Source organism: Pempheris klunzingeri, chromosome 6 (assembly GCF_042242105.1).
Source record: "Pempheris klunzingeri isolate RE-2024b chromosome 6, fPemKlu1.hap1, whole genome shotgun sequence".
Classification (NCBI taxonomy): Eukaryota; Metazoa; Chordata; class Actinopteri; order Acropomatiformes; family Pempheridae; genus Pempheris; species Pempheris klunzingeri.
The window spans coordinates 8,923,471-9,060,272 of record NC_092017.1 but is presented as its reverse complement, the minus strand read 5'-3'; the positions used below and the strand labels follow the sequence as shown (position 1 = coordinate 9,060,272).

Here is a 136,802-nt window from a genome sequence, read left to right as displayed (position 1 = left end):
GGTGTTCAATCAATGCGTTTATGCACATTGTCAATTTACTCAATAAAAAATGAGTGGAAAATGTTCCTCTAATTAATACAAACAAAGACAAATGGCATATGTCTATCAGGTTTTTGCAGCTTTGACAAACCCTGCACCAACTGCTTCTCTCAGTGTGCCCACAACGGTAGTGGACCATCAGCTAACTTAATGTTAACTTACTGTCTTGCCATTAGATGAGTTGACTATCTATTGTAACTAACATTATGTGGCATAATTAAGTCAATCGTGGGTTATCTCGGCGCTGTGGTCAAAACAATCCTACTGAAAATAATTGAGAATTTTGAATGTTGTTGTAATGTTATTACTGTACACATTAAATCTTGGTCGGTAGCATGAGGAACGTTTCATAAAAGCACATTGTAGTGACTGATATTGAAATATGATATCGATAAATTAGGTCTTTACTGGATTACTGTGTCGCACAATGGCTGCAATTGATGAAAAAAACATTATTTGTTGCAGAAAAAATGCTGTATTTCTGTTAATGAGTATAATTCTGTGACATTTACACCCACCCAAAGGCATGTGTAACTATTTAGTTGTTGCGTCTTAGACTTTGTAACTTCTCTCCATGGTGCAACTACTTTTATGTTAGTGATGCGTAACTCACAAATTGGTAAGAATCATGATCAATGAGGAGCAAGTGATCCAAACAACAGAATGATAGAAACAACACATTGGTTAGAGTGTCTAGCTAACTAGTTCGCCAACTTCCTTCCTCTCTCTTCAACGCGTCATCTGGTGTTTCCTTTGTTTCCCCGGAGCAACTAGAGGGGGTAAAGGCGATATGATGCCATTGATGGTGACCAAATGAAAGACGGCGTTTCCTTGAAGAAAATTGCTCATTTGGAAAATGAGAAAGTGCACAACTCAGCAAACAAAGGTCCAGTCATTTTAAAGTGGAAATGTTACTTATTGTACCTTTAATGCACCGTCAGAAAGACTACAATCTTAGATAAACTTTTAAGTCTTTGATCTGTTCTGATCATCAAAGTTACATCCACCAGTCAGTTATTTTCAGACATGTGTTAGAGTTCAAAGTGAAACACACACTGACGCACATGATGGTTGCGGAGGTGATTGAGAAAAGTGATCATTTATCTCTGTGCCAGATACTCACATCTGTGGGGCCTGTGTTCATGTTTACATCATGATAATAGAGTCTCAGCGCACCACACCGCCTCGCTTTAACTCTCTCTCTCTCTTTCATCATGATGTTGTGTTGTGGAGGACTCGTGGATCATGGCCAGCTTAAACAGTCCCCCCACTCCTCCCTCCCTCCTCCCTCCCACTCGCTGTCACATCAAACCTGACCTTCAGAAACTGACTGCAGGCCGGCTTTAAGTGTGTGGTGTGGTTTTGGCAATTGGCAAAGAGGGGATGTGTGCGTGGGAGACGGAGAAAGAAAGCCACGAATTCAGAAGTGGAGGAGAAAAGATGGTTAAAAATACTTGATTCAACAGCAATCATGCAGATATAGGCAGGCAGAGAGAAGCACAAGTGAGAGGAAAGAGGGGAGCTGAAAAGAAGGGTGGTACAAAGCTGAAATCTGAACTCCTGCCAAACTATTGTAAGAGTAGCTGCTCCGCCTGCAGCTGTCCTGGTAATCTTTCCCACCGCTCGCTCCCTCTCCACATCTGTCCTCATTCCTCCTCTGATGACGATCTGATCATAAAAACAGAGAGGCTTTCTTAGTCCTAAAAAAATCTGGCCACACACCAAGATGAGGGTACCTCTATGCCCAAACACACTCTTGTATGATGGATTGATATGTTGTGAAATATAAAAGTGTGCATTCCAAAGAAAGAGAGAAGGATGGTGGAAATAAGTCCAGGTTGATGCACGCAGGGTGAAATGGAGGAGAAAGGAGGAGACGTTAAATGGAAAATGGCCTTGTGCCAAGTGGCAAAGTGCCCTTTCAGCTGTCTGCTTGTTTTATACACACTCCTCCATCACAAACATCTCATCGCTGAGGACAAGCCCCAGTGTATGTGTGTGTGTGTGTGTGTGTGTGTGTGTGTGTGTGTGTGTGTGCCTGCAATAACTTGTTCCTTTGACCATAAAATGTTAAAACCTTTGTTTCGCAGAGGGACGGTTAAGAAGCGACTGTTTTGCTCTGCAGACAGGATTGGGGACACAGAGACATGTAATTTAGAGCACAGCCTTACTTCCTGTCAGAGACTCATAAAGAGAGATGATAACACACTCACAGAGATGTGCCTGTCACAAACCTCTCGACAAGCCTGCTAATATGTGTGTGTGTGTGTGTGTGTGTGTGTGTGTGTGTGTGTGTGTGTGTATGTGTGTGTGTGTGTGTGTATGCCAGTAAGCGTGCTCGTCAGTCAAACCCCTCTCCCCCCCCGTCTGCGTTCAAAGAAGTGTATTGTCTACTCTTATCTGTGTGCATCTGTGCAGAAGGAGTGGAAGGGGAGGAGGTGGAGCTGCAAGGTTGTTGTTAAACCTCCTGTTGCCTCCCTGCTTTTAAGCTGTGATTTATATTCACCTCTCAACTCTTACAAAACAGACAGTGACTGCGTATTACTGAAGGATGAATGATGTTATTGATGGGAAAGACAGGGGTCATTTCAGACTTTAAGACAACTCTGCGTTTCTCTAGTCAGCCATGAGCCACAGACAGGTGACAGATTACAGGAAAAGGCCGAATTAATGAGCGAAGAAACATAGGAAGTGCAGATGCTTCCACACACGGCTCTTGTAGTCAATGACTGGTTTGATGAGTATGAAAATGATGTGAATCATTTGCTAGGCCCTTCACAGTCACCAGATCATTCTCGCTGAACACCTACAGCAGATTTCAGAGTAATGTGTTAGACAGCGCTATCATCAAAACATAAAATGAAGGAATATATTTTGGAAGATTAGTGTTCATCCCTTCAGTAGAGTTTTGTCATGAAAAAAACATTTTCAATCATTCCTTTTTGATAGTTTATATATATATATATATATATATATATGATAGATTATCATTCATTCATTTGAGGTAAATGTCTGTTCCTTTAGCTGCCAAATGCTCCACTACAGTATTTGATGTATATTAGCTAGTCACTAACTTTGTGCGTCTGCTGTTTGGTGTTGGAGAAGTAACATGCCGTATGTTTTTAGGGAAAACAGCTATGTGCTAAGGTTGAAAATTAGGCCAATGAGAGATGTGTGACTGAACCAAAACAGTAAAAGTTAAGGGCGGGATAAATGAAACAATGAGCTGAAAGAAGAACTGTAGAATCGGGTAGTAATTTTCTGTAGGTGCTTCTCTACGAACGACTCCAACCAGTCATGTGATGCATTGTTAATACAGAAATATTTATAATAGTGGCTTTAAATGGATTATCCTACTGAGAGACTGTAGTTTGGTGTGCAGTAGTTCATCAAAAATCTACTAAGTGTAAGCAGAATAACAGATGTCAGAATGTCAAAGAAGTGCAAGTGCATAAAACAGGACATTTATTCCCTGTAATGAGGGTACTTGTGATTAGATTGCTATTTTCCGTCCATGGTCAAATGTGAAGCACTTCGAGCTGCCAAACATGAGGCTTTCAACACAGTGTGGTAGTATTGGTATATAACACGATTCAGTGTGGTACAGTATAAGTATTGTTTCTGCTGTATTTAGAGCTCCCAGCAGAGTAGTAACCACAGTGAATGCAATAAAACAAAGACCTCTATTTAAAAAGGGCTCTGTTTGCTCTTAAAATGCTGGAGCAGCAATCTGTAGCCTTTGCCCAGTGTGTTCTGTAAATGGTATCAAGTAGATTTTAGTTGCTATTTTGGAAAGTACAAAAAAACTTCCCCCGCATCCACTACACCCCACTGTGCCTGATTGTCAGTGCCCCAACATGAGAAAACCTGGCTGGTCATGGGCCAGCTGGAGCGGCCCTGAGCTCCTCTGAGAACCAGAGTTACAAAGGCTCACTGTGCTGGGGTGGCACTGAGAACTGCACACTGGCAGCAGCTCTGAGACTTAACCAACGCTGGGCAACACTTGAAAAGACCTGATTTTACTGACTGCCTTTCACCTCCATCCACCTTGTTCTATTTCCTACTGGCGTCGCCCTGTCTTTGCTGTCTGTCTCTGTCTGTCTGTGTCCAAGTGTCCTTATTTGTCTATGAATTACATGTTCGTAAGTGGATCTCTATCTGTTTGATATCATTCTCTTTCACCTTCTATCTCTTTCTCTTTCTCTCTCCCTCTCTCGGTATCAATGCGATCAGATTGTCACTTTCCAAAATAGCTTGCCCTTTCGCACAATAATCCATCAGCTGCATTGTTTTTCAAAAGGGAGGGTGAGGGTAAGAGACACTTACAGATTTTCCTGCTCTGCTTGCACAAGTTTTTGCGTCAAACGCCTTGACAACATGGCTGTGATGTCATCAACACGGGACGGCTGGACTGAGATCATGCACGCTGAGGTGGAGGCATGGCACTAATCTTGCTATAAGAAGCCTAAATGGCACCCACTAACTAGCAGCAGGGAGGAGGGATAAAGTATTGGGTGCACGTGATAACAGAGAGGGTCAGGCAAGCGGGGAAATCCCTGCTGAGGTCACAGTCTGCCTTCAACTGGGCCCAACTAAACGTGTTAAAAAAAAATGACCACCACAGAACCTGTCAGAGGGCCAATACCCTACCTGATGCAACCGACGTTTCCTAACCCGCTCTATGTGCAACAGCAGTCTCTGTCTCTTCGGTGGCTAAATTACACCACAGCAGCAGAAAACAAAGGAATCAAAGCTTTTCTATTATTTGTATTAAATCACATTTCATTTAACCCTGTGGGATATCTGTGACATTTAGCAGGATTTGTGATGCTCAGTTTAGTGAATCAGGAGTAACACAGAGAGCCAAAGAATGTCTTGGACTGAGCTTCGGGTCTAATCACTTTATCCCTACTTGTGACCGCATCAGTACTGTTCAGCCTTACACAAATACTGTACTGCAACATGAATTAATACGACTGAGGCCTTTGGGAGAGCTATAAATATCCAGGGTTAGTCAAACAAGTCACATTTTTGTACAATTCGAATGCCCGCTGCCACTGAATCAGGTAGGTTTGCTCATAATCCGAGAACAAACAGCAAATATTTGACTTTCAGTTTGTTATTCAGTGCCACAGATAAGCTCAAATACCACAAGAGAGGTGACTCTCACCCTCCAAGCTGCAGCCCTGAAGCACTGCTGTTAAAAATATTTCTGTCCCTGTGCCAAGATTTGGTTCACAAACATTTCTCTTGTGAGTGTGAGTTAACAAGCAATATACAAGCAACATTTTGGTAAATACGCAGGTTCAGTAAACACACAGCTAGAGCCAGCAGGAGGTTATTTTAGTTTACCATAAAGACTGGAAACAGGGGCGGGGGCTCTGTCCAAAGGCAAACCAAATCCACCTACCAGCACCACAAACAGAGAAAACTCACTGGAAGCAAAAAAATCGCACAACATCACCTCTGCTACTTCTTGCTAAGCAAGGTGGGCATGTCAACACAGCACTCTCTCCCATCATTTACATGACATGTGCCAAGTAGCACTTTGTTTTTGCTTGTTTCCTGGAGGCCAGGGACCGACAAGTCTCCACAGCAGGTAAGACTAACCTCCCTGACCTACCACATAATTGCTTTAATGTTGTCAATTTCTTGGCAAAACACTGCATAGCAGCCAGGCAAATGTTGCCCTCATTTGCATAAAGTTGATCATTTGCAACTTTCAACCTCTCCCTTTTTTTATATCACCCCATGCTGCTTCACTGTCATTCCTTAAAGCTATTTGCCAGACCTTTCCAGTCTTTGCTGAGCTAAAACTTCCCACAGATCTGATCCACAAAAGTTAGTGGCTGTTGTTCTTTCTATTCTCACAATCATGTCAGGAGTCTTTTATCATTTTTACATGTGAAATGTGATCAAATATCAGCTCAGTGTGAAGTGTGTCATATGAGAAAGTTCGTATTCAGCTGCGCCCTCAGGTGGGATACACCCACACACATACAGACACCAGTAAAGGGCAGCTCCTGACCCTTGATCCCCTGAAGTCTCGGGTCAGGCTGGAGGTGATGAGCTGGCACCATCAGCAGCCTCATGTTCAGCCTGTTAGCGATGGACTGGACCTCAGCATCATGGCCACTGGGTCCGTCCAAGGTGTGAAGCCACTGACCCGACGTCTAAGCTGTTGTCTTTTTGTTCCCAGCAGACAAATGTGGCCGTTTGTTAGAACTCAAACAGGAAAACCAAAGTTGCACCAACTCATTCTCCCCCTCCACATTTCCTCCCCCTCAAATCCCTTTCCCTACCTGTGTATAAATAAACATGTGTACAGGCAGTCGACTCACCTTTCCTCCCCACCACCCCCTACTTAAATAAATACGTGGGGGGAAGTGAGGGGTTAATAGGGCCAAGTTCAGGGAAAAGGAGGAGAAGGGACAGAGCGATTGAGGCATTTGAAGGAGGGGTGGAAGGTGAGGGAGACCCAGGGGAGCTCATTATACTCAGACAGAGGAGATATTAACTCACACACACAAGTTTGACTACACACCTCCAAACTTCTTTAACACACACACAGAGACTTATTACTCTCCATGTGTAACATATGCTGGCTTAAAGCCCCATTAACACACAAAGTTTTATAAGCGTACTTATTGAAAGCAGTAACCCAGAAAACTCACTGGTTCCTGGTGGGGTGAAGCCCACAAGCTACATTATAGCACAAGAAATGACTGTGTGTCTGCCTTCCAGGATATTAAACTGTGTATAACACAGACTTGGTGTCTTGTATCTGTCATTTTAAGGTGGGAATTTGTCTAGAGTTTAAGAAAACTTACAGCATTCGGAAGCTCTCCGACATTAAAGAAACTTTTCTTTTTCACAAACAGGCAGGTAAGTTTGTGTTAATATGATTATATTACATTGTCCTTTTTATCTCTGTCTGTCTCTCGCTATGTTAGCTTGGCAGTGTTTATTTACAAGTGCTTGTTTTATGATCATCGCTTTAATTGATAGTTAACCATGGTTCTGCTCTCCCGCTGTTGGATGAACATAAACAAGTACTAAAGCAAAACATGTGTTACTCTCTTGTTACACTGTGTGTGTGTATGTATGTGTGTGTGTATGCATGTATGCGTGTATGTATGTGTGCGTGTGTGCGTGTGTGCGTGTGTGTGTGTGTGTGTGTGTGTGCGTGCGCACATGACCCGGGGTGTGAGAGCCAGGAAAGCCAGACTGGTTTCATTATCCTCCAAACTAGCCCATTATGGTTTGGGGAAAATCATCCCAACCCTAAGCAGTTGCTATGGTAACCCCATGTCACCTCTCTTTTTTCAACCTCCTTCATGCTCCCCGTACTCTCTCTTCCAATTTTTCCTCATTCCTCACCTCTGCAGCCTCCACCCATTCTTTGCCCCCTCCTCCTCTACTCTCTCCACCACATCACACTCAACACACACAAAAGAGCAAACTGCCACGCACACAAGCTCACACACACACACTCACACACACAAGCTCACACACACACTCACACTCACACGTACTCACACGTACACACACTAACGTGGCACATGTTCTCTCTTCCCCCAGCGACCTTTCAGTTTCGCAGCCTCCTTCCCTCTGCCCTCTCACACTGACCGCCCTCCGCTTAAAGAAAAATAAACCAGTGGAAAAGAACACAGAATAAAAAGCAGCTTTGGAATTGCAAGGTCTCTGTTTTTTTTCCTTTCTGCTTTATTTTGCTCAAAGGTTCTTGTTCCACGGACGCTTTTGGTCCATCCACTTCCCTTTGCTGTGGAGTCCAAGTCAGGTTCCTTTGTAGGGGATAACAACATAAAGAGCAATCCTGAGGAGGATCCTGTTAATGGTCAGTTCTAACCAGATCAACACGGTTGTTGTTACTGCGAGGCTGTATATGTAACAAACAGACATAGGAGGAGGATCATGTCCTCTGACTCTTGTGAAAGAGAAAGTGCACAAGTGCATTTCCAAAACAGAAACTAAAGTCTTCTTGTAAAGTTGCCTATGAGAAGAAGATGGGAAATCTGTAAGCTAAAGGGTTACATATCATTTGAGAAGGCTGGGAGTGTGGCTACAAGAACCTAAAACACAAACACACACACACACACACACTCAAACTGGAAACATTATTAATGACTTAAAGTGGTCTAGTAGTGCTGCGCTTTGTGGCAAGCCTGGTGGTCTGTAGTCCTTATTGGCTTGTGTTTGATATCTCCTCTTAATGGCAAAGTCCCCTGCATTATGATCATGCACATTCACACACACACACACACACATGCACGCACGCACACACACACACACACAGGCACACTTTATCGTGCAAGCAGCCATTTGCCTTGTCGTTGTGATAAAGCTCTTGGCGCTCTACTGGGGTTGTTTTAAAGCCCAGACACCCTTAGCCATTACTCAGGTGATATGCCAGCGGCTGGTGATCAATGTGTCTCTAATAGAGAGAACGGGGGGGAGCAAAAAGCGAGAGAACGACAGCGATATTGATAGAGAGAGATAAAGATAAGCACAGAGAGTGATTGCACTTTTACCTTCTCATTCATCACCCTGTTCGTAGAGCACTAACTGGCCCTAACCTGCTCTGCTGTAATAGCCTGTCTGGATGCTGTATTTACGAGGTACCGTCAAAACAATAGCGTTTATCTAGGCACTGGGATCGTACACTTTTATCACTTTTACCATTATGTCTTCGCCTCTGCGTGCAGGTGTGTGTGTGAGTCCGCTGAAAGGCCTGTTGACCTATGCTTTAGCAGGAGTGAGGAAGGCTCAAGGGTGAGTGTTGGCTGCGAGTCGGTTAATGCTCCTTAAAGTTCAGCCAAATCCTGAGGTCAAAAGATATGTTTCTGTTTGTCTGCATGACCTTCAGTCTGTCCAACTGCCTTACTACCTATCAGTACCTCCGTTTTAATCGTACATGGTGAGTTGTTACACAGAACAGAGTATCAGATTTTAACCACTGTGGATCATAAGGAGGATTAAACGGCGTCATGAGCGAGGAAGAAACAAAGAGAAGAACTTGACTGTGCAGTGTTTTGTCTGTGCATGGGAAAAGGAAGCTGAAGAAGCAAAAAACTCTGATAAGCAGGGTTGAGTGAGAGACGCGGGAGGCGCTACTATGTGTGTGTGTGTGTGTGTGTGTGTGTGTGGGAGATGTGGAGAGTGGGGAGGGTGAGAGTGCCAGGCGATGTAGAAAGGAGAGAAAGCAAGGGCACGTCTGGAAAGCATCAAGCCATAGCTCGGCATATGTGCTGGTGCATGCACATGTGCGTGTTTTGTTGCTCTTCTGGTCTCTGGCTTGTTAACCTGCAGGTCACAGGCAGCTTCAATGCCTGGTACACAGCATGGGAATAATGACCTCTCCCATAGCAAAGCACATGCCCATGAATAAACACACATGCATAGAAACATACATACTGAGTGTGTTCATGGCGTTTTTACGATGTCAAAGGGCTGCAACACCTTAAAGGAACAGCTTGATTTTGGGGAATATTATTAAGATCATTATTGTATTATTCGCTTACTTGCTAAGAGTGAGATGAGAAGATCAATACCACTCTTATATGTCTGTTCAGCTACAGCCAGCAGCCATTAGCTTAGCTTAGCATAAAGACTGGGACAGAGGGCTCTGTCCAAAAACTGACAAAATGCATGCAACTCTTTATATTTAGTTTAATGCATTAATTAATGTCCTGTGAGACTGCCATGCCAAACTACAACATGTTCTTTATAGTTAAGTTTTTGCACAGATGAAACATATTAGATAAAGCATGTCAGTTTAGTTTGGACATGCTGGTAGGTGATTTTGGTTAACTTTGGACAGAGCCAGGCCAGCTGTTTCCCCCTACTTCTAATCACGGTGCTAAGCTAAGCTCACTGGCTGCTGGCTGCAGTTTCATATTCAGTGAACTGACATGTGAGTGGTATTAGTCTTGTCGTCTAACTCCAGGCAAATAGGCGAGTGAATGTATTTCCCATTAAGTTCCCTTTAAGTCTCTGAACCCCCTACAGTAAGATTAATGTTACCATAGGAGCTGCTAGCATTGGAGCTTGTTTAGCTGGTACGAATCCTCTCCTGGTTATTACATCTCAGGAAAAATGGAGCCTGGTGCATCTGAGAGGAAAACATCTCCTCTGAGATAAGACAAGTTTGGTGGGAGGCCACTCCTTTCAGAGCAGTGTTTATGCCTTTGATCAGCAGAATAATGTGTGTGTTTGTTAGAGAGAGAGAGAGAGAGAGAGAGAGAGAGAGAGAGGGGGCAGTAGCAGCTGGTCTGCTGTGTTTTGCCCTGTGAGACCAGGCCCAGCCTGGTGTTGTGTTACATGTACTAGTGTTGCTGAGGCGAGGTGGGGTGAGTTGGCTCAATAGCCAAGAAGTGAGGGGTGACAGATGAACAGGAGGGGGGAAGGAGAGGGGGGTGGGCAGGTTGGTACTGGGCAATTAAGCCAGTGTCTGACACCCAAAGCGCTTCTCATGCTCTGGCACAGGCTATTGTAGTCTGGAATTTGAGAAATGCATTTGATCGGCACGGTGTGTCTGTGTGGGTGTTAATTTGGATGACTCCTGGGGACAAAACAGCCACCAGAGAAGGGGAAGACAGATAAGACAGAGGAGGAGGAGGCTTACCTGATGAATATATGTACTTTCATCACACATTTGAGAAGCCAGCATCCAGCGTTTTTGTCTAGAAGGGAATGTGGGCTCTTTCTGTTTCCACACAGAAGCTGTTCAATCTAATGAATCAGAAAATGAGAGAAAAGAAACAATATATAAAGACTCAATGTAGCACTGATTCATGGGGTGATTCTGCTAAAAGAGCAACTGAGTAAGAGGAAAAAAAGAAGAATAACATTCCAGTTCACATTGTGTGGATGACAGGAGTGAAAAGGAGGAGGGTCCAAAGATATTTTATCTGGCTCTGCACTCTCTCTACCTCCCTCCTCACTCAAAGGGAATCCCATCTTTTCTCTTTGACCTCAGCATTCCTCACACTCACAGAGTGAATACAAGGCCAGAATGTGTATGTGTGTGTGTGTGTATGAGAGAGAGAGACAGACAGAGAGAGATCAGTGTTCACCTTCAGACTACTTTAAGTAATTAATACGAGCCTCAGCCAAGCAGTTTTGAGGGTTGAATAACTCAAAGAGGAAATCTACACCTCAGTCCTGGCTTCTGTGTCTCTGCTACAGTTGAGGCCGACCTGCTGAGATGAGCGTCGGTTCAGTTGTTCATCTGGGTCTGAAATACAGAGATGTGATGATTTATAGTGCTATATACGCAAGTCTGCGCATTCTTATTGTGCATTTATTCAGCTGAACTATAAAAGGCACAAAATATATTGTGTGTTATTCAAGGAAGCTAATAGAAGGACTAAGTAACTGATCTTCTGTGGTGGAAGAAGTATGCAGGTCTTTATGTCAAAGTACCATAACAGTGGTGTAAAAATACCCTATTGCAAGCAAAAGTTCTCATTATGCAGAAAAAATATGTCCCTGTGATAAATCATGAGACAAATTAGAAAAGAACAGCAAAAAAACAAAGTTATCCTTCATAAAATTCTATTCATTTTTGGTTGGTAGTTTTGGTTTTTCTCAAAGCTTTGCTTGTTGTGAAAAGATGAATAACTTTATCTACTTGGGCTTCAAAGAATTAAATTAGATTAAACCATCCAAAAATGGCAAAAGTCTCTTTGGAGAAAGTGGTAACGATTCATAGGTACCAGAAATGTGACGCAAGGCCACAACTAACGTGTTTATGAGCCAAGGTTGGAAACCACAGATTTGATCTTAAGCATATAATCTTATGAAACATTTTCATTTCAATAAAAAGTATTCATCAGTAAAGTAGCCACCAACTGTGGCTGTCAGGTAGTTGGTTTTTAAAAAGTACAGCATTTCCTTTTGAATTGTAGAGGAATGGAAGTACGAAGTCACAGAAAATGGATGTAGTCAAAGTAAAAATACCTTTGAATTGTACTTATGTCAGTGTACTTACTCACCACTACTTACTTTCCAGCAGTGCCAGCATCCACTTGAGCTGTTCAGCTGGTAAGTTTCATCTGTAGAGTGCCATTTAAAAAGCCTCGACATGAAGCATAGAGCAAACATAGCTATCAATTTAAAAGACTAATCCATGGTACATTAAGACATTTAGACAGGTAGGGCATTAGCCTGCAATGCTGAGTTGGCAAGATGATGTAAAATACAGAAGGGGGGGGGGAGAAAGTTTTGTACGGTGCACCGCTTAGACAGCGCTGCCGACAGTAGATCAGGTTAATGTGGCCGGTCTTCTTTTTTAATTAATGTGAATAAACCAGTCACTTCGGTACATGTGGCACCACTCCCTCTGACTGCCATTGTTGGGAGCAGATTACACTGTTTACACTAACTGCTGTCAGAGGATACCAGTGGGTCATTCCATGTGCATATAGTGCCACCTATTGATATGATACGGTGCCACAGCAAAAGCAGTGTGCTGAGATTTCTGTTTAAGGTTGTAGAAGGACACCTAGTGGTACAGTAAGTCATAGCAGAGGAAGTTTTGTAACAACTTCCTCCAGACTGTAAACAATGTGAAAAGATTCAAAGGGGACATGTGTGAAATGTGTGTTTATTGAATGAAGGTAAACAAGGCACTGTACATTGACACTTCAGATACTCCGTGTTCATTGCTGGACTTGACTAATAACGAAGATAAGTGCATCTATGCTTCTGATCAGTTCTGTGTGTGAATTATCAGCCAGGTCACTTTTCCAGGTTAAAGCGTGGCAAACTAGAGCAGGAACACAGTCTTTAGTGTCTCTTCAGGGCTGGGTGTAGCGCAAGTATCTCTTCCCAGAGGGCAACTCTTTAGTGGTCACACCGCTGGGGAAGAGAGTGGCAGCTTCTGCGTCAGAGAGCGAGGGAATGACCATGACTTTGTCACCAGGCTGAAAGAGACACGACAAGCACAGAGTGAGACGGAGGCTTTAACTGAAGTCTTAGAGGAGGCCGTCACTGTAATGGCAATTATGCAGCATCCTCATGGGGCTTTTGGTGACCGTCTTCGGTGTCCCGGCTAAAAATTGGGTCAAATAGACAAAAACTGTTTGGAAGGAAGTCACTTAAGCATTTTTTACATCTGGCTGTTGTTGTTATGTAGCTTCATTGTGGTTGTTGTCAGTCACTTTGCAAAAACATGTCTGCTAAATGAATGTAAAGCATGACAAATAAGTTATTATTATTATTATCATCATCAATATTATTGTGTAGTCAGAAATGGTGAGCTCCCAGCATATTTGGCACTGATACTAAAGTTGATGATGAGGAGTTGTAAGGATTAAATGCTGAAGATGCATTTGCTATCTGCAGTCTGGCTAAATGACACAAATATTTTGCTGTATGCGTTTGACGTGTGCACAGTTAAATCAACTGTCATAACAGCATTCGTCTATGCATTTCATTTCCTGCGATCACCGGCATGAAAACACGGTTTAACCGTTTACCTTCCAGTCGACAGGTGTGGCCACCTTCTTCTGTGCAGTGAGCTGCAGAGAGTCGATAACACGGAGCAGCTCATCAAAGTTCCTCCCTGTGGTGGCAGGGTAGAGGATGGACAGCTTCAGCTTCTTGTCGGGCCCAATCACAAAGACCTAAAAGTGGGTTAAGATGATGCAGGGTCAACCAGAGTGTGCTTCTTTCATGATAAATACGCCCACAAGGCGTCTTTACTGCCATTTTGCATCTGTTATTTTGGATCATGCTCCTGTCTTGGCCTTTTGTTTATGAACTGATGTAATACAAAATATGTCCATTAGTGGGTGAGTGTAAAAAAAACAGGATGGGTTTCTTACGCAGCGAGCGGTGAGGGGCATTCCATCCTTGTCTCTCTCATCGGGGTCCAGCATGCCCAGCTGGACGGACAGCTCTCTCTTGTGATCCGCGATGATGGGGAAAGGCAGAGCGCTGTCACCCTGACTGTTGAATGCCATCACATCCTGCACAGAGAGAAGGGTCACATTCAGCCTTTACACCTTTGTTAATGTGTGAATGTTGTTACCCAGAGTCCATCAATCATTCTCCCATGACGAGTGACCGTGACCTTTAACCTTGAGCTCTGGTGTGAGCCATAAACAGTGGTTCGGTCGGCATGTTACAACTATAACTTTAAGGGCCAGGAGCTACATGCTCAGGCACCATGGCTGTGGTGTTGTGCATAACCATTTGCCCCACAGATATTAGTAATAATCTGGGAGGGCAAAGAGAGAAAACACTTGGCTCGAAAAGTTTATTGTTATCTAATTTTCTTTTGGCAGGAAGGGATGTGGTGTTACTGCTGTAAAATCAAAACATCACAGTTCACCAACACTTGGACCAGTGAACGTTCCCCCTTGGACCAATCACTACCCTTTCTGAGGGGGCGTTGTTGTAATGTAGCAGCCCAGTTAGAAGCCAGCAAATCCAATGTGTGTTGAGGGTAAGTATTAACCCACGAATATCCAACTGCTCAGTTTCCAGTATATATCCATCACAATGCCATTCAGAGTTAGAGGCAAGCCAAGAGTGAAGGTTTATGGTTAACTTTACTGACAGATAAAGTGCAATTCCATAGACCTACAATTTAATTACATTTTAAAAAATCAATCATATCAAGTTGAAAATGTAATTATAAATATAATCCTTTCACCTCTTACACACCACTATTAAACAGTAAATGTGTGTGTGTGTGCACCCCGAACCTTGCTCCAGCTGCGGTGATCCTCAACACTGTCGATAGACAAAGCAATCATCTTCACACCCCGTTTCTTGAACTCCTCGCTGATCTTGGCAGCACAGGCAAGCTCGGTGGTGCAGACAGGGGTGAAGTCCCTCGGGTGGGAGAACAGGACGCCCCATCTGCAGAGCAAAACAAAAGATATAAATCTCAAGCCACCCCTTGTGACTGTGCACGAATGTCTCAATGTACCCACGTTTCTCCATTTCGCTGCACATGGGCTAGAATTTAGGAGGAGACTGATGCAATAGCAGTGGGAACTGAGACAACAGAGGAGGAAGAAATCGCTATAAAAAGAGAGAGATAGAGAACATTTAGTCTCAGAAGAGGAAATTCCAGCTACAGATTGAAGTAACAGGTGTCTGAATCTGCCAGACTGGAGCTCAAGATCCAGATGTGGTGTGCTGAAAAAGTATTTGACAAGAAGGGGGAGGAGGGTGAGACGGACGGGACTTTTCCTGCAAAAAAACAGCGCTGGTCAAGCATGCAACATTTGACATTGTTGATCATTTTTAGAGAGTAATTCATGTTGGAATCACGAGTTTTCTGCCTCATGTGGTTTGAGGTTCAGTGTGTGTGTGTAATGTGACCTACACATGAGGTAGAGGCAAGAGAAAAGCTTTGCACCTCACAGACGCTGTGATCAGCTGATCACCAGAAGCCCTGATTAAAATCAAGACCCAGTTTGTTCAAGCAGCACAAACTCTGGACACTGACGCTGTTTCTAAGAAGAATGTGTTGAAAAACGTTGTGTCTTGCTCTGCTGAGACTTGTGGGCTAAGCTGCAACTTTTTCACTTGGCCACTGCAGAGAGACATAACGAACCTTAAAACTAGAACACATTTACAACACATGGTGGCCTCTCACAGCCCAACATCTATTCCTGCTGAGCCAGGAAGACAGGAACTGGGTTGTTTCCTTATGTTGATAATATACTTATCAGCAATCAATTTGAGCAGGTTATGTCTGTTTGGAAACTAGGGTCAGGGACACTGTTGCAACATCATATCTGCTCATTCACTTTGTGTGCCCAACCCTCAGAATGAGGAAATAAGAGCCAAAAAAAAAAAAAAGAGAGAGAAAAAAAAATCAAAAGGAGGCTCGAAGATGTCCTGGTTTAGATTAGGGATTACATAATTATTCTGAAAACATAAAGCTATTCATGTTGAAGTAAAGTTGTTGGAGTATCGCACACTCTACCTTTGTCCAACCCAATCCAACACATGAACTAGTATTACTTTCTCTGTGCTGAGACTAAAAGGGCAGACATTAGAGAGGACGCCAACAGGGGGTGTACAGTTCCAGGTTCCCATAGAGCAAACAATGCAGGCCTTGTCCTGACTCTGCTTACACATCACTAATGAACTGGTCAGAGAGAATAACACAGAGAGAGAGAGAGAGAGAGAGAGAGAGAGAGAGAGAGAGAGAGAAGCAAAGTGAGTGCTTTTAACAATCCAACGTGGTCATGCTTGTGTAACACTGTCTGTGTCAACAAGGAGGTGTCGCATGACAGTTGGTATGATAATCGCGGTCAAAGGCCTGCTGTCTCCATAAAACTACGCGCCTTGGTTTTCGTATCCAGAATTAATCGTTGATCAGCCGAGACGCCTGCAGGCTTTTACAGCACAACCAGCGGCCACGGCTCACCTAAACCATGCACTGATACTGGGATTGTTGAAAACTCAGAATAAAGCGTTAATGTGTTAGTGTGATGATGTCTGAACGGGAAGGCTGCGCACTCACGAGCTGCCCAGGAAGTCGTGGAACTTGATCCTGCCGATGGTGGTGTCGGCCTCGAAGTTTGGGAACTCGTCTCCCAGCAGAAGTCCAGGCATGGTCGGCTCTCCTCCGCAGTCCAAACGCCAGAGGAAGAAGAAGGGTGGCCTGCTCGATTGGTCAGTAGTGATCAGCGACACGTGGGAGGACCCGGATGTGGGCGGGGCTAACTACCGTTACGTAGCTCATCGACCAATCAGAGAACAGTCAAAAAGACAAAAAGTGTTTCTACAGATAGTCAGAAGTTCAGCATATTACATAACAAAGATAGTTTGGTAGAAAACGAAGAAATATGATTTTGTGAATGTGATGTTGACCCAACAGATAAAGTACTTTTGTATGTTGTGAAAAATAAGATCATAGTTTATATGATGGAAGACATCACTGAGGACATTTCAGTCCAAAAGTTAAACTTTAACATGCATTTTTTTATTACTGGGGAGGGAGATAACAAACATCAACTTTAAAGTGCGGTGAAACTACTTTCCAACAAAGGACTTTGGACACTGACTCTGAAGTTAAAGGATAAACCTGGTAATATTCAGTTTTGTCCTTTTTGTCAATAAATCGAAGTAAAAGACCAAAAACAACTGATACTAACAAGTATCACCTGTCCATCCATAGTGTATACATCTTATTCCTCCATGCCACATAGCTCCAAAAATATTAAAACACATAAAAGGGTCACGCTGTGATATGTTCCTACGTTACAATGACCATGGGACCTGTTTAGAGTCTGTCTCACACACACCGTCCTGCTGCTCTGAATACTCACTAGTGCACATCTGCTGCTGTAAGTCTCCAAACAAATGCACCATTTACTCCTGTTCCACCTGCTGTTTAGGACAGTTAGTGAGTATTTGCTAAATGTTTGTGACCTGTTTCTTAATTATTCATGTTTTCAAGAGGAACGAATGGGGTTGAGTTTAGTGAAAAGTCAGTAAGTATTGACAGAGTTTGCTGACAGAAAGAACATGAAATAACACTATTATCTGTTAAAGCATTTCTGAAGTGAGAAATATTACAGCATCAAACAAAGAGATCATTTTCACCAAGGAACAGAACGAGTCTTACTGAAGGAGGCTACAAAGTCAGGGAAGCATCACCCCCGACTCTTTTATTTCTTTTTATTATATTTCTATTTTAGGGTCGATATACTGGGGTGTTTTAGCCAAGTGTCCGCCAAAGGGGAGTCAAACCGATCACGTGGTAATTTCTTGAAAAACACAATTTCCCAGGTAGCTTTGCGAGTAGAACAACAAATATGGCGATTCAGCTCAGTGTCACTGGACGTGATATGAATCGTGAAACGTCCAACAGATGAGCTAAAGGAGCGACAGCATTGCGGAAAATTAACCACTGAGGTGCAGCTACATCACCACAAACTGTACGTCGGCAGCTTGACAGACAAAATGCCCTCTCCTAAAGCTAAAAGCCCCGGTCGCAGCGGAGGAAGCCCGGTGCTCGGGAGCTCCAACGGCCGCTACGACTTCATGTCGCTGACGAAGCCGCTGACTCGCTCCTCTCCGCCGCACCTCCTCCAGCGGCAGGGCTCCGACCCGACCACCGCCCGCCTCCGAGCCTCCGAGAGCCCCACTCGGCGCCGGGGCTCCAGCTCGTCCACGGGCTCGGGGAGCGGTCAGGGTCCGCCAGACGAGGACGGCATACGGCTCAACCCCTCCCTCCTCCGCGTCGCGCTCAGCTCCCTGCTCGCCATCGACCTGTGGCTGTCCAAGCGGCTGGGGGTGTGTGCCTGCGAGGACTCGTCCTGGGGCAGCGTGCGCCCCTTAATGAAGCTGATAGAGATATCGGGACATGGCATCCCTTGGCTGGCTGGCACCGCCTACTGTCTGTACAAGAGTGACAGTGCTGCAGGACAAGAGGTCATGCTCAACCTCCTCATGGGTAAATCACTCTGTTTGTCTTCCTCCGTGTGTCACCCTCCTCCTCACCCTAAGAGGGAGGATACACCCACAGAAATCTTTACCCAAGCCTGTGCAGACATGTTTTTACGCACCACTGAGCTGCATTTGTGTCAACACACACACACACACACACACACACACACACACACACACACACACACACACACACACACACACACACACACACCCAGCTCCTTCATTGTTCTCATCTGCCATGCGCAGCTCTCCTCTCAGGCGCTCCCACCTCCCATGATCCCCTTAACCTTTCTCCATCAGTGCTGGCAGGCTCTCACCTGTAGAGGCCATCTGTCGTCGTTATCCATCCCCGTGTGAAGTTCCCCTTCCATTCTTCATATAATCTTTGTCTTTGCATACTAGTGTCAGTCAGCTTATATGTTACTTAACAATCAGGTGAATGCTTCTGATTTAGTGCGGACGTGCAAATTGTTATGTTGAGTTAAATGTAGAAAGAAGTGCCATCTCCTGTCAGAGAGTGGAGTCCAGTCAGCTGCTGTAGCCCTCTCTGAATAATCCTGAGCCCGACTCGCTGACTCTTTGGGAAACCTCATGAGGGAAATATATACGGTAATGAAGGTGTAGACCAGTGTCAGGTGTAATGAAGGTCTCTCCAGCACGCCACACTTTAATCACCAAATGTCTCTGCTGTCTTGTCGTCATTAGGACGGTCCCACCCTGAGTAAAGCACGGTGAGCTGAAGAAGAGATGTGCCACAGGTTTTAACTTTAATGGACTTGTATTGATGCTCACACTGGCCTGCAATTAGCCGAAGACGCAGCAAAGCGTTGAACTCTAATGCAGCTTTTATCTGGATTAAGCCAGTTAACAGCCAGTAAAAATCTTTAAGTAATTAAAACAAGTCCTGTATGCCAACAGGCTCTTCTCATGTTACCTTTCTTCACTGATACCCATAAGTGTGCAAGTGCATCCGGTTTGTACATCCTGCATTGGTACCTGTTTGGGGAGGAGGATGTGTGTGTTTGGCAGTTTTCAGATATGATTTCAGAGGTCTGGTTGATTTGCCCAGTAACACAAGCCCACATTAGCAGTGTACTACACATAAACATAACTCAGTTGGATGTTTGACTTGATTTTCTTTGGATGTGGGATGATTGAAATGACAAGCGGCAGGTAGTTATGAGTCAGGTAAACCCAAGTCTGCCTGTCTGTGAGGGGCAGGATTCAGCTTCTCAGATCTCATTCTTAACTGAATATCTTCTGATAATTGATTGTTGTTGGGACAAAACAATCATTCTGAAGATGCAACCTTTGGCTCTAGCACGTTGTGATGAATATTTTTCATCATTTTCTGTTAGTGCGGCACAAGTTAGCATATTATCAGAAATCTAATGAAATTCGTTGCTTATGTCATGAAACCCTGACAGTGCTGTATGTTTGATCTTCTATTCTATCCAGATGCTTTTTTATGACTGCTAATAAGATGGTCGTGGTAAAAGCTGCATTTTCAAGCGGGATTAAATTTGTTTAACCATGTAAAATAGGAGTTGTCTTATTGGATAAAGAATTTATTTTGCTACCAAAAATCTGTCAGTGATCATTGAATATTTAGCAGTAAACCCTCTTGAGTGCCTGGTGTTAGACAGAGAGCCTCTGGTCCTCTGCACAGACGGTGTCGATCTGAATGTCGATGAACCTGTTATAAACCACGAGAGGGCTGTTTTTAGAGAGCCATGATTGTGCTCATAGATCAGGTAAGCATTTAAGTCCCACTTTGGCATGATTAAATGCCTGTAAAAAGGAAGTCACTGTCTCTTTAGGAGTCATAGACAAAATACTGCACTCAAATCAGGCTGCAGTTAAACATCTGAGCCAGCTGCCCGTGTTGGTTATACCAGCAGTCATTTGACTGATTCAGTAATAATGAATAATGAATTAAAGGTACTGTTGCACGTTCATTTTGCTGAAATCCTTTCATCGGACTCCCAGCAGCGATGGCTCAGTGCCGCCTGACTGTTGCATTAATTTTTCAGCGCTGCAGCTCTGCTCGTTTTATGTGCTCCATGCAACGATACAACATAAAAAAGCCCACTGGGTCCAAGTGGACGGCAGTGATGACCTTTTTTAAAGATAAGCTGCAAATATAAGCAGCAGTTTGTCCGCCCAGATATTATCTGCACTGTATACTGTAGCGTATGTTAATGCTGCTATTAGCATGTGTTTTTCTTACTGTGATGAGTTAACATGTATTATGCAGTAAAGTTGCTCAATATGTCTCAGCTCAACTGGAACATCTAATGCAGTGTCATCATAATCAGTGTTATCAATTATACCTATTTTTGACAGTAGTGACAAAGGTCCATCCAGGATCATCAGTGTTAGTAAGTGTTAATCTGGACAATTTACTAACAGTGAAACGGACCAATAAACTTTTGCACTGGGCAGTACGACTATTGATATGCATTGGTGCCATAGTGTCAGTCTTAATACAACCACCAGGTGGTGCACAAGCAGAACATTTTCAAATCCTAGACATATTAACTAAATCCATAAACTGGATGTATCTCCCCCTCTCCGGCCTGCTCTGGTCCAGATAACATCATCCATATGAACAGGCAGGCTAATCATGCATATAAATACCAAAGAAAACATCTGGCTTTGTAAATGCACTGTGTCATAATACAGGCAGCCATTTTTGCCACTCTTTGGGTTGTGAGTGGGCACTTTCCTTCACCAAAGATGTTCTGATTTGTGTAGATAATCTCAGTGAAAGAAACTAAGCTTTTGGTGACATCATTTTGCTCATGTTTCATCATTCTGCTTTATGTTTCTGTCCTACCAGGGACACACTCTCTTAATATTTAATTCAAGTGTCTCTGGTCTGTATGTCAATGGCTTTTGTGTTACTGTGATTACATGGCTGTTTCTTTATACATATAACAAATCTCTCCCTTCATCCCCTCAAGGCCTCCTGTTGGACCTGGTCCTGGTCACCATCGTTAAGGCAGTGGTGCGTCGGCGTCGGCCTGCGCACAACCGCATGGACATGTTTGCCACCTTTTCCGTGGACCGCTACTCATTCCCTTCAGGCCACGCCACCCGTGCCGCCATGTGCGGGCGGTTCCTGCTGGCCCACCTCGTGCTGGCTGCCCCGCTGAGGGTCCTTGTCCTGCTGTGGGCCGGCCTGGTGGGGCTGAGCCGAGTGCTGCTGGGCAGACACAATGTGACTGATGTGATGTTTGGGTTCTGGATGGGCTATTGCCAGTACAACCTAGTGGAGATGCTGTGGCTCTCACCTCAAACCCTGCAAGGGCTGCTGGGACAGTTAGTTTGATATTAAGGACTGAAGGAGGAGGACAGATGGCGGTTTGAATCTTGACTGTCAGAGCACCTGCCTTCTCACCTTATTGTCTCTTAAGGTGATCTACAAGAGAAGTTCTACTTTGACAAGAGAAGAGAGCTCTGTCACCGTTTTCTTTCATCTGACGCTTCAGTTCAAAAGCCCACTTCCAGCGCTCACTATAAGGTTGACACGATTAGTCTAGCCTGCCTGTGCTAAATACTACAGGGCTTTTACTCATATTAGACAGAGGACAAAAAGATTTCTCCAGATTGGACTCCTAAGCTCCTCTAGTCACAAACCCTGATGAAATAATTGTTTCAAGAGTCAAAGCGTCCAGTAGCAACTGCAGTTAACTAACTGCTCACAAATTTGCAAACAGACCTTTTGTTTCCTCTTCACATGACCACATGGGATAGGACATAGGATTAGACATAACATTGTTTCAAGTAGTCTCACCCAAACCCTCAAAAACACCAACGTTCACCAATTTACTGGACTGTACAGTATACTCTAATTTCTCTGCCAGTATCACTGTTTCAGTAATAGTCAACCAAAACACATCACATAATGCTGATTACTAATTAACTATGATGGAATACACACACTTAACCTCATCGTTATCTGGTGACACACACAAACATAATTCACTTACAGAAAATGTATATTTCATATATGTATATATTTCAACACCAAATTACTGCTTTGATCAAACTCTAAATTGTTCAAATGTTTCCCTTGTACGGTGAAAACATGTCATCTACATTGTAAAGTAATCAACCATCCATTCACTTAACAGAACCTGCTAAACTGAAGAAAAATAACACAATAATCACAGTTTGGCTCAGATGGCATAGATATGTATGGATGGGACTTTTCTCTTGCTGTTAACTTAAAGACGTTTATTTGAAGGGCAAAAAAGGGAGTTGTAGTCACAGAAAACGGCACCTTTTTTTCTACCAAACCTTTTTTTTTTTTTACATAACAAACTGATGAAGAATATGATCCATATTTGGTTTTACTGACCTGTTAGTGGCCCATAGTCCAGCACCACACCAATGAGAGATTTTCCATTTCTTTCAATTCAATTTTGCCCATGTAATGCCGTAAAGGGCTTAGTTTTTTCAGTAGCTGTGACTTAGTTTTCAATCACGAGCATTATCCCAGCTTTTTTTTGAGTTTTTGGGCAGTGTGCCTCTAATCTGAACACCTTTTACAAATATGGAACCAGGTGTGGCGGGGCTCTACCTACAGCTCAGGGGAGGGAAGCATGTGTAAATACCTGAAATATATTCAACTATACCCCAAGTTCAATTATGATCTCCGACTCTGACCGAGGATTGTATCATTTTCAGTCATGACCCTATGTAGTAAATCTTGGACCTATGTAGGTGACCGTTTCATTATCACTTGCAATTTTGTTCATGAAAATGACAGCATGCTAGAATTCTGCACTGTGAACAATCTTCCCAAAGACACTGACATTGTACTTTTCTCTCTTTTTTTGCAATAATTCCAGCCTCACAGACAAGATGGACAAGATTTATTCATTAGTTGACATTTTGAAAGAATCGTACCAGAATGTCTAACTACACACGTCATTTTGCATCAGTGGCATGGCAGCAGGCAGTTTTATATTGGCAACGAGTGAGGACGTTAACTGTTTAATTTGTTGTGCAATGGCCTGGTGTGCTGCCAGGGTTCATGCGTTTGTGAGCTAAAGGTAAATTTTAAAGGTAAAGTTAAGTAACAAACTCCATGATAAATGAAGATACAGTATATACATAGAGGGTTCAGAGGATCCTCACCATAATTCCCATCTACTAACTAATGCGATATCACATGACACCATTTCGTTTGTGTCAAATAATGTTTGGATAGACTTTTTTTTTTTTTTTCATGATGTTTTAATTTCCTGCTAATTCTCAGTTGAAGATTCACAAAGGCAATAATCTGTAAAGTGATTAACAGCCAAGTGTTGAACTGTTGCAGATGTTCCCACAGCTGATATTCGATGATGCCGCGACACTCGGACCTACTGAACTGGTCTTAAATCGAATGAATTGTTTAGTCACAGATGTGACCCTGTGGGTCAACACCTACTGCACCTTGTATGTGTGGATGTATGTATGTATGTATATATGTGTGTTTGGGGGTGGATCTTAACATATTAACACACAACCTACTGACCGTCTGGTCTGGAGTGTGTGTTTAGGTGTACGTACTATTTCCCAGAAGCAGCATGTTTGATGATTAATCCATATCCCTGCACTGGCCGACTGAGTTGGGCTTGAGGCTGAGCTCCCACATTAATATTAAACTTTAAATGACGGCAGTGGTCGAGATGATGTAACACACATCAGGGTTTGAGTTTGCGCTGTCACGGAGGCCGTCGACCCCCTACGTAAGCCATTGGTGGACAAAGTATGTGAACAGATGTGGTTGACTGATTTAATACACATCTGAACAAATCCAAAGAGCAAATGCTACTTTTTGGGTTTATGAAGTGTCAGTTTAAGCAGCCATTTTGCTTATTTGCAGCTAACCATGAAATCAGAAGATTAGCCTCAATACACATCAACCACATTTCAGGTCGAACTAAGCTGAAGGTGAAGGTCAATTGGCCATGCTAAATCCTGTTTTTATCATCAGATAAGTCCAATAAAAACACAACAATGCGCACACAACAGCTGGCTCTGTCTCACCCACTGTGTATATACACACACACACACACATACTTTGGCACTGCCAGGATCCAGAACTTGTTCAGTTGCAGGTGCACCCTAATTTCTATGTTTTGTTGATTAGGAATATGATCAGAAGTATGTGAAAATGTACTGCGTATAAACTGTAGTTGAGCCATCTTTTTGACAAAGCCATTTTTGTGTAGTTTTTACAAATACCGTGCTTTACTCTGACAGGGTTTTGACTGTGAGCCACTTTATGTGGCGCAAACCAGGTCCAGAAATCTGGTATGAACCAAGGTTGTGCCCTGTACACTGATGCCCCGCTGTGGACTGTTTGATTGACCTCTTACATGCTGTGCCCTCGCTCTGCAATAATTGCCCAATGATCTTCCCAGTGTGAGTGATAAGGTGACCAGTGAATGAGGTGGTAGCTTCCAGCCTTTTTATTTCGTCACCCTTCTGTGGCATATGTGGATATGCTGAGCAGTGAATTTTGTGACCAAATGATTTTTATGATTGATTTTTCTGTTGTTTTACATGTTGGTATTGAGATGACGCAAAAACCTAAAAAAGAAAAAAAATTAAATCACAATGATTACACAATAGATTTTGCACATTCCACATGTCGGCTGTTTACTACCAGGTTGAGAGACACCGTAAAGAAATGCGCTTTCTGTTTGTTTATTCAGCTCTCAAATATTCTCAGCAAATGTCACATCTATTCTTGCACTTTGTCAAACATGAAGCCAGCTCCAATATCTTTCACTGCACTCAGTTTTGCCTGCTATATATTATAAAAGATAGTGTGTGTTTTTTTGTCGACCTTCTTCTTAATGTATGTACATATGCCTGTATGGTCGTGTGATTACACTGTGTTATGTTCAGTGGATTTGAATGTGCTGATCAATATTCCCTGAGGGGTTATATCCCCATAGATTTGATTGTAATGATTTTTAATTAAAGAGAGGAACAAATCAGAAACGGTCTCAGTCCTGTATGATTGATAGAGTGACGTGCATCATTGTTACTTAGTTACTTGTCATCACTACTATCCACCCACTGGTTTTAACTCTGAGGACACAAATTGAACTTTAGTCCAAGTCAATCCCATTGGATGTGGGTAAACAACTTTTTTCGATACTAACCTTATTTGGGCAGTATAAAGAGAAAAAAAAAAGAAAAGGATGCATGCCTTATACTGTCACAGTATAAAAGTCTGTGCTCAGGTAATCCTCGTCCCTTTTGCCTGACAGAAAAAGGCAACACACAGCGATCAAGGTAAGAGGGAGAGCTGCTACACTTATAGTTCTGCTATATTTTACTGCAAATTTCAATTTTTTTAGTGCCACTGGTGAGTTAGTTGGTAATATTTCAATGACGTGCTTATGATTAAACTGCAACGCTGAATCAAACAAGGAAACCAAAGAGCCAAAGATGGTGATGAGAGAATAGTGAAATAGTTTGTGAATGGCTAATTGTAGATTTTCCACATTTTGCAGTAATAAAAGTTTGTTAAAAAAAAAAAAGAGAGAGAGAAATACAGAGATTGCACAGTTAGGCCAGCTGTGTCCAATGAGTTAAAAAACTATTTTCTGTTTTGTTCATGCAGCTCCATCATGGTGCACAAAGTAGCAGTGATCGGGGCAGGCCCCTCTGGCCTGACCAGCATTAAGGCTTGCCTGGATGAAGGCATGGTGCCAACCTGCTTTGAAAGCAGCGATGACATGGGCGGACTGTGGAAGTTCAAGGCAAGTCACCGCTCCAGAAAAAGAGCTGGCAACAATTTTGCATTTATGCCCTAAGCTATTCAAGTGAAAGTGGATGAAAAGGATTAATGTGTTTTATGTTGTTATTACGTTTTTGGTCGTGTGAAACTGCAGGAAGTGTCGGAGCCACACAGGGCCAGTATCTACCGTTCCCTCACCATCAACATCTCCAAGGAGATGATGTGCTACAGCGACTTCCCCATCCCTGCTGACTATCCCAACTACATGCATCACTCGAAAATCCTGAAATACTTCAGGATGTATGCAGAACACTTCAAGCTGCTGCAACACATTCACTTCCAGGTAACCAGCTCCTAATGAGCAGAAAGGATTGTTCTTATTCAATATTTTCACTGCGGTTTAAAATCTACAAATAAATCCACTGTGTGGATTTTTCAATATGTTGCAGACCTCGGTGAAGAGTGTCAACCAGAGACCAGACTATTCTCGTACTGGTCAGTGGGAAGTGGTGACGGAGAATAGAGATGGACAGGTGGAGAGGCAGATCTTTGATGCAGTCATCTGCTGCTCTGGTCACTACACCTACCCTAACCTGCCGCTCAAAGACTTCCCAGGTAAAGGCACAGTACATTTTACATACATCCTGCCCGGGCTTGAATTAAAATGAGACTGAATTGATTCTCTGTTGTAACAGTAGCGTCACTGTAGGATCACATTGTTCATCACGTCTCGCTTCTCAGCACACAACATATGAGGACATCATTCTGCTGTGTTGCAGGAATTGAGACATTTGAAGGGAAATACCTCCACAGCTGGGACTACAAGGGGCCTGAGGACATGTACGGGAAGAGAGTGGTGGTCATCGGGATTGGTAACTCAGGAGGAGACATCGCTGTGGAGTGCAGCAGAGTGGCAGAGCAGGTCGGGACGTGTTTTCTGATTGCTCTTGTCTGTCTTTGATGTACGAAACTGATTGATAATTCATGTCTGTCTTCTGCTCTCGTTCTGCAGGTGTATCAGAGCACTCGTCGCGGTGCCTGGGTCATCCGTCAGGTTTCTGACAACGGCTTGCCAGTGGACATGAAGTACAACACACGTTTTGTCCACATCCTGTTCCAGCTGTTTCCAATCAACTTCTTCAACTGGTTTGGCGAGAAGAAGCTCAACGCCATGTATGACCACAGCATGTATGCCCTCAAACCCACACACAGGTAGGTGCTGCTGGGACCACACAGGCTATTGCTCTTCATAAGGTCTGACTTCCTCGCATCGTTGCTGAAGTGCGCAGACAATAAAGTCAGTCACATTTAATAATTGCATCTCGTTATCTGCTCTACCTTCTGCTGCCTCAGACTCTTCAGTCAGATCCCAGTGATCAATGATGACCTGCCTTTAAAGATTCTGTCCGGGTCGGTCATCGTCAAACCAAATGTGAGAGAAATCCGTGGTTCCACCGTGGTGTTTGACGACGGCAGCATTGTGGAAAAGGTCACAACTTACCAAGGATACCCTCAAGTATCTGTCTTCATTTCAAGCGCATTTTAAGCTTATATCTAACTTTTCTCTACCTCGTTACAGGTGGATACGATTGTGTTCGCCACAGGTTACAACTATGATTTTCCTTTCTTGCCAAGCAATGCTATGTACAAGTCTGGGCAGCGTGTGGGTCTGTACAAGCACATTTTTCCTCCCAACCTGGAGCATCCCACTCTGGCTGTCGTGGGTTTCATCCACGCCCTTGGAGCCATCATGCCCCAGGCTGAGATGCAGGCCCGCTGGGTCACACGTGTCCTCAAAGGTGAGGCTGCGTGTTCACTTTATCACCAGCCACTAGTCGAGATACCTTTCAGTGTATTTGACACTTGTATTCTGTCTTTTGCTCTTCAGGATACAATAAACTACCCTCAAACCAGGCCATGATAAAGGCTGTTGAGAAGGACACCAAGGACATTGACAAAAAGTAAAGCTCCCAGTATTCTTTTACCTGGTTAGCTGTTGCTGAAATATTTGGTCTTGATGAATGTAGGCCCAACATTCACTTTCCAGTAGCTGTGGTTTAGTCTCCATCAACTCCTCAGTGAAATATCTGTCTCTAGCAGCTGAATGCTCTGCTATGTTCACCAGCTAGTCACTAACTGTGTCATTTGGCGCTGGGTAGGCAGTGTACAGTGAAAATAGCCGCCTGCTGTGGCTAGAAATAAAGTCGAGAGCAGAGCTGTGGGTTTGTTAATAAAACATTTTAAAGAAGAACAGCGGCCTGAAATACACTAAAATGCTCCTTACAGCTGATGAGGACTGCAGAGTTGGGTGATAACTCTCTTATCACCATGAACAACCACTTTCACATTATACACATTAATTGAATGCATCGTTAATATAAAAGTGTTGATTCTTGCAGCTTTAAAATTACAAAGCTGAAGCAGTACAATTGTCAATTCTCATTAAATGACTTAATTCTTAAGTAGTAAACACACAATGAACACTATATTTTATGTTCATATTGTATTCATTTTAGTGTGAGACACTAATACAATATTATTTTCTCCCCAGCTACATTGTGTCAAAGTTGACACCTCTGCAGGTGGACTTTGTTTCCTACATGGATGACATCGCAGGAGAGATTGGGGTGCGGCCAAGTCTCCTCTGGCTGCTCCTCACAGACTACCCACTGTTTAAGAGGATACTTTGGGGACCTGTCACAGCCTACCAGTACCGCGTGATGGGACCAGGGAGATGGGAGGGAGCCCGCAAAGCAATCTTCACCCAGTTTGACCGCATGTACCAGCCCCTAAAAACCAGACAGGTCTGAAATGAACACTGTTTCCTCTACATCCTGTAAGGCTTGTATGAAATGCTCCAGGGCAAACATGAAGAATTATGTGTACTAAGTATAAATGTCTGACTCTTCGGCTAAATCTAAACCTTTTCTCTGCCATTTCTTCCAGCTGAAGGAGCCAGAGCTCTCCATCACTGGCCGCCTGATCAAGATGAGCCTGACCATCATGACTGGAGGAGCTGCAATCTACTACGTTCATATGCGCAACCCAACCACCATCCCCACCCTCCTGTCCAAGCTCCAGCCACACACACTCTAAACATGCTGCATCAAACTACGTGGGAGAAAAAAAACTGACGCAGAAACCAAATATCACATCTACCGTAGATCCCTCTGGTTCAGTATCCTCCTATTTGGGTTATGATTATGGGAATGATTATAGGGTCACTGTCTGAGCTGCTGATTCATGTTATTGTATCTATATGTTTTATTTAAATACTTAAACTTGTTCTATAGTAACTGTTTTTACTATTAAAAAAGGATGTTCACATGCAATTATTCAACGAAATAGGTTTTAGAAGAAACGTAACAACGCCTGATTTACACTGTATCTCTTCACAACCCACTGTTCACATTGTACTTAATGGAAAAAAAGTTCACTGCTAATGATTGCTGTCAACATTTTCCTTTTTTGCCTCACAGTATCCATTCTTTGCAGTAGCCCAGTCGCGGTTATCTCCAATCTCAGAGTCACACACTTTGAACACTGCTTTTCATTGCGTTACATGAAAGTCACAGTACCTCCTACATTGGAACTTAAAGTTGGGAGTGAATGCAAACAGCTCTTGTGAATTTGTTGAATATCAGCACATCCCCCTTTTTTTTTATCCCTTTTTCTGGAGTAGAAGTGTTCAGGAATAACTGGATTGTTAAAGGTCAAACGCAACTAAGCCAACCAGGCTTATTTACATCATATTTGGCATTAAGTGACCATGAATGTTGAGTTTTTTCCTGTGTGAATAAATCAATATATTCAACACCTCACCTAAGTGTTATCTCATGTCCAGCTCTATTCAAACTACAACACAATGGGATAGCATGAGATGATACATGGAATAAAAAATATGGGGTTTATCAGTCGGTTAATAAAATACTACAGGCCTACCTGTTTGCTTATTTTGGCCGATTGGGTGTCCTCTCAGGACGGTGCAGGTGTGTACAGACAATTTAACTGACAGCCTCCTGTCAACTGAATTTGTAGCATCTGTTTGAGTGGTATCAATTACACCTTTATTATTCCTATTAGCACATGAGCCCTCTGACCTTCAGCTTTGGGCCTGAACAGAGACCTAATCAGCCAGAGTAACTGAAAACACCTGTGAGGGTGTGCAGGCCCTTTAAGCCACTGTGCCAAACATCCAAACTATTAGGCAAAATTAATCAAGGGTTTACATGGAAATTCAGCTCTACTATCCTGGTGTGCATTTGGTTTCAAGTTTCGTCTTCCCTTGATGTCCTTCACTTATTGAGCCCCCTAGTGGGGAAATTTGTGACATACAAAAAGATCTGACCTCATGATCAGCAAAACAAAGTGTTGCATAAGTGTTTCTCGGTTTGAGCTGACTGAAGCACTTTTCGGCTACTGGGCCTTCTGAAACTTTTTTGTGCATTTTTCCAAACTAGGCAGTGATCTGATAAATCAAGCTCAACAGAGCAAAGTGGTACAGCCAGGAAATCTGGCTACGACATATTTCATACGGATATTTCATAGGAGTATTTGGCAATTTGACATTTCCTACTTTGTTAATAGAATCTCTAGTTCCTGTCTGACCACTGCAGCTGAGCATGAAAGCACTGTCAGATGCAACATCAAGTAATTTTCTTATAGAAAAAAGAATAAGCATTTCAGTGGTATTTGAATATTTGGGTCCATGTGCGAAATGAAATCCATTAAATGCTAAAGCTTGTCACTCTGTATAAGTATTTCCATCTGTAAACAGCTGTGTGACTGAAGCAGATTTTCTGAAGGAAATTGTAGTAATTTAAACTGTTTATTCTTTAGGGTGATTTGGAGTGTAAAGGGTTAACCTGTGGTCTCACAACTTCCTGCTTTTTTTTTTTTGCCTTCCTTTCCCTTTCGGAGTAGCTTCTTCTCTGCAGAATATTTGGAGACATTTCCACTCCACCAGACAGGGTCAAAGTCCCTTCCCTGCAGTACTGTTTAGCTGATTAGGTAACAAGCACCAGCTAAATTCATGTGAGCTTAGAGGTGTTTAACATCTGCAGCAGCACAGGACTTACAACCAGCTTACTGGAAAAGGTGAGAGAAGTCTTTCAGACCTCAACAATAAGAGTATTGTTATTCAGCATAACATGAAAGAGACCTGTTTCTGTGCTGGTTTGGTTTCAGCTGATTGGCCCACTGACAAAAATGGGTCCCACTGAAATGCAGGGATACAAAGTCTGTACATTTAAACTGACAGACTTCTTCAAACTTTCAGTTTTGAAGTTTAGTTAATGACATGTGATACGAGACTTTGCAGTGCTAAGTAAGTGTTACCTGTTCTTAAGAAGTGGCAAATGTTTAAACTTAGCTCAGCAAATAGCGATTTTTCATGAAGAGGCGTGTATTATAAACTGAAAGTTTAGACCTACAAAATCTAACAGCAACCAACAAATCCAACTCATTCTTTAAATGGATGATTAAAACAATTTGAGTAAAACTTTCTGAGAGATACACATCAACACTATTTGCAAACTGAGCTTATGTGTTTCTCTCATCATCAGCACTGATCATGAGTTTTGGTATTTCACATAATGATTAAAAGACCCACGACCCACAGCAGTAGAATGGGACCCACCCCAGACCTGACTGACGGTAATATAACATGGACCCAAACCTGTACAGAGATAATGCTGGTTCCAGGAACGTGTTCCCCACAGGACGAACCCTGCTGAGTTTTATTTATTTAGTGCCACCGTCAGTCTGACATTGGTGCTTCAGAGTAAAGTATCTTATATCATATTTGCTACATTCAAGATTCCTAGAGGATAAATTTAACTTGGTTAAATTTGGTTAACTTGATCCTCTTAGCTTTCTCGTAGCTGGTGTAGCTACACCTCTTCTGTCCTTTTCTCTTGTCATATACTGGTTGGATTGGCGCAAAATGTTTTACAAGAATTTATGGTTCCTTGTGACTTTAGCGATCCCCTGACCACCATTAAGTGGACATTTGTGACAAGTGAAGTATTTGGATAACTAATGGATGCATGAAAGTTATTCAAGGTCCCTAGAAGATAAACTTATGAATTTGTTGATGCTATGAGTTTTCATTCCATAACCAGGTCAAAATTTCAACCTAACCATTTATTTAAAAACAAAGACATTCCCAGTCTAACTGAAAAACAGTAGCATGCTAACAGGTTAAAGTAATATGAAGAACCTGGTAAATATTTTCTGCTAAGTGTTACCATGTTAGCATTGTCAGTGTCCCACTGAACCACAGTGCCTAATCACAGCCTCATAGAGCTGCTGGCATAGCTGTAGACTGTTTTCAGTAATGACACTTTTCTGATTAATTGTGTTCCTCCCTAAACAGGTGCTCAGCAATGGTTAGACGTGTGGCAGTGGTTGGAGCAGGCAGTTCTGGTCTGGCCTGTATCAAAATCTGTGTTGATGAGGGCCTGGTGCCTGTCTGCTTTGAAAGCAGTGATGACATTGGCGGCCTGTGGAGATTCAAGGTGAGTGGGGCAAAGTTTAAAGAGCTTCCCACTTATTAATCTTGTGCCAGCTCAGACTCTTATGATGCAGTTGGGCCAAAGAGCTAGAATAAGTCTTCTAAATCTTAACGACATATGAACAAATATTGCATAGCCTGTGTAAAACAATTCAAAATGTCCTTATTAAAGTGATGTTTTTATCAGCCCTTGTTTTCCTTTGCGTCCACAGGAGTCACCTGAGCCGGAGCGCTCCAGCATCTATCGCTCCTTGGTGGTCAACACCTCCAAAGAGATGATGTGTTTTAGTGATTTTCCCATGCCCGCTGACTATCCAAACTACATGCACAACTCCCAGCTGCTGCAGTACTTCAGGCTCTATGCTGAGCGCTTCGACCTACTCAGATACATACATTTCCAGGTTATTCCCATTTTATCATGCCAATGTAATTCCACACGTTTTCACAAGAGACTATATATAATGTATGTGTGTGTGTGTGTGTGTTTGTGTGTGTTTGTGTGCGTGCATGCATGTGTGTGTGTGTGCTTCAGACCACAGTAAGGAGTGTTACGCAAAGGCCAGATTTCTCTCTGTCTGGTCAGTGGGACATAGTGACTATTAGCAATGATGGAGAGGAACAGAGTCACGTCTTTGATGCAGTTCTGGTGTGTTCAGGCCACTACACCCATCCATCTGTGCCCCTGTCAGACTTCTCAGGTCAGTAAACGAATGGATATTGATCTTCAAACATTTTATGCAATATGATGGAGGAGTACAGTGGGTTAATTAACTTTATATTTGCACATTCTTGCAGGAAACTCTTATTTTCCTTTGATTAGCTGCATCATTATATCTCTCCAGGACACGAGACCTTTTCTGGCAGGTGTTTCCACAGTTGGGAATTTAAAGATGCAGATGCCTGCAGAGGAAAGAGGGTGGTGGTGGTTGGCATTGGCAATTCTGGAGGAGATATTGCAGTAGAGATCAGTAGATCTGCAGAGAAGGTAAGATGGAGGAACAAAAGAAAAGCTTCATTGTTGGCAGAGAACCAATGGCACTGAGACTGATATCAAAAATACACCAACCACCATAATATAGTATTATTATGTATGTCCCATGTATTCACAGCCTGTCTTATACTGTGTTTGACAGACGTTTCTCAGCACACGCCAGGGGGCCTGGGTGGTAGGAAGGATGTCCAGTAATGGTCTTCCCCTGGACATGACAGCAATCACCAGGCTCAACAACATCCTTACACTGCTTCTTCCCAAGACTCTGCTCAACTGGGCAGCAGAAAAAGTCCTGAACCACAGATATGACCACAGGCTGTACGGCCTGAAGCCCAGACACAGGTGACAGATTTCGACATGATGTCGTGTACCTCATGATTTCAGGCCACAGGGGATTTATTCTGCACTTCTTTTTGTGCAGATTCAAAGGTCTCTCATTTATTTCAATGTTTTTTTAAATTTATTCTACCGCTATCTCACTTATCGTTAAAGCCCCACCCGATATTTTATGACCACATAGATAACAGTCGTGGCATGGTCACATGTAAATGATTAGTCTAACGTCAGTCGGCATAGTGACTCAGTGATCAACACTGTCACTGTAAGCCCCAAAAAACATGTAGGCTACTTCTGCCATTGCCTTTAATGAAAGCCTGGCCTAAAAACTGGTGCTACACTGCACCTATACACTTTTGGTAATTAGTACGAGTGGGTCATATGTCACAGACAAGTTTCTCCACAGGAATTAATGTAATACTCTCAAATTTAAAAAAGCATTTAATGTGCTTGTCAAATGATCATACTCGAAAATGAAATTCAATGTTTTAAGACTCTGAGTCTACAGCCATGCAAGCAGCTCTGTGATGCTGATGTTTAGCAGGTATAACATATATAACCATATTCTCATGCTTAGCATGCTAAGATTTGTCCAAACATTGTGAGTTTTGCAGGTATTTAGCCATAAACCAAAGTATTAGTTTTGATACTGGTGCTTGATGAAAAGGCATTATAATAAACCCTGAGAGGAAAATCACGACCTGTACAAAGGTTCATGAGAATCTCTCCAGTCATTGAGATATTTCAGTCTGGGACAAAGAGTAGGTCCGACCTGCCACCGACAGACCAGTCTTGTCATCCCTTTAGCCAGCTGTCAGCTGTGCAGTCATTTAGCTGATGCAGTGGTGTCATTTTAAATGTGACATAATCTTTGTAGCAGGTTAGGTTTGGTTGACTTCTATCATTTCCTCTCCTTCCCAGACTTTTAGACAGGAAGCCTTTGATCAACGATGACCTTCCTGGTCGAATCCTTCAGGGAGCGCTTGTAATGAAGCCCAATCTGAAAGGGTTCAAGGACTGTGGAGTTGTATTTGAAGATGGCACTGTGGAGGAGAACATTGATGCTGTGGTCTTCTGTACAGGTTATAAGGGAAACTTCCCATTCCTGCCTCTAGCTCTATCTGAGGGGCCTCATGGAGAGCTGACATTGTACAAGTGAGCATATGGTGGTTCAGAGTTTTGTATAGCTTGGGCTGATAACTTTCTATTATACTATATATTAACTTTTAGGTAGATTAACTCCTCATTACACTGTACATAGAGTCTGGTCGTCACCGTGACAACAAGCAGCAAAGACTTCATTTTGCCCGGCACACTTTGATTTTGTTACAACTCTAGACAGAGGCAGGCTAATTGTTTCCTGGCTTATGCTACGCTAAGCTAACTGGCAACTGGTGACTCCTTTGAATTTACTATGAAGACATGAAAGTGGTGTTGATCTTCTCATCTAACTCTAAAGTGGATAATAATCATTCCTAAAATGCTAAAATATTCCTTTAATAGTTTTACTGAAATACCTCTTTAAAAACACTTAAAGAAATGTGTATTCATTTGTTATTTTATTCATAGCTTCAATGCAAAATTACATTAAATTGTGAACATTTTTGATTAACGTTTTATATTCATATTTTATTGTTTTAGTAAAAAGAAAACAAAATGTATGATAGCCCATCATGATTAATTATTGAACTAACTTAAATTGGCAAGTTTGGCACGAAAAAGAGCTGATGCTCCAGACCTTAACAGTAATTATGTCAGGACTATTGTGTATTTTTGTAAAATAATATAATTCTTAAGGATCACCTTACAGTTTTTTCAAATTTCAGGAGACTGTTTCCTCCCTCTCTGTTACAACCCACACTGGCCATTATGGGTCTTTTCCAGACAAAAGGGCCAATCATGCCCATTGTGGAAATGCAGGCGCGGTGGGCTGTAAAGGTCTTTACCGGTAAACTATCGCAAGCTTTACATGTACACACACAGACACTCAGGATTGAGAAGCAAAAAATGTCAGTTGTTGTTTTGATCTTCAAGGTTTGAGCCGTCTTCCTCCAAAGGAGAAAATGCTGAAAATCTTAGAGTCTGAGAGGAAGAGAAACATGAAGAGGTAGACGTCGTCTTCACACTGATGTCCTTAGATGTGACAGATAAATTAAACATGTTCTTCCTGTAGAAAGATTTAACCCTAACCCACAATTGTGTTTTCTCAGCTATCCCTGCCCACGACAGGCTGTTCTGCAGGTAGATTACATCCAGTACCTGGACTTCATGGCTGAGGAGGTCAGTTCATCTCTATATGAAACTGTTGCCATTTGGACAGTATGTATAAGACACAACCATCATGATAGACTTCCAATCACAGATAGGTGTTCGACCAAACTTCCTGAGACTTCTACTGAGAGATCCTGTGCTGTGGGTGAAGGTCGTCTTTGGTCCCTGCACTCCGTATCAGTATCGTCTCACTGGGCCTGCACAGTGGGCCGGAGCCCGTCAGGCTATCCTCACTCAGTGGGAGCGGGTGGCTCAGCCTTTCAGAACCAGAGCGGTACCAGAACCAGAGAGCCGGCCGTCTGTACTCTTTTCTCCCTGGCTGATCACATTTGGAGGAACTGTGATGATGATGGCTGTGCTCCTGTTTAAAAGGGAAAGTGTTCCGGTGCTGCAGGGTGCAGCTCAGTGTCTGGACTGGTGCACGACTTTCCTGAGGGGCTCCTGGTTCACAGGTTAACTACAATAACATGATGAAATCTGAGTCCAGTTTATACCACCATATCCAAAATAACATGTTGCATTATGAGGTAAAAATTCAACAAAAGACACTGCTTATAGATCCAGAAAGTCTTTTTTTTAGTGTTTGACATGCAGAGTGAAAGACAGTGCTGTAAAAATGCTTTATATGTAATAAAATGCTGTACATGTAATAATTCACGGTTATAAAATTCTATAAAGTGGTTTGCACTCTTCTGATGAGTGTGTCAGTTTCAAAGGTCATCAGTAGTAGTGCACACTACTATAGCGCATGTGGCTAAAACATTATACAACACAATATGTGTCCAAGACAAAATAGAAAAGTCCAACTAAACACGATGAGGTGAAGGAAAGCATGGATTTACATGATACACACAGTGTTAAGATGTTGTGAAGCTTTGGGGTTCAAATTAAACGAGAGTCATCATACACTGTGGAATTTAAAGGAAATAAAACAAGCGTAACTGTCATTCTACAACACAAGGTTGCACAATGAGATACAGTTTATTCCATTTGCTACATAAGAAAACAACTAAGTGATATGCATTCATGTTAATATTTACATGGTATTATGTGTAAAACATAACCACTGGGGGTGGGAGGGACTGGTGGAGAATAGAGATAAAATGTCTGTAGATCTCAGACTCTGTCCCTTAATTTGTGGAATTGTTTGTCAAATGGGCAACAGTTCTTAACAAGGTTTATCCGATAAGGACTGAAGCACCCTCAGACTACTGTTTTTACTTATTTACTGTGAGTTTATGTTAAGGAAATAGTTTGACATTAGCATCAAGACTGTTTTAGGGAAATATATAAGATACACACATTCTGTTTAAACTGTACTCTAAATCTGTGTAAGTCTGTTTTCATGTTTCCGCCGTTAAAACAGTTCAGTCAGCAGAACAGAAGAGGGGTGAGGTCCCTGCAGTAAAAATGGACTTTGAGTACAAAATACAGAAAACTTTGGTGCTCTCCTGCCTCCCACAGCAGCTGTGGAGTCACAGTAAATAGTAACACCTGAACCAGAGCTGCTTGTAACATCTGGAACACAGTCTGGTGTGACATCTGGACCAGAGCCAACTTGGCCACTCAGACCACGGCCTGCTTTGACACCCGAAGAAATACAGTCTGCTGTGACACCAGAGAATCCAAAACCTGCTGTGAGCGGGCTGCTTATGAGAAAACGAGTGATGAGATGTACTTTGAAAGGACCTAACAGGGTCTGCGCCAGATCCTAATCCCAAAGAAAGGGGGGCGAGGCATCTGAGCTGTCGTGGACCTCAGGGCCTTGAGCTGAAATCTCAGAAAATACAAATTCAGAATGTTGACACATGCGTCACTTCTGCATTTCGTGCGCTCCAGAGATTGGTTCACATCAATCAACCTGAAACATGCATACCTGGATACTAAGTACCTGCGGATCTGGTTCTCCTTTTCGTCCTGTCTCTCAGCCTGGGGGTGTTTGTAAAATGCACAGAGGCAGCAATAACCCCAGTAAGGGAGAGAGGCATAAGGGTACATATATAGATGACTGGCTCATAGCTGCCTCCTCACTACTAGAGGCAGCAGACCACACAAATTGCTGGCACAGCATAATGAGGTACTGGGTTTCAGGATAAATGCAGCAAAGAGGGTCAAACAGTGGGCCAACTCCCTCTGGTGGGTCAAAGGCACCTTCGTGGAATCAGCCTGTTGTCCTGGAAGCCCTCTCACAGACACCATTTGAGCCCCTCTGGAGCAGGTTGATATAAGATTGTGTCTTTAAAGAGCTGATTTCCCTAACATCTGCAAAGAGAGTGGGAGAAATTCAGGCTCTGTCTGTAAATGAGGCCTGCATGCACTTTGCATCTGATGGTTTGAGTGTGTGTCTCTGTCCTCAGGCAAACCTTTATTCCTAAAGTTGTGGGTCCTTGCATACCAATAGAGATGAAAGCCTTTCAACCTTCTGCCGTTCGTTCCTGCAGAACAGGACCAATGATATAATCTGTGTCCCTGCAGATTTGTGTAGACAAAACTGCAAATAAAACCTGTAAAACCAGATCAGCTGTTTGTCTCCTGGGCAAAACCTTATAAAGGAAAACCATTTCCCAATGAGACCACTTTCATAGGATTAAGATTATTTACATAGCCCTAGTTCTTGGAGTAGCATGAGTGAGTGTCTGACCAGAACAGTGTCCTTGCTCTCCTTCCTGGTATGAAGTGTGGAAGAGGTGGGGTGTCTCTTTTTTACTGGTGAATGACAGTAGCACAGGTGACAATAAGCTAAAGTCACCTGAAGTAAAGATGAGATTGGGACATTAAAGAGGTTCCAGACACACACACACACACACACACACACACACACTGTTTGCCTCCTACCTGGTGGTGTGGGACTGTATCAGAATCAGCTTTACTGGCCAAGTGTGTGTGCAATACACATACACAAAGATCTTGACTTTGGTTTCTTCTTTGTCTTTCTACTTACTTACACAGATATAAACAAAAGAGCTAAACTCAAGGACAGCAGAGCTAAACAAATAAAGGTAAAGAATAGACTGGACTTTAATTGAGTACAAGTATGTGAAAAATCACCAATGAACAACATAAATAAAACATCTACATACAAGTCAAGTCTTCTGGAAGCAATATATTATGAGGATTATGTACAGACTGTGAGTCAAGGTCAAACCAATTTGAAATGACACGCAGTTTAATTTGACATTTCACCCCTCAGGGAGCTTCTGTCGAGCGGCTTGCTGAGGCGCAGTGTGCCGAGCAGGAAGCAGTCAGACGCCTTTTCAGCTGGCACGTTTGGGCGCGTCTCCGCTGCCACATCTGGGTGACAAGCTGACAGGTGAGTCGCTGCGGAGTAAGACAGCTGCTTTGTTCCAGGGCGACGGACAGCTTTATCTTTGTTAGTGAGTTATTTTTGCCATAGACGGTGCAGAACCCAAAAGACTTCCACGAACAGCCTCTCAGACACGTTATTGTCGCCAGGGTCTTCTCCGGACGGCTTTGGTCGCCCCTGTCCTCCATAACAAACACTTCACGAGCTTGGTTTGCTGAGAAGTCAGAGGTCAGTAGGACATGCATTGGGTCAAGATGATGGTGATGGTGATCTTTTTGAGCGCCCTGCTGCGTTTCTAAACTTGGATTAAAAAGTGACAGCTCTTGTAAACATGTATATTTACTGTTTGCGTTAAGGATTTGGACTGACAGTGACAGTGCATGATGATATGTGCATGTTAAAAATGGTGCATTTCAAACTGAATGAATCTATAATGGATGTAAGTGGATGAAATCACTTGGATATGATATAAACTAGGGGCACAGTGAGCACTAATGTGAGACACACTTTGGAGATACACAGACATCCATCGCCTTCATCCCCATTAAGTGCAGACTTTGAGATGTGCAGTGCAATCGTGCATGCCTGCCTTCTCCCCTTCTCTGACTCTCCAAGGCTGGATAGGGGTACCACATTTAGCCTGCATGAGTCAGGCATGGCTGCCAATGAACACCTCGTGTCCGTACTGTCTACTTTATGAATCCACGAGTCCAGCAGGACTTTCTCAGGTAAAGCATTGAAGGGTTGGGGTCTGGACTTCCCCTGGAATGGCACTGGAGCATCCCGGGTGGTTTTAGTGTCAAATATTCTATAAAATAATGAGAATTTTGAAGGGCAAAGTGGAGAAGGGTTCCATATGAACAGCATTCGAACATTGGTCAGTTGGTCCTAAGAGATGGGTGAAAGCCATTCAGAGGGGTGTGGCGATGGCCTATGTAGCCCTCGGCTGAGACAGACAACTCAAGGCACCCGGAGGCATTCTTATCATCTTATCTTTGGTCTGTTGCAAATAATCCCATGTGCTTGATAAATACGCACTTAGCCACTTAACTCAGAAGCCACTGTGATTTACAATGAGTTATCTAGCTCAAAACAAGTTATGGGTGGTCACAAGTCAGAGACAGCTATCGCACACACCACACTCCAAACTTTCTGTAAATATTCTTTATAAACTCATCACAGATTTTGAACAAAAGATGCAGTCAGGACGTTGTGAACCTGACCGACATTGATCAACACACCTTTTCCGTCACATTGTAAGTGTCTCTGGATTTTTTAACAGCATTGTGTGTTATGAGAGGCAGTAAATCACGTCACATCATCAAAACACATCTATACAACTCACAACAAGCGTTGATAAGTGTTCATCAACAAGAAATAATTCACAGCTACGAAACTCATCATCCGGGCTTACCTCTCTAAACTTTAATCATAATCAGTACTGATCAGCCAAATTCATGTCAGTATCTCTGATTGGCTATTTAAGTTGGTTGAGTTGGTTGAGTCAATCAGAGATACTGACATGAATTGAGACACTGTATGCAAACTCAAAAACAATGGGATGTGGAAGAGCCCACTCAAATATCATATAAAACTCACATTTCTTCTTCCACCTTTCTTCCTACTCCAGCTCCAACCTCCATATCAGAGTTCCTGTTGCTGTCAGCCTGCTTCCTCTCCAGCATGGTTCAGAAGGTGGCGGTGATCGGTGCAGGGATTTCTGGTCTGACCAGCATCAAGGCCTGTTTGGAGGAAGGTCTGGAGCCCACCTGCTTTGAGAGCAGCCATGACATTGGAGGACTATGGAGATTCAAGGTGTGGATCATAGCTTAGCTTAGCTTGAAATGATCATTTTCAGAGAGAGTGCCTGAAAACTTTCCGCAGAGCTTTAATTTTTTGCTGACTATGAATACTAAGCACAACATGGGATCACCAGACTCTTTTGATAACTTCAACTTCTGTTCGATTTATCCTCATGTGCATCCAGTAGCAGTAACTTCTGTATAAACTACTGGTGCACACTGTTATTGAGTCTCATCAACTTCTATTCTAGTCGTATAAGGAGGTCCCAAAGTCATGACCACTTTTCATTGTCCATTTTCACCTGTCTCATGTTGTCTGCAGGAAGATCCTGAGCCTGGACGTGCCAACATCTATTTCTCTGTGATCATCAACAGCTCCAAAGAGAGGATGGCCTTCAGTGACTTCCCTCCGCCAGCTGAGCTCCCCAACAACATGCACCACTCTGAGGTGCTGCTGTATCTGCGTCTTTACGCTCAGGCCTTCAAACTGCTGCAGCACATACAATTCTGGGTTAGTGGTCATTATCTATAACAGAAGTAGTAGTAGTTTCCTGCTGTGACTTCCTCAGCGTGTAGTTTAAGTGACATACTTAGCAGAATTACGATGACCTCACTGCAAACGCCTATTCAACAACCAAACAGCACACAATGGATTTGGGATACTGAAGGCTGCAAAGAGTAGTCAGGTTATATCCTTTAAGTTCAAGCAAAACAAGGGCTCTATTTGATGGAGCTGCTATAACAGCAACAGCCTTTTGTGGCTGTTATAACGTATTTGGTGTAGAAATGTCAGTTTGCCCTTGATTTGGGACACAACATTGGTGGCATCAGGAGAATTACCACACAAACACTTTCAATTGTACCTGCATAAGTATATGTGCCTGGCTATGTGTGTGTCTCAGACCAATGTGGTCAGTGTGAGGCAGAGACCAGATTTTGCTGTGACGGGCCAGTGGGAGGTGGAGACAGAGCGGAGAGACGGTCAGAGGGAGATTCATGTTTTTGATGCAGTGATGGTTTGTACAGGACACTTCACGCAGCCTCACCTGCCACTCACAGACTTCCCAGGTACCAGAAATCACTATAGAAATGTCAATAAAGCTGCATATTAGAAAAGGTTCTAGCAACATGACAATTTGCTTATTAGTCCTAGTCTTAACTCTAACTAAACCACACAGAGAACTGTAATGTTTGTGAGTGTCTCAGTCTCATATCTGAAACACCAGTAATTGTGCATTGAGTAAGCAGTGGAATGATTGATTGAATATTCTTTGATTCCCCATCTCAGGTATTGAGAGCTTTGAAGGCAGATATTTCCACAGCAGGGACTACCGTCACTCTGAGGGTCTGCAAGGGAAAAGAGTGGTGGTGATTGGGATTGGGAGTTCTGGAGGTGATATTGCTGTTGACATCAGTAGAGTTGCTGAAAAGGTACAATACTAAACTACATTTTTTGTATAGTTGTATGCATTTGATTGATTGATTTCCCCTGTGTGCACTGACCTCACCTGCAGGTGTACCTCAGTACCAGGAGTGGGGCGTGGGTTGTGAGCCGTGTGGGACAGGGGGGGCTCCCAGTGGACATGTTAGGGACGTCCCGGATGAATATGATGCTGCAGAAGCTCTTCCCCTTATGGAGTGCCAGGCTGCTGGAAAAGAAAGTTAACAACGTATTTGATCATGGACTATATGGCCTGAAACCAAAACATGGGTAAGGAATCGTATTTTAGTCGCAAACACTCGAACAAACAGACCAATCCAGAGATAGCTGTATGATACATTAAGATCAGATGAGATCAACAATACCTGGTATATGATTTGCACAATATTATGTCATCATAGGCTGAAATAGTCGGTACAGGTGTATTTGGCTGCTCCTGCTCAGCTTCTTAAGTCAGCATTTTAGATTTCCATTTATTGAATATTTATATCCCTGTTTCAATCTGTTGGCAGGATTTTTGCGCAGAACGCTGTTGTGAGTGATGACCTGCCAGCTCGGATCATCTCAGGTCGTGTTCAGGTGAAACCAAATGTGAAAGAGTTCTGTGGTTCCAGTGTGGTCTTTGCCGATGGGAGCATCATAGATGAGGTGTGTAGGACAGTGTTATTAGAACATTAACATTTCTTAGTGCATAACTCAATAAAGATATCAGGTCTGTATGGTATAACAAGGACAATATTGTCTCAAATGATCGTGTAATGCCAGAGCATGCATTTTTGGACTTTGCTCCATGTGATGGAATAACTTTTTTCTCTACTACCACATTCTTTTTACGATAATCAGTAATCAGTGATTTGTGTGCTTGTGTCATACAGGTGGATGTAGTGGTGTTTGCCACAGGCTACAATTACAGCTTCCCCTTCCTGCCCTCAGCCCTGCAGGAAAAATGTGGTTACAGGCTGCGTCTCTACAACCACGTGTTTCCTCCTGCGCTGACCCATCCTACACTGGCGGTGGTGGGCTTTGTCCACGGCCTTGGATCTTTCACCCCACTGGCTGAGATGCAGGCCCGCTGGGCTACAAGAGTGTTTAAAGGTAGACTCAAATCTTGACTTACTTTCTCACTTACTTACTTGACTGACTTTGCTTGTCATCGATGTAGATGTACAGAACAAGTTTTGAAATTAGCAATTAGCAAAAAAATAAATGCAGGTGCCAACAATACTATTTACACCCAGTTGTATGTTAGAAAGAAGATATTTTGTGTTTAATGCACCCTGCACCCTATTTGACTCATTATTTTAGCCCCCAAATCATGATCTTTTGGTGTCTAAACCTAACAAAATGCGTACTGGAAACTAATAATAAGAAAAGAAAATCGAAACTAATTAAGTCTACAAATAGATTAATGTATTTTGCTGTAGGTCTCACACAGGACTGGGACCTAGTTCTCCTGGCTGAAAGACCTGTAACTAAACCATTCTTCCACCAAACACACATGAATCTGGAAAGCAATTTACAATTCTTTACACTGCGTGGCCAGACCAGGTGTAAATAACCAAACGGCTGCTATTTGCTAACTGGCTGTTTGAATTTTCCATGCTACATGCCACATCCCATGCCTCCATTTGCTGTACATTACATTTGTGATTGATTGTCTACAGTTTTGGCTTTAACCCTTTGAGGGTCTTCAGCACTTTCTAGTGTGTTATGATTTTTATTTTTAGCATATTTTATCAGTTTTTCATGCATATTGCTTATAATTTTGCAAGATGGTGAATTTTTCAGAGTTCTCAATTTTTTTCATGTATTTTTTGTGTATTTTAGACCATAAAATGATGCGCATCATGACAAGAACATGGCAATTTAAGGGTTAATTTTTTAAAAAACTAATTAAAATTTGATATGTATGATTAGGGCTGATGCTGGTCTAAAAAACTATTTTAAAAAAATTTTAAAAAAAGAAAGATTTTTAACATTTTTATGGCTTGTTTTTATGCATACACATTTATGTGTGTAAGGATCTTTAACGTGATTATTTCTGAGGACCTTCAAGGGGTTAAGTCTACAGGACATCTGATTCATTAGTTTGGCAGTCAGCACTTAAAAAGGAGTAAGTCAAGAAGTGTCTGTACAGCTTCCTGCAGTCAACATGAAATGCTTTCTGTGTTGTGATTTGAATTTAATGTGGCATCAACAATTCATATTTCAAGAATGAAAAACAATTAATTCAATTATCAAAGACAGAAGGACAAACAATTACTCTTTTAATATATGTTTTTCATTTAATTATGACGGTAAATACAATGGTCATTTGTTAGATTTGTTGTTTAGGCACTAATTCACTCACATTTCCCCAAGGTTTAGCAAATCTACCCTCGGAAGAAACCATGCTAGAGGAAATAGAGAAGGACACGGCAGCCATGCATCAGAAGTAAGAGATTAAGTATTTATAAAGTTGAAGAATATGTTAAATTTGTCATGGTCCTGGCATGAAAGAATTGAATTAATTTCCTACATTACAGTAAAATGGTCTATGCATCATATATCACAGCATGCTTGTAAAGGTCTCTACCACAAGATGCACGTTTCATCTGACTGCAGGAAAACCATAATGTTTTTAATCAATATGTTAATGCATACTTGGGTTCACTGCTCTTCCTCAACTTTATCAAATACTTGAGCCAGAAAGAAAATAGATTTAAACAAAGGTAAAGGAATCCTGTGAGGAGCAAAGGTGGAAAACATGCTGCTCTTAATATTATCAATAAAACACTGTTAAATCCACCTCCAAAATACATATGCAGAAAAGTTAAATTAAACATTTCAGTCTGTTTTTTGGAACCAGTATTTGCCATAGTAGACCTGCATTTTAAGGACTTTATGCAATAACATGTTTGTTTCAAAAACTAATGATGTTATGTTTGTTGTTGATGTTATGTTTCATATGGCAACTTTCAAAACTGATCTGTTCATCTCTCTTTGCTCCTCTGACTCTTAGATATGTTTGCTCTGAACGCACCCCCCTCCAGGTGGACTACATCCCTTACCTGGACTCTCTGGCAGAGCAGGTAGAGGTTCGACCAAACATACTGCAGCTCTTGCTGAAGGACCCCAAACTGGCTCTGCAGGTTTTGCTGGGCCCCTGTACTCCTTATCAGTACCGTCTGACTGGACCGGGCCAGTGGGCTGGAGCCCGTCAGGCCATTCTCACTCAGTGGGAGCGGGTGCTTCAGCCTTTTAGGACCAGAGTGGTACCAGAACCAGAGATCAGACCTTCGTCTAGATGGAGCATCATAGTGTCTTTATCAGGTGCAGCGCTGCTGTGCTGCTTCTTCTATAATAAACACGGCTCCTCCTTCTTTTATCCTTTCAAATTCTGTAAATGTTAGAATGTTTTAGTGTTCAGCCAACATGGCTGGATTATTTGAATCTTGCCTAACACCTACATGATATTCAAAATTCTCCTCTGATGTGGTGAGTGCTACTCCAGTTTAACATTATGACTGGGAAACTGGACTTTTCTTCATTTTCCCTTGAAAATATGAGAATTATTAGGAAATGACTGACGTTTAAGTTAAAGCATTAACAGCTCTGATCAAATCGACACAAAGGCCAAATGCTTAACAGCAGCAACTAATGGTATGAAATATAGTAAACAGCTACATTAAAATGGTGCTCACATACAGGGGTGGGTGATATAGCCAAAATCTTCGATCATGGTGTATTTGATTTAATATCACAGTGACATTAAGAAACAGAAATTATTCTGTAAAGTCAGTTAAGAAATGTTTTAAAATAACAATAGTGTACTTCATCATACTTGATCATTTTCATCTTTTATTTGGAGCTTCCATACAAACAAAAACCATTGTCTCACATGAGACACAGAGTTGAGTTAAAAACTCCTAACAGTAACTCCTAACAGTAAAACTGACACAAGGTTACACTGTCTGCACCTAGAATTGGTTTAGCGTCTTCCCAGGCTTCCATGGTGCCTGTTCGACAACTGATCTTTTTGTAATAAACCTATTGTTATGCAACAAGTCGTTGTCAGTGGACGTTTCCTTTCATCAACTGCACATCATCGGTACCCAAGAAGAGTCACAACACTCCTCCTCCATGTCTTTACATATCACACTACCTTACCACCAGCTGGACTCATGAAATGGCAGAACTATTGATTTATTGTCAAACCTCAGTGGCCTTTCTTTCATCGCACAGTATAATGGCTACAGTCAAATCACTCAACCCTTCTTATGTTCTCATGTTGATGCTACAATAACATTAATCACTAATGTAGTGTAAAATAGTATAACACGATGTCTAAAAGTTCTTGACAGTACTTTGCTATAGACAAAACAACACTGACCTGTTAATATATAAGTAAATGGGGAAGTTGCATTTTTTTCTGGATAAAACACTAGCATTTACATTTCTAAACCAATTTCAATGAGTTATTCTTACATTTAAGGGTGTATGACCTATATGGATTAGAAAGCAAAGTTTTGAGAAAAAAAAGTCTGGTGATACTGAGAGAAGCAGTGTCTATGTTTGCTTTCAAATTATACTCCAACACAGTCAGAGCAGCTTCAACTCAACACAGACGCTTTCCTGGTTTTGACCATTGCCTGTCTCACTTTTCCACTGGCCTTTTACCATTTTTGTAATAAAGTCATTGAACTGTATTAGCTCTGCCTCAGTCATCTGCATTTGAGACCCATCCCCTCTATTCCTGTTACCCTGCACACACCAGCCATGACAAGAGCTAAAATACTAAAAAGATGTCTTGGGAACAAGAGAGATACTTTTCCTGCATAGAAACTTATCAGAGCTGCAAGTTGCACTGAGCACAAATGCTTTGGTACTGTATGCAAATTGATTGGATGAACACCTTTGAAGTGATGTAAAGACATACAGTGGTGTGAAAAAGTATTTGCGCCCTTGCAGATTTCTTCTTCTTCTTCTTCTTCTTCTTGTTTTTGTTTTCTTGCGGCAAAAAACAAAGTTTTGGCCAGGATTAATCTGAAAGACAGTCTCTGGGTTTACATGATTATAATCTACAGTGGTGTGAAAAAGTATTTGCCCCCTTACAGATTTCTTCTGTTTTTGCTTTATTGTCACACTTATATGTTTCAGATCATCAAACCAATTTTAATATCAGACATAGATGACCTGAGTAAACACAAAAAGCAGATTTCATTTAGGGAAAAAAGCTATCCAAACCAACCTGGCCCTATATGAAAAAGTAATTGCCCCCTCCTTGTTAAATCATGAATTAACTGTGATTAACCACATTTTTGAAAGCTGAGTTCAATTTCACTAGCCACACCCAGGTCTGATTACTGCCAGAGCTGTAGAATCAAGAAATCACTTCAATAGACAACATGAAGTAGGCTGAAAGATCTCAAAATGCAACACATCATGCCCCGATCTAAAGCAATTCAAGAACAGACAAGAAACAAAGTTATTGACATCTATCAGTCTGGAAAGGGTTACAAAGCCATTTCTAAGGCTTTGGGACTCCAGCGAACAACAGTGAGAGCCATTATCCCTGAATGGAGAAAACATGGAGCAGTGGTGAACCTTCCCAGGACTACCGGCCTACCAAAATTACGCCAAGAGTGCATCAACGTCTCATGCAGGAGGTCACAAAAGAACCCCAAACAACATCTAAAGCACCGCAGGCCTCACTTGCCTCAGTTAAGGTCAGTGTCCATGATTCAACAATAAGAAAGACACCGGGCAAAAATGGCCTCCATGGGAGAGTTCCAAGGTGAAAACCACTGCTGACCAAAAAGAACACAAAGGCACATCTCACACTTGCTAAAAAACATCTTGATGATCCCCCACACTTTTGGGAAAATATTCTGTGGACTGACGAGACAAAAGTGGAACTTTTTGGAAGGTGTGTGTCCTGTTACATCTGGCGTAAAACTAACACAGCATTTGGGAGAAAGAACATCATACCGACAGTCAAACATGGTGGTGGTAGTGTGATGGTCTGGGGCTGCTTTGCTGCTTCAGGACCTGGACAACTTGCCGTAATTGATGGAACCATGAATTCTGCTCTCTACCAGAAAATCCTGAAGGAGAATGTCCGGCCATCAGTTCGTGACCTTAAGCTCAAGCGCACTTGGGTTATGCAGCAGGACAATGATCTGAAGCACACCAGCAAGTCCACCTCCGAATAGCTCAAAAAAAACAAAGTGAAGGTTTTGGAGTGACCTAGTCCAAGTCCGGACTTAAATCCAATTGAGATGCTGTGGCATGACCTTAAACAGGCCATTCATGCTCGAAAACCCTCCAATGTGGCTGAATTAAGACAATTCTGCAAAGAAGAGTGGGCCAAAATTCCCCCATAGCGATGTGAAAGACTCATCGCCAGTTACTGCAAACGCTTGGTTGCAGTTGTTGCCGCCAAAGGTGGCACAATCAGTTATTAGGTTTAGTGGGCGAGATCTTTTTCACATAAGGCCAGGTTGGTTTGGATAGCTTTTTTCCCTTAATAAATGAAATCATCATTTAAAAACTGCTTTTTGTGTTTACTCAGGTCATCTATGTCTGATATTAAAATTGGTTTGATGATCTGAAACATGCGTGACAAAAAAGCAAAATACTTTTTCACACCACTGTAGATTATAATCATGTAAACCCAGAGACTAGCCAGAGATTAATCCTAGCCAAAACTTTGTTTTTTGCCACAAGAAAACAAAAACAAAAAATTTTTTTGCCAAGTTTTACAAAAGTTGCATAGTATTGACGTTGCACTTTGTCTTCCATCTTCTTGTTACTTATTAAACAGGGATTACTCACCACCTTAATCACAATAGAGCAAGTGTCAAAAGTCAGGTTACCTCTTTAACCAGTAACTCCCTTCACAAGATTGTTGTGTGTGACATTTAACTCTTGATGCTTAACTTGTCTGGTGGATGCACAGTGGCTCAATCATTGCCCTGCCACACACACTTGAAGGGTGGAGTTTTAGCCCATTACTCCTCTGTCCCTGTGAAGAAGAGGCAAGGCTTTGTGAAGTGATCATGTTGCTGTTGGTATACTTAGAAGTTGCTGAGGTTTGGTACAAATACAGTAGTTTTGAAGGTGGCATTCTGATTTTTCTTTAATTCTTGGAGCTATTGTGTTGGTTAAGTGAAGGGTGTGTTCATGTCTGTGCTTTTGTGGTGGTGAGAGAGACTTACAGTAAGTGGACCACGAAAACTTATTGAGTGTGATTATAAAAGTCAGATTTAGTCCTTTGGTATGATCATTTGCATGTTTAAATGTACCCTTCTGGCATTTTTAACCATTTTAACCATGTTTGATTTATCTCTGCCCATCTGTTAATTATCAGGGAGTTTTTTCCTGCCACTGTTGCCTGATGCTTGCTCATGTGGGGATTCTTGATTTTGAATTATTGAGTCTCTCTCTTAATTAAAGAGTTTGGTCTAGACCGGCTCTTTATTGAATGAATCTTGAGATAATATCGTTATGAACTGGTTCTATATACAGTGCCTATAGAAAGTCATCATACCCCTTTGAAATAGTTACTTTATTTGTTGTACAGCCTGAAATTAAAACTCATGAAAAAAAAAAAATTAATCCAGCTTTATTTACTAAATTTAGCCTTAAAATGTCAAACTAAAGGAAACAAAGAGGTGCCAGTTCCGAAAATTGATAAAAAATGAAAAGCTAGAATAACAGGGTTGGAAAAGTCATCAGTCCCCTGATTAAATACTTTGTAGAGCCACCTTTTGCTGCAATTACAGCCATCAATCTGTTTCGATAGGTCTCTTAGGTCTCATAGCTTTGCACACCTAGATTGGGGAATATTTGTCCATTCTTCCATGCATTATTCGAGTTCAGTCAAATTCTGTGGTGAGCAGCAATGAACTGCTCTCTTTAAGTCCATCCACAGATTTCCTATTGGTTTTAAGTCAGGACTCTGACTTGGCCACTCAAGGACATTCACCTTCCTATCCTTAAGCCACTGCATTGTCATGTTGGAAGGTGAATGACCTGCCCATCTTCAGCTGTCCAGCAGAGGGACGCAGGTTTTCCTCAAGAATTTGGGTGTACTTGGCAGCATCCATTTTCCCTTCAATCCTGACCAATTTCCCAGTCCCCGCTGAAGAAAAACACCCCCACAACTTAATGTTGCCAGCACCGCACAGCAGGTATGACATGTTTTGGGTGGTGTGCTGTGTTTGGTTTTTGCTTGGAAAAAGTTCAATCTTAGTCTCATCTGACCATAAAACCTTTTCCCACATGGCAACAGAATCTTCCAGGTGTGTTTTTGCATAGCACAAATGAGACTGAGTGTGGCACTTTTTCAGAAGAGGCTTCTTTCTTGCCACCCTGCCAAACAGGCCAGCTTTGTGTAAAGCTTGTGAGATTGTTGTCACATGCACAGATCTACCCGTCCCAGCCTTAGAGACTTGTAAGTCCTTCAAAGTTGCCTTTGGCCTCGTGGTAGCTTCTCTGATCAATGCCTGACTCCGTCATCCAGTCTGGACGGACGGCCTGATTTAGGCACGCTGTTGGTGGTGCTGTACGCTTTCCACTTCTTAATGATGCTCTGAACGGTACTCAAAGGGATAGTTAAAACCTTTGAAATCTTTTTGTAGCCTTCACCTAACTTGCGCCTTTCTACAACTTCATCTCAAAAGTCTTTTGAAAGCACTTTTCTAACCATGGTGAATTCCTTGCAGCACCATGCACTACTAGTAGTGGAATCTTCAATAAAACAGCTGGTTTTATTCTGAAGTAATCCATACCACTACAATTGATGTCAGGTGGGAGGCAATTAGCTTGGTGTTTCATCTGGAAGTTGGTTGGTTGCACCTGAGCAAGTTTCAAGCAACTCCAAGGGGCTGATCACTTAACCAAACCAGGTATTTCACTATTTCATTTTTAATAATTGTCCAGAATGTTTTAAAATGTTATTTTCACTTTGATGGTGAGGTTTATAATGTGTACATACAGCTCAGAAAAGTTAGCTCTAATTTAGTTCCAGGGTGTAATGTGACAAAATGTAAAGATTTTCACAGGGCATGATGACTTTCTATAGGCACTGTAAATACAGATTGATTGATTGGTTGAGTTTCTGTTTGCTCACCATAGATGATAATCATTACAAAGCATTTGTAATGCTCTGTAATGAAATCAAAATGAATGGCTTTGATCAAAAATCTTGTTTAGTACTCATCAGCTAAAGTCTTACAATTATCTTTGATTGACTCAAACGACTTAAAAAGATCAAAATCAGTGGGGTGTGAAAGACCCCAATCAAATGTCACATAAAACCACACTCACATTTCTTCTTCCACCTTTCTTCCTACTCCAGCTCCAACCTCCATATCAGAGTTCCTGTTGCTGTCAGCCTGCTTCCCCTCCAGCATGGTTCAGAAGGTGGCAGTGATCGGTGCAGGGATTTCTGGTCTGACCAGCATCAAGGCCTGTTTGGAGGAAGGTCTGGAGCCCACCTGCTTTGAGAGCAGCCATGACATTGGAGGACTATGGAGATTCAAGGTGAGAGCAAATATTTTTATATAAACACTTGTACCTGATTGTGTGAAATAATAAAAGATGTCTGACACTATCAGTCTTTATGTTTATTCTAGAAGGAGCCCGAGCCTGGACGGGCCAACATCTACCAGTCGGTAGTTATCAACAGCTCCAAAGAGATGATGGCCTTCAGTGACTTCCCTCCACCAGCCGAGCTCCCAAACAACATGCACCACTCTGAGGTGCTGCTGTACATGCACCTCTACGCTAAGGCCTTCAGACTGCTGCAGCACATACACTTCCAGGTCAGTCACGTTTAGGATTGGTTGTAAAGGTGATCATAAGCTCAGGTACCTTTCCTATATGGATTTAAGTATATAGACCTGCAGAACATGTTGCTAACCACAATAATAATAACGATCTGGTGTGTGCGTGTGTCTCAGACCAATGTGGTCAGTGTGAGGCAGAGACCAGATTTTGCTGTGACGGGCCAGTGGGAGGTGGAGACAGAGCGGAGAGACGGTCAGAGGGAGATTCATGTTTTTGATGCAGTGATGGTTTGTACAGGACACTTCACGCAGCCTCACCTGCCACTCACAGACTTCCCAGGTACCAGAAATCATTGTGTATCATTCATCATACACAGTATTGCTGTTTCACATTTGAGAGACACTCTGCAGCTGCTCTACAGATATCACACACTTGTGTGTTCTTGAAGTGGAGTACAAATAATGTTATAAACAAAATAGACATATTTATATGAGCCACTGTAAATGACTTTTTTTCCTTATTCCCTCTCAGGTATTGAGAGCTTTGAAGGCAGATATTTCCACAGCTGGGACTACCGCAGAGCTGAGGGTCTGCAGGGGAAAAGAGTGGTGGTGATTGGGATTGGGAACTCTGGAGGTGATATTGCTGTTGACATCAGTAGAGTTGCTGAGAAGGTACAATACTAAACTACATTTATGTATTTTGTGTCTTTTTAAATTAACTTCTTCCTTTGACTTTATTCTTTTCAAAAAAAGTTTGCTCAAGAAATATAAAAGCTGACCTCACCTGCAGGTGTACCTCAGTAGCAGGAGCGGAGCGTGGGTTGTCAGCCGTGTGGGACAGGGGGGGCTCCCAGCTGACCTTATTGGGACGTCTCGAATGGATATGATGATACAGAAGCTCTTCCCCTCCTGGGTCAACTGGATGCTGGAGAAGAAGCTGAATGAAGCATTTCACCACAAACTATATGGCCTGAAACCGAAACATGGGTAACAACTACAACCTGCACCTCAGACTGTAATGTTCAGAACACCCCACAATATGAAAGACTAATGGCAGAATCTACAACATACTGGTTTGTGCTGCCTTACTAGAGGTGAAAATTTAAAGTTTGTCCTGCAGGTGGCATCAGAGGGAAGCTTAAAGGTGTTCATATTTATAGATAGATATTGATATATATCTATATAAATATAGATATGTATTTATATATTAAACATGTATTACTTGAATAAAACACAACCCTTTTTACTTTTTACTTCCTACCATTTGTCTACCTAATGACTGTAAGTGTGCACTGAGTGTGTTTCTGTACCTCTGAGATTCTCCTCAAATGGCTCCCTAACACAGCTCTGCTGTCCTTTTGGCAGGTTTTTTGCACAGATCCCTGTCGTGAATGACGACCTGCCAGCTCGCATCATCTCAGGTCGTGTTCAGGTCAAACCAAATGTCAAGGAGTTCAGTGGATCCAGTGTCGTTTTTGTTGATGGGAGCATCATAGACGAGGTGCGTATTAGTACAAATCTTAGACGGTGGATCAGTGTGTGTGTATCTGAGCTTATAGAATATTCTTGCATTCACTCGTATGATATGGCAGCATCCATTTTGGTCTCTCCTTACGTTTTTGCTTTCTGCAGTTCTTAATTTCTTCATCAGTTGTGGTTCAAATTCATTTTCTGGTTTAAAAATGAAACAATCGTGAAGTAATTCAGTGTTTGTCATCTCATCTTTAAATTTCTTATGTGTCATACAGGTGGATGTGGTGGTGTTTGCCACAGGGTACAATTACAGCTTCCCCTTCCTGCCCTCAGCTCTGCAGGACAAATGTGGTTACAGGCTACGTCTCTACAAGCACGTGTTTCCTCCTGCGCTGACCCATCCTACACTGGCAGTGGTGGGCTTTGTCCACGGCCTCGGGGCCATCAACCCTCTGGCTGAGATGCAAGGCCGCTGGGCTACAAGAGTGTTTAAAGGTAAAGTATAACACAGAAACTTACAGTGAGAGTCATGAAGTACTAAGCTGATAAAACAATGTGCAGTATGCTTTGAGCTGAGAGACATTACGGTTATGATAGCAGTTAGAAACATGTTTTTTTTTCACACAGGCTTAACAACACTGCCCTCAGAAGAGGCCATGCTGAAGGAAATTGAGAAAGACACAATAATCATGCATCAGCGGTAGGAAATAAGATGAACTGTAGACCACAGAAAACAGCGAGTCATCTATATAATATAAGGCAACGAGTTTTGTGTGACCAACAGGCCTGAAGAGGTACCAAAGTTGACATTTCAGACTTTATGATATTGGTTTTTATAATGTTTTTGTTTCCCTCTGCAAGGTTTGCCTGCTCAGAGCGTAACCCCCTCCAGGTGGACTACATCCCTTACCTGGACTCTCTGGCGGAGCAGGTGGGGGTTCGTCCAAACATACTGCAGCTCTTGCTGAAGGACCCCAAACTGGCTCTGCAGGTTTTGCTGGGCCCCTGTACTCCTTATCAGTACCGTCTGACTGGACCGGGCCAGTGGGCTGGAGCCCGTCAGGCCATTCTCACTCAGTGGGAGCGGGTGCTTCAGCCTTTTAGGACCAGAGTGGTACCAGAACCAGAGACCAGACCTTCGTCTAGATGGAGCATCATAGTGTCTTTATCAGGTGCAGCGCTGCTGTGCTGCTTCTTCTATAATAAACACCCTCTGTCCTCTTCCTTCTCTCCACCATCATTCTTCAGATCTCCTCAGTAAGCTGCTCAATAATGCACATTAATGCTAGTGTGATGATGGAGGCAGCTATGAAGCAGTAAACTACAACACATTTGTCTGTGTCAGAGTGCTGTAGGCAGAGCATGTTTGGACTGTAATGAACTGACAATTTAAATGAGAAATAAAGTTTTTAAAATATTCATGCTGCTTTTAGCCAAATCTGTACAGCATTCTGGTCATGTAGGTATTCATCAAATATGTTTTAGTCCTGCTTGTTACTATTATGTTGACTAATGGTTCGACACCGGGCCATTTGGAGCCAGGCCTGATTCTGGCCCTCAGAAAAACCCTCCTGAGAGAAGACGTCCTGTGTGATTGCAGAAGACTTCAGATATGCTTCAGACAAAATGGCAGTAGTGCACTGAAACAAACTGATAAAGCTTGCTGTCTCCTTCATTTTACAGAATTGAAACTTGTAACAAAATCCATCACCATATGTTGTGACATTACCATAAATAAAATGCCTGATACAAACAAAAGAAGTAAGACAAATAAGAGAACGTGCTCCTGGCCATTATTTCTCCATCATTGAGGTGGTTAGAATATCTACTGTGTGGTTCATTGAAAAAACACAGTTACAATTAGCATTATCTTTGTGCTGTGTACAGTGTGTCTAACTTACTGTTAAACATCTGATTCTGAACAATTATTCAGTGTATTTGATAACCAAAATAAATAAAAACACAAGGAATCTTTACACTGCATCATTATAAATACTTCAGCTATAAGCTGTGACTTGTTTCTATTTGTTTGATCTAAACATGAGTAAATATGAATTCCATACTACTATAATAAACTTGATTTTTCACGTGGTCTGCAGAACCGAGGGCGCTGTTCTGGGCTGGACCATGTCATAAATCCGTCCTGTCACCTTATAACCAGCAGATGGAGACACGAGCACAAAGCAGATACCTTAAAGTTTAACATTTAATAAGTAATGTTGTGAATAGTTCAGAAATAATCCAGAAATTAAACGTTTAAATTCACTTTAAACGTTTAATTTATGTCAAAAATCACTTTGACATTCAGAAACATGACATTGAGGTTGCTCAGTTTTGAGAAAGCTTTTAAAAATCAGATTTCCTCTCTGTATTGATCGGTTAGGCTGGGAAATAATAAACCTCTGACCCTTCACATGTTAGTATTTGGCACAGTCGAAAGTGAGAAACTTACTGATAAATAATTCATCATGCCTCGGACATACGGTCTTATTTTAGTTGCATTTGAATATAACTCTCAGTTTGATCACGATGCTGCTGCTGATAACTGTCGCTCTCAGTAGGTGAGGTGTTTTCGAGCGGAGGGCAGTCTGTTTGCTTTTTCCACCACTGGAATAACTGTGACGCTGCAGAGATTCATGGGTCACTGTGGGACACTGATAATTCACACAGTCCTCCTCAAACTCACTCCGCCCACCGCAGAGTTGTGTGCAGCACGGAAAACTATTCCTTCTTCAACCCGCTAAAGGTAAGAAAGAAACTTGGGTACTCGATCGTAACTTTTTTATTGCTTGTATGATCGAGTCCCGTAACAAAACATCAACCACAACAACAAAAAGCACTTAAACCAGATGGTGCTCCGCGCTCGGAGACGGTTGTCAACGCCCTGCAGAGGAAATAAACAACCAAGAGCAGGTTTGATTGCTTCAGCGCTTTGCTTTGCATTTTAAATGTCTGCCAGGATGACTGAAGATCACATATTAATCCGTGCTGAAGTTGGATGTCAGTGTGCAAGTGTGTGGCACAGATCCAACAGGTAGACAAAGGTCCACACTAGCAGTTAAAACTGCGTGCATGCATGTGTTATTTGGTGATTTTTTCATTTTCCAGACTGATCTTCATCCTTGACAGAGCTGAGATATGACTCGTCGTGTGGCTGTGGTTGGAGCAGGTAGTTCAGGTCTGGCCTGCATCAAGTGCTGTCTGGATGAGGGGCTGGAGCCCGTCTGCTTTGAAAGCAGCGATGACATTGGTGGTCTGTGGAGGTTTAAGGTGGGTCACACTGCGCGCAGGTTGGACCTTCTTTTCCTCACAGAGTTTTCTGTACTTGGATGAGTTTATTCTCACTTTGTGGCTGTTTGTGCAGGAGAATCCAGAGGCAGACAGGGCCAGCATCTACCACTCCGTCATCATCAACACCTCCAAGGAGATGATGTGTTTCAGTGATTTTCCCATCCCTGAACACTTCCCCAACTACATGCACAACTCCCTCATCATGGACTACTTCCGAATGTATGCCGACCACTTCCAGCTCACCAAGCACATACGCTTCAATGTAAGGATGCTTCACTAAAGTACACAACACTGAGCGTGATGTTTCATCTCTTTCTCGATTGTGATGTGTAATCAGTAAATGAAACTGTATTAAAACACCTAGTTTGACTGTTTCTATCTTTTTATCTTTCAGACCAAAGTCTTGCAGGTGAAGCAGAGATCCGATTTTTCTCAGTCCGGCCAGTGGGATGTTGAGACGGAGACCAAGGATGGCGAAAAGAAGAAGCACATCTTTGATGCCGTGATGATCTGCATTGGACATCACTGCCATCCCAACATGCCTCTGCAGGACTTCCCAGGTAACACCTTACAGGATATAAATATCCAGAATCCAGTGGTGGAAAGCAACTATGTGCATTAATTCAAATGCACACTGCATTTTATTCAACTACATTTGTCTGACAGCTTTAGTAACTAGTTGCGTTTCAAAATTGTCATACATTTCCTGTCCAGTGAAGACCATGTATCGCTATATTTCTTGTTTTATATATGGCAGTGAAATGCGCCATACAGTACACATTAATACCGTGATATCAATCCAGAAACATCAGATATAATAGATATAGATAGATACTTTTAGTATTGGTAAATGCTTCAACTTTCACAGTGCTGTATTAGTACTTTCTGAGCACTTCTTCCACCACTGCCAGGATCGACCTTTGACACTGTATAAAGGTGTGTGATAGTGACCCTGTACAACATGGTTTCACAATGCTGTGTCAACAGAAAGTATCACCACCCAGACAGAAAGAAAATGTCAGGATAATGTCCTCAGCCGTGGTGTGACAAAGTGGGTGAGAGCTCATTTCTCCTCACCACTTGTCCCTGGACATGTTCATGCTACATTCTGTTTTCCTTGTGTGTGTTTTTCTTTAATTTAACCAGGCCAGTAACATTGAGACACATACTTTCCCGGGTTTGTTTGTGTTATTAGGTTACAGTTTACATCTAGTGCATGAAGCATTAAAGTAAAACACAGTCAATTAGTTCAGTTATCCTTTATTAAGTTGCAGGTAAAATGTGATTCAATTGTTCGTTCCTTTGTTTATACTTACCTTTCTTTGTTTGTTCTGGCTCACCGTGCCAGAGTAGTGTTTGGAGAGGAGGCGGGCCCAGCACTTCCCCAATTTATGGTGTTTGTGATATCAGAGTGACATCATTGGGTCAGACCAAGTGGAGGGTTTTTTTCCTTTTGACAAACGTTTCGTTGGTATTGAAGCGGATAAATTATTGTTGATTTAGCTTGTGGGAAAATGGTTGGAGGTGTCTTGAGGTTTGTAGAGTGTGCTGTCATTTTATTTGCAGATTTATTTGCATTCGGGGTGCAGACTGGGTCACCATGTTGCTGAATGGTAGAGCTGAAGTGAGCCAAGGTGTGAATTGAATGCCCTATTATAATATATAAGTAGTAGTGGGGGTAATGGATTGACAGAGAGGCAGAGAGGCAGAGAGGCAGAGAGGCGAGGGCTGTGCTGTGCTGTGCAATCTTGTCCTTTTTTGAGTAGCTACAGTTTAGTTTTGAAATTATGTTTCATTATAAATAATTTTTTATATTGTTTTGTAATTTAAGTTTAACTTCATGGAGCATTGTGAAATAAAATCACCTCTTTTGCACACAAGAAGGCTGCTGAGTCCGCCTGCCTGCCACCTTCCTTGACCTTTTTGGCCGGACTTCTCTACACGTGGCCTAAACAATATTTTTTAGGGCAAAGCTGTGATGTGTACTTCAAATACAAAGTAGAGATTCACTTTGTCCAGCTGCCACAAGTCTTTGTCTTTTTCAGGCATTGATACGTTTAAGGGGAAGTATTTCCACAGCAGAGACTACAAGACACCTGAGGAGTGGAGGAATAAAAAGGTTGTGGTGATTGGGATAGGAAACTCTGGAGGAGACATTGCAGTGGAGCTGAGCAGAGTCACCAAGCAGGTTTGGAGGAGATAGTTATATTCAAACATGTGTAAAATTCACTCTTATCGTTCCTGTCAGCAAAGACGACATTCTATTTTCCAACTTCATCGTTTAGATCATTAACACAGCTTTACAGTAGAATCTAGAAGATTTAGAAAACCCCAACAGTCAATCAAACAATGTGTAAACTGCGCCTTAAAGGAGTTGCTCCTCAAATCTCATTGTACATTGTATAATGATGATAAAGGCTTCCTATTCTATTATATTCTAAAACAAATTCACAGTTTCGACATACACCAGAAAGTTGGAAGTTAAACTGAGGATGTAAAAGAAAACAAACAGGCTTGATTACAGGTAACAGAGAAAATGGGGAAATGATAACATAACTAAATGCATTTAACATATACAACCACTTATAAATGCTGCATTGATATTGGATAAAGATTTCTAACGTACCACTATAATGACTGGCGGCTATGTCTTCTCTTCCCAGCTTTACCTGAGCACTCGAAGGGGAGCCTGGGTTCTCAACCGAGTTGGGGATAATGGGATGCCCCTTGATTTGTTATTCAACAGGGTGGTGTATTATCTGCAGAAATTCCTTCCCTCTTGTTTTTTCTGTGGTGTGGTGGAGAACCGGCTCAACCAAAGATTCGACCATGCTCTGTATAACCTTAAGCCAAAGCACAGGTGCTTCATTTGATTTTTATTTAACCTTTTTTATATTTCTACCTTAATCAAATAGCTTTTGAACGACTGCATGTTTGTGTTTTCAGGCTGCACATTCATGGGTACATTGCAAATACGAACAACCAATATTTCTTTTGGGGCCAGTTTGGCAAACTGTAAACACATTTAGATAAAACTTAAAGCTAGAGGAAAAATAATAGAACCAAGACTAATGAATAATGAGAAGAGTGCCAAAATCCATCAATATGAACTTTTCTGTGGGGGGCACAGTGCCAGATTTTGAACTGCAGTGTGTATTCACAAATAAAATGTGAATGCACACTACATCATGTAATATAATGGGCTCACTGCCTTTAAATTTGCTGACATTCATGCTCCTCAGGGGTAGAATTTAGCTAATTTTCATAATGACCTAACTGTATCATAATGATGTAGATCTATAGCTGTGGGGCAACATTATCAGCATTTCTGTGCAACATGTTATTCAAGGTGCTTTAGACTTTCTGTCTTAAAGAAAATGCCATCAAATGTCATCAAATTATTGTAACATAACTAACTAGTGTAATAATATAAATCTCAGGTTGTTCAGCCAACATCCCACAGTGAATGATGAGCTTCCCAACCGGATCCTATCTGGAACAGTTCAGGTGAAACCCAACATCCGCAGATTTCAGGGGTCCAATGTGGAGTTTGATGATGGCAGTGTAGTGGAAGGTGTTGATCTGGTGGTAGGTATAATAATTACGAGTGTGTGCTCACTCACACACACACACACACACACACACACACACACACACACACAGAGCACAGCAGTGCAGTTGGCCAGTGGTGTGTGACTGAGATGAGATCTTTGTCTTGCAGGTGTTTGCCACTGGTTACAGGTTTTCCTTTCCTTTCCTGGCCTCCCATGTGGTCTCAGCGTCTCAGAACAAAGCATCTCTGTACAAGTATGTGTTTCCTCCTGAGTTGGACCGCCCCACGCTGGCCATCATTGGTCTAGTGCAGCCACTGGGAGCCATTATGCCCATCTCTGAGATGCAGGCCAGATGGGCCACACGCGTCTTTAAAGGTAATACAGGCACATTAAGACGTGCAACCATTTCTCATCACTCAGTCCTTTACAGAAGTAGTTTGTGTTTAACAGGACAAACCTCTGTCACAATGTCTCCTCTCAAATAGGCTGCATCAAGCTTCCCTCGATGACTTGCATGCTAAAAGATATTCAGTGCAAGGAGGAGGCAATGGCGAAAAGGTAGAATTGTGAATTTTTATCCACGTTAGGAGGAGTTAGTAGTCCGTTTTGGATTTAAAAGGCACCAAATGCTGTTATCCACAACATGTTCAGCTTGAGTCTCTTTTCCAGGTATGTCACCAGTCAGAGACACACCATCCAGGTTGACTATATCAGCTACATGGATGAGATAGCACAGCTGGTGGGGGTTCAACCCAACTTTCTGAAGATGCTGCTGACAGATCCCAGGCTGGGACTGAATGTGATGTTTGGCCCCTGCACGCCCTACCAGTATCGTCTCAGAGGGCCAGGAAAGTGGGCGGGAGCCCGTCAGGCCATCTTCACTCAGTGGGAGAGAGTGGCTCAACCCATGCAGACCAGGCCCTGTGATGAGCCCAAAGCCAAGAGGTCGTTCATGCTGCCTCTGGCTCTGTCAGCTGCTGCCGTGGGCTTGGCCGCCTACATCAACCGGAACAACCTTCCTGATTTCCTACAAGGTCCCACTGCACTGATGGACAAGATAAAAGTCTACCTGCCTGCACAGTGATGTGCACCTCATGCATGGTCCTTTTCAGCTGTTATTGCTCTTCATACATTTAAAATACATATATGTAATTTTTACACTATACTACCAGTGATCCTGAGAAGGGCAATATGATATATGCTTTAAATGATAGAGGTTTAACTACATCTAATCTACAAATTGTTATTCAACATACAATTTTAAGGTGTGATTGCCCTGGTATCTCCATCTTCTTGGCAAATGCTTAATGCACATACTCCAATCCCAATTCCAAAAAAGTTGGGACGCTGTGTAAAATGTAAATAAAAACAGGATGTCATGATCAAATCTCAAACTGGCACAGAACAGTTTTCCATTTTGCCTCAGTCCATTTTAAACGAGCTTTGGCCCAGAGAAGACAGCGTTGTTTCAGGATCGTGTTCACATATGGCTTCTTCTTTGTATGGTATAGCTTTAACTGTGTTCACAGACAATGAGTTTCAGTTTTACTTTTTCAGAAGAAAGATGGATGGATGGATAGATTGCCATCTTGGTGCCATGGTGCCAATATGTGCTCCTTCTGGCCAGTCACATGACTTGGACTCGAGTCTGACTCGAGTCATGAATTTGATGACTTTAGACTCGACTTGACAAAATGTGAAGAGACTTGCAACTCGACTTGGACTTTAACATCAGTAACTCGTGACTTCACTTGGACTTGACCCTTTTGACTTGAAAAGACTTGCTACTTTCCCCAAACCCAAAGATTAAAAAGTATGTTGACATGGACCGCTATATATCTATATCTGTGTGTGCGTGCGTGAGCGAGCGCGGTGTCGGCCCGACATCCAATCAAATTAGATCCACGTTGTTTTGATCCGACAGCATCCAACCAATCAAATTACAGGACAACCAATGAAGCGGATAAAGCAGCGCGCCAGTTGGCAAAAATGATACCTAAGATAGTTTTGTTTGGGTATAAAAACTACGAGGTGGTCAACAAAAAACGAATGTAAAACATGCGGGTCGAAGATTACGGACGGAGACGCAACAACTTCCAACTTTGTTCGACATTTGAAGCTGCACAAAGAACGGTAAACTAAGCTAACACTAGCTTATAGGGCCTAGAAAAGGTTAAGGCTAGATTTAAGTAAAGTAAAAGGGCCTGTCTAGTTGAAGGTGAAAACTGTTTTGCAATATGATGTGAGATCAATACAATACAGGACAGAAGCTGCTGTGCAACTAGTTATAGTGCAGTATGCTATGGGAATACAATGTTAGCACTGTCATGTCTGTGTGTGTTGTCCCGTCTCTCACTTCCTGTTTTATTTTGAAAACTAAAACTCTCCTCTCGTTTCAGGCCGTTGGCTTCCTGCCCTTCTGTGTTTTCCCGCCAGTGTGATTGTCTGCCCCGCCCTGATTGTCTCCACCTGTTCCCCATTACCTTGTGTATATATTGTCTGCGTCTCCCTTTGTCTTGTGCCGGATTGTCTTGTCCAAGCGTCAATGGTCTAAAGTATTTTGAACCAAGCCATAGTTTTCCATGCCTTGTTGTAGTAAGTATCTTGTTTCTGTAAGTATTGTGTTGAATTAAAAGCTTGTTAATCTGTCTGTGAGTTCTCGCTTCGTGCTTTTGGGTCCACCCTGTCTCTGAGCCCCGTGCTTAACAGTACAATCCGGCCAGACATGCCACATACCCAGCCAAAGTGAGCTCGATCAAGACAGCTCTGTCAGCTCAGGGCTCCATGCTCTCCCAGCATGAGGAGCAACTTAGATCCATCCACCACGGGGTGAAGGATCTGGTCGACCACCAGGGAAACTTCCAGGAGTCAGTGACGGCGCAGGTGCAACACATGGCGGAACAACTCCACCGGGTTCTAACGGCTGGAACCTGCACCTCCGTCCCCAGTTGCACCATCACCCACAGGTCCGCCGTCCCAGTCACTGCCGTCCCAGTCACCTTCCCTGTCAGCTCCGCACCTGGCCGCACCGGAAAGGTTTTCTGGGGACTCAGGTGACTGCAGAACTTTTATTGTACAGTGCGATTTACATTTTAAACTCCACTCTGTCCTGTACCCCACAGACCAGGCCAAGGTGGCATTTATGGTGTCACACCTGGCTGGGAGGGCTGCGGCATGGGCCACCGCTGAGTGGTCCCGGCAGGCTCCTTGATGCCAGGACATAAAACTTTTTCAGGACACACTGAGTCGGATTTTTGACCACACCTCTCCGGCGAGAGAGGCTTCACGAGCCCTTCTCCAGTGCAAGCAGGGGATGGGCTCGGTGATTGACTATGCTATTGGGTTCCGCACGCTGGCTGCCGACTGCAGCTGGATTACTCCGGCGCTGCTGGACGCCTTTTTCAATGGACTTGCGGGACCGATAAAGGACCAGTTGGCTCCGTTCCAGCTCCCCACAGAGCTGGAGGACTTTATAGACATGACTACCCAGGTGGACAACCGTTTAAGGGACCGGGCGGGAGAGCGACACCAGGCTTCCAGCCAACCTGTTGGCTACCCGGGGCTCTCCTCTAAGCCGTCGGAGTCCCCAAGAGCGGTACTGAGGGCACCCCAGCCTTCAGGAAGAAAGGCACCCCTGGCAGGCGGAGAGGAGCCGATGCAACAAAATCAAGAGGAGCGGCGGCGGCGATCAGAGGGGGCCTGCTTTTACTGTGGGCAGCAGGGCCACCTTTTAACGGCTTGCCCGTTAAAAGACGGGACTCACCAGGCGTGAGGACGGCACTGGTGAGCCATTTTTCAAACAGTGACTATCCTCCTCGCACCTTGACTAAGGTAAGTCTGGGGGTAGGTGACGGTTCCACACGGTTCCCTGAGTGTTATAGGGCTCTTAGGGAGGCATTCAGCAAAACACGGGCTACATCTCTGCCTCCCCACAGACCTCATGACTGTGCCATCGAACTGCTTCCCGGCGCACCCATCCCCAAGGGACGACTCTACTCCATCTCAGGGCCCGAAAGGAGGGCCGTGGATGAGTATATTGCTTCGTCCCTCAAGGCTGGGATCATCAGACCATCCTCCTCTCCCGCTGGAGCAGGATTCTTTTTTGTGGGGAAGAAGGATGATTCCCTCAGACCCTGTATAGACTATAGTCCCCTCAATGCCATAACTGTTAAGAACCGTTACCCACTCCCATTATTATCCTCTGCCTTTGAGCTGTTGCAACAGGCTACTGTGTTCACTAAGTTAGATCTCCGCAATGCTTATCACTTAATCAGGATTTGAGAGGGGGATGAGTGGAAAACAGGTTTTAACACCCCAACAGGGCATTATTAGTATCTGGTGATGCCTTTTGGACTCACGAACGCTCCAGCGGTGTTCCAGGGCTTCATCAATGAGGTGCTGAGGGAATTTCTGAATGTCTTTGTTTTCGTTTATTTGGATGACATTCTTATCTTTTCCCCTGACTTGGACTCGCACCAGGCTCATGTCAGGTTAGTCTTGTCCCGCCTGTTACAAAATCAGCTGTTTGTGAAGGCGGAAAAGTGAGTTTCATGTTTCCACCATCTCCTTCTTGGGCTATATTGTCACAGCTAACCAAATCTGCATGGACCCTGAAAAGGTTAGTGCTGTCGCCAAGTGGCCAACACCAGGTAACAGAAAGAAGGTGCAACAGTTTCTCGGTTTTGCCAATTTTTATCGCCGGTTTATCTGAAATTTCAGTTCCATTGCTGCTCCACTGCATGCTCTCACTTCTTCCAAACAGCAGTTCGTGTGGAACCCGCAGGCCGAGGAGGCCTTTAAGCGCCTGAAGCAGGCTTTCACCACAGCTCCAGTCCTCTCTGTTCCTGACCCGCAACGGCAGTTCGTGGTAGAGGTCGACGCCTCCAACACAGGGGTGGGCGCTGTTCTGTCGCAGAGGTCTGCGACAGATGGATGGGTTCATCCATGCGCCTACCTCTCTCGGAAGTTGACCCCAGCAGAGAGGAATTATGACGTGGGCAACCGGGAACTGCTGGCTGTGAAAACAGCCCTGGAGGAGTGGAGACACTGGCTGGAGGGAGCAGAACAGCCGTGTTTAGTCTGGACGGACCATAAGAACTTGGAGTACGTCAGGAAAGCAAAGAGACTGAACTCTCATTCACGCTGTCCTATAGACCGGGCTCCCAGAACACTAAACCAGATTCCTTGTCTCGTTTGTACGATCCTGACCCTGATGCCAGGGACCCCGAACCCATCCTACCACTAAACCATGTGATAGGAACGGTGTCCTGGCAAATAGAAAACGATGTGCAGCAGGCAATTGGTGATGACCCAGTTCCGAGCGGATGTCCTGACAACAGGCTATTTGTTCCGGAGCGGTTGCGCCCACAAGTTATACACTGGGCTCATACGGCGCTGCTCACATGCCATCCAGGTACGAAATGGACAATTTTTGTAATCAGACAGCGGTTCTGGTGGCCTACATTGGCAAAGGATGTTTCAGACTATGTATCTGCATGTCATATCTGTGCTATGAACAAGACTTCTAGGCAGGCACAGATGGGATTGTTGCATCCACTGCCAGTTCCAGCACGTCCCTGGTCACACCTGTCCATCGACTTTGTCACCGGACTCCCGTCCTCACGTGGTAACACTACGATATTGACAGTGGTAGATCGCTTCTCTAAGATGGTGCATTTTGTGGCACTGCCTTCTGCCAAAACGACAGCCAAGGTAATGTTACAGCACATTTTCAGGATCCATGGATTTCCCACAGATATTGTGTCTGACTGGGGGCCACAGTTTGTGGCAAGATTCTGGAAAGAATTTTGCCACCTCATAGGGGCCACTGTCAGCTTGTCCTCAGGTTATCACCCTGAGTCAAATGGCCAAACAGAACGCCTTAATCAAGAACTCGAAACATGTCTGCGATGTCTTATTTCCCAGAACCAGACTGCCTGGAGTGACCATCTGACCTGGGTGGAGTATGCCCACAATACACTTCCTACCACAGCCACAGGACTCTCTCCCTTTCAGGTAGTACATGGGTACCAGCCACCTCTGTTTTCTGCCTCCGAGAAGGAAGTTACCGTACCGTCGGCACAGGCTATGGTGCGCCGCTGTCAGCGGATCTGGGCTGCAGCTCGCCAGGTCCTGCTAAGGAGCTGGGACCGGATGAAGACCACGGCAGATCGCCAACGCAGACCAACCCCAGAATATCAGCCAGGACAGAGGGTCTGGCTCTCCACGAGAGACCTTCCCCTCCATGTACATTCCCGGAAGTTGGCCCCCAGGTTTGTGGGCCCATTTCCCGTGTCAAAAGTCATTTATCCTGTTTCTGTCCATGTGAAGTTACCCAGGTCTCTCAGAATCCATCCAACATTCCACGTAAGCAGACTGAAACCCGTCAAGGACAGTCCTATGGTTCCACCTCCTCCACCACCTCGTCTGGTCCAAGGGGGTCCAGTGTATGCGGTCAAGCAGCTACTGGCTGTTCGGAGGAGGGGTCGGGGGCACCAGCTCTTGGTGGACTGGGAGGGCTACGGGCCAGAGGAATGGTCCTGGGTCCCGGCCAGTTTCGTCATGGACAAAGACATAATTGATGACTTTTATAGACGCCACCCTGACACTCCTGGGCCGTCAGGAGCCGGTCCTAGTGGGGGGGGTACTGTCATGTCTCATCGTGTGTGTTAGTTTGTCTATGTTCACTTTTGTCTTGTCCCGTCTCACTTCCTGTTTTATTTTGAAAACTAAAACTCTCCTCTCGTTTCAGGCTGTTGGCTTCCTGCCCTTGTGTTTTCCCGCCAGTGTGATTGTCTGCCCCGCCCTGATTGTCTCCACCTGTTCCCCATTACCTTGTGTATATATTGTCTGTGTCTCCCTTTGTCTTGTGCCGGATTGTCTTGTCTTGTCCAAGCGTCAATGGTCTAAAGTATTTTGAACCAAGCCATAGTTTTCCATGCCTTGTTGTAGTAAGTATCTTGTTTCTGTAAGTATTGTGTTGAATTAAAAGCTTGTTAATCTGTCTGAGTTCTCGCTTCGTGCTTTTGGGTCCACCCTGTCTCTGAGCCCCGTGCTTAACAAGCACTTTTTGTGCAAATTACATTTGCATTTGTTTCTTTCAAATGTGTTTGAACAATGTTCTTGCTAAAAAAGGTTTGAATAAATACAGATGTTGTAGCATACATGATCTGTGCAAATATTATTTCTCTGTTGTTAAAAGGACTTGAAACTCAAATGGTAGGACTTGAGACTTACAGCGGGGCAAAAAAGTATTTAGTCAGCCACCAATTGTGCAAGTTCTCCCACTTAAAAAGATGAGAGGTGCCTGTAATTTTCATCATAGGTACACTTCAACTATGAGAGACAGAATGGGGGAAAGAATCCAGGAAATCACATTGTAGGATATTTAATGAATTAATTGGTCAATTCCTCTGTAAAATAAGTATTTGGTCACCTACAAACAAGATTTCTGGCTCTCACAGACCTGTAACTTCTTTAAGAGGCTCCTCTGTCCTCCACTCGTTACCTGTATTAATGGCACCTGTTTGAACTCGTTATCAGTATAAAAGACACACGTCCACAACCTCAAACAGTCACACTCCAACTTCCACTATGGCCAAGACCAAAGAGCTGTCAAAGGACACCAGAAACAAAATTGTAGACCTGCACTAGGCTGGGAAGACTGAATCTGCAATAGGTAAACAGCTTGGTGTGAAGAAATCAACTGTGGGAGCAATTATTAGAAAATGGAAGACATACAAGACCACTGATAATCTCCCTCGATCTGGGGCTCCACGCAAGATCTCACCCCGTGGGGTCAAAATGATGACAAGAACGGTGAGCAAAAATCCCAGAACCACACGGGGGGACCTAGTGAATGACCTGCAGAGAGCTGCGACCAAAGTTACAAAGGCTACCATCAGTAACACACTACGCCGCCAGGGACTCAAATCCTGCAGTGCCAGACAGTGTCCCCCTGCTTAAGCCAGTGCATGTCCAGGCCCGTCTGAAGTTTGCTAGAGAGCATTTGGATGATCCAGAAGAGGATTGGGAGAATGTCATATGGTCAGATGAAACCAAAATAGAACTTTTTGGTAAAAACTCAACTTGTCGTGTTTGGAGGAGAAAGAATGCTGAGTTGCATCCAGAGAACACCATACCTACTGTGAAGCATGGGGGTGGAAACATCATGCTTTGGGGCTGTTTTCTGCAAAGGGACCAGGATGACTGATCCGTGTAAAGGAAAGAATGAATGGGGCCATGTATCGTGAGATTTTGAGTGAAAACCTCCTTCCATCAGCAAGGGCATTGAAGATGAAACGTGGCTGGGTCTTTCAGCATGACAATGATCCCAAACACACCGCCCGGGCAACGAAGGAGTGGCTTCATAAGAAGCATTTCAAGGACCTGGAGTGGCCTAGCCAGTCTCCAGATCTCAACCCCATAGAAAATATTTGGAGGGAGTTGAAAGTCCGTGTTGCCCAGCGACCCCAAAACATCACTGCTCTAGAGGAGATCTGCATGGAGGAATGGGCCAAAATACCAGCAACAGTGTGTGAAAACCTTGTGAAGACTTACAGAAAACGTTTGACCTCTGTCATTGCCAACAAAGGGTATATAACAAAGTATTGAGATGAACTTTTGTTATTGACCAAATACTTATTTTCCACCATAATTTGCAAATAAATTCTTTAAAAATCAGACAATGTGATTTTTTCTCATTCTGTCTCTCATAGTTGAAGTGTACCTATGATGAAAATTACAGGCCTCTCATCTTTTTAAGTGGGAGAACTTGCACAATTGGTGGCTGACTAAATACTTTTTTGCTCCACTGTACTTGTGACTTGCAAAACAATGACTTGGTCCCACCTCTGCCTCTTACTAAGACCAGCATGCTCTCCTTGTTTTATTTGACATCTATTGCATAGTGTGTGTGTGGGGGTAGGTTTTCAGTGCATGCCACTGACTGTACTAAAGGTCAGATCTACTAAAGTACGGTGCTCATTACTCCTTTGACGACTCTCTTAACCTGAGCGACGGTGAGTTTTCTCTTTTGTGTAACAGCAGGTGAGTGTTTTGCAGGATTGCATGGAAACATTAGAAGACTGGATTCAGTTAATTTGGTTTTTAATGCCCATCAGCTCTGTTTTGTTTCTCACTGGGTGAAAAACCTTTTTGCCCAGCAATGCACACTTATTGTATTTTCCATGCTCTGATTTAGATGTGTGGCTATGCATATTAATTGGATTTCAAGTAGCTTGCAATTGCATAAGTTGTTGTTTTAAGTAGTAACCTTAAATTATCTTTTTCTATTACCTGTGCAATTTAATTCCTTAAAGTCAAGAACATATTTTTCACAGACGACACTCACACGTGCCTGCAAGAGTTTTCACGTCTTTGATATATGAAAGTTATTCTGTATTTCACTTTGTTGATGTCCAATGATATTAGATATAATATTAACAAACAGATTATAGTCTCTACATGTTGTACAAGTGTCATTGGGCTAAATAAATAGATATGAATAAATACAATCATTTGAACTATAATTAAATTCTTGGTTTGCAGCCACGCTTAAAACGTTTCTGTTGATGTTGAGTCACATTTATAAATGCACTGCTTTGATAATAAGTATTCTCCTAGTTAAACAGAGGACACACATCAGTCTTCTGAAGAAGAGTCAGTCTAATAGTTTCAAGAGGGTTTTTGTAAAAGCAAAGTTATGTAGAGTGTTTGACATGAACCCATAACAGCTCAGGACATACTGTAGCATCAAGACACTATAAAATCTATTGCTTGTGGTCATAAACATTCAACAACAATACTTTATAACCATGGTTCTGTGTTTTGCAGAGTGTTAGTGGAATAAACTGGCCTTCAAAATGTTACTAGACTATGTACACATTAACTTTTAATATGTAATCAACACTGAAAGTCGGCAGCAGGTCTCTATCACAGGAAGGAAACATATATTGGTGCATCAGCTTTGTTTTTTTTATGCTGTTTGTAGCTCCACAAATCTATCATCTTCTTATCAGATGAAATATTTTCCAGACTGATCTTCATCCTTGACAGAGCTGAGATATGACTCGTCGTGTGGCTGTGGTTGGAGGAGGTAGTTCAGGTCTGGCCTGCATCAAGTGCTGTCTGGATGAGGGGCTGGAGCCCGTCTGCTTTGAAAGCAGCGATGACATTGGTGGTCTGTGGAGGTTTAAGGTGGGTCACACTGCGCGCAGGTTGGACCTTCTTTTCCTCACAGAGTTTTCTGTACTTGGATGAGTTTATTCTCACTGTGTGGCTGTTTGTGCAGGAGAATCCAGAGGCAGACAGGGCCAGCATCTACCACTCCGTCATCATCAACACCTCCAAGGAGATGATGTGTTTCAGTGATTTTCCCATCCCTGAACACTTCCCCAACTACATGCACAACTCCCTCATCATGGACTACTTCCGAATGTATGCCGACCACTTTCAGCTCACCAAGCACATACGCTTCAATGTAAGGATGCTTCACTAAAGTACACAACACTGAGCGTGATGTTTCATCTCTTTCTCGATTGTGATGTGTAATCAGTAAATGAAACTGTATTATAACACCTAGTTTGACTGTTTCTGCCTTTTTATCGTTCAGACCAAAGTCTTGCAGGTGAAGCAGAGATCCGATTTTTCTCAGTCCGGCCAGTGGGATGTTGAGACGGAGACCAAGGATGGCGAAAAGGAGAAGCACATCTTTGAAGCCGTGATGATCTGCATTGGACATCACTGCCATCCCAACATGCCTCTGCAGGACTTCCCAGGTAACACCTTACAGGATATAAAAAACCTGTTCACTCAGGGACAATTTGGAGAAGAAAATTATGATAGTGTAATTTAAGAATCAACCTTTGGAATAGTGTTAAGGTTGCATGATGATAAAGATATGAACACAAGAGTAAGTTAGTCGTTATCGTGCCTTCATGATATGTCTTACCACCCCTTAACATGAAGCTGTGCCTGCTTGCAACCTGTAAAAACAGGTTGCAAATGTCTTTTGGTTGTGAGCAGCCCCATCCTAACAGAGACTGTCCACCCTGAGCCTCACTGATTGTTTGAATAAGTGTGTCTTAACTATCCACTATTACACAAGAAAAAAGCCAAGACACACATTTCAATAAGATAATATAGTTTGTAAGCTAAACAGTGTATTTCCTGCTTTGCTATCACATTAATATGGAAAGATTCATCTCATGAATCAAGTCCTTATTCCTATATTTTACACTGTATACTCACTCATTCATTGCCTGTCAGGCTGTACGGAGAAACAGAAAATTGAACCGGAGTCCTTCAAGATATGACACATGTAAATGTGTGACTATGAGTGTCTGAAACAATCTGCTTTAGGTCTGTTGTTTAGTTTAGTCAGAACACAGGTTAGATTAATAATAATTATAATAATAATAATGATAATAATGATAAAATTACAATCTATCCTCTCAGGCATTGACACTTTCAAGGGAAAGTATTTCCACAGCAGAGACTACAAGACACCTGAGGAATGGAGGAATAAAAAGGTTGTGGTGATTGGGATAGGAAACTCTGGAGGAGACATCGCAGTGGAGCTGAGCAGAGTCACCAAGCAGGTTGGGCACTTATGGATCATCACAGGTGCACAATAAGGCTTTGATCTCTTCACCTGGCATAATGATTTACTTCTTCACTTCTTACTTTACAGGTATATCTAAGCACTCGGAGAGGAGCATGGATCCTAAATCGAGTTTCAGACAAAGGTCTTCCTGGTGATATGGTCAACAACAGGCTAGTGAGGTTTATCCGCCAAACGCTTCCCTTTGGTTTAGTCTGCAGCATGACTGAGAGAAAAGTCAACCAAAGATTTGATCACAGTCTGTACAACTTGAAGCCAAAGCACAGGTATTGCAGCAACAGCATATATTGCAGCTTAGTAAAAGGCTTTTGTACTAGAAAATGTTTTATGACAGCATAACTAACCAGTGTAATAATATAAATCTCAGATTGTTCAGCCAACATCCCACAGTGAATGATGAGCTTCCCAACCGGATCCTATCTGGAACAGTTCAGGTGAAACCCAACATCCGCAGATTTCAGGGGTCCAGTGTGGAGTTTGATGACGGCAGTGTAGTGGAAGGTGTTGATCTGGTGGTAGGTATAATAATTACGAGTGTGTGCTCACTCACTCACACACACACACACACACACACACACACACACACACACACACACACACACACACACAGAGCACAGCAGTGCAGTTGGCCAGTGGTGTGTGACTGAGATGAGATCTTTGTCTTGCAGGTGTTTGCCACTGGTTACAGGTTTTCCTTTCCTTTCCTGGCCTCTCATGTGGTCTCAGCGTCTCAGAACAAAGCATCTCTGTACAAGTATGTGTTTCCTCCTGAGTTGGACCGCCCCACGCTGGCCATCATTGGTCTAGTGCAGCCACTGGGAGCCATTATGCCCATCTCTGAGATGCAGGCCAGATGGGCCACACGCGTCTTTAAAGGTAATACAGGCACATTAAGACGTGCAACCATTTCTCATCACTCAGTCCTTTACAGAAGTAGTTTGTGTTTAACAGGACAAACCTCTGTCACAATGTCTCCTCTCAAATAGGCTGCATCAAGCTTCCCTCGATGACTTGCATGCTAAAAGATATTCAGTGCAAGGAGGAGGCAATGGCGAAAAGGTAGAATTGTGAATTTTTATCTACATTAGGAGGAGTTAGTAGTCCGTTTTGGATTTAAAAGGCACCAAATGCTGTTATCCACAACATGTTCAGCTTGAGTCTCTTTTCCAGGTATGTCACCAGTCAGAGACACACCATCCAGGTTGACTATATCAGCTACATGGATGAGATAGCACAGCTGGTGGGGGTTCAACCCAACTTTCTGAAGATGCTGCTGACAGATCCCAGGCTGGGACTGAATGTGATGTTCGGTCCCGGCTCGCCCTACCAGTATCGTCTCAGAGGGCCAGGAAAGTGGGCGGGAGCCCGTCAGGCCATCTTCACTCAGTGGGAGAGAGTGGCTCAACCCATGCAGACCAGGCCCTGTGATGAACCCAAAGCCAAGAGGTCGTTCATGCTGCCTCTGGCTCTGTCAGCTGCTGCCGTGGGCTTGGCCGCCTACATCAACCGGAACAACCTTCCTGATTTCCTACAAGGTCCCACTGCACTGATGGACAAGATAAAAGTCTACCTGCCTGCACAGTGATGTGCACCTCATGCGTGGTCCTTTTCAGCTGTTATTGCTCTTCATACATTTAAAATGCATATATGTAATTTTTACACTATACTACCTGTGATCCCGAGACGGGTAATATAATGATATATTAGACAATGTGGCCACCTCATGGTGGCTTTAAATGATAGAGGTTTAACTAATCTACAAATTGTTATTCAACATACGATTTTAAGGTGTGATTGCTCTGGGATCTCCATCTTCTTGGCAAATGCTTAATGCACATACAACAACCCCAGTTCCAAAAAAGTTGGGACGCTGTGTAAAATGTAAAACAAAAAAATAAAAACAGGATGTCATGATCAAATCTCATAAACTCATATTTTATTCAAAATAGAACATAGAAAACATCTCAAATGTTTAAACTAAGAAAATGTACCATTTAAGAAAAAGAATGTCATTTTTAATTTCATGGCAGCAACGCTTCTCAAACTTGGGACAGGGCCTTGTTTACCATTGTCTAGCATCCCCACGCCACAGGCACTAATACAACCCCATACCATCAGAAATGCAGGCTTTTGAACCGTTTACTGATAACAAGCTGGACGGTCCCTCTCCTCTTTAGGCATCCGTGGTTTCCAAAAAGAATTTCAAATTTTGATTAATCTGAACAGTTTTCCATTTTGCCTCAGTCCATTTTAAATGAGCTTTGGCCCAGAGAAGACGGCGTCTTCGTTGTTCACGCCTGAATAAGACACGCTTTTTAAATATGTCCTCATTTGCAAAACAAGAACACAAACGTGGGCATGGCTGAAAGGCAATGACGCTACATTTCAATGTGTCATCAATCCTTCATTTAATCCTTGGTTGGAGAAAGACAAAGTGTATGATCGTATAAATAAAAAAAGCAGTCCTACTATGACCAAAACCTTTAATCACCTTAAATAATAACGGACAAGTCTTTACATCATCTAAGCCTGTTTTTCTAAAGCAGTTAAATATTTGTTTAATAGTTGTGTGTAATCAGGAATAAATCAGGCCTATATTTTAAATTGTTTGATGATAAAACTTTCTGTTCATCTAAAAGTCTAAACTTATAATGAATGTTGATGTGGAGACTTTGACTAAAATAGTAAGTAGCCTCAAGAGAATAATACTAATATGTTTTAATAATGCAGATGGTGAAGTTAAAAACATAAAGTACAGCACTGTGCAATGAGCGGCTACAACCACAGGACAGTTGTTCACATGTCACTTTCCTGTTTTTGTTGGCAGGTTTATCAGAGCTTGTGACGGACAGACCGCTGAAACAAGGTCTGTGTTCTTAACTTAATTAATCAATAAAGTCAAGACATAAAGTTGTTTTGTTAGTGAGCAGCTCTCTGTCGTGTCATGACCAGGACAAACCCCTGTGGGCCTCCTCAGCATCCCCTCACAGAAACAAGAGCGACACGGCAGAGTCCTCGGCCCTCTCACCAGCCCCTGTGGTTGGTCATTACACCTGTCAGCCTCCCTCTCACAGCCAATTACTCTCTGTCCAATCCATGTGACTTTACCTGGGCCCGCCCCTTGGATAAAGTCTGCAGATGCGCTGAATGGACGAGAAAACAATGACCGGTAATAGTGCCAATAACTCGGGAGAGATGAGGTTGACATCCCCCGGGGCAGGCCCAGCCACATTTTCTTTTAAGATAACAAATGATTTATTTGGCGCCGTTGGCTGTCAGTCATCTCAGCCGAGTGAGCCTGGAGGCAGCAGAGAGCAGAGACCCCCCCCCCACTCCTGAGCCCGGCCACACCACTTTTAGTCAACTATCAGCTGGGACACAAGACAACAGGGGTAAGATCACTAGTTTGTTTTTATCAAGCCCACTCGTCAGGGTTCGCTTTAGTAAACCGACCAATCACAGGCCGAATGGGGGCGGGACATTTAAGAAAAGTTGATGTGCTGCAGCAAACTTTAGAAAACTTTAGTTTTTAGTGCTTAGCATGATCTCATGAGAGGCTTCCCATGTTCAGATACTGTGCTCATGTTCAGGGATTAGATAAGGCTGTGAAGAGCTGTGAAATGATTTACTGCACTAGTAATACTAAGTACTCACGTCGGTGTCGGCACATACCCAGATGTAAGTAGGCCTGCTCGGAGTGCTCTTCCACCGACCACCGATGTAGAGTGTTTTTCTTGCACATGGATTTAATGAAGCAACAGAACCTACAAGAACAATACATCTTAGTTGTGTATTTCATGACATGCCAGTGGTTTATGGTATGTATGAAATTATATATATATATATATATATGTGTGTGTGTGTGTGTGTGTATATATATATATATATATATATATAAATAATGCATATGTTACTAACACAGTACTATTATATCATCATTATACATTTGATTTAATGTAGTGACTACATTAATGTTAACTATATACTGTTTACTAATCTCTGGTCCAAACTGGGGATAGTTTGTCAGCAGATGCCCACTGCCCAGTGGTGCAGAAGATAGATAGATAGATAGTGTGTGTGTGTGTGTGTGTGTGTGTGTGTGTGTAGGTTTTCAATGCATGCCACTGACTGTGTATTAAATGTCAGATGTACTAAAGCACTAAAGTACGGTGCTCATTACTCCTTTGACGACTGTCTTAACCTGAGCGACGGTGAGTTTTCTCTTTTGCGTAACAGCAGGTGAGTGTTTTGCAGGATTGCATGGAAACATTAGAAGACTGGATTCAGTTAATTTGGTTTTTAATGCCCATCAGCTCTGTTTTGTTTCTCACTGGGTGAAAAACCTTTTTGCCCAGCAATGCACACTTATTGTATTTTCCATGCTCTGATTTAGATGTGTGGCTATGCATATTAATTGGATTTCAAGTAGCTTGCAATTGCATAAGTTGTTGTTTTAAGTAGTAACCTTAAATTATCTTTTTCTATTACCTGTGCAATTTAATTCCTTAAAGTCAGGAACATATTTTTCACAGACGACACTCACACGTGCCTGCAAGAGTTCTCACGTCTTTGATATATGAAAGTTATTCTGTATTTCACTTTGTTGATGTCCAATGATATTAGATATAATATTAACAAACAGATTATAGTCTCTACATGTTGTACAAGTGTCATTGGGCTAAATAAATAGATATGAATAAATACAATCATTTGAACTATAATTACCTATACTATATATACTACTATAATACCATGGTTCTGTGTTTTGCAGAGTGTTAGTGGAATAAACTGGCCTTCAAAATGTTACTAGACTATGTACACATTAACTTTTAATATGTAATCAACACTGAAAGTCGGCAGCTGTTTGTAGCTCCACAAATCTATCATCTTCTTATCAGATGAAATACTTTCCAGACTGATCTTCATCCTTGACAGAGCTGAGATATGACTCGTCGTGTGGCTGTGGTTGGAGCAGGTAGTTCAGGTCTGGCTTGCATCAAGTGCTGTCTGGATGAGGGGCTGGAGCCCGTCTGCTTTGAAAGCAGCGATGACATTGGTGGTCTGTGGAGGTTTAAGGTGGGTCACACTGCGCGCAGGTTGGACCTTCTTTTCCTCACAGAGTTTTCTGTACTTGGATGAGTTTATTCTCACTGTGTGGCTGTTTGTGCAGGAGAATCCAGAGGCAGACAGGGCCAGCATCTACCACTCCGTCATCATCAACACCTCCAAGGAGATGATGTGTTTCAGTGATTTTCCCGTCCCTGCACACTTCCCCAACTACATGCACAACTCCCTCATCATGGACTACTTCCGAATGTATGCCGACCACTTCCAGCTCACCAAGCACATACGCTTCAATGTAAGGATGCTTCACTAAAGTACACAACACTGAGCGTGATGTTTCATCTCTTTCTCGACTGTAAAATGTTGCTTATTTCATGATTACAGGCAGCTGAATTTATAATCCGTAGATGCAACTGTATTAAAACACCTAGTTTGACTGTTTCTGCCTTTTTATCGTTCAGACCACAGTCTTGCAGGTGAAGCAGAGATCCGATTTTTCTCAGTCCGGCCAGTGGGATGTTGAGACGGAGACCAAGGATGGCGAAAAGGAGAAGCACATCTTTGAAGCCGTGATGATCTGCATTGGACATCACTGCCATCCCAACATGCCTCTGCAGGACTTCCCAGGTAACACCTTACAGGATATAAAAAACCTGTTCACTCAGGGACAATTTGGAGAAGAAAATTATGATTGTATTGTAAATTATGTGTAATTTAAGAATCAACCTTTGGAATAGTGTTAAGGTTGCATGATGATAAAGATATAAAGACAAGAGTAAGTTAGTCGTTATCGTGCCTTCATGATATGTCTTACCACCCCTTAACATGAAGCTGTGCCTGCTTGCAACCTGTAAAAACAGGTTGCAAATGTCTTTTGGTTGTGAGCAGCCCCATCCTAACAGAGACTGTCCACCCTGAGCCTCACTGATTGTTTGAATAAGTGTGTCTTAACTATCCACTATTACACAAGAAAAAAGCCAAGACACACATTTCAATAAGATAATATAGTTTGTAAGCTAAACAGTGTATTTCCTGCTTTGCTATCACATTAATATGGAAAGATTCATCTCATGAATCAAGTCCTTATTCCTATATTTTACACTGTATACTCACTCATTCATTGCCTGTCAGGCTGTACGGAGAAACAGAAAATTGAACCGGAGTCCTTCAAGATATGACACATGTAAATGTGTGACTATGAGTGTCTGAAACAATCTGCTTTAGGTCTGTTGTTTAGTTTAGTCAGAACACAGGTTAGATTAATAATAATTATAATAATAATAATGATAATAATGATAAAATTACAATCTATCCTCTCAGGCATTGACACTTTCAAGGGAAAGTATTTCCACAGCAGAGACTACAAGACACCTGAGGAATGGAGGAATAAAAAGGTTGTGGTGATTGGGATAGGAAACTCTGGAGGAGACATCGCAGTGGAGCTGAGCAGAGTCACCAAGCAGGTTGGGCACTTATGGATCATCACAGGTGCACAATAAGGCTTTGATCTCTTCACCTGGCATAATGATTTACTTCTTCACTTCTTACTTTACAGGTATATCTAAGCACTCGGAGGGGAGCATGGATCCAAAATCGAGTTTCAGACAATGGTCTTCCTCGTGATATGGTCAACAACAGGCTAGTGAGGTTTATCCGCCAAACGCTTCCCTTTGGTTTAGTCTGCAGCATGACTGAGAGAAAAGTCAACCAAAGATTTGATCACAGTCTGTACAACTTGAAGCCAAAGCACAGGTATTGCAGCAACAGCATATATTGCAGCTTAGTAAAAGGCTTTTGTACTAGAAAATGTTTTATGACAGCATAACTAACCAGTGTAATAATATAAATCTCAGATTGTTCAGCCAACATCCCACAGTGAATGATGAGCTTCCCAACCGGATCCTATCTGGAACAGTTCAGGTGAAAACCAACATCCGCAGATTTCAGGGGTCCAGTGTGGAGTTTGATGACGGCAGTGTAGTGGAAGGTGTTGATCTGGTGGTAGGTATAATAATTACGAGTGTGTGCTCACTCACTCACACACACACACACACACACACACACACACACACACACACACACACACAGAGCACAGCAGTGCAGTTGGCCAGTGGTGTGTGACTGAGATGAGATCTTTGTCTTGCAGGTGTTTGCCACTGGTTACAGGTTTTCCTTTCCTTTCCTGGCCTCTCATGTGGTCTCAGCGTCTCAGAACAAAGCATCTCTGTACAAGAATGTGTTTCCTCCTGAGTTGGACCGCCCCACGCTGGCCATCATTGGTCTAGTGCAGCCACTGGGAGGCACTATACCCGTCTCTGAGATGCAGGCCAGATGGGCCACACGCGTCTTTAAAGGTAATACAGGTTCTGTAAAATAATGAACAAGAGCTTTTGCTTAAAACTCCTTTGTTTACAGAAATACATTGAGTATAAGAAGCCTATTCTCTCACCATTGCTCTCATTTATAACAGGTAACATCAAGCTTCCCTCGATGACTTGCATGCTAAAAGATATTCAGTACAAGGAGGAGGCAATGGCTAAAAGGTAGAATTGTGAATTTTTATCCACGTTAGGAGGAGTTAGTAGTCCGTTTGGGATTTAAAAGGCACCAAATGCTGTTATCCACAACATGTTCAGCTTGAGTCTCTTTTCCAGGTATGTCACCAGTCAGAGACACACCATCCAGGTTGACTATATCAGCTACATGGATGAGATAGCACAGCTGGTGGGGGTTCAACCCAATTTCCTGAAGATGCTGCTGACAGATCCCAGGCTGGGACTGAATGTGATGTTCGGTCCCGGCACACCTTACCAGTATCGTCTCAGAGGGCCAGGAAAGTGGGCGGGAGCCCGTCAGGCCATCTTCACTCAGTGGGAGAGAGTGGCTCAACCCATGCAGACAAGGCCCTGTGATGAACCCAAAGCCAAGAGGTCGTTCATGCTGCCTCTGGCTCTGTCAGCTGCTGCCGTGGGCTTGGCCGCCTACATCAACAGGAACAACCTTCCTGATTTCCTACAAGGTCCCACTGCACTGATGGACAAGATAAAAGTCTACCTGCCTGCACAGTGATGTGTGATTAATGTTCAGTTCAAATCTGATGTAATCACGACTGTATGATTCATGGCTGACTTGCTGGTAGAGATTTGCTGCTTATGATAACTAGCATGGATAGCATAAATAAAATATATATATGTCAAAAGTAGTCCTTTAAGAGTTAACTTCCTGTTAGGGTAATGCATTTGCAAGCAGCAGCATTTAATGTATCTGCAAGTTGATGTGATCCTCTATTTTGTATACTGTTTGGTCATTTAATCTTACATGCATAGTCGTGTAGAAAATACAATAATTACCTAACCTAAATATATCATAAAACTGACCTTAGAACTGTACGTAGTAAATAAAGATTGCTCCTCTCTCCATTTCATCTCATGAGCTTGAAGGATAATGTACATTGGTCAATGATGCCACCTAATGGCAGCTTCAGAACTCAGCAGATGTTTGGCCTGAAAAACCATGAAACTGAATTGTAAAGGTGGTCCTTTGTGTCTCCCTGCATCATACTGGGATCATGTGCTTGAGGATCTCCCTCAGGGATCTACTCTGAATCTCATGCAGTCAGAGCCGGTAGGCCTAGTTGACTGTTTTCTTTTTAAAGATGACATTGCACAATTGTGTGATATGATTTCCCCTTAAATCAGAAGAATCAAGACATTGAATTAAAAATAAACAATACCAATGAATATGGAGCAGAGAAAAAAATGTTTTCTAATTTTATGTGTTTTATTAATGTGTGTATGTGTGTGTATTATTGACAAAAATTAGGAAAGAGAAGCATGTCCTGATGTTCGTTCACCGCTGGCTCTGTTAATGTAAAAATATAGAAAGCAGCAGCTTGATGGTTTTGTTGTTCAGTCCATTGGTGGCCAGTTAGACTGTAATTTATTTACCTCACTGAAGTGTTTGGGGTGAAGATAGACAGACAGGCAGACAGATAGATAGATGGACTTTAAACAGACTTCAAACTGAGCGCTGCTCGTGAACCACCGGTACACCCCGGAAGAAGAATCGTCCACGCGTGACTCGTTAACATTTGGGTTGCCAGGTTTAGGGACACCTTTGGTAGGCTAGTAGTATCACTTAGGACATGGAAAGGATTTGACATATGTAGCAGATAACGTAAATATAGTGACTTATGAGTTAGACTAAAGGTACCGCTGACAAAACGGATTAGGAGCACTCATTAACACCACAGCTGGCTTCATTTACGACAACCTCGGTTAAGTTCACTCTAAACTACAAGGTCCGATTAGCATTAGTTATGTAGAGTAAACTGAAATATTACTTAAGCCAACACAGTATTTATAATTTAGTAATCACCTTCATTGGCCAACTATGTGAACACATAGAAGGAATCTGATTTCGTTTTTTCTACTGCCCTCATGTACTCACACATAAACAGATAAACAGGGAGACAAGAGCAAATGAAACACATTAACTTAAGCAAAAATCACACACACACACACACACACACACACACACACACACACACACATGGTGAAATAAATATGAAATTACTATGTACAGGATCCTTTGTATGCATGAGGTATGGATATGGTATAGTAATTGTATGTTAACCAAAAATGTTTTCTGGACCCCAAACTTCAGAGAGAGTTGGTCGGTGGGTAAGTCAGTAATTACTGTGTGTTTTGGTATCCTGTTCGGCCTGTTAAATGTTAACGATCAACCACAAATTAAACGTAATGTGTGCATTAAAAGGAAACATCTCTTTGGCTTCATGGTGTGACTGTTATATTGTAGATGTATATATAGTGTCAGAGCCTTTAATGCCAGCAGGTAAGAAGTGTACCGGCCTTTTTTGTAGACACAGCTGAATCCAGCTGTGTCTGAGGTTGATAGATGTGAGAGACTGAGCACCTGCACACAGGGTCAGGACTTGAGAGAGGGGGATACGAGAGCATAAATCTGGCAACTCCGGTCTGCCATCTTTGATTGTGCGACAGGCCGCGGCGCGAGCGGGGCCTCACTCAACTAGAAAAACGGTCTGGCACGAGATAACGGGTGGGGAGAGACACGGAGCCACGGGACGACCGCACACCGGATCCCGAAGTCAGGGCCAAGCAGACAGGAGCGGACCGGCGGCTAAAAGGCGGCGCAGGGGACAGAGGAGAGCAGCCGTGCATGTGGAGAGCGGTTTGTTGGCAGCCAGCGAGCAAACTAGCTAACCATCGTTAGCCGAACTGGGTTAGCAGGCTAACCAGCTTTTGTAATCCGCCGGCCAGACACACACACACACACTCACACTCTCTCGTCCACACACTCACACAAACCAGGCCGAAACCGGATTCCAAGTCGGGCCACACAACAGCCCAAAGGACAAAGGAGGCACCGGCGGTGGCAGGTGGGTCTGCATGTCACACGAGTTGAACATTTGCGCTGCTTTGAGCCCAGGAGCTGGTGTGTTGCTGTTCACACTACGCTAGCTGGTTAGCATGCTCCGGACACTGGAGCGCTGAAAGTGGATGTGATGGCGACTAGTAAGAAACGAAACTATGCTTAATGATGCACGCCGGCGGCCTGCTCTCTAACACCACGGTGCTTCATGTCGGAGCCTCTGTTGCTGGCTGGATCACGATGTCTGCATTTTTGCGAGTGACTTTTGCGCAATTTGAGTGTTATTTGAGCCCGGTGTGGTTGAGTTCCGGGCGTGAAGGGCCTCCTCTCCCTGCCGGTATGAGCCACCCAGCCCACCAGTAGTTTGACTCATGGTGAGGGATGGCCTGCAGACTCATCAGTGGCAGTGATTTACAGAAACAATGCGGCGTCATAAATTTGGCTCTCAGCTCCTCTGAATTGGACTGAACGTGCCGGGAACCGTTTATGATCTTAGACTTGATTTGTCGTGATCTTACATTTTGAGCACAGCTTAGCTCACTGCTTTGCTCCTCAGTCGCAACGTCCTGCAGATCCCAAGTGGTCATAAAGGAGCACATTTTCCCTGTGTGAAAGTGCGCATTTGAGAGTTTGGCAGTGCTGGGCTGTGAAAGTCTTCAGGTGATCCATAAACTCTATTTGTAGATGTGGAAACCACCTGGGAGATGCTTTCTACACATGCATCCATGATTAGAAATGGGTCTCCATCTGACTAGCTTTGCCCATTCAGACGTATATTGATTGGTGTAGTGCTTATTGATTCAGCAGCCAATGCCTTGGCCTGATCAGAGATCTCCTGCTGAAAATGGAAGTGTCTCTAGAGATGCATTGATTTATAGGAGAAAGAGATGCTAACGCTTTCTCTATAGTGATACTCTTCACATTATGCTGACTTTAACAGATGGACAAACTAGCATATGCCATAACAAATGCTTCAGTTCTGCTTTGACTTTCAGCACTTCTGTGCTCGTAATGAATGAAAACATAGCCACCCTCCAGTTTCTTGTGCAGTTGATGAAATTACCACCAGCTCCCAAGGGAGACCATCTCAGTGGTATTGATGTTATGGCGCTGGAGAACCACAGTAATTTTTAGTGGTTTCCAGTCCCCTTTTATATGCTTTTTTCTTCACTGGGTTAAAAACGGTAGGCAATGGTAGAGGTGCTCCCTGCATTGACTCTGATCAAAGTGAAGACTAGTTGGTTGATGATTGTGTGCACTAATCGGTTCAAGTAGTGGATACAACATCACACTTCCTATTAACGGGCCAGTGGCAGTATCTGTACGTATGTCCACAGCACACATGGAATACATAGGATAAAATTACAACCTTAGTCTTATTGTTGAAACTTTGGGTAGTACACTTAAAGATGAGTAACATGATATACTGACCATTGCCATGGGAGAGATTTCTTCACCAGAGAAGGCATTACAATACAAACTAATTGGGTTAATGAAATACAAGTCTGCTTCTCCATCACCCATCATTTAGGCCATCGACATGACCTCTGATTTTAGCCAGGGCAGTTCCGTGGAAAGAGAGGGCTGTGTGAGCACTACAGTCATCTGAACTGACTGACCTGCAGTTTGAACCTGGAAGTAGGTTCAAACTATGTGAAGAGTTGTAATGTAGCTGTTGTGGTCCTAATGTTTTGTGTTCCTCTTTTTGTTTAGTCTTCCAAAATAACTGCACTCGCACTTGTAATTCCCCGAAACTATTGGGCTCCTCCTAAGCAGTGGTTATTCCACTATTAAAGTAAATGATAATCATGTGCAAACTGGATGCTTGTTTCCTCACTGCAGTATTATCAGAGACAAAGTCATTTTACTGGCCACATGGTTTGCTGGATGGAAAATGCCAGCTGTATTAATATCATTTCAAAATCTGTGGGGAACATTTTAACACATGCACATACAAACAAACCAGCAGGACACTGAAATGTTGGTATTTTGAGTTTTGGAAAAGGAAGGAAAGGGGCCCACCTTGACGGATGGACTGTGATGCAAGGGTGTGGGGTCAGGCTGAGCTGATGGAGGCTGGGTGCAGGGATGCTATTGTATGCTGGGAGACGAATCTTGAGTTTTTTTTCGTTATTAGTGTCTCTCGATGTATCTGAAAACACTTCAAAAAGGGAGCTCGGTCCCTACTCTTTGCCTTCAGTGAACATACAGCATGTCGATTGTTTAAGAGGTGGACCTGACGTAGGAAGAGAACGGGGATTGGACACTGACTCACCCCTTCAGTGTGGAGGGCTCAGCCCCAAGTGACTCTCCTGTGGTCACATTGGCATTGAAGAGGTGACACAATTTCGGACTCCTAGGAGTGTTCCCTACTCCAGTCAGTTTCCGTATTTCAAACACATCCCCACATATCACCTACCCCTCAGATGTCAGAATTTATGCTCTCTCTATTTTGCACACTTGACTCTGCCCCTCTGCCCGGTACTCCTTAAGTTGACCTTGATAGAATATGTTTTTTCTCTCAAATGTGAGTGTTTGTAAAGCTTCAGTGATGACACCTTTACCTGGTTGGAAACCCCTTTTTAAAAAAAAAAAAAAAAAAGTTTTGATTTTTTGTCAGGCATGTTTGATATAATTAGTGTGTGTTCTGTGGTGTGTGTGGGGGTCTCAGACAAACACCCTCAATAGCCAAGACTGAGGCTTTTCTACTACTTTGTCAGACCTGCTGAAGTGATGCAATTTACAGAGTTCTTTAAAATGATGAAGTGCTCCTGCTACATTCAGGTGGTTTTGCCTTTCCACCTCCTGTCAAGCATCACTGCTGCACATGACAAAACTGTCTGAGAAATGCTGATTTATAATGATGATGAATGATCCTCTTTTACTTGTCGTTTTCTCATAAATTGTGTCCGCTGATCTGTGATCAATCTGCTCTGCCAAATTTAGAAGCAACACTCAGCCTGGTTTTCAACAACATCTTTATCCAGATCATTTTTGTGTCTTCACATTTCAACCGTATACAGTGCACATACATCAACGAGCATGTGTTCAAAATGTTACAAGGCCAAGCAGCCGGTAGAGACTGAGCTCATCAGAGCTGTCCGCTCCCCCCAATGCACTCTTCCCGTACTTTGCCTGAACGTGTGAGCTGTTGGCCTAAAAGACAAAGACACGAGACAAGTTGAAAACACCAGTTATGTGTTGTCGCCTCGTCATATTTGGAAATCTTGAATGTTATTGTCTGGCGTTTGTGGAAGAACCATTTTCAGATGGCGGAGAGCATATTTGCAGATACATAGGTCTAAAGCCACAATGCATCAAAGTGTCACCATTCCCCAACCTTCAATGATCAACAACCGCTACCAGAACTAGAAAAATGTAGGCGAAAATGCCATATGTCTCTATCCTGTATCTCTATCCTGTCTCTGTCTGTATCCTGCACTGTCCCATCTCATTGTTGCTCATTTGAAAAGGTGCACATAAGCCCCATGTACTTAAATGTACACTGCAGACACCTGCAGCAGAGGCACAGAAACACTTTGTCACACAAGCATACACCAGTGTTAAGATGCACTTGCAGCATTTTTCTCCCCTGACTGACACCAATTGGGTAACAAGAATCTGAAGTAGACTGGTAGAGTAGATTCATGCAGGCATACGTGTAGGTCTGGCTATCATTCAATACTGATGCCCTTTACAATACCTCATCTTTATACATTTTATTTTCTTTATGTACCATCATAGGTAGTATGATTACAATAAGGCAATACTTGTAACGGTGTTGTCTTTTTCCTCATGGCAGAAGATTTATAATCTTGCAGAACATGATCTAAAGTTTGGATTGAAATTACTTTTTGTTTGGTATTGACACGTGTTCTCTTATTTGAAGGAAATGGAAGAAATTGCAGCCAGGGTTTTATTTATATGGTTTGGGCTATCATTGCATTTGACTTTTATTTTACAAAATAACCAGATTGTTTTCTAACAAAAGGACTTTTCCTTTAAATGGACGTTCCTTTGCAAAGTGTTCCAAGGCCAAGTTGCTGATAGAGACTGAGCTCATCAGAGCTGTCAGCTCCCCCCAACACACACTAACACGCACACTCCCACTCTGAGACACGGCTCCACCACTGCTCCGTTAATAATAAATGATGGCTGTGTGACTTAGGAAAGACACTGCAGCCTTAAACATGCTGTCTCTCTGCCCATGGTACTGCTCACTCTAATTCACTTTCTGTGTTTCTTGTGACCCCTCTGAGTAAGCTAAGTCCTGCTCCATTTGCCCCCACCCACCGATCAGTGTGTCTTGCTGCTGTCTTTATCCGCTTCACACTGCTTTCAGATTTCTCTAGTCTACTCTAGTAGACACATCTGATGGTGAAACACACTATGACTGCAGTCCAAACTCCTTCGCCCTCCCTTGCATGGTTCCCCAACACACACAACATGTATCATTAAGAGAAACAACTGGCTGTGGAGTGTTCCACAGTTTGCTCACGCTCCAGTATTGTAACGAAGCTCAATGGGGCATTTTTGCCAGCTGTTTTACGCGTAGCAAACAAAGGTCAGAAACGGTTCAGGCTTTACATAGCAGATACTGCTCCATCAAATAATTAAAACTGGGAGCTGCCCCGATCTATAGATTGATGCAGGCTAGTTCTACTCAGGCAGTATAGTGAGGCTGTGGCACAAAAGTCCTGCCTTAGTCTTATGTCATGTGTGTGCGTCTGCCTTAAATCAGTTGCTTTGCATTGTTGAAATATATGGGTGCTTTGCCAGGTTGGAGCCAATACTGACCTTTTATTTAGTGGATCGGGAATAGGCAAATCATTTTTGATCCAAAATTAAATACAGGCTTTTTTTTTTTTTTTGGTTTTGTTGTTGGTGTCATTAAATTCGATGCATTGCCTGTCTATTAAATTCATTATGTCATGGCAGGCCAATGACTCAGTTTTTGGTGCCTGAAGCACTGTTCTCCACAAAAGCAGATGCAGGGCACCTTCATTGCTTTGTAAACCATCAGGCTCAGGTGTTGAATTAGCAGAGATTTCATCTAAACTGTAGTTTGTTGGTGAACATCAAAGACGGTTCAGATCCCTGTTGTGGTCTAGTGTCCAGAGTCTTATCTATAATCTCTGCGTTCTCATTTTTGTCTCACCCTTGGTCTGTAGGAGGCTGGTTCTGGGGGCGAGGCCAAAGGACCAGACTCAATGAGTTTCCAGCGAAATGTCCGAGAAGTCAGGGCAGAGCACCAAGGCAAAGGATGGCAAAACAAAGTATGCAACCCTTAGCCTCTTCAACACCTACAAGGGCAAATCTCTGGAAACCCAGAAAACTGCAGGTAAGTCTGCACAATCATTCCCTGTCAGTCTTGTCAGTAACTAATTAATGGGCTGTTTTTGCAGTAGATGTGAAAAGCTTGTTTTGTCTTAGTTGAGTTCAGGTGATCGAGGCTATATAATCTTTAAGGATGATCAAGGTCTTACCGTAACTTTCTTAAAAACCCAAATTTTGCTGTTCCCCTGTGTGTAATATTCCTCACAGTGGCTGCCAGACATGGGCTCCAGAGTTTGGGCAAAGTTGCTGTCAGCCGGCGCATGCCCCCTCCGGCCAACCTGCCCAGCCTGAAGGCAGAGAACAAGGGAAACGACCCCAACGTCAACATTGTCCCCAAAGACGGTAGTGGCTGGGCATCTCGAACCGAGGGAGGGGACGAGAGGTAAATTTTAGTTACATTCTCACTCACACAAGTTAAGGTTTATGTCAAACACTACAGAATAACTGGAAATGTTAGAAGAGAAGCTGTCTTTCTTCCACGTTTTACTGGAAACTCTAAACTGTTTTATGCGTCACAGGCAACAGGAAACGCCCCCACCCCCAAACAAGCCGGTAGTTCTCCAGCCACAAGAGCTTTCTATTGGGGGCAGCCGCTCCTGGGCCAACAGCAAGCAGACACAACAAGAAGGTAAATATGCTCTAAACTTGCGCTCTAAACCTAAGTTTATACCTACTCATAAAATATAGTTTGCCTATGTTGTAGGCCCGTGGTCCTCCTTAGCATATATATAGCATATAGCATATATGATGCTATAAGCACTACCCAGTACATTTCCTACTTGTGTCCGAACAAACAAAATTCTCATTTGGTCTAAAGCACTCAACCAATACAGTCTACATGGAATACAGACCATTTGATCTCCACTAAATGTGATGTTGTGGAAGGGGTGCTGTGTACCAACGGAGGATTAGACCCTTCAATGCCTCTCTGTACGTCACTGTATTACCTTCAATCTTGTGATTTCTGTGCATTCATAATCATGTGCTTGTATTGTACAGGAGCTCCTCGTGTGAGCAGCCATTTTCACCAGGAGTTTCCCAGCTTGCAGGCGGCTGGTGAGGTAGAGAAAGGGGACGGTCAAGAGGAGGAGCCTTATGGACCAGGCCCCAGCCTCAGACCTCAAAGTATGACCGCAGTCACATACATAAGCATCAGTCAGCGTTCACTGGTTACTGTCTGTTTGTGGGGTGTTGAGGAACCTCAGGCCCCTGACTGTAAGTCAAGTCCAGCATTAAATGTTTCTCTTCCCTCCTTCCATGTTAGATGTTGGCAGTTGGCGTGAGGGCGGAGGCAGGAATTTGAACACTGCACCCAGCCCCCCTGAGATGGACAACAGGGCTCCGGAGGAAGGTAGTACGAGCCTTGGTACCTCTACACCACCAGAGGAAGTCGATGAGCCTGGGAGAAACGTAACCACTGACGGCCAGAGGGAGAAGAGAGATGTCAGGGAGAGGTTGCCCCCCTCTGGTCCTCCTCAGCCTAAACTTAATGGGGGACAGCAGCCTCCGGCTGGGGTGCCAACTCACTTTGACCCTGCTTTCAGGAGCATGATGCCACCTTACGTAAGTCAGTTTGACACACTGGATCATATCAAAGTCACAGTATCTAGTTGTATCTCGACCCTGTGTGATTGTCACTGTTTGCGTTTTTAGATGTTCCACGCCTATCCTCAAATGTCTTTTGGCCCAGGGCAAGGAAACTTCAGATACCCTGTACCACAAGATGGAGCAAAGTGAGTTCACATTTTAATATACCTGAGTTGAAGTGAAATTAAAGATTTCTTTTTTTAATGTATTTAATCATTGCACAAACTCTGTATACCTCCTCTATATTCCTATTTTGATAATTAACATGGCAATTACTCACTTTAAGGGCAAGTAAAAAGTCCTATAATGGTAATGGCCTAAAGTTCTTATAATAAACTTTCCTCTCCTTTTTTCTCTTGTTTGGGGTTTAGGGGTCCACGTTCAGCAAGAGCCCAGCAGCCCCCTCCTCAGTCCTGGCTCCAGGACCCTGACAGACCATCTATCATCAGTGCAACAGAACTAAAAGAGCTGGACAACTTGGACATTGATGCTGATGAGGGCTGGGCAGGTTAGTAGCTATAAATTGCCTATTAACTTAAGTGTTTACATAGTCAAAGGTAATTTGACATCAATCCTTTCCCTCCTGCAATCCAGGAGCTCAGATGGAGGTGGACTACACAGAGAAACTAAACTTCAGCGATGATGAGGAGAACCAAGCTGCTAAAGACAAAAGAGAAAACTGGCGAGTATTTGATATTAACTTTTCAACACTTGCATTGTCCTGCATTCAGGACTCATTAGCTTCTGTGCTTCACTCCTAAAAAATCACTGGAGGTGTTCCATAACAGCCAATATAGTCCAAAATGTATATAATTTACCTTACTGACAATATTTTACAAATATATTGGACTTTCATGTATTGTGGCTAGAACGCACTTTAGCTATAGTAGATGGATCTGTATACCATAATAATACACTGAGAGCCAAATGTTTATTGCATACCAGCACTGGCAGTACTACTTGATTTGTAAAAGGATTTGGAAATGATAAAAATTGTCCAAGCCAATTTGTATCAAGTGGGAGATGTGAGGAGGGTTGATGTGCAGCCTGAGGTTGAGGTGAGTGGTTTAGGAGAGCGAGCTAACTGTTAGCTAACGGTTAGAATGTTTTTTTGTTTTTACTTAACTTTTTTTGACATTTTCAGGGAATGGATGGGTAAAGTGGAGCGTGTAAGATCTCGGCCACCAGACGGTCAGGAGGGCTGGAAGGAGGGGTCTGAGGACCGTGGCGCCAGTAAAACTGCATGGGCCGACGGTGATCCCAGAGCGCCATCACCTGGCAGCATAGGGCAGTACAATAAGCCAGCTGCTCCGCAGGACTATCAGGTAAAGCTGGATCTGCTTTACACTACACCGCCCCCCCCCCATCATGTATGCACTAGTCATTTCAACAGCAAGGCGACAGGTCTGCGTCTGTACTCATTTCTCTCATTTCCAGGGCGGCAGTCGTTCTACTGTTGTTGGCGGACCTCAGCGTGGGAGCAAACCACAGGCTGCAGTGCCACCTGCTGGTGATGAGGACTCGGAGGCCTGGCGGCAAAAGCGAAAGAAGCCTCCAGAAATTTCTGAAGCAGTAGAACGAGCAAGACGGAGAAGAGAGGAAGAGGAACGGCGGATGGAAGAACAGCGGCTTGCTGCCTGTGCTGAAAAACTTAAACGTCTAAATGAAAAACACCGCCAGGCAACTGAGGGCAAATCTGCCCCTGCTCAGACCACCAATGAAGACACAGGTGCTGAAGAGGAAGCCTCCTCATCAGCTCCTGTTCCTGCATCCAGTCCCGCACCTTCGGTCCCAGTTTCACAATCGCAGGCCCCAATCATGCAAGTTCCTCTACCTGAGAGGGTGGATAGAGACAGGGAGAGGATGGAGCGAGTAGAGCAAACTGTAGAGGAGGAGGTTCACCTGACTCGTCAGCCCAGCCCCCCTGTCCAGAGACCTGTGGCTGTAGCTCCAGAACCTCAGAGCGAGGGAGAGAGCTCCTTGGTTGAGGTTGGCCCCTTAATGGAGGAGAACCAGACTGACAGGACAACAGTGCCTATCCGAGACTATTTTAACATGGAGGACAACAGAGGTGAGCTAACTCCAGCCAAAGTTGCAATCATTATAAATGCCATTCTTTCAGTCACAGATACCAATTCTGTTGGTTTTGTTTTCCTGTAGTGGATGAGCCCCACCTGTCTCTGCCTCACATTGAAACCCCCAGTGGTGAGGAAGTCCCTGTGGCACCACCTCAGCTGGAAGGGGAAGCAGCAGCTGCTATGCGTCCCTCTCTCACCTCAGGCTATTCCAAGCAGTTTCAAAAGTCTTTGCCACCTCGTTTCCTCAGACAACAGGTAAGGGTGTCCATATCTAGCTTCCTGAACTACTGCACTAGTTTCCAAACTGTGAACCAAAAAGGAGACTTGATAATGAATATTAGTTTGGTCATACATTGACCCCTTCAATGTTGTCATAAGAAGAGAACATTTAATGTGAATTAGACCTTTCTGCAGTGGACGTGTTGGACGTAGCATGAGAACTAAATGTGTAAAATGATAAAAAATAAAAGAATCGAAGAATAAATGAATAAATAAATACAATATAAAAATTATGATTCCTCATTGGTCTTGTAGGAGCAGATGAAGCAGCAACAATGGCAGCAGCAGCAACAGCAGAGTGGGGGCTCCGTGTCTCCATCAGGTGGTGGTGGAGTCCCAGCTACCCAGCAGCAGCAGCAGCAGCAGCAGCAGCAGCAACAACACCGCTCCATGTATCAGCCCATCGGCCCCCATCACCAGCATCTTGCCTCTATGGGGTTCGACCCCCGCTGGCTCATGATGCAGTCCTACATGGACCCCCGCATGATGTCAGGACGTCCTCCCATGGACATGCCAACAAACATTCACCCTGGTAGGGAGTTATGTGGAATAGAAATGCAGACTGTATGAGTATGTTGGTTTGTGATTAATGTACTAACTGTTCTGACAGCTATGCCAGACAACCTTTGTTAAAGTCCTTTTTTAATTTATCGTCTCCAGGGAGAATGCCTCCTAAGCAGATTGTGCGCAGAGAGCCCGGTGACAACTCCAGTTCCAGCTCTGACTCCTTTGACCACTTGACCCGACCAATTCGTGACCATGGCCTGCCTTCAGACTCTCGGATGGTATGGGGGTCGGACCCATACCCACAGTCGGAGCCATTACCGTCTGTGACTCCTCCAAAAGGGCGTGACGAAAATAAGGAGTCAAGGTTAAAAAAAATAAATAAATAGATAGAATAAATGGCAGCATAAACACTTTGTTAATATAATAATAATAATAATTTATTATCTGCATGATGCAATAACCTTTGTGTCTCTACAGGCTGGACTCCAGTTTGGATCTTGACAGGGGTCTTCCACCGATATATCCCCAGGACCACAGTGCATTGGACTCTCATAAAAGTAACTTCTTCCAGGACCCTACAGAGTCCCTTTCAGCATTTACCCAGGGCCCAGAAGATGTGCCAGGGCCTCTAGACAGGGCCACAGTAAGCTCAGCGTTTGATTCTGAGGAACCAGGCCTACCCAGCGGGGAAGAGGTAGAAGCTCTTGGTCAAGCTATGCTCCAGAAGAGTGTCTCCCAGGGCTCCAGCCACTCCCTCAAGCAGGATGAGCCCAGGTTTGATGGACTACCCTTGGGAACAAAATCACTGGAGCTAGGATCACTGGACACAGGAGAAAGGGCTGATGATAAGCCCCAGAATGACCTCTACCCCCAGGCTGCGGTGACTAGCAACAGGGCTACACCCCCTGCTGATGGATTACACAAACAAGAGAAGCTGCCTCTGCCAGCCACTAGCAAACAGAAAGCTGATCTGCGCTGGGGAGGGAGATCAGGGACAGGACGCAGAGAAGGACCAGGGGGAGAGAGACCTGTCCGCAGGTCTGGGCCTATAAAGAAGCCTGTCCTAAGGGACATGAAAGAAGAGAGGGAGCAAAGAGAAGAGAGAGAGAAGCGTCATGAGAGAGGGGATAGAGGAGACCGATCCAAAAAGGATCAGTCATCCAAAGCGCCTTCTGCTGCAGCTGCTGTGTCTGAGGGCTCCAGACCTCAGAGTGAGGGAAAAAGAGAAGCCTCTGAGGCAGAGGAAACGCCAACTGGCCATCAGAGAGCCAGGGACTCTCAGCCTTCATCTGGGGCTCCCACCTCTTCCTCACAGGAGGACAAAGCAGACAAACCGCCCAGCAATGACAAGCACCCAGAACCCAAACTGCCCTCCAGGAAAGAGTCCAATCTTCCTCCACGTGCCTACCGACGAGAGGAGAGGGAGAGGGAACGTGAGAGGGAGAAGGAAATGGACAAGGACAGGGAGAGGGAGTGGCCTGCTGACTCAACTTTCAAAGGACGTGGACGTGGGGAGTATTACTCCAGAGGACGGAGCTACCGGGGGACTTACAGTGGCCGTGGCAGGGGAAGTCGTGGTCGAAGTCGGCCAGAATACCCTTACCGAGAGCCCCGATCACGCTCTGATTTACCTTCTGCTGGAGGCGCTGTTGCCTTTCGCAACAGGGAAGAAAGCGAGACACGCAGCGAAAGCTCAGACTTTGAGGTTATACCAAAACGTAGACGGCGTCGTGGTTCAGACACAGATTCTGAAAGTGAAGGTGGGAGGGAGTCTGCCAGTGATACTGGACCCTCTGACCGTGAGCCTAGTACCAAACCTAGCCGTCCACTCAGACGAGAGCTCCCTGGGGAGTCTCGGTCTGGGCCCCACAAGCCAGGCTTTGGACCTCCTCACATGGGGGAAAAGATTGGATCCAGAGGGGATGATGAAAGCAGGCCCAAACCAGGATTCCTTCCTAAAGGAGAGCCTTCTCGGCGAGGAAGAGGAGGACTATACAGTAGACGAGGTGGAGCAAGGGAACGCGGCGGCCCTCGCTCAGCCCCTCTTAGACGGCCAGCAGGTAGAGAGTCCTCCTCTCAGTGGCCCTCTAAACCCATGGAGACATTCAGGCCTGAGGACACAGAGTCCACACAAAGATATGACAATCATCCTGCTGACCGGCGGCCTCCCAAGTGTGATGGCAAGAAATTTGGGGACGGGGCTCCTCAGAGTAGTAGAGAAAGACCTCGTCGATCCAGACCAGCACGGCCCCCAAGGCAAGATAAACCCCCACGCTTCAGGCGCTTGAAAGAACGGGAGGCTGCAGTGTTGGCTAGTGGAGAGACAGCACCAAGTCCCCCTGTCCCTCTACTCCCAGTGCCTGCTGCCGCCGCTGCTGTCCCTAGCTCTACACCTGCCCTTGTCTCCCTCTCCCCAACCCTCTCTAGAGCTCCAGGAACCCCTGTAACTGTGCCTGCAGAAGTGGCAGCCACTATGCCTGCACCTGACTTGTCCTCTCCTGTAGAAGCACCCTTGCCTGAGACCAGCAGCCCTACCATCGCTGCAGTCGGTACAAAGTCCCCTGACTTGTCCAACCAGAACTCTTCAGATCAAGCCAATGAGGAATGGGAAACTGCCTCTGAAAGCAGCGACTTCAATGAAAGAAGAGAGCGGGAGGAAAGGAAAGGAGCATTGGAGGCCGCAAATGAAACAGCCACCGCCTCTGCTCCAGCACCTGCACCCCCCCAGGGCTCTCTGACCCCCAATAAAAGCCTCCCTGAAGGAGGGATGATTCCAAAACGCGAAGGGGCTCCTGCAGCAAAGAGGAGTTTCTCTAGTCAGAGGCCTACAGAGAGACAGAATCGCAGAGGCAACAGTGGAGCTAAACCAGGCCGGAGTTACACAGGGGGCAAAGGGGAGAGGAGGGGAGGGACCAAAGCTGGCCGCAAAGGGTGAGTTTGGACAATCAGGCTTTTGTGTGCAAGGCATTTATTTTCTCTGCTTACATTAACACTTGAACACAATGAAGTTGACTCAATGAACAGTGTGCAACAGGTTCATTCTCACACAATAAACCTTTTGTGTAGTATTCTTCCTAATTAAGAGTTGTACTGTGTAACACTAGTGCAGGATCTACATATTTCAGTTAACTGTTATTGCCTGTCCAAATTAGTTAAAGTTGTTAAAGGATACTCCACGTGGGTAGTTAACTGTCCTCAAGTGTGCTGTTACTGGCCATCAATGTTTTTTTTTTTTTTTTTTTTTGGTTGAAAATATGGCATCAGCATAGCGGTATTTTCAGACTCTTACTGTACCTTAGCTGTGGCATTTCTGATGAAAACAAAGTCAATCATCTAGTTTGACACACTTTGTCTAGTGGCATCGTTCTTATCTTTTGCTTTCGTCAGGGGATGGTAATAGAGGCATATTTTTTCCTCGGAAAAGAGATATGTTTGCACAAAACTCGACTTTATTTTACATGTAAACATTGCTTCACTTCTACACTGTTCTCACCAACTTGATTTTTCTTTGTCTCCAACACGTGTCTTGGAATTGAACAGCCCTGGAGCCCAGCAAAACTCAGAGGGGACAGGACCAACAGCTGGAGGAGCAGCCCAGCGGTCTAAAGATCAGCCTGTCCGTCGCAAAGATGAGGCCAAACAGGCTGCTAAGAAGCCCAAAGAGAATGCTCTTTCTCAGTTTGATCTCAACAATTATGCCAGTAAGTAATCGCATGTATACTTTTGACACTTGCCTCTTACAGATGAGCATATACCTGGCCCCAGCTGCAAGTCATCTGAAAACTGAATGTTAAACGTCTGGATTCCTGTCACTGTAGGTGTGGTGATCATTGACGACCACCCAGAGGTCACCACCACAGAGGACCCACAGTCCAGCACCAATGATGATGGCTTCACAGAGGTGGTCTCCCGCAAGCAACAAAAACGGCTGCAGGATGAAGAGAAACGGAAAAAGGAAGAGCAGACTACTCAGGTAAGAGGAAGAGAGCTTGCACCAATGCATGTATTTGATGGTAATGAGCCCTACATCTTTGATACATTATACTCTATTAACACTCCTACAGAACTGGAGTAAAAAAGGCTCTGGTGAAAAGGGTAGAGGAGGCGGAGGAAAATTACCACCAAGATTTGCTAAAAAGCAGTCATCACAGCAGCAACAACAACAACAACAGCAGCAGCAGCAGCAGCAGCAGCAACAGGCCTCTCAGTCTCAACCACCGGTAGCCTCCACACCCCAGGCCCAACAGCAGCCCCCCATTTCTGCTCCCCAGCATCCTCACCTTGCCCCCTCACAGCCTGCTGCATCCCCTCAGACTCTGGAGGGAGCAGTGGCTCCTCTCCCCTCCATCCCCCCTGCCACTGTGGACTTTACCTCAAAGAGCCTACCCCCTGCACCAACGCAGACACACAGCACTCTGGGTACAGAACTGTGGGAGAATAAGGTGGCGGGCTCCACTGTCCTTCCTGATGTCAAGAAGCGTGAGTGGATAAGTCAATTCATGTTAAAATATTCCTCACAACTCCAGGAGGGAATTTATCAACAAGCTCTTGTCTAAAATATGCAATCTGTATATTCCAGTTGGTCCGATCAGCCCTCCTCAGCCACCTTCTGTGAGTGCCTGGAACAAACCTCTTACCTCCTTCACTGGCACGGTCTCCTCTGAGGTATGTTAAACACAGCTGTCTCATTTTTTTCCTTCAGTATATGGTCTTTTTTGCCAAATGATAAATCATGAGAACACTTTTTATTCCAGGGTGTGAAGCCTGGATCCGAAGGCAATGTAGAATTGGCAATAGACAGTATTCAGTTTGGAGCACCATCATCTGCAGGCAGCACTGACAGTGATGGAGTTCCAGCGTTACTAGAAACTGTTTCTGAAAACAAACTACCCGCTCCCAAAGAACAGAGACAGAAACAACCTCGAGCCGGCCCAATCAAAACACAGAAGGTAACTCTGCCGTGGAGGAATCTCGCAGCTGCCCAACACGAACATTGATTCCTATTAATTCTTTTAAAGAACTCCACTCCAATGTTAAATCTCTCCTCCTCCCCAGCTTCCTGAAATGGAACCAGTGGAAACCAAGGAGTACAAGCCTGGTCCCATCGGTAAAGAGCGTTCTCTTAAGAACCGCAAAGCCAAAGACGCACGTGGAGGAGAAGGCGAGGGGCTGGAGGGAGGAGTCCCCGCAGGAGTCGTCAGTAGAGCCACAGACTCCACTCCTCCCACCAGTGACACCACAGTACCAGAGCTGGGAGGAGACATCGAGGGCATGATCACAGTCCCCTCAGCAGAGTACAGCAGCAAGGTACTTTATCATCATCATTTCATGATGGTACCATATCAGTAATGTCTCTACAAACTCGAGACAAAATTTAGTAGAGTAAATCTATCAATTGAATCTTACCTTTGCCAACTCCGTTTTTCATAGTGAACACTAAGAGTAATAAAAAAAAAAAAAAACGGCACTGCTAACAACACGTCTGTCTCCCTCTCAGGAGTCTGTCACTGACTACACCGCCCCCTCCTCCTCACTAGCTGACAGTGTTCCCACAGGAGGGAACAAAATGGAGGAAAGTTTGGTGGCAAGCGTGAGTATCCTTACAGTGGCACCACTGTTTGACAGCTTTCTTTTTTTCTATTTTAAGAGGTCACGCATCTGGACCTTTACAGTTGTTGTGAGTTGGCATTATTTAAAGACTGCTGTTTGGTGTGTTTCAGGTGGCACTCCCCCACTCGTTGCCCCTCCCTCGGCGAGAGACGCTGCAGCAGAGCTCCAGCCTCAGCACCGTGTCTCCTGCTACTGTTGACCTGACACTAAAGGTACACAGGCAAACAGCACACTCCAGCCAACATCGCTTTCTCTTAGAAACACTTCTCTCTAGAGCGTCTGTGAAATATTACGCATGCACTAATTTCTCTCCGTCTCCTCCTTAGATGGAATCAGCTCGCAAAGCGTGGGAGAACTCCCCAAGTCTGGAGAAAAACTCTCCAGTCACCTCCTCTTCCTCCCCCATCACATCCTGTGCATCCTCGTACTCCACCTTCTCCTCAGCCTCCATGCCACAGATTCCCGTGGCTTCTGTTACCCCCAGCACCTCACTGTCGGGTAACCTGACCCTCAGTTATATCTCTACTGTATTGTTTGACACCTTGTTCACCTCAGCACTGACAGTCTACACTACACTGACTTACCTGTGTGTTTGCTCTGGGATTTCCCCCCATGCATCAGTAGTATCCAGGCATCCATTATGGTATGTGTTCACCGTGTGTTTATCTCCACCCTGCAGGTTCTGGTACCTATACAACATCATCCCTCAGCACCAAGACCACCACAGCCTCTGACCCCCCAAACATCTGTAAGGTGAAGCCTCAGCAATTGCAGGGTGGAAGTTTGTCCTCCTCCACCAGTAGCAGTAGTAGCAGCAGCTTCTCTCAGTTGGGATGTGTGCCTCCCCTCCTGCCCCAGCAGCAGCAGACCCCACAGGTGTACGTCTCTCAGTCTGCAGCAGGTGAGAGAAGCATATGTCACATGTTGGCTGCATTGAAATGACTGTCAAAAGAAAAGGATTTCTTAAGTATATTCATCAGTCTATGCTTTTAATGCCATTTTTTAACACCAGCCTTCTGTTTTTTTTTATAGCCTTGACAGTTCAGTTTCAAAGTTTCAAATTAAAAGAACTGTTCATGTATGTTACTAAACCTGTAATCATTTTATGTCCAGGTTCTGCAGCTCAGATTCCAGCTTTCTACATGGACACTAGCCACCTCTTCAGTACCCCCCACCCTCGTTTGGCGCCTCCCTCCCTGGCGCAGCAGCAAGGCTTCCAGCCAGGCCTCTCGCAGGTAGGATCTTTTTTTTTTTTTTTTTTTTTTTTTTTGGTCATGCTGCAGGAATGGGGTGTCTTTTTTTTTTTTTTTTTTTTTTTGTATAGTGAAGGTAAAACTACCTGTCTGTGTTTCTCCACCTTGCAGCCGACAGCAGTGCAGCAGATTCCCATTCCTATCTACGCTCCATTGCAAGGACAGCCACAACACCAACACACACACCAGGCTCAGCTAGGACTCGGCACTGGTCCTCCGGTGTCCCAGCCACAGGACCTGTTCAGCTCCTCGTTGCAGCCTTACAGGTAACACACAGCACTGCAGATATTCAGCCGTCTGCTCGAAAACCGATAAAACACACAGCACTGCTGGAGTACCAGCATCCCCCTTTTGATGTACCGTTCTTCTGTCATCTCATCCTATGTCCTGATCTGTCCGCCCTCAGGTCTCAGCAGGCGTTCATGCAGAGTAGCCTGTCTCAGCCCTCTATGATGCTGTCAGGACCATCCCTGCACAGCTATCCCGGCGTGCAGGCACCCGAGCTGGGCAAGCCGCAGTCTAATCTGGCATATCAGCAGGCCTCCTCCACCCAGCACATTCCCATTCTGTTTGAGCCGCAGCTCAACCAGCCGTCTGGCATGGGAGGCTCCCAGCTCATTGACACACACCTGCTGCAGGTAACCAGTCTGCTCTCAGGAAATACTTCACTCTACCTTAAGGTACTGACTGACTCTTTGTCATATTGACGGCTGTGTTTTATTTATTTTTGTGTGTTTTTAATTCTTCTGGCATATTTGTGTCTTTGGTTCAGGCTCGACAGGGGATGAATCAACATTCAAACATGTACTCAGGGCAGGTGCAACAACATGGCCAGAGTAGCTACTATAGCAACACTCAGTCGCCTAGTTCTGCAATGCAGCAGGTAACCTACATCCAAACCTAATAATAGACAAATACAATATCCTGTTTCACCAGTCACCAAACTCCCAGACTTGTTTCTTAGTATGGAATTGGTATGTAATTGTCCGTCTCGTTCTCTCCAGGTGACAGTCCCTTTGCCCAGTTCACAGTTGTCCCTGCCAAACTTTGGCTCGGGTGGAGGCCAACCCCTGTTGGCCCTCCCTCCCACTCCCCCCCAGGCCCAGCCCCCCAACATCAATCGCCAGCCTCCGGTCTCCCAGGCGTACAGAGGCATCATGGGCCCCAACCACAACATGATGCAGCCTCCCACCAGCAAGGTACCGCAGTGTGTGCATGTGTGACTGTCAGACACAGACGCTCACAGGCTGGTTTAGATTGTGGAGTTGTAAGAGCTATTTGTGCTGACACTTTGCAGATGGACATGGATCTGAAACTCTTTGGCAGTGCCATGGACGTTAAGCCTGGAACCCCCCCTGTCAGCGGCAGGAGTACGACACCCACCTCCAGCCCTTACAGGTAACGTCTACGAATTTACATACTGACAAACAAAAACCACACCTAAATGCAGATATACTGAAGCAGCAAAAGCCTTAAACCATGCAAGGCTCAGACAGTTTAAGATGCTTGTTGCTACACGGACCACAGTGAATTTATTAAGTGTGGTTAGCCCATCATGTGTAATTTTGATGCACTTCATTCACAAGATTGTATCATTTCTCTCTCCTCTGATTGCAGGGCCAGCTCCACCTCTCCTAGTAGTCAGTCCAGCAAGATGAACAGCATGCTATACCAGAAGCAGTTTCAGCCTAGCTCTGCCGGAATGAGAATGACACAGCACTTCCCCGGCCAGTTCAACCCACAGGTAGAATAATAACCACAGAGCCATTATTATTATTGTTATTATTATGAGATGACTGTGTAGTTCACTGGTCATTGTCAACTTTCAACTCTTCATTTCAGATTCTGTCTCAGCCCAACCTCGTCTCTCCTCTGGTTCGACCTCCTCACGCTAATTCATTTGCTGGAGGTGTCCAGCGCTCTCCTATGGGCCCTCCAATGTCACCCAATGTTGGTGGTGGTCTCATGCCCCACCCCCGGCCTCAGCACCCACAGCACAGCCAGCACCCTCCCAGAGGACCTCCTGGTCCCTCTCTTGCACCCAGAGGCACCCAGGCGGCTCTGAAGGCTGAACAGGACCTCAAGGTCGGGTTCCATATTCTTTTTTTTTTTTTTTTGTTGGTTGGTTCTGTCCATCTGTTTGATTAAGTAGCCAGGCAGATGATGAGATTCTCTTTCAGTGATGGGTGGGGTTGGCTTTAATTTGCGCTTTATCTCTCTGCAGGCAAAGCAGCGGGCCGAGGTGCTCCAGTCCACTCATAAGTTCTTCTCAGAGCAGCAGCAGCAACAGCAGCAACTCAAGGCCCCGCAAGTCAGCAAAGTGTCTCGGCTCGATCAGGGAGTAAAGCCCCCACTCGACACCTCTGCCCCAAACCACCAGGCAGGAGGTGAGCGCCCAGATTCTGACAAACCCCCCGTCTCCTCAGCCAAGCCCATACGGACTGGCCCCATAAAGCCGCAGGCCATCAAACCAGAAGAGGGCAAGTAAAGCGCTCCCAACCCTCTTCAGATGACGATATGCATGGATGAAAGAGAGAGAATCTTGCCCCATCACTCTGTCGCCACCTCATATCAGCGCTGGGGGACAGTGGGGGGGGGAGGAGGAGGAGCTGAGCCTCAGACGGTAGCGGTCTCTGAGAGTAGGCACTGTCCTGCGTATACACGGTCCTCTTCCTCTTCTTTCTTTCCCCCGTCTTGTCCCACTGTAGGTGGTGGCGTTTGAGTTGGATTCTTCCATCTTATTTAGATGCCGATAACATGGCCGCACACGTTGTTCCATAGAAGTCTACAGTGACGGTAGACAAGAGGCAAGTTGGAGAAAGAAAAATGAAATGAGATTTGCTGCTGAGTTTGCCATTTTTATAGCTCTTGATTTGTTCCTTTTTATTTTCCCAAATAGGATCACGCAGATTATAGGAGAAACCTGTTTTGTTAACGAAAGAATTGAATCAGTTTTGTTTTTGTAGTCGAAAACAATCTTGTTAAGGAGATGTCATTTAGTGAAGCACACTTTCTGTTGCCCAATCTCCCATCATAACTAATCCAGAGATTTGTGTATGTGGAAATGCACCACATAACCACACGCACACACTCACTCAACGGTTTCATCCACGGTTACCGCACGGAGACATGAAATCGGAAAATTATGTTGTCCTTTTATATATATATATTTTTTTTTTTTTCTTTTTGTTTGTTTTACCAGAATGGAAATGTGAAAATTGCAGCAGTTAATTGAATTTAATGATTGATTTATTGATTAGTCTGCCTGTGAGCCTGTGCTCCTGCCTTCTGCTCTCATCTCCTTGCCTGAGAACTATTGATGTGTTGGGGTGTGTGTGTCGGGTGTGTGTTTGTGGTATAAACGGGGGGCGAAAGCTTGTAGCTGGACTCTCTTTTATATTTAGCCAAAGGTTAAAGCAGCGCAGAGATGATGTCACAGCCTTTTAGGTTTGCTGTTGCAGTGGCAGCAGAGTTTTGAGTGGACTTAAAGGATTACATGGACGATGTATGATCACTACTTTCAGCTGTTCCAGTTTAGGGGCTACTGTCACACACCCTTCCACTGCTTTCACACCCATCCTTGCTGTCACCCAAACACACACCTATACACACTTCACTGTAAAGTACCCAGACCTGCTGCTATTGACTGATTTCAGTGCCCTTAGCTAGAGTATAGCAGGATAGGGCTATGTAGAGGAATAGAAAACGGTGAGGAGTTGATGGTTGAAACGGTAGAAAACTTTGAGTGTGTGTGTGTGTGTGTGTGTCAACCCCCACGACGAGGGGGGACAACAACAGGACGGAGACCGAGGAAAAGATGAAATGAGAAGCCTCAAGTTCTGAAGCGTTTGGGCAGAAGGACACTTATTGTTTTGTTGTCTTTACTGGTGAGAGCAATCAGTGCTGTTTTCTGTCTCTGCCTCACCTCCGCTGGCTGTCCCACCCACAATGCTTTCATCTCGGGGTTGTGGTGACAAGGGTCCTTCAGATATGTACAGTAGTATGCACCCTGAGGTGAGGAGGGTGTCCTCCTCACCTCAAACCTAGCTGGGGGAAGAGTCCTTGCTTTGGAGGATGGATGAGGGAGGGAGGGTAATGATTTTTTTTGTTTGTTTTTTTTTGTTGAACTTGTACAGGGGTTTCATCGCTGTATTAAAATATGTACGGTCTTATTTACATTCTCTCGGTTTGGTTACAGAAACTAATAAAAATAATATACTGTTGAGATGTTTTCAGCGATGTCTGGTTTTTACTTCATCTTTTCTTCCTTTTTTTTGGGGACTCAAACTCAGCATGGATTACGTGTGACCACTGGGTGTCACTGCAAGATGGTGCTGAGAGGAAAATGTGGTTTCTAGAAATGAGGGACTTGTTACCACGTTCGAGGCACCCATCTAAAGGTTTTAAAACATTTTAACAAATGGCAAATGATTTGATAATGCTCTATATATCAGTCAGCTAGTAATAAGAACCATGTTTGTTGCCAGGTTTTGGCTGTTGTTTATCCTCCTCCTGTTGTACACTTTGTTTGGTTGTAGCCATTTAATTCATCAAGACCCCCTAATAATGTTTGACTGTTTGCTCTCCGACCTACTAAATAGGGCTGTGAGGCATCTGGTGTGCAATTTTATTAACAATTTGACGTATTAATAGGATCCATTCATTGATAACCAAGTATTTGTGTTAACAGCAGGTAACTTTTTAACAGTAGACTGTTTTTCACCAAATCTGAAGATACTTGGTTTTATTTGTCAGCAACCAATGAAGTATATAATTTATTAATCATTGATTATAATATAAGCCTTAACCAATATATAAAAACAAACGGCTGTAATTTAGGAAAAAGTTTATTTCGTGACCATTTTCAACATGACATCATTATGTTGTCTACAATGTACAAATACATGCAACAGTCAATACGGAGTGAGCAGTTGATTTAATGGGAGGTGTTTACTGGCGAAACACTGTAGATGTGTTGTAAATTGTGTGCATTAATTATCCCACTTGCCTTGTGAAATTCAACCATGTTTCATCTTTCAGACCTCAAATATAATATAGCTTAACAAGTAAACAACAAAATCATACATCTGAATTTAAGGCGGTACAAAAATAATTCCTCTAAAAACATGTTTGTGGGCTGTGCCACAGCAAAAGAAAAAAAAAATAGACCTGTAGGGGACGCCGTTCCTCAAACATCTTCATTTCACTTTGGAGTTTGGTAGTTCGACTTGGTGCTGATGGTGTTGGTTTGATAACTACAGAACTACTACCACACATGGTGCTCTAAAGCTCTGAGTCTCTGAAGCGGGAACAGGGGAGTAAATGTCATTTTTAGGAGTCGCTCATGGCGACATCAGTTGGCCTGCTGGCGACCCAGCCTGAGGTCATAAGACACCATGTGGAAGTTGTCCCAGGCAAACAGCTTCCTCTGGGCCAGGTTATAGTCAATCATGCTGTTGTAGCGGTGCTTGTTCCTGAATGGGATGGCTATGGCCTTCTCCTGGCTGGTTTCAGTGTCGTACACGTAGTTGATGATGGTGTCGGGCGCTGTGTAGCTGGCCACGGTGTACAGCTTGCCGCAGATGATGAAGGAGTTTGCCACAGAGTTCTTCCTGATTTTGGTCTCCCAGCTCTTCTTCACCTCCAGGCTGTTTGCGTCCAGCTGTGCGATGATGATGGCTCCTTTGGCTTTGTTGGTGGAGTAGACGGCCCACAGCCCCTGCTCATCCACAGACAGGTCGATGTCTGTGTAGCCTCCCCAGGAGTAGGGGAACTGGCCGTGGAAGCCGGCGTGGGGGAGCTCACGGCGGGCTGCGATGCTCTCAGAGGCCAGGTCGAACCGGATGATGGTGCGGCTAAGACGTCGCTGATAATACAGAGAGCCTCTGTACAGAGCAGCACCAGTGCTCTCCACCTGCTCTGGCAACACCAGGACCTGTCATGGAAAACATGAGACAATAGAAGTGACCTCAGATTTCTGGCTTCCTTTCACCACGAATCACAGATATCATGGACGTGACATCTACCTTGGATGGAAAGCCTTTAGACAGTTGTTCCATGTCGTCATACCCAAACATCTTCCTGACATCAGAGCCAATAGTGTCGATGCGCCAGACCATGTTGGGTCCATAAGGGGAGACGGCCTCAGGGTCCTGCATCCAAACACCATATTTGCCTTCTATGCTATCGGCCCTCCTGTGATCGACCGGCTCACCAACTGAAACCAACTCCCCACAGCCTGCAAGCAGGAGGGAGAGGAAACATGAGAGAAGGAAGACTTGTCAGACAGTTTCTAATGCTGGGAACACGTTAGAAGAAAACTAAAGTCACTATCTGATCATTAAGGCTTCAGTCCCACAGTCAGTGGTTCAGTCAGTAAAGGGGATCTATATGTAATCTGAGAGCTGTTCAAGGGTATGATGAGGTGATGAGTTCTCATCATGGAGGCAGATAGCAGGTCTAGAGATGCTGCCTGACGTCTCTGTTGTCTGAGTCACCACCACCACCAGAGCAGCAACTGGGCTACAACTCATCCTGGGCAGGAAGTCTCCGCTGTTTGTCTCACTGGGAAAGTGATAAGGCAGGGTGTATATTTACCACTTCCTAAAATACATGCTCGCTCTTATGTCCAGGACGTATCACCGGATTAAGGTTTAGATCTTATAAATACGTCTATTACCATGCAGCTCCCCTGTGGCATGACCTCATCAGAGATTATTTGACTTTACGTGGTGACAGCACGTGTACTTTCATGATCCCCCTAAACAATCAAACCTGCCATCAGTAGCTCGAGCTCTGATGTGGGTTTTGGGAAACCTGTCAGGGGGACGTTTAACGTTGTGTGTGTGTGTGACACACTCGTTAGGGGTGATGTCCCTTTACATTTACGAGACAAATGAAACTTGGACCCTCCTACCTACGGATTGGCATGACTCTGGTATTCTCGCCCCAAATGCTGCAGTATTAATAGCAGTATTTGCTTTGAGGCTGTCAGCGGAGGGGGGGTGGGGGTGAGTGTCATGTTTGCCAGGTCAGATAGACAGAGGGGGAGGAGGAAGAAAGAGACTCTGCCACAGAGAGATCACATCTCCACATCATCACACATGCAAAAGGTTGTGTTCTTGCAGGATACAAAAAGTCCAGGGGTTTTGCATGGTGCTACATGATTGCACTCTGATTTGTGAAGTCTGCAAAGTGTGAAATGAAAACAAAAATGACCATTAAACTCACAAAAAGCACTGCAGACTTAAGTGGATCAAGCAAGTCTGCTGCTAAGTCACTTGTTTTGTCCTATAAGGTAGAAATGAAGGAGAATATTTCAAACGGAGACCTTTGTTGTCCACAGAGGCGTCAGGAGCAGGTACCTCTGTCACCTCAGCCTTCAGCTCCTGGAAGCCTGGAGATCCGTGCTGCCACGCTGGGTCTGACAAGGACAGATGGACAGACGGATTTAGTTGAATAAGAAAGAGGGAAGAGGAGGTGATTCTGCAGAACATATGTCCCACCTCTCAGACTGCTGCTGTCTCCCTGCCTGTTGGGCCTGGTCATCAGGTGAGACATCTGACGGGAACCTAAACGCACACACACACACACACACACACACACACGTAGAGTTTAATGATTTATGTTGCATATCTCACATGTTGCATACAATAGTTAAGAGAGTGTTTGTGTACCCAAAACGTGGCTACGGCACTACTGACAGCAGGGAATGTGACAGCAGGAAACAAACACCACTGAATGGATTCCCAGCTGCTCTGGAGTCAGACAGTCGGTAGATTGGCTGACCATAACACGCATACTTGACACACTCGACACCGCATCCCCAGAAGTGCTGTCAACTTCATGTCCTCAGAACTGTATCAAACTGTATCAAACTGTATCACTGTCAGGTATCAGCCCTCTTCTCTTCTCTTCTCTTCTCCTGTTCCTCCTCATTTACTCTCAACACTGTCTTTATTTTCCCTTATGAGACCTTATGAGACCATAACTGTGAAAAGCAAACAATGTCAATGTCAGTGTCTGGAAACTGTGCACACCTCAGATGCTTGAAAATACAAACAACTTGATGTTTGCAAAAGAAAAAAAAAGGTTTTTCAAGTAATTTTTCCTGAAAATAGACGTAAAGTGTGTGTTTGTGTGTGCGTGTCCACGGGTGACTGTTTGTGTGAGTGTGAGCACGTGCCTGCTGTGCTCTACACATGTGCAGTGTCCAGTGATTTCAGGCGCATAATGAGCCCTAATGGTGCAGAGAGCATTAAACGCTAGCATCTGGAAGCTGATGTTGATTCTCGGCATTGATTAAGAGGAGCAGGAGGTTGGTAACGGGGCAGATGACGAACACCAGTGACACGGGAAAGCTGCTGTGTGTCATAGATGGAAAAAATATTTGATAAAGCTAAAGGGTTGAGCCCATGACAGCTTGTAAAACAAAAAGGTCGCTGGTGTTTTGAGGGCTCCAGGGGGTTTGTTATGAGGCTTTACCCAGAGGACACGGCCATTCATCATCATCAACATCAACAAAGGTAAACAGCCGCATTCTCCTACTGTCTTTTCCCTGGTGTGTGTGTGTGTGTGTGTGCGCGCCATATGTTTGGGATGTCAACTGAGCAGAATACCATAAACCTCTCAGACCTTAATTTCCCAGAGGAGCCTGAGGAGACAGCGGCCTCATCATGTTGGCTCTTACTTGGGTCCAGTCGTCCACAAAGTTCAACACATATTCCAATAATATTGTTATCATGAAACACTTTGCATTCACATTTCCTCTGTATTCATAACTCAGAAAACAGTGTATAATCAACGAAGAAAGAAGAAAAACATCTACATTTTACTGAAAATTTGCTTTGTTTTTTTCAAATGAAATATGAAGTTTCACTTTTAAATGTAATTTTAGAATCATTTTCTCTTGCATACTGATCAATGTTGTCGGTCCGCACCTTTTAATTTTGCATCAGTTCTGCTTTGAGCACTAGCCAGGTCTCTATTTAAAAAAGCATCTCGCTACTTTTAGCATACAGGCTCGCTGGCTTATGTTGTCACTGCTTGTGCAGATTTTATGTGACGGCCTATTTTTAAAGTCCTAAAATAACATGACAGAATATCAGCTCATATATTTTGAGAGGCAAGCGTTACTGAAGGTCATAACAATAAACAGTAACAGTTTCCTGTCAAATGCTTTGACTTTTATCTCCTCTGGATTTGCATGTCTTCCCCTCGCCGTGATTTATTCCACATCTGTCTCTCACCCTGAGGGGTCCTCTCTGTGTATTTCAGTCTGCAGGTGCAAACATGAGGAGCTAGCCTGGACTATGTAGGAGATACAGTGCATAAGATCCACTGATGAGGAGGATGTCTGGTGGACGGGGAGATGTTAAGGAGGCATTTGCTGCTGCCGGGAATCTCAGCTTTACAAGTAATGCAAGCGGGTAAATACAGCGATGCCTTAAGTGAGGAAAGCAAGGAGGATGGTGGGTGAAAAGACGAGCACAGAGGCTAATTAGAGGGGTGTTTGGCCACTGCAAACACACAGAATACCAGAGCTTAACCTTACTGGCTCCAAGATAACTCCCAAGCTCTGTGCAGCCTTCTAACCCCTAGAAGTATAGTGTTCTTGGCCCTAAGCCCTCTGTGGCCCCCACCAGCCCCACCAGCCCTGACCCACCAGGCGTCATCAAAAGCCCCGGGATGAGACCTTGGCACGGAACCACCACTTCCAGAGCATGCATCACATTTCAGCCAATCCCTCCCCCCACCCCCACCCCCCAAAACAGGCTATTCATGCCTTGCTCATCATAGGGAGGGAAACACCACTCATAAAGGAAGCAGGACCTGCTCATAAATACTGAGCTGACCCTCTCTGGCCTGCCACCATCGCCCCTAAATGCAGGCAGGAAGCGGAGCGCAGAAACCTGAGCTGAGGGTCTGTGAAGACTAATGGGGCAACCAAAACATAAACCATACAAATACACACACACACACACACACACACACACACACACACACACACACAGACACTGGTACATTCATCATTTTAGGATGAACGCATATCATTCCCCCTTTTCTTTAGGGGGCTTTATGCAGGCAGACATGGTGTCAGGAACCTGAGAGTCATCATTGCTGCAAACACTGTACAGAAACAGACACACAAACACACACACAGGATCCCTGCGCCTCTGCAATGCACTGGAATTCTGTCTGTCTCTATATGTGCATGGTATTCTATAGATGGCATTTATGTGTCATCACTCCTCCTCTTCAATGAACCCATTATCCCTCAGCCAGTGTCACCAAATACATATTTCCACCTGTCTGTAGACAATTTAGTAATTTAGCTGTGCATCTTAATTATAGGATGGACAGAGAAGGTTTGAATATAAAATAAAAATATACAGTGCTTGCACAGTTATCAAAAAACAGGCATGTATTTCTATTTAATATAATTTAATTTAGTTAACGGAAGGAGTGATTTTATGTTTAAGATCTGCACATTTTTTGAATAGTTCTAAAGTGTGTTGTGGTTTGAGTGTATCTCTTACCTCCAGCAGGTCTCATCAGGCCACTGTCCTGCAGAGGGGGGCTTGGTGGCACCATGGGGGCCTGCGGAGGACACGGTCTGCTCCTCAGCTTTTCCGTCTCCCTCCTCATCTCCTCCATCCTGCGCTGAAGCCCCTCCAACTGCTGCTCCAGACGCTCCTTCTCCCCCTGCAGCATGTTCCTCTCCCCCATGGCCCGGTTCAGCGCCTCCTGAAGCTCAGACTGAGCTCTGCCTCCGGCCCCTGGGGGACTCCCAGTGTCCCCTCCTGCCAGCCGGGACACCAGCACCTCCAGCAGGCTGAGTCTAGCCTTCAGGCTCTCCACCTCTGGGCCTCCGGCCTGAGGGCAGCTGGCCTCCACAGGGCTGGCTACAGAGAAGGTGTACTGGCATCGCCCACTTCGGTCGTTTCCCCTCCACAGAGTTCCTCGTTCCTGCGCGTCACCTCGCAGCAGGAGACCACACGTACACAGCAAGAGAAGGAGGAACATACTGGAGAAGGTCCTTCCCCACAGACAGACCACAAGTTCACTTTAAATTCTTTCTCTGACGAATTACTGTCTTTCTTCTGTCCAGTCTTCTTTTATTTTTCAGCGCTCAACTGGAATTCTCCTTTGATCAATTACTAATTCCCACTGTCCTAGTGATGCCTTTCTGTCTTATTTTGTTTCACTCTTTTCCCCAGGTTATCTCTTCTTCTTCTCTCCTGCCCTCTCTTGTTCTCCTCTCCCCTGTCTCTCCTCCGTGCACAGGTCTGTGTAACACTGAGCTCTCCCCAACAGCGCACAGATATTTATACAATCTGAAGGGGAAGGAAGGAGGGAAAGAGGGGAAGCGAGGAGAGGTGAAAGGGAGGGAGGGGAGACAGGGAGAAGACTAAGGGGGTAAGAGGGGAGGATCTGAGGCAAAGGAGGGACGGAGGGAGGGAGTTGAGAAGAAGGGATAAAGTACTGGGATGCTGTTTGCTTTGGGGACAGAAACACCACATTTTCACACAAGTCTGCGCGTGTCTGCTTTCCAGCAGATGCTGTCTCTTTGGACCCGAGGCTCCAACATGACAGCTCTCTGTCTTTTACATTTTTGTAATTCGGCCCCCTCCAGTGTCATTAAAGTCATATATCTGTGAAAATGTCCCCCGATATGTGTGATGCATCCCCACGTGCCAAAGGGGATTTGGCTGAGGTTTGGCCCCAGCGTGGCAGGGAAAGCTGGGCCTCATTGGATACAATTACCTCCTGAGGAGCCGGTGTCCCCTTTCATATTGGTAGGGGGCCGGAACGTGACGCAAGCAGCCAATAAGGGTTGTCATTAAGAAGGGTCGAGGTTACAAGTCAATCAATGACCACATACCTGAGGCTGACCCTGACTTAGACTTACGTCCCATCAGCTGAGCTTGGGTTTGTTTGTGTGATTAGTGCACGTGTTTGTGTGTGTGTGTGTGTGTGTGTGTGTGTGTGTGTGTGTGTGTGTGTGTGTGTTCATGCCGCAGACTCACTCACTGCAGTTTTTTAAATGTATATGTAATGCAACATGAGTAAGCTGCCAGGGGTTATTCCTCCCCAAACTCACTGCCTGTCACTTGCTGCCTGGGCAGATTTATTGCAGTCTGCCTCTTGTCCTTCGTCTCTTTTCTTTAACACAATATCACAGACATGATGATGAGCTGCTGCCTGCGAGGCTCACTTCTACAGTCATGTGATACGGATGGTGATCTCTTGTTTATTTCCAGAGAGGCAGGGAGAAAGATTTGAAAGTAAGACACATGCTCGCAGATGCAACCCGGCAGGTGTGCAGACATACACACCTTCCAATCTCAACAATCCCGGCTTCACACGTCTCAGCTTACTCTCATATCCTGCCTCTTTCTTCGGGGGCCTAAAATCTGCCTGGGATCCTCTCCTGCACTTCTTTTCTTTCCTCCTTACTTTTGCATATGTTCACACCTCTTGCACATTCATCTCTGCTGACCTGCAGGGCCGACCTGAACCCTAAAACATCACCTGACCCAGATGCCTCACTTCAAGGGGGCCAGAAGGCTCCGGAGGGGAAAGGGGCATGAGGTGAAGGGTGCATACTCTCACAAACACTTCCTTCCTCTTGCAGGTTGATTCCAGCCCCATTTGCTTCTGTCAGCGCTTGTTTACAGACAGCTGGTGGTACCTGAGACAGCCTGTCCTGATTGATGAGGCATGCGTGTGATTGGTTGGACAGATGGATGAATAATGTACAGTATGTGTCTTCTTTTGAATACTCACGGTTTGGGCATATCCTCTTAATATCCTCGCAATAAGAAAATGAAAAGACGGGTTTGACATGTGACATAAAGGATAATTAAATCGTTGGGAGAAGAAAGTAGAAGTGAGAAAGTTGTGAACTGTGAAGAGGGGAAAGGAGAAGATGAAGTGTGATCAAACATGTTTATTCACCAGAGTCCCAAATGAGCATCAAATGTAGATGGATTTCTTTCTCTGGAGATTTATTCCGTACTTCCTCTAGCCACTGACACATCCACCTCCCCTTGTTCCGAGTCTCCGCTGGACAGGGTGTGTGTGTGACTGACTAATGCTGGTTGGCACATTGTCCACTCTTCTCTCTCGGGAGTTTTGTCCACTTTTATGGGAGTCATATAACCTTTACTATGCCCGGAATCTTAAGTCATCCAGTATTAGCCCCTAACGGAGAACCAAAACATCCTCTGCTGCCAGTGTGGGTGTGTCTCCACAGGCGGAGAGGATAAAAATGCCCCCTCATGCACAAATGTGTCAGCATTGTGGAACAGAATTATTTTTGTGCCTTGCATATGGATGACGTCCTGACCAGAGGCAGAATCAAACCTCCAGGCACCAAGCTTTCAGTTAAAGCAAACACAGTGAGACGTAAAAAGAGCTGAAACATTTTACAGCCACCTGTCCAACCAGGACTTTACTACCAGTGATTTCACTGCAACTGAGCAGGACTCAGGACTCTGTCCAAAGGTACGCAGGCTTTTCACCAGAGCTATGTCAACATTTAAACAAGTGTATGAGATGAAATGACCTCCCTCCTCTTCACCTTCCAAGCTGAAGTGAAGCCACCACCCCCTAATGTGCTCACCAGGAAGTAGTGGGCAGCTTGTGAGCTGGGAGCCCATCTGCCATAGATCAATGAAGTTAAAGGAGCCCTGTGGGCCAATTTAATTTCTGCTCCCTCAGAAGGGTTGGGCACTGCTGGCTGAGCAAAGGGCAGACCTGTCAGTGTGCGTTTGTGTCTGCTGTCCTGAGAGGGTGAGAGCAGCGGGTCTGTCAGAACAATAACACTTAACAGACTTCAGTTCATCCAACTTTTAGTGCCATCATGGGAATCCACACTGCCAGTAAAAGTCACAAACTAATAAAAAAGGATACCCTAAATAGTAAAGAGTGGACGGGTGGCATGACGATTAGTTTTCCCCTCTTAGCGTCCAGTCGTCTTTCTTTCCATCAACTCATTCAGCCTCCTCTCTGTTTCCCTCTGATTGCTCTCTGCATCTTTGACCCGCCACCCAGGAAGATTGTCAACCAGTTCAAACCAGATTAAACCAGACCAGTGCCTCTTAAAATCACTTTATTTCAGAGCAAAAAGGATCAGTATATCACAGTCTTCCAATGCAATGCCGGAGTATTGTACATCATACAGAATCAATATTTACAGCTAAAATAAATTACATTAAAAATAATAAAAGGACAATGTAGAGTTCCATGTATTGTACAGTTAATTAATCCAGACACAATGATGCCTAAATTAGTTTCACAGCTCGACTTTAAACTTGCAGCACTTATAATTACTCCTCCTTAAACGTAATTAAACAGTGAGGAGAGATTAACTGTCCCTTGAGTGGCGATGGGACTACCAGCATTCGTACGAACATCACATTGAGCGACCAGCAGAAACTTATAGGTAGTAAAAAAAAGACAAAAGCAGTATTAAACCCAAACAGAACCATCTGCAGAGTGAGAGACAGTTTAATGTAAATAGCAGGAAAGCAGGATAGCCGTGACCAAACCGGCCCAGAGCTCAGCACAAGAAGGTGAGAGAGCATTTAGGGCGCAGAGTGGCGAGGAGACATTCGTAACCTGGGTGTTTTGGTTTGCCATGGTCATGCTGTACAGTATAACAAGCTATCAAGAGGCAAATGGACATAGGAAGCGGTGATTTATGGAGTAGGATGATGTTCGAAAGCTGTTCTCTGACGCTCCTCTGTAGTCCCTTTTGCAATCACCCATACTGATGAGGAGACATACCTGATAAGTGAACTCACTTTACTGTCAGAAAGCCTTTTTGATGATTAAAAGAAGTGACCTTTGACTGTGCAGACGAACCTCAGATGTTCCCTCGCCCTGTGCTGAACAGTGAAATGTGCCTGTGTTCACAAAATGTTCCCTGTAAACGGTGAGAAGACGGCACACAAGGAATCATGGGTGGACATCTGAGGTTCATTCGCTTTATGTTGGAGCCCCTTTATAAGACGCTGCTGCAGCAGATTCAGACCAGCAAGTTGGCACGGATTCCTTGCCTTTACAGTATCTATCTATATGACGTAATATGCAGGACCTGGAGGTTCCCCGTGGTCAAGGCAAAGACAGGGCCCTACATGTGATATGTATGATGGAATGGAGCGCTCCTTCACATTGACTAGAGGGCTGAGAGTCAGCGTTTTCTCCCAAACTGCATTAAAATATCTCCGAAAATCTCCTGTGCCCCCTCTCCATAGCTTAGTTTCAAACCAGGGATCAAGCCGGGCCTTAGTACTGATCTCACAGCAGATTTATGTGGAAATACCAATGAGAAGATCTGTACTAAGGGCAAGTTGAGTCCAGATCCTTAAGGGTACACAGGGCGACACTGAGGAGGGTGTGGGAGGCTGGCTGGCGCCCCCTAGCTGGAGTGGAGGACTGTGTGCAGAGGAGAGAGAGTGACAGAGAGAGGAAGAAGAGGAAGAGGAGGGTACTCCCCCATCCTCCTCATCGGACACTAGCGATATCGCAAGATCACCGGAACTGAAAGAGAAAAAGAAGATTTAATGAGCGAGTTCTGCGAATTCTTTCAATTTCAACTGCGCCGGTGTGTTTGGTCTAATACTCACTGATGATGATGAGCAGGAGAGCAACAACTACCAAGGCAATAATCATCTTCATCTGTGGAACAAACAACACACATTAAACGCATTCCTCATAATACTAGACATCTCGGACTCCAACTTAAATGCATGTACACAAAGAGACACGGCGAAGGTGTCGCATGCTTGAACTCACACACATAAAACACAAGACAAGACAGCCCACCTTCATGTCCCTCCACCACATCCTCCTGTGCAGCTGTTTGGCTCGACTGCTGAAGGCGGAAGCGTTGTCCGATAGGCTCTCTGGAGCATCACATGACCGCAGCACAGACGAGGACACGTGAGGAGAAAAATAAATTGGAGAGGAGAGAAGAAAAACATTTGTTAATCACCAAGTAAACAATAATCTGGCAATTGGTTTGAGCTGGATGTTGGATAATGTGACTCAAAGTGCTTGGCTCTGTGCTGTGCATGTGCAGTCATGAGGTGTTAGAGTTATGTAACCCTTCGCTGTGCTGGTGAGATCACTCCTATGAACAGTTTTTCTTTACAAAGTAAACTCTGTTTGCATGAAATGCTTAAAACTAGGTGCTGAATTTATACACGACTGAGCAAAAACATTTCCTCCCTTTTGTCCTTGTCGTGATATCCCTCTCCAAAATGCTCGCCCACACTGCTCTGTGTTTCTTGGATACCGTTGTTAACTTGATGTTTATGCGTCTTAACAGGAGGGTTACAGCTCCCTAGCGTGCGGCGCTGTACTTGTCCAAGCGCCTGTTCCTCTTAAGAGTCTTTGTGTCTGTCATGTGTCTGCCGTTTTCCACGTCCATGTGATTGTTAACGACCAGTTGCTACTACAAAGAGAAGCGCTCAGACGAGGCCTCCAAAAAGATGCTCGTTAATCTTAAGGAATTTAACAACAGGTTACCTGCACAGGGTTCAGAGAGCAAACTGCCTCTGTCAATCACAGGATATTATATTGCTCACATAAAGACACCCATTAAGGACGACACGAACTGCAGAGACATACAATCAGCCACACACATACAGCAAAACTCACACGAACACAAAGCCTCACGCAAACATACAAACACAAATGTGCTCCAGATGTGTGTCATTATCCTGGTAGGCTGGTCAACATGACGGAGAGAAGCAGTTACACAACATGCGTGCGGATGTCATGATGAGGCCTAATGGACTGGACAGAGGCACGAGCACTTCAGCCTCATCTCTCCATCTGTGGAAGAGGAAGAGGAGGAGGAGGAGGAGGAGGAGGAGACCCGTGCGTGTCCCGTTGAAAGCCTTGCGTGTGTGTGTGTGTGTGAAGTTGTGGAACGAATACAGCTTAACATGTTTCACACACCTGCTTGATATCTAGCGAGTGAAAAAAGGATGGGGCCGTGCGAATCAGAGTGTGAGACCTGTCAAAAGCTCTCAGACACACACACCTGGTAAAACACTAAACCTGGACATATCATTAACACCTTCAGTTCGCTGAGCATATTTACATGTAAGCCCAGGTCCCACAGGAGAAAACCCCAGGACAAAGTTAGTGTTTCGATGATTTTAACTAAAATATTTGACAAATATTACATATTTCTACATGGCTTTCAATCAAACTGCCACGATAATATGATACACTTATCGTCAAAAGATGAATGAATTAATGAACACCTATTAGATGTTTAAATAATAGTTTAAATAATTGCAACATTTGGTTGTTCGAGCTTCTCAAATGTCAGGATTTGATGATTTTCTTTGTCATATATGATATATAAACTGCAAATCTTTGGGTTTTGGACTGTTGGTCAGACATAACAGGACATTTTACGATGTCACCTTGGAATTATAACAGCATTTTCAAAAACACACAGTGCTGCCTCTTTGCAGCATGCATCCAAATAACTCACGCAGAGAGCTAATAATGTGTCCATTTTTGGAATTTCTTCTTTAATTTATAAGCAAAATATAGCTTATAAATGTTCTATGTGGGCAGGTTTGAGAGCTGAGAGATTTAAATGGCATTTAATTCATACCTCATTGCTCGTTCTAAAGATACATCTACATCTGTTGGGTTGTTAGGTTTGTTTGTCATTAGCAAATGTTTTTCTTTAAAATCGGATTCAGATTGCAGAAATGTTGCCATTAAATACCCAAATACTCCTACATTAAGTGAGGATAAAAATCCTCACAGACATGTGCAAACCATCTACTGGCTACCTTTGGAGACTACACATTAAAACAAACCAGACTGAGAGAAGATTCCCCACAGAGTTTCTGTTAACGTCATTTTACTTTGCAAATCATCAAAACACATATTTTGCAAAAGTGCACAAACACAAAACACAAGCTGCCCCAGTGTGACTCACCAGACTTGTCCTGCAGGTCGTCGAGACGCTCGCCCCTCTCTATCACCTTGGAGATGTTCTCCTGCATTACATCGATCACCTCATCAACCTGCGACTGCACCCTGGGGACACAAGTTGGTGTGAGACAGAATCATCGATGACAGACATGAGCCAGAAATGATAAAAAGTGGGATTTGTCAAGGATTTCTCTTCGCACAAAGCACCTGTTTTGCCAACAATATCCTCTCCTCTTTATCTAACCTCGTCCAGTTGGCAGGCAATGAAAAGCCTGTCAAAATGTTTTCAGCCTCACTGTGACCTGCCTGCACCTGTTCAGCATCAGCAGAATCGCTCAAATCCTTGCTTTATTCACAGTACTCATACCTGAACATAGCATGACTAGTCCAGATTTCCCTGCAGTCACTCTTATTTCAAAGTAATTCTTGGCGATACCTCTTAGAGGGATGCAGGGTCAGCATGAGGGAGGACATTGGCGAAGAAAGAAAAAAGGCGGAGGGGCTCACAAGACAGACAGATAAAAGACAGAGGAATTTGTTTTCTCTTATAACTGGTCACATTTTCCAGCACCATTACACTGATTGTCTCAGACAAGGAAATTCAGGAAATAATCAGTCTTGGACTTAAGCTTGATTGCATGTTGGAGACAGTAACTTTAAACATGCAAATCCAGAGCAAAAACCACTATCAGGAAGAAGCACGGGCGGCCACAGACACACAGGTGAAGAGCCTGGGCCTTGTGCACTTGGCATTCCTGGAATCTGTAATGATGGCATCTGGTCTCATGTGCTCACAACAATGACAAACTGTCAAGAATGAACAGAGCGTGATGAAACAACAAGTGCCACGGCGTCTCAACAATGACCTCCGCTGCTCTCTGGCTGTCTCTGGACAGAGTTTAATGTGGAAACAGACTGCAGTGGGACTGGGACGTTCTGGGATGGTTACACAATAACCTGCACATGCCGGGCCTCTCTTACACAATCCGCTAACAAGCTGCAGGTTCTGGTAAACATGACGAACCAGTGTTACATAACACCAGCACCAAAACTCACAGAGCTGGCAATAGCACTCTGACCTCTGCCTTTAAACTGTAATGAGGAATGTGTTAGTACTCACTGCTTCATTTTGTCATTCTGGGGTCCAAATCTGGGTCCTGTGGGCCCTCTCCTGGAAAATAAGCATCAATGAAGCCAAAGTTACCAATTTAGTGTACGGATTTTCCACTATAACAACTTGTTTTGCTCTTTGCTCTTTCGTTTACTCGACTTTAACAATCCATATTAGCATTATTCAAACTTGAATTGTTGTGTGTAATTGTCCAGAAATAAATACTTTTTAATTCATTATTGTTCTTATGAGCTCAGGGCCTGTTTAGAATACGACCTCGCACACACTCACAGAAAGAAGTCTTCCTCCTCATCAGAGTCCTCCTCCAGTAGGTTCCTCTGTAAATCAGGAAAAGGTCAGATAAGGCTAAGTTCTGAATTTTGATGGATCACTGTCTCCTAATCAGAGAACATCTACTTCTGAGAGGCTGATGGTGCAGTAGGGAACCACCACACTGAGTGTCACACCGGTCTCCATTTCCACTGTTTTTTGTAGTGGGGGACATGTGAAGCTCAATGGAGGAGAGCTCAGTTATGTGATCAGTTACTCAACACGAAAGAAAGCAGGCTGACAAGAAAGAAATGTACATATATACAGTGGGGCAAAAAAGTATTTAGTCATCCACCAATTGTGCAAGTTCTCCCACTTAAAAAGATGAGAGAGGCCTGTAATTTTCATCATAGGTACACTTCAACTATGAGAGACAGAATGGGGGGAAATAATCCAGGAAATCACATTGTAGGATTTTTAATGAATTAATTGGTAAATTCCTCGGTAAAATAAGTATTTGGTCACCTACAAACAAGCAAGATTTCTGGCTCTCACAGATCTGTAACTTCTTCTTTAAGAGGCTCCTCTGTCCTCCACTCGTTACCTGTATTAATGGCACCTGTTTGAACTGGTTATCAGTATAAAAGACACCTGTCCACAACCTCAAACAGTCACACTCCAAACTCCACTATGGCCAAGACCAAAGAGCTGTCAAAGGACACCAGAAACAAAATTGTAGACCTGCACCAGGCTGAGAAGACTGAATCTGCAATAGGTAAGCAGCTTGGTAAGCAATTATTAGAAAATGGAAGACATACAAGACCACTGATAATCTCCCTCGATCTGGAGCTCCACGCAAGATCTCACCCCATGGGGTCAAAATGATCACAAGAACGGTGAGCAAAAATCCCAGAACCACACGGGGGGACCTAGTGAATGACCTGCAGAGAGCTGGGACCAAAGTAACAAAGGCTACCATCAGTAACACACGACGCCGCCAGGGACTCAAATCCTGCAGTGCCAGACGTGTCCCCCTGCTTAAGCCAGTACATGTCCAGGCCCGTCTGAAGTTTGCTAGAGAGCATTTGGATGATCCAGAAGAGGATTGGGAGAATGTCATATGGTCAGATGAAGCCAAAATAGAACTTTTTGGTAAAAACTCAACTTGTCGTGTTTGGAGGAGAAAGAATGCTGAGTTGCATCCAAAGAACACCATACCTACTGTGAAGCATGGGGGTGGAAACATCATGCTTTGGGGCTGTTTTCTGCAAAGGGACCAGGACGATTGATCCGTGTAAAGCAAAGAATGAATGCGGCCATGTATCGTGAGATTTTGAGTGAAAACCTCCTTCCATCAGCAAGGGCACTGAAGATGAAACGTGGCTGGGTCTTTCAGCATGACAATGATCCCAAACACACCGCCCGGGCAACAAAGGAGTGGCTTCGTAAGAAGCATTTCAAGGTCCTGGAGTGGCCTAGCCAGTCTCCAGATCTCAACCCCATAGAAAATCTTTGGAGGGAGTTGAAAGTCTGTGTTGCCCAGCGACAGCCCCAAAACATCACTGCTCTAGAGGAGATCTGCATGGAGGAATGGGCCAAAATACCAGCAACAGTGTGTGAAAACCTTGTGAAGACTTACAGAAAACGTTTGACCTCTGTCATTGCCAACAAAGGGTATATAACAAAGTACTGAGATGAACTTTTGTTATTGACCAAATACTTATTTTCCACCATAATTTGCAAATAAATTCTTTAAAAATCAGAATGTGATTTTCTGGATTTTTTTTTTTTTTCTCATTCTGTCTCATAGTTGAAGTGTACCTATGATGAAAATTACAGGCCTCTCATCTTTTTAAGTGGGAGAACTTGCACAATTGGTGGCTGACTAAATACTTTTTTGCCCCACTGTATGTTTGGCGCTTGGTCATTTTTTTTGTATCAAATTTTGGTGAGGCATTTCTCAATAACGAAAAGCTCAACAATCGCCTGGTGAGAGAATCTCTGTTTGCTCAGATTAAATAAACAAACAAACTGACCATTCATCTAACTGACTGACATTTTATCACTTGCAATGCTGTCGGATTTCGTTGAGGAACATCTTGTCAGGCCCAAACAGAGCACATTCCTGGCACTCACAACTACTGCTGCCGATTCACAGATGTCAAACTCATATCTCCAGATAGCTGCTGTATTAATCAATAGATGCTTTTTCTGTCTCCAGAAGGCAGACTTTTTCAGTGCACTTACATTGTGATGACTTACTAACAGCAAAAGACTGTCGTTGCTCTGCTGTTCTGTTTGCGAAACCTCCATTAAAAACTCTTCCTCTTGTGCGCTCTAAGACTCCTCAACATTAAACTCTGACAAGGACAGTCAGTTTGGTGGGATGCAACAATGGAGCTAAACAGATTCAGATAAAAGAACAAAGTTTTCTGGGATTTCAAGGTCAATTATCTCTCAAAAAATACAGCTATGACCACAACCACGTCTGCACCACTGGTGGCTTTAATCGGGGCAGAAAACTCCCTGTGTAAAATGCTATTCATAGAGAATTAGTGAGGACAGCTGCACTAAATTCTCACAGGAATAGAACTGGACCAGAATCACTGGATGGAAGGGGCGAGGACTATATTCACTGCTGCTGGGAAAGAAAGGTCTTCATCTTCTCTGGAGATTATCTGAGGATAGCAGGAAACACTGTGTGCATACACTATGCCGTTAAACGAGTTTGGGAGCAGCATTAGTTACAGTACGCAGAAGTATTTTAGTAGTCGTTTATCTTAAATCTTCAATTTCAATCATGGTAGTCACCTTCTAACAACCTTGACAGCCTGCTGCATCAAAGAGCTGAGAGAACAAAAAGCCTCGGATATGCTGTAATGCTGACAGCTGCCAGCCAATATAGATATTTTATTTTCTTGTAAACACACTGTCATCTGCAAAAAAGCTGAGGGAATGGTGGCCATATGATCATAAAGAACTTGCCTCGATCATAAGTCGAGGCACTAACACTCTCCTTCTGTATGATGTCTTTCTTACTTTCCATAGTCTTTTATGGGAGACATGAGGGAGAACTTGGTTCTATCATCAGAGGACAGGAGGTGGGGCAGTAAAGAGAGAACGTCGAAGATGGAAGTCTCCCCGTGAGCTTAGCTTTGATCCCAGTTCAACACAATAACAAACAGGATTACTCAGAGGAAACTGAGGACTAAATAAAATACCGAATCAGGGGGACAGGGAAGGTGGAGGTGGGTGGGAGGGGGTGATCATTTAGATGAGAACCAGACGTCTGGCCACAGGAGTTTAGAATACCTTACCTCCTTCAAAGGGTGCATCCTCTTTTGTGCATTCCCTCACTTTTCCATCAGTTTTTCCACCAGTATTAATCTAGTTTCATTTCATATGATACTTTAAATATTTCCTACTTCCATAATCACTGTGTATAGGAAAACTAACGATGCATAATTATGTTTACGGTGCCTAAGTGACAGCTTTCAAAAACCCAAACACCATCCTTCCCTCCATCTGTTTCTCACCCTCTCACTGCGAATGGATCCCGTGACCTCGTCGTCATTGAGGTGTCGTTTAAACTTGGGTGGCATGTTGTCTTCAGGCTGCTCCTCCTGATCTGGCTCCCTCTGTAGGACAGGAAGTGGAAGATGTCATCGGTTAGGATGTGCAACATTGTGGGCGAGCTCTATGAAAACACTGACTGTCCTTAACACACCTGCGCCACGCTACAATGGCCCTGTTGCTAAACGCTACACGTGGAGCGTGCTAAATGAGAGCGCTCTATTGTTGGTGGGTGGATGTGAGTGATCTGACTTGCAGGCATAACCACAGCGAGGTCCTGTCTGGGAACATTGCATGGAGAACAAATCATTAAGTGCATGAGCAGAGTGAGACCCTAAATCTAAACTTGCTCAATAACGACTGTATAAATGAGACCGGTCATGGTCAAGCAATATGAGGAGGCCTCTGGTCCCAACACTTCCTGTTAAACAGTCTGACTATGTTATTAGTCATAGCGCTGATTTCCTCTGCAAAAACCGTCTGTCTGTGAAATTCTGTTTCATGCCTTGCCAGTAAACAAAGAAATAAGAAATATTAAGCTGTCCTCTTAAGATGTCTTCACTCCTAATATTTCTAGTGTGGGCAGGCAATGAGTCTCACTAGCTATGAAAGGAAATGTCATCATAGCCATGTGTGCCTTTTTGTGAAAAACTCTTCTGGGTCGGATGCGAAGAACAAGCTGTTCTTCCAATTATACCCCCTTGAGTCTGTGTTTAGGTGTTACTTGTTCCAAGCAGTGCGACAAAACACAATGGTGCCTCAATAAAGTGCCTCTGTGATACTGAACTAAACAACATGTGATCCCCAGGCCCTCAGGACAGCAGTCTCACTAACACACACACACACACACACACACACACACACACACACACACACACACACACACACACACACACACACACACACACCACCTCTTTCAATCCAACAATACAACTTATACCATTGAATCCAGTTCAGTCTGACACTGTGGCTTTCTCAGCAGCGTCGTTTTCTGGCACTGCAGTTGGAAAAAGGCCTTTCAGTGGCCAGGAGAGGAGAGGAACTTTCCAGTAAACAGAGGAGAAGAGAAGCAGGGCTCTATCTGAGGCAACGAAAGCGTGAAGAGACACAGAAAAAGACAGAGGAGAAGCCAAGTCTAACATGTTAGGGTTGAAGAAGAAGACTTCAGAAAACTAGTCTGAGTCTGAGGAGAAGGATTTTAAAGGTGCATGCCATAAAGAAGAAGCACTGGATTCATATCTAAGTTTGAAATGGCAGACTTTGTGATGTCAGATTTGGACAATAGAACTGCGGTAAAGCCATCAAGATGACAACAAGAGAGGACTACAGATTATTCATGATCACAATCAATTTATGGATTGAAACTCCAAACAGATACAAAGAGTAGAATGCAATACAATGCCTAATCGATTTCTAACAAAGGAGGAAAACAGGATGCTGCGTTCAATGAGCCAAGTACAGCTATTAATGGTATAAAGTACTGTTTTTACTACTAATGTAATGGTTTAAAGAAGAACAGGGACTCATTTAAGGAGCCAGTATTGGAAATAATCCTGACATCTCTGGAGCACAGCTGGTATCAGGAACAACAATCATATCACAGCTAAAACAACTTTAGCTGTTTGCTAGCTTAAATGTACTAAAGTACGTCAGACCGTCGTTGTCTACGACACTTTATTACGTTTTTCTGATTACATTATTACAATGCTGTAATTTAAGTAAAAAGGGACCAATGTAAACACCGACATAGCTAGATACTGCTTGCTAATTTAGCTGGATCAGACAGGCCGCTTGGTTCAGTGGCAAATTTAGCTACCCGGCTAAGCTAAGCTAATGATGCTAACTTGGTTAGTTACCTGCTGCTTCCCTCAAGCTCGGATGCTCCGGCACAAACACACCGAGGCTCGGGTGTTAATCCAGGGTTTTCACGGTTCGCGGCGGCTTTACAGCGTTATAACTTTCATTTCATATCCCGTCCAGACGAAGAGACAGGATCATCATTATGGATGCTAGGCGCCCGCTTGTCTTTTCTCCGTCTGATCAGCTGACCAGGAAGTGAACAGCTGGAGGAGGAGAGGGACCGCTGCAGATGTTTGACAGGGCGACAGGGAAACATTTACTTTAGCGTCTTTTTTATTATTTATGCCGCAAATATTCCAGTTCCTCATAGAAATATACAGATGTTTGGCACTGCTCTGGATAAATACATGTAAACTTAAGCGAACCTTGAGTGAATTGTTTGCTTTTTAGATAATAGATTTTAAATATCTAAATATTTCATCCGTTTATAAAATATTAAAACAAATAAAAAATGAAAGTCGCCTCACTCAAGCCAAGGGCTCTCAGTTATTATAATATGTCATTATAATATATATCTATATATATATATACATATATTATAATGTGGCCATTTTTCTGTATAGAGGTAAATACTTTTATTTTGATGGCCTACTTTAAACACATTTTACCGGTTGTCTATACTTTTACTTTAGTGCCTCATTTGTACCTGTAGGTCCTTGTGTGAAGTGTTAAAATTACTAACACCCCCTGACAGTTTTAGTGTGTGTGTGTGTGTGTGTGTGTGTGTGTGTGTGTGTGTGTGTGTGTGTGTGTGTGTGTGTGTGTGTGTGTGTGTGTGTGTGCGTGTCTCACCTGTAGGCGGCAGTAGTGCGCCTGTTGTCCGTCTGGCGCTGCTGAAAATGAGAAGAAGAAGAAGAAGAAGATCAACTTTCACCGGAAGACAGCGTTGGGTTAGTTGGTGAGCCATATGACTATCACGCTGCTTTTACAGATACATTATGTTTTGTTGAACTACTGATTCATACATATATATATATTTATTTTTTTAAGCAGACGGTGTTTCTGTTACTGTGTCTATTTAAAAGCAGCTTCTGCGTTTGTTGCTCTTCTCTCCACAGCTGCTCACAGTCCTCGTTGAGAAATGCAGAGTGCTGCTGATCACTCTCATCCTCTGTTTGGAGGAGCGCTGTCAGCTGGCCTCCCTCACAGCGCCACGGACATCAGTGAGCTGAGGGAGATCCCGGACAACCAAGAGGTGTTTGCCCATGCACACACCGACCAGAGCCTGATCGTGGAGCTGGTGGAGTACCAGGGTCAGGTGGCAGAGCAAGACGCTGCCAGGTATCACTTTGAGGACATCGCAGGCAGTAACAAAGCTTTGGAGCCAGGTGCTTTTGAAGTGACCAGTGTTGTGTCCGTGCCCAAATGTGAGCTCTCCCTGACAGACTGCAGCTCTGCCTGGATGCTGACCGGCACACAGCGCGTATCCAAATTCAACGAAGAAGCCAGGAACACAGTGACCCTTCATCTTGGTCTGTTGCGGCTGCCACAGTTCTCCACAGATGTCCTGATAACCTTCAATGACCCGCAGAGCATCAGCCCTGACAGCAGCAGTGCTGCGTCAGTGGGGACACACAGACAGCCGTGGACGGTGCAGGACTTCCAGCACTTGATGCAGACTCTGACTCTGCACAACCCAGGGCTGTTTGGGTAGAACAAAAGCAGCTGTCTCAGTGTGGGACCTCACCTGGCACATTTAAACAGATTAGGACTGTGTATTTGGCTGTTGACTTTGTTCTGACAACTAAAAATGAACTTAAAACCAAACATCTCATTATATGAAAATAGTTTTGTCATAATAAATGTTTTGGATTAATAATCTTGACTCTATTGAGACTATTTTTGGATCGCCTGATTAAGATTTATTTGCAGGTAAAACATATTCTAAATAAAGCCTGGACTGCCATAGATCTGACCAGGCATTTCTGTTTAATATGAAGGTTTGCACTTAAGAGAAATGTTAGATTTAAGACAAATAACACAGACATCTAGAATATGTTCCGCTCTTCTGTTTCCCACCAAACTCCCCTTTGTCCACCCTTCTACTCACTAAAGCATTTCCTCCTTCCCCATTTGTGCCCCTCTTCCTTTATTTTACTCTGAAATACTTCCACCATCCTTAAGTGTGTTTTTATGCGTATGTATGTAGATACAGACAGTATCTGTAATGGACAAACCTTTCCCAACAGGCCACTAAATATTCACTTACTAACACCCAACTTGTGCTCCACTGCTCTAATCTCCGTATTTCTTATAGTATCATAGTAATGAAAACACCCAAGTAATTGCAAAAGTCAAGTCAGGATGTTAAAGGTGAACTGATATGCTGCACATAAAGTCTTCGTGGTGCCGTTAAAATGCAGGTAACATTCACAGGGCCCTCAGTGTCTTCAGTGAGACTTTAGTTTGGTCATAAACAGTGAAAACTGAGAGGACGAGTCCCAGCAGGAATATGTATTAGGTCCACTGTTTCCATCATTCACTGCAGTGGCCTCATGCTGGAATAATTCATTAGCCTGGACTTTGGAAAACATTGGAAAGACTTCATTCAAGGGTGAGTTTGGTGAATTCATAGAAATGATGGAACTGTTGCTTTGAAGTTAAAACCAACTTTTGCAGATTTGGAAGTCTGAAGTTACATGCAGTATTGAATGGAGGCTATTTCCCCTCAGTTATGTGTGCCTTTATTTGAAGAAAGATGGTTTTGATCTGAGTCTGCTGTAAAATAAAACTCATTACAGCGAGGGAATTCAGGTAAGCCTTGCATAACAAATAAGAGGAAGTACAGTCTGTCTCCCCGAAGCCACATCAAACCCTTCTCATCCTCTGGTGCAATCATGACGGATTAAGAACTCATAAAGTCAGGCATCCTTTCTTCTCAGTGGTCCCAGTGTAGCACATTCCTACATTAACCACAACATCCACAGTAACACGACAGCATGACCTCCTTCTGACAACACTGGATAAACATGTTGTTATTGGTTCTCTTTGTTTTAAAGTCTGAAAACATCCTGTCTTTTGGCCCTGATTAAGGTTTTGGCATCTGATTTAAGAGTCATGTCAGGAGATGATTTTTGAGAATTAGGAACTTAAATGTTTTTCCAGGGCCTAAAAACAGGCTATTATGGAGTGGCTATTGGGTTACTATAAGGCAATGCTCTTGGCTTGTGATACTTGAAGTGAATGGTGGCACAGAATGGTGAACAGAGGAATGATTGTCCCTCTCTAGATTGTTTTTTTCAGAGGCAGAGGTAAAAAAGTCATTATTATTATAGTTTTTCCCTTCAATTCCATTCATTTTTCTATGGCCAGACATTTTGCACAACTGCCTTGGATGTCTAAATACTCAGGCTGAGAGGCAGTTAGCCTACTTAGAGGACAAAATCTAGCTGGACTCCATATGTTAAAATGTGTAATTGCATGGTACCGTGACAGACCTCGTCATCATAAGCTTAAATATATATTGCAGTATATATGCGTACTGTATAGGCAGTATCTTGGGGGGCCCACTGAATGCTACAGCACTGACAGTACCTGTGTTGACTCTGAGTCACAGAGGAAATGAGGAGAAAGGAGGGATGCCTTCACAGCGATGTCTTTGGCCTATAGTGACCTCAAGTCTGGCACATGTCCTCCACGTTCTGCTAAAAGACTTGGCTGACAGGGAAACTGAAGTCTCCCTGATGAACACAAACACAGCTTTCCTGTTTCCCCTCACAACAACTTGCTACTTCCTGGCTGTTCCCCAAACAAAATCAGAAGTCTAAGAGCAGTCCAGTCATTTTTACAACTTCTAGCACCTTTTGTCCAAAGGAGTGGCACTTTTACTGGCTAAGTATATCAGAATCAGAATCAGGTTTATTGTCATTATACAGCAAAGTATAATGAAATTCCGTATATTAATTATTAATAACAATATAATAACTTGTGCATGATAAGAAAAAGCATCATATAAATCTAAATAAATGAGGAACATGTGTGATTGAAGCAAAAGTGCCACTAAACCTGTGTTGAATAAGGTAGATGACATATTTGGTAAAAGATGTGATGTTTCTACTGTCTCACTCACACAATGTGTATATTTGTCCATGTGTGATATTTTCAGTACATCTGGGAACCATCAGTCACAGGTGTATGCACAGTTCCTGCTCAGAGACTTCAAGCTCCACGGTCATTTATTATCCAAACTCCCCCGTTATCACTGTTGTGTTTGTACTGACCCCCCCCCCCCTCCTCCTTCAGAGACCCTCTCCTCCCACACACCCCTCTCTCTGGTCTACAGCCTGAACAACCCTCTCCTTCCCTCGCCAACTCCAGGAGCAAGCCTCGACCACACTGTCTGCTGCTCTCATCAGGATCTCTGAGCGTCTCTTTTTTTTTATTTTTTATTTATTATTTATGCCCTTCTCCAAATCTACTTTTGTTAGTCCTTGGATGCAAAAAAAGCCAAATGTTGTCTTTGAGTGTCCACTGTGGAACAATGAAACAAGTTATGCAACAATTTCATGCTTTCTTTCCATATTATCTGCAAGATATTTCTAATATGTTAAATTCTTGAAAATTCTAACCAAAGAAAGTTAAAAAATTGACAAACTGTTTATTGAAAATAAGGGAAAACCGACATTATGCAGCACCGTTTACACTGCAGATGCAACAAGAAGACATTGTGATCACAAATCTGACCAGACAATAGAAAGTGCCTCTGCGATAAAGAGTATCCGCTGCATTGTCAAATCGGACGACTTGAGGTTTGCTATGTTTTGCTCCAGACTCAGAAGCTGACAATGGCCTTAAATTGCTCTTTAATCCTCCTGCTTCATCTTTTTGCTCTGTGGTGTGGTACCGTTGGCTTGACAGAAGTGCTCAGACATGGCAGCAAGCGCACGGTAACGGTGGGAGATAGAATTCTTCACTTCTTTGGGCAGTTCAGCATAGCTACAGATAAGAGAGACGTGGTAATTAGTCGGTATAGATATGATCTTAGGCATGGTACAGTACTGATAGATCATTTGTAATGCACAGCATAAGATGAAAAGGTTCATCACAATGATGCACAATCAACTGATTTCTGAACTGAAAGTTAAATGTGTTGATCTCTGGCTCCCCCTTGTGGTAACAACGGGACGTTTCAAGCAGTTCTTGCTTACGTTTTATCATATCCCTCTGGCTGAAAACAGGGATCCCATCCAAAGTCTCGGGGTCCCCTGGGTTCCACAATGTGTCCCTAAAAGTACCAAGACAAAACAATGAATAGAAAATAATAATAATAATAATAAAAATAAAAATACGTGTGCACACACGCGTAGTTTGAGAGAGAGTCTAACCTCCGTTTTCCCTCTGAAGAGCAGCACTGGTTCATCTTTCCCAGCAGAGAAAGCAAAGGTGCAGAGAGCCCACGCTGACTTATCTTCAAACCCAGCTAGGAGCTTGTATAAGCCTGCAACAAACCATTCAACAAGGTTAGAGATTCTGGACCGCTCATTTTAATTAAAAAATACCTCAGCAATGTGCCATCTACTACCATACTAACCTTCTGGCTTGAGTTTATCCAGGAACCATTTTCTACAAAAAAAAAAAAAAAAAGAATAATTGCTGTTCATTATGAAAGATAAAATGGTTTAAGAGATGTGAAAGTTGTTACTAACATGTAAGGACCAGGCAGGCCTCCCAAAGCCTTAAAACACAGACAGGTGTCCTCCACTATGACCGGCCCATCAATCTGTAGGTGACGAGCAAACACCAACAAATCACTTTCAATCATTCAACAGTCGTGCACGAACAGAACATCTACTTTTATGGGAGTACAGTGACTGTACCTGGTGTGCTGCCTCCTTGCACTTCTGTATGGAAATCTCATCTGGCTCTCCTTGGTACTCAGGCACTGGAAAAAGAAATAGTTAGGTGTGCAACGATGACACGATTGCACTTGTTTATTGATTCTACTGGAGGTATCTGTATTGGTACTTACAATCAATCTTCTTTGACACTAGTTTGTAGGGAAATTTGTCTCCCAAGATCTGAATGACCTGGTGGAGGTGACAGAAAGAGAGTAAAGCATCAATCTGGAGGGACTGATGAAACGTGAGGACTCTGGATTAAATTACAGCTCACAGTCACTGCATATATTTAGCCAGCACAGACTCGAACAGCACAGAGGGGATACGTGTCCCAGTCTCCTGTCTGACACAGTTTAGACACCACACCGTCTGTCTCAGAAAAACACCTCAGAAAGGTTTTCACTCTTACCTCTTCGAGTTTTTTCGCGTTTCCAGTCACGAAGAACACAGACCTTCCTGCGGCTACAGCCATGATGAATGACACCCGGAGGAATAACGGTATCGGACCGAACACTTCCGGCTCGGTAACAGCCAATAAAATCCGCCCTGACAGCCTCAGCGAATCACCGGGCAGTGTGCGGCTCCGCCTTCATGCCATCCTCCAATCAGCGAGCGGTGCTGCCGGCAATGTCGTCCGGCTTGTGAAGTCACTGCGAAGTGCCATGTGGAGAAGTGGCTGTAAACAGACAGTGTCACAGTAAACTGAGACGTTTTGGACTGAGGATGAATCTCCTACCTCACACTGCCGAGGAGTTCAGCTCTGCGGAATACTGGGAGAGGTTTTTTAAGAAGCGCGGAGAGAAAGCCTTTGAGTGGTATGGAGACTACAACAAGCTGTGCGGCGTGCTGCATAAATACATCAAAGTCCAAGATAAGGTGAGATCCCTTATTGAGCCATAGTTATCCAGTAGTGTCACTACAATACATTTCACTACAGCATAAACAATTTGTGTGTCAGTTTGCCTAATATTACCATTTTCATTCACTTCCGTGTGGCTAATATAGAAGACTTTGGACTGGAAAAGTAGATTTCTTTCCCTTTGAAGTGTTTCACTTAGTTTAACCACAGTGTAGAATGTCCTGCATTCAAGATAAATGTACAGTGTATCAGGAAAAATGTTCTAAAAGCAAAATAACTCAGCAAATAAAGGCCCCTGTGAGTGTTATATTGATATTTATTATCTTATTGCATAGCTAGGGCTACTTCATTAACATAGCTTTCTACTGCTGCAGTGGTTAGAGGTAAAGCCAATGTTATCAACTACATGAAAAGCTGGAGGTGTTAAATATGTAAAAATGCATTGTATCTTAGAAGTGCATCATGTGTTTTAGCCACTGGATTTCAACCTGCATTCTGCAATGCAATCAGCAACTTTAGCTCAAATGAATAAATAGAGAGGAGTGAAAAGTCCAGTATTCTGTAATGTAATGTAGTACCATAAAAGCTTAATGTAGCCTAAAATGGCCATACTCAAGTAAAGTAGAATTACCTCAAAACTGTACTTACAGTACATAAGTGAATGTGCTCAGTTACTTTCCCCCTCTGAAAAGACTGGAACTAAATTGATTAACATTGTTTTGTGTTTCTGTCCTTCAGGTGCTGGTGGTTGGTTGTGGTAACTCTGAGCTGAGTGAACAGCTGTATGATGTTGGCTATAAACATCTAACTAATATAGACATCAGTGAGACAGTGGTAACCCATATGAACCAGAGAAACGCTGAGCGACGGCCAGATCTGACCTTCCAGCAGATGGATGCCACTCAAACTCCATATGAGGATGGCAGCTACCAGGCCGCCCTGGACAAGGGCACGCTGGATGCCATGGCATCAGAAGAAGAAGGAGCACTGGCCAGGAACATGCTCACTGAGGTGAGAAGCCAATAGGTCTGGGTGCGCACAGGCCATATTTTTTTCCCCTCAGTTAGTACACAGCGCTGTTCTTGTGTCTGCAGGTGGGCCGCGTGCTAAGGGTCGGCGGCCGGTACGTTTGTGTGACGTTGGCTCAGGAGAGTGTGATCAAGTTGGCTGTGGAGCACTTTGTTGGGCTGGGGTGGGCTGTGAGGCTCCACTGCCTGCGGGAGGAAAGTGGGAGAGAAGAGGACTCCTTCGCTCTTCCTGTCTTTGTTCTGGTCTGCACCAAGTTTCGTCAGCCTATGCCCACGCCTATTCTGGAGATGTGTCTTGGGGAGGATGGGGCCCCTACTCGTCTCACACAGGTAGCAGAGTTGTTGTCGACTGTGAGGGAGCATCAGGCTTACTCTGTCTTGAAGAAGAGGCTCCGCACAAGCACAGACGCCCATTCGAACGTCTCACTCACTCTCTGCCATGCAAAGACTGGCCTTCCCAGATACACTCTCACAGTACAGGATTGTCCCCCAGGTGCAAAGTTGCCAAGATCAAACCAGTTTGCTATTTTCATTGGTGAGCTCTCCTGTTTTCTCATCATGTTTCTGCCTCATATTGGTTGTGGTTGGTTCTTTCCTAATGATTTATTTCCCTCTGCTTATTCTGTCAGTGCCTCAAGGCAGTGAGACAGCTTGGCTCTACAGCTCCAGTGAGGGGCGAAGGCAGCTGGCAGCCAGTGCTAACTTTCTGCGCCTGGTTATCGTGGCAATGCACAGGAATCAGGAGTACACGGACATGCAGGCCGTCCAGTCAGAACTCTCACCAATGGTGATGGACCTGGCTCCCCAGAGTATGCCAGCCAACCAGCAGGTAAACACACAGAAATGTTCCTTTAGAAATGCTCTTTTGTACAGTTTGTTGCAACAATGTGCATCAGTGTTTTCATTTGAGCTCTCTGTCCCAATCTAGGTGCCGTTTCTGTCCGTTGGAGGTGACCTGGGTTGGCGAGAGGAGGTTAGCAGGGGTGTGAGCGAGCTGAGTGGGGAGTATTGTGTGGAGAATGTCAAAGGAGAAGACGGGGAGCTGTATCGGAGACTCGTTTTCCTGTCTAATGCTGCCTTAGTCCAGTCAGAGAGCCGCCTTGTCCCTTCAAACACTGGTCAGTTCTTTTTCCTAGTTCACTGTTATTTGCTGTGCTCTCTTTTTGCTCCCTCTTTTTCTTTAATATATATAATATATCAACCACTTAAGCACTGCCAGCCATGCACATACATGTTAAATTAAAGGAAACCCATCAAACAGAGAAGCCAACCAACAAATATTAACAAAAACATATAACAGGACAGAACTATAAAAGGGGAAACAATATGTGGATTGGTGAAAATAATATTTGTGTCCCTGCAGCATCAAGTCACAAGAAGAAAAACAAAAAGAAGGTCAAGCCAACAGCTGCTCCACCAACATCCCCAGCCTCTCTGACAGTGGACAGTGGCTTCCTCTGCTGCGCTCACCATGAAGTTATGGTGGCTGGCCTTGCCATGCTCAAGGTGGGCACGCCACAGAACAAAGGTCAGTACACACACGTTTTGTACAGTCTTGTTAACGTGGTAGAGGTGGATAGCAGGAGGAAATGCTGGTTAAACAGCCACAGTGATTTTTTCACCCTCTCTGTCTTCATGCCTCCTTAGATGTCCCAGTGGCGGTGCTCCTGGTGGGGCTTGGAGGAGGAGGCCTGCCGCAGTTTCTACGGGACTTTGTGCCAAATGCTACCATTGAGGTTGTGGAGCTAGACCCTGTTGTGATGGAAGTAGCAAAGGAATGGTTTGGGTTCCGACCGGATGATCGTTTGACTGTCACTCTCGGGGACGGCCTTGAACGCATCTGTGACCTGGAGAAAGAAGGTTAGTGAGGGAGGAGTTGGAGAGAGGGCTGGTAAAGGTAAGGCAACACCAGTGTATGTAGTACCAAGGAGTCACTCTTTTTTTCTGTTTTCATGTAGGTGGTCGTTTGTTTGATGCCATCATGTTCGATGTAGACAATAAAGATAGTACTGTGGGTATGAGCTGTCCTCCTGCTGCCTTTGTAGAAACCTCGATCCTGCAGAAAGTCTGCAGCCTGCTCACCCCCAGAGGTACAGTATTTTTAACATTTCTCTCCATTCTCTCCAGCTTTTCATAGTTGTGTGTTTCATCTATACGGAGTTTGTTTGTCCTCTTTCTGCCCCCCTCCAGGTGTATTCATATTGAACCTTGTGTGTCGTGATTCGGCCTTGAGGAAAAGCGTGTTGGAGCGCGTGAGCGCTGTGTTTCCCACCATCCTCTCTAGAAAGATTGAAGGAGAGGTCAACGAAGTCCTTCTGTGCTCCCGTGGAGACGGTGAGACGTCAGACGCTGCTCACATCCTTCCGCTCCTGAACCAAGCAGCCGGGAGTCTGCAGAGCGCCCTGTGCTCTAACAGGACTGGAAGCAGCAGCAGCCCACATATAGACATTGCAGAGTTGTTGAAAGAGCTGAAAGTAGAGTAAAGTTTGTTTGTGGCCGGGGGGGGGGGGGACTTTTAATCATGTGTTCAGACTGTTTGAAACAATGCAATGAAGATACTGAAATGTGCAAATAAGTGCTTTGCCTTTGCAATTCAGTGCAAAGACTAATAAAAAGTATCTTGATGTACAATCACAAGTAAAGAGGTGCTTCCGCATGAGCCCAGTGCTGTTAGGTAATACATTATCATTATTGAATTATTTCCCCATTTAATGTAGCCTTCACTTTCTGTTTGACTTGCCTCAGGTTTCCAGTGTACTACATGGCGCTCACTCCCTCATTGCCAAAGAATGCAGCAGCGTTATTTACAGTAGATGAATCTTACACTCTGGTTCTAGTTGCAGAGTTCATAGTGCTGCAGTGGAGCCCTACCCTCACTGGATGTGTGTGATTTTAAATAGCTGTCGGCTAAAGGAGTGACTGCTCGCATGCTGTCTGATAAGTCAGGGTGCTTTTTTAATAGGCGAAGAGGTTTGTGTGTGTGTGTGTGTGTGTGCTGCAGAAGGGGGTTGCCGAGTAAAACTTGATTTTCACGCATGCGCACAGACTCCCGTCGTTAGCTGTCAGAGTTGAGTGTTTTCCTCCAAAGTCTGGACCAAACTCAGCGGGGCGACCCGCGGCCGGCTCCTTAAATCTGCCCAGAGTGTCAGTGAAACGACGCTCTACGAGCTTTTGGAGTTTAAAACCAACAAAAATGTCTGTAGCGAGCTGTTTCCGGAGGCTAGAGGTGTGTGAGTACAAACTTGGGCACTGGTCGTTACCAGATACACTAACAGTAACGTACTAACTGACGGCCTGTAAAGCTGCTTTAAAAGTTGACACCGTCCTTTAAGAAGTTCATTGTTCTCAGGTTTTGTACAATTGAGTAATGAAAACGGCACAACTGTAAGTAAAGTAGTAATGGTAGTCACTCTGACGGCGGGTGTAGCGTAGAACCGGAGCAGAGCAGGGTTTAAGGCAGCCGGGCAGGTTAGCCCGCCTGCCCCGTTGCGATGGGCAACCGCGGGATGGAGGATCTGATCCCGCTGGTGAACCGGCTGCAGGACGCCCTGAGCGGCGTGGAACAGAGCTGCTGCCTCCACCTGCCGCAGATCGCCGTGGTGGGCGGACAGAGCGCCGGAAAGAGCTCCGTCCTGGAAAACTTTGTGGGCAGGTAAGATCCTCACAGTGAACTCTGACTGAACTGTACCCGAGGTGGACCTTGTCAACATAGCCCGCTTTAACGTGAAGTGGATAAGAGTGAGATGTCAAAAAAAAAAAAAAGGTGCCACTTTCTGTTGAAGCACGATTGAATGTTGATTGAATGATTGAATCTCTCAATCATTATTTTTTTTTTTACATTTATAGATTACCAACATTTAATACTCCATCAATTATAAGTACCTTCCATCGGTGTTCTATCTCAAAATTAGTTTTTATCAATGGCTTGTAACTAATGTTTAAAGTACTTATAATAATTGGTAAATGGTAATAATTTTAAAGTACTTGTAAATAATTTACCAACCATTAATAGTTACTACTTATAATTACAGAGCCCGTATGTAAAGTATATGTGTAAGCTGATCCATATATGTCCTGTCTAAGGTTTTAAGCCCTTTCTTAATAAGTCACCCTAAATCACTGATTTACTCAAATGACTGTTGTTGTAAAAGAAAAACCCCATCATATAAGTTGACTAGTGGCTAATTCCAATAAAATACTTTTTCATCAATTATTATCAGTGAAAATGTGATTCTTGATGTCTATAGTTTCATAGATCAAAATATGAATTTGTAATATATAGGTATTTATAATGCTAACAGTAAAGTTGTGGTAACTGTGATTCAGGCTCAGGATCTGTGCTCCAAATGGCGCTGTTCAAATCGCTGTGTTAATTTCCTATGGTCTCCACCCAGTGGGAGTGATATGGCTACTGTTGCTGGTCTGAGGTGGTGGGTGGCGGAGGTGGCAGTGTCTGAATGACAGTAGCCAGTACAGCACCTTATCTCACTGACAGGCTGAGTAGATGAAGGAGAGGAGATAAACATGTCACCTGAGAAGTAACAGA

The 136,802-nt window shown here is 44.0% G+C and overlaps 15 protein-coding genes across 22 annotated transcripts in view; 11 read left to right on the top strand and 4 right to left on the bottom strand.

The window, feature by feature from the left end:
- Positions 1-12,651: 12,651 nt before the first annotated feature.
- On the bottom strand, positions 12,652-16,714 carry prdx6 (peroxiredoxin 6). The gene is made up of 5 exons (XM_070832825.1): positions 16,553-16,714; positions 14,775-14,931; positions 13,890-14,033; positions 13,542-13,688; positions 12,652-12,986 (listed from the first exon to the last, which is right to left on the bottom strand). The coding sequence occupies exons 1-5, from the start codon at positions 16,642-16,644 to the stop codon at positions 12,861-12,863; spliced, it is 666 nt and encodes a 221-aa protein (XP_070688926.1). The 5' UTR covers positions 16,645-16,714; the 3' UTR covers positions 12,652-12,860.
- A 1,173-nt stretch (positions 16,715-17,887) lies between these two features.
- plpp6 (phospholipid phosphatase 6) lies at positions 17,888-22,080 on the top strand. The gene is made up of 2 exons (XM_070831867.1): positions 17,888-18,490; positions 21,453-22,080. Exons 1-2 carry the CDS (start codon positions 17,998-18,000, stop codon positions 21,818-21,820), a joined length of 861 nt encoding a protein of 286 aa, XP_070687968.1. The 5' UTR covers positions 17,888-17,997; the 3' UTR covers positions 21,821-22,080.
- Positions 22,081-25,769: 3,689 nt separating this feature from the next.
- On the top strand, positions 25,770-30,060 carry LOC139202399 (flavin-containing monooxygenase 5-like). 2 transcript variants are annotated; one of them, XM_070831865.1, is made up of 11 exons: positions 25,770-25,791; positions 26,123-26,261; positions 26,394-26,582; positions 26,689-26,854; positions 27,019-27,161; positions 27,252-27,451; positions 27,593-27,728; positions 27,819-28,038; positions 28,128-28,200; positions 28,791-29,043; positions 29,186-30,060. In XM_070831865.1, exons 2-11 carry the CDS (start codon positions 26,130-26,132, stop codon positions 29,333-29,335), a joined length of 1,662 nt encoding a protein of 553 aa, XP_070687966.1. In that variant the 5' UTR covers positions 25,770-25,791; positions 26,123-26,129; the 3' UTR covers positions 29,336-30,060. The 2 variants fall into 2 exon arrangements, with proteins under 2 accessions (XP_070687966.1, XP_070687967.1); XM_070831866.1 differs by having other exon boundaries at positions 26,123-26,265; positions 26,398-26,582.
- A 1,191-nt stretch (positions 30,061-31,251) lies between these two features.
- On the top strand, positions 31,252-37,030 carry LOC139202294 (dimethylaniline monooxygenase [N-oxide-forming] 2-like). 2 transcript variants are annotated; one of them, XM_070831711.1, is made up of 11 exons: positions 31,252-31,336; positions 32,616-32,757; positions 32,966-33,154; positions 33,286-33,451; positions 33,596-33,738; positions 33,887-34,086; positions 35,002-35,235; positions 35,907-36,028; positions 36,115-36,187; positions 36,291-36,360; positions 36,443-37,030. In XM_070831711.1, the coding sequence occupies exons 2-11, from the start codon at positions 32,626-32,628 to the stop codon at positions 36,806-36,808; spliced, it is 1,695 nt and encodes a 564-aa protein (XP_070687812.1). In that variant the 5' UTR covers positions 31,252-31,336; positions 32,616-32,625; the 3' UTR covers positions 36,809-37,030. The 2 variants fall into 2 exon arrangements, with proteins under 2 accessions (XP_070687812.1, XP_070687811.1); XM_070831710.1 differs by having other exon boundaries at positions 36,291-36,364; positions 36,447-37,030.
- A 4,301-nt stretch (positions 37,031-41,331) lies between these two features.
- Positions 41,332-46,290, top strand: LOC139202620 (flavin-containing monooxygenase 5-like). Its single transcript, XM_070832159.1, has 9 exons — positions 41,332-41,470; positions 41,780-41,968; positions 42,360-42,525; positions 42,746-42,888; positions 42,972-43,168; positions 43,411-43,546; positions 43,774-43,993; positions 45,260-45,332; positions 45,900-46,290. Exons 1-9 carry the CDS (start codon positions 41,339-41,341, stop codon positions 46,288-46,290), a joined length of 1,647 nt encoding a protein of 548 aa, XP_070688260.1. The 5' UTR covers positions 41,332-41,338.
- A 6,004-nt stretch (positions 46,291-52,294) lies between these two features.
- On the top strand, positions 52,295-55,513 carry LOC139202456 (flavin-containing monooxygenase 5-like). The gene is made up of 9 exons (XM_070831947.1): positions 52,295-52,426; positions 52,519-52,707; positions 52,846-53,011; positions 53,204-53,346; positions 53,465-53,661; positions 54,040-54,175; positions 54,423-54,642; positions 54,775-54,847; positions 55,009-55,513. Exons 1-9 carry the CDS (start codon positions 52,295-52,297, stop codon positions 55,406-55,408), a joined length of 1,656 nt encoding a protein of 551 aa, XP_070688048.1. The 3' UTR covers positions 55,409-55,513.
- Positions 55,514-56,902: 1,389 nt separating this feature from the next.
- Positions 56,903-75,539, top strand: LOC139202202 (flavin-containing monooxygenase 5-like). 3 transcript variants are annotated; one of them, XR_011584354.1, is made up of 11 exons: positions 56,905-57,060; positions 57,256-57,417; positions 57,512-57,700; positions 57,833-57,998; positions 59,484-59,626; positions 60,102-60,298; positions 60,879-61,026; positions 61,160-61,367; positions 61,478-61,550; positions 61,662-62,330; positions 74,478-75,192. XR_011584354.1 is itself a non-coding variant. In XM_070831563.1 (10 exons), the coding sequence occupies exons 2-10, from the start codon at positions 57,286-57,288 to the stop codon at positions 74,198-74,200; spliced, it is 1,671 nt and encodes a 556-aa protein (XP_070687664.1). In that variant the 5' UTR covers positions 56,903-57,060; positions 57,256-57,285; the 3' UTR covers positions 74,201-75,192. The 3 variants fall into 3 exon arrangements, 2 of the variants coding, with proteins under 2 accessions (XP_070687664.1, XP_070687665.1); XM_070831563.1 differs by lacking the exons at positions 60,879-61,026; positions 61,160-61,367; positions 61,478-61,550; positions 61,662-62,330 and adding exons at positions 72,983-73,130; positions 73,284-73,491; positions 73,602-73,674 and having other exon boundaries at positions 56,903-57,060; positions 73,786-75,192; XM_070831564.1 differs by lacking the exons at positions 56,905-57,060; positions 57,256-57,417; positions 57,512-57,700; ... (5 more) ...; positions 61,478-61,550; positions 61,662-62,330 and adding exons at positions 71,029-71,189; positions 71,284-71,472; positions 71,605-71,770; ... (3 more) ...; positions 73,284-73,491; positions 73,602-73,674 and having other exon boundaries at positions 73,786-75,539.
- Positions 75,540-75,923: 384 nt separating this feature from the next.
- LOC139202271 (flavin-containing monooxygenase 5-like) lies at positions 75,924-80,844 on the top strand. The gene is made up of 10 exons (XM_070831668.1): positions 75,924-76,007; positions 77,530-77,691; positions 77,786-77,974; positions 78,141-78,306; positions 79,000-79,142; positions 79,235-79,431; positions 79,533-79,680; positions 79,826-80,033; positions 80,150-80,222; positions 80,334-80,844. Exons 2-10 carry the CDS (start codon positions 77,560-77,562, stop codon positions 80,746-80,748), a joined length of 1,671 nt encoding a protein of 556 aa, XP_070687769.1. The 5' UTR covers positions 75,924-76,007; positions 77,530-77,559; the 3' UTR covers positions 80,749-80,844.
- A 1,864-nt stretch (positions 80,845-82,708) lies between these two features.
- Positions 82,709-103,965, top strand: prrc2c (proline-rich coiled-coil 2C). The gene is made up of 34 exons (XM_070831670.1): positions 82,709-83,098; positions 88,263-88,432; positions 88,636-88,810; positions 88,947-89,056; positions 89,428-89,553; positions 89,693-89,991; positions 90,082-90,161; positions 90,387-90,523; positions 90,610-90,697; positions 91,160-91,340; positions 91,453-92,086; positions 92,176-92,348; positions 92,628-92,904; positions 93,033-93,243; positions 93,357-95,810; positions 96,420-96,580; positions 96,698-96,852; positions 96,944-97,358; positions 97,459-97,544; positions 97,634-97,828; positions 97,935-98,186; positions 98,377-98,469; positions 98,600-98,701; positions 98,816-98,987; positions 99,169-99,390; positions 99,603-99,724; positions 99,854-100,008; positions 100,149-100,380; positions 100,515-100,625; positions 100,747-100,941; positions 101,040-101,140; positions 101,360-101,486; positions 101,585-101,827; positions 101,967-103,965. Exons 2-34 carry the CDS (start codon positions 88,318-88,320, stop codon positions 102,228-102,230), a joined length of 8,463 nt encoding a protein of 2,820 aa, XP_070687771.1. The 5' UTR covers positions 82,709-83,098; positions 88,263-88,317; the 3' UTR covers positions 102,231-103,965.
- A 608-nt stretch (positions 103,966-104,573) lies between these two features.
- myoc (myocilin) lies at positions 104,574-111,027 on the bottom strand. Its single transcript, XM_070831669.1, has 5 exons — positions 110,281-111,027; positions 107,248-107,313; positions 107,073-107,165; positions 105,769-105,980; positions 104,574-105,677 (listed from the first exon to the last, which is right to left on the bottom strand). Exons 1-5 carry the CDS (start codon positions 110,765-110,767, stop codon positions 105,096-105,098), a joined length of 1,440 nt encoding a protein of 479 aa, XP_070687770.1. The 5' UTR covers positions 110,768-111,027; the 3' UTR covers positions 104,574-105,095.
- Positions 111,028-113,852: 2,825 nt separating this feature from the next.
- vamp4 (vesicle-associated membrane protein 4) lies at positions 113,853-124,732 on the bottom strand. The gene is made up of 8 exons (XM_070832864.1): positions 124,529-124,732; positions 122,636-122,737; positions 119,121-119,167; positions 118,839-118,889; positions 117,723-117,823; positions 115,577-115,656; positions 115,378-115,429; positions 113,853-115,291 (listed from the first exon to the last, which is right to left on the bottom strand). Exons 2-8 carry the CDS (start codon positions 122,699-122,701, stop codon positions 115,266-115,268), a joined length of 423 nt encoding a protein of 140 aa, XP_070688965.1. The 5' UTR covers positions 122,702-122,737; positions 124,529-124,732; the 3' UTR covers positions 113,853-115,265.
- Positions 124,733-125,396: 664 nt separating this feature from the next.
- rangrf (RAN guanine nucleotide release factor) lies at positions 125,397-126,351 on the top strand. Of its 2 annotated transcripts, none has more exons than XM_070832548.1 (2): positions 125,397-125,430; positions 125,591-126,351. In XM_070832548.1, exon 2 carries the CDS (start codon positions 125,614-125,616, stop codon positions 126,184-126,186), a length of 573 nt encoding a protein of 190 aa, XP_070688649.1. In that variant the 5' UTR covers positions 125,397-125,430; positions 125,591-125,613; the 3' UTR covers positions 126,187-126,351. The 2 variants fall into 2 exon arrangements, with proteins under 2 accessions (XP_070688649.1, XP_070688650.1); XM_070832549.1 differs by having other exon boundaries at positions 125,404-125,422.
- Positions 126,352-129,222: 2,871 nt separating this feature from the next.
- itpa (inosine triphosphatase (nucleoside triphosphate pyrophosphatase)) lies at positions 129,223-130,842 on the bottom strand. Its single transcript, XM_070832546.1, has 8 exons — positions 130,779-130,842; positions 130,501-130,558; positions 130,349-130,413; positions 130,178-130,251; positions 130,063-130,094; positions 129,857-129,969; positions 129,680-129,756; positions 129,223-129,467 (listed from the first exon to the last, which is right to left on the bottom strand). Exons 1-8 carry the CDS (start codon positions 130,839-130,841, stop codon positions 129,335-129,337), a joined length of 615 nt encoding a protein of 204 aa, XP_070688647.1. The 5' UTR covers position 130,842; the 3' UTR covers positions 129,223-129,334.
- Positions 130,843-131,039: 197 nt separating this feature from the next.
- Positions 131,040-134,760, top strand: mettl13 (methyltransferase 13, eEF1A lysine and N-terminal methyltransferase). Its single transcript, XM_070832444.1, has 9 exons — positions 131,040-131,245; positions 131,967-132,239; positions 132,323-132,791; positions 132,886-133,085; positions 133,185-133,374; positions 133,620-133,784; positions 133,904-134,116; positions 134,215-134,346; positions 134,447-134,760. The coding sequence occupies exons 1-9, from the start codon at positions 131,093-131,095 to the stop codon at positions 134,737-134,739; spliced, it is 2,088 nt and encodes a 695-aa protein (XP_070688545.1). The 5' UTR covers positions 131,040-131,092; the 3' UTR covers positions 134,740-134,760.
- A 584-nt stretch (positions 134,761-135,344) lies between these two features.
- The window catches only part of dnm3a (dynamin 3a), an 18,599-nt gene continuing 17,141 nt past the window's right edge, over positions 135,345-136,802 (top strand). For 2 of the 3 annotated variants that reach the window (XM_070831757.1, XM_070831754.1), the window contains exon 1: positions 135,345-135,908. In XM_070831757.1, coding sequence (XP_070687858.1) covers positions 135,748-135,908 — 161 coding nt within the window. In that variant the 5' untranslated portion in view covers positions 135,345-135,747. The remainder of the gene's footprint in view (positions 135,909-136,802) is intronic. The other variant, XM_070831756.1, reaches the window with a different exon arrangement.

What these genes read in the sequence shown, in the direction of transcription:
- prdx6 (XM_070832825.1), bottom strand. Translation starts at nt 16,644, where the DNA reads ATGCCTGGACTTCTGCTGGGAGACGAGTTCCCAAACTTCGAGGCCGAC. An exon ending in ATCACCGCAGCTGGAGCAAG is followed by an intron (nt 14,034 to 14,774) that starts GTTCGGGGTGCA and finishes CTCTCTGTGCAG; the next exon opens with GATGTGATGGCATTCAACAG. An exon ending in CCACACCTGTCGACTGGAAG is followed by an intron (nt 12,987 to 13,541) that starts GTAAACGGTTAA and finishes TGTCTCTTTCAG; the next exon opens with CCTGGTGACAAAGTCATGGT.
- plpp6 (XM_070831867.1), top strand. Translation starts at nt 17,998, where the DNA reads ATGCCCTCTCCTAAAGCTAAAAGCCCCGGTCGCAGCGGAGGAAGCCCG. An exon ending in CATGCTCAACCTCCTCATGG is followed by an intron (nt 18,491 to 21,452) that starts GTAAATCACTCT and finishes CATCCCCTCAAG; the next exon opens with GCCTCCTGTTGGACCTGGTC.
- LOC139202399 (XM_070831865.1), top strand. Translation starts at nt 26,130, where the DNA reads ATGGTGCACAAAGTAGCAGTGATCGGGGCAGGCCCCTCTGGCCTGACC. An exon ending in GCCGCTCAAAGACTTCCCAG is followed by an intron (nt 26,855 to 27,018) that starts GTAAAGGCACAG and finishes GCTGTGTTGCAG; the next exon opens with GAATTGAGACATTTGAAGGG. An exon ending in ACGGCAGCATTGTGGAAAAG is followed by an intron (nt 27,729 to 27,818) that starts GTCACAACTTAC and finishes ACCTCGTTACAG; the next exon opens with GTGGATACGATTGTGTTCGC.
- LOC139202294 (XM_070831711.1), top strand. Translation starts at nt 32,626, where the DNA reads ATGGTTAGACGTGTGGCAGTGGTTGGAGCAGGCAGTTCTGGTCTGGCC. An exon ending in GCGGCCTGTGGAGATTCAAG is followed by an intron (nt 32,758 to 32,965) that starts GTGAGTGGGGCA and finishes TTGCGTCCACAG; the next exon opens with GAGTCACCTGAGCCGGAGCG. An exon ending in GCCCCTGTCAGACTTCTCAG is followed by an intron (nt 33,452 to 33,595) that starts GTCAGTAAACGA and finishes ATATCTCTCCAG; the next exon opens with GACACGAGACCTTTTCTGGC.
- LOC139202620 (XM_070832159.1), top strand. Translation starts at nt 41,339, where the DNA reads ATGGTTCAGAAGGTGGCGGTGATCGGTGCAGGGATTTCTGGTCTGACC. An exon ending in GCCACTCACAGACTTCCCAG is followed by an intron (nt 42,526 to 42,745) that starts GTACCAGAAATC and finishes TCCCCATCTCAG; the next exon opens with GTATTGAGAGCTTTGAAGGC. An exon ending in GGCCTGAAACCAAAACATGG is followed by an intron (nt 43,169 to 43,410) that starts GTAAGGAATCGT and finishes ATCTGTTGGCAG; the next exon opens with GATTTTTGCGCAGAACGCTG.
- LOC139202456 (XM_070831947.1), top strand. Translation starts at nt 52,295, where the DNA reads ATGGTTCAGAAGGTGGCAGTGATCGGTGCAGGGATTTCTGGTCTGACC. An exon ending in GAGGACTATGGAGATTCAAG is followed by an intron (nt 52,427 to 52,518) that starts GTGAGAGCAAAT and finishes TGTTTATTCTAG; the next exon opens with AAGGAGCCCGAGCCTGGACG. An exon ending in TCAGTAGAGTTGCTGAGAAG is followed by an intron (nt 53,347 to 53,464) that starts GTACAATACTAA and finishes CCTCACCTGCAG; the next exon opens with GTGTACCTCAGTAGCAGGAG.
- LOC139202202 (XM_070831564.1), top strand. Translation starts at nt 71,058, where the DNA reads ATGACTCGTCGTGTGGCTGTGGTTGGAGGAGGTAGTTCAGGTCTGGCC. An exon ending in GCCTCTGCAGGACTTCCCAG is followed by an intron (nt 71,771 to 72,449) that starts GTAACACCTTAC and finishes CTATCCTCTCAG; the next exon opens with GCATTGACACTTTCAAGGGA. An exon ending in GGCCACACGCGTCTTTAAAG is followed by an intron (nt 73,492 to 73,601) that starts GTAATACAGGCA and finishes CCTCTCAAATAG; the next exon opens with GCTGCATCAAGCTTCCCTCG.
- LOC139202271 (XM_070831668.1), top strand. Translation starts at nt 77,560, where the DNA reads ATGACTCGTCGTGTGGCTGTGGTTGGAGCAGGTAGTTCAGGTCTGGCT. An exon ending in GTGGTCTGTGGAGGTTTAAG is followed by an intron (nt 77,692 to 77,785) that starts GTGGGTCACACT and finishes CTGTTTGTGCAG; the next exon opens with GAGAATCCAGAGGCAGACAG. An exon ending in GGCCACACGCGTCTTTAAAG is followed by an intron (nt 80,034 to 80,149) that starts GTAATACAGGTT and finishes CATTTATAACAG; the next exon opens with GTAACATCAAGCTTCCCTCG.
- prrc2c (XM_070831670.1), top strand. Translation starts at nt 88,318, where the DNA reads ATGTCCGAGAAGTCAGGGCAGAGCACCAAGGCAAAGGATGGCAAAACA. An exon ending in CTAGTTCTGCAATGCAGCAG is followed by an intron (nt 100,626 to 100,746) that starts GTAACCTACATC and finishes CGTTCTCTCCAG; the next exon opens with GTGACAGTCCCTTTGCCCAG. An exon ending in CCGGCCAGTTCAACCCACAG is followed by an intron (nt 101,487 to 101,584) that starts GTAGAATAATAA and finishes TCTTCATTTCAG; the next exon opens with ATTCTGTCTCAGCCCAACCT.
- myoc (XM_070831669.1), bottom strand. Translation starts at nt 110,767, where the DNA reads ATGTTCCTCCTTCTCTTGCTGTGTACGTGTGGTCTCCTGCTGCGAGGT. An exon ending in AGACAGCAGCAGTCTGAGAG is followed by an intron (nt 107,166 to 107,247) that starts GTGGGACATATG and finishes TGTCCTTGTCAG; the next exon opens with ACCCAGCGTGGCAGCACGGA. An exon ending in CTAAAGGCTTTCCATCCAAG is followed by an intron (nt 105,678 to 105,768) that starts GTAGATGTCACG and finishes TTTCCATGACAG; the next exon opens with GTCCTGGTGTTGCCAGAGCA.
- vamp4 (XM_070832864.1), bottom strand. Translation starts at nt 122,701, where the DNA reads ATGCCACCCAAGTTTAAACGACACCTCAATGACGACGAGGTCACGGGA. An exon ending in GATCCATTCGCAGTGAGAGG is followed by an intron (nt 119,168 to 122,635) that starts GTGAGAAACAGA and finishes CCTGATTTACAG; the next exon opens with AGGAACCTACTGGAGGAGGA. An exon ending in TGTGGTGGAGGGACATGAAG is followed by an intron (nt 115,430 to 115,576) that starts GTGGGCTGTCTT and finishes TTTGTTCCACAG; the next exon opens with ATGAAGATGATTATTGCCTT.
- rangrf (XM_070832548.1), top strand. Translation starts at nt 125,614, where the DNA reads ATGCAGAGTGCTGCTGATCACTCTCATCCTCTGTTTGGAGGAGCGCTG.
- itpa (XM_070832546.1), bottom strand. Translation starts at nt 130,841, where the DNA reads ATGGCTGTAGCCGCAGGAAGGTCTGTGTTCTTCGTGACTGGAAACGCG. An exon ending in ACGCGAAAAAACTCGAAGAG is followed by an intron (nt 130,559 to 130,778) that starts GTAAGAGTGAAA and finishes CACCTCCACCAG; the next exon opens with GTCATTCAGATCTTGGGAGA. An exon ending in GGCCTGCCTGGTCCTTACAT is followed by an intron (nt 130,095 to 130,177) that starts GTTAGTAACAAC and finishes TTTTTTTTGTAG; the next exon opens with AAAATGGTTCCTGGATAAAC.
- mettl13 (XM_070832444.1), top strand. Translation starts at nt 131,093, where the DNA reads ATGAATCTCCTACCTCACACTGCCGAGGAGTTCAGCTCTGCGGAATAC. An exon ending in ACATCAAAGTCCAAGATAAG is followed by an intron (nt 131,246 to 131,966) that starts GTGAGATCCCTT and finishes TCTGTCCTTCAG; the next exon opens with GTGCTGGTGGTTGGTTGTGG. An exon ending in CTGTGACCTGGAGAAAGAAG is followed by an intron (nt 134,117 to 134,214) that starts GTTAGTGAGGGA and finishes GTTTTCATGTAG; the next exon opens with GTGGTCGTTTGTTTGATGCC.